Below are 126,136 nucleotides of genomic sequence, written 5' to 3' on the forward strand. Positions count from 1 at the left end.
ATTTTAAATACTTTAGGTTGCCAAAAATTTACAATGTGTGAAATCTTGTTCGATCTGAGGATTAGATACATACCCGCAAGTTGCTTGATTTTGTTGTTAACGTTTATAAATATGCGAAAAACGGTATTTTCAGAATCTAACAAAAAAGCGTTAGCTCTTCCTTGATTAAATGATCCCGAAAAATTGAAAATCCATCGAGAAAGGTTGATATATGTATTTACGTTCAAAGTTTATCATATTTTGGTGACGGTTTTCAAATTCTCGCAATCGCAACGAGTACCTCGGAATAGGAAACACAGACGTAGTCCTACGTCACAAATGGTTGGCCACCCATTAGTATGGGACTCCCCCATAGTGTGGGGCCGCCATATACATATTATTATCGAACTCACTATAATCTACGATCACTGACGATGCCAGAGCTCTGGTAATGGTTGGGCACCAGATGTTTTGACGTAATTGGTTCATTTATAATTTGGCGTCAGTAGTAAGAAGTACAGGGACCCTCCTTAGCCTAGTGGTAAGATGCGTGGCTATAAAGCAAGACCATGCTGAGGGTGGCAGGGTTCGATTCCCGGTGCCGGTCTAGACAATTTTCGGTTTGGAAATTGCCTCGACATCCCTGGGCCTAAAAGTATCGTCGTGTTAGCCTAATAATATAGGGTATCCAATCATGGCTTGAACTAGTGAAAAGCGTGTCATGGTTTGAACCATTTTGAAATCAGTTGAAATTACCATCTCATTGGCAGGAAATGAACCTAAAACAGTATGAATGGCATATTTAGGTATACTGGGAGTGATAGAGTTCATTTAAACTTTCGTACATATTGTTTAAATGATAAAATGGAGCGATTTGAAAACGTCCTGAATTTGCGCTAAATCCCCCACCAGTGGCATAATTTCAAAAAGCTCGTAAAGAACGCATTTTATGACATGGGAGTGAGTTCAATATATCAAAAGAAAGCCATTTTATCTGTAACTGATTGACTTCATCATACAACTGAGAAACAGTTTTCAATAGTTAAAATAGTAACATTTATACATAGTAAAAACTGATCATGATTTGAACTAAAATCTATCTAGTTTGAACTTGAAAATGCAGTCATGTTATGTTGCTGTTCGCTAGGAGCGCTGCACGCGCCTAGCTGGAGCATTTTGTTTACATTTCCAATATGAAAAAAATCGCTATTGATAATTTAGACGATTTTCACTCGTTTCGAGTTACTAATCTAATGCGAGAAGATGAATAGTAAAACAAATTTGCTTTTCTGTATATTTCCTCAGCGTTTCATGCATGTGATTAGTACTATATTTGAAAGCTGATGCAGTAGTTCAAACCATGGTAAAAATCAAAGTTATGTAATTATTAAGTTTTATCAATGTAACTAACCATAAATATGTTCACCCAGAAAGATAAAGAACTAAGCTTCCATATAAACTAGAAATCGCATTTGTAACATGTCTCTTTAATTAAATATATCAACTTTGTTTTGGCGGCTCATCTGAAACCCGCCATTTGGTTCAAACCATACCCTACGAATGGAAAAATGGTAACTTGGCTTAGGAACCTTCCCGGTTAATAACTGTGGAAGTGCTGATTGAACACTAAGCAGCGATGCAGCAATGTCCCAGTGAAGGATGTAATGTCAATAAGAATGAAAGTAAAAAGTACAATTGGAAGCATAATCAGTCAAGCGAAAGATCAATTAAAAAAATGTCCGGCAATTTCAAACATTACAAAATTTGTATTCCATTTTATCGTCTATAGAATTCAATGTAATCATCTAAATTTATTGAAAAGGTCTTTAGAAATTCTTTGGAATGTATTTTCAAAAACATTCAACTCATAATTTTTTTCAGGTATTCCTTCGGATACCATCGGAAATTCCATTCCCTCAGAAAATTTCTCCAGTAATTCTTCTGGAATTTCTAGCAAAAATCCCTTCCGAAAATCTTGGACAAAATTTCAGGAATTTCATTGGGATTTCACGAACGAATTGCTAACGGAAGTGACAACGGAATTCCTGTAGGTAGTTCCGACATTAAATTTGTTCAAGAATATCTTTGAGCATTCCGCCAAGTATTTTTTCGGAATTTAGTCATAGGGAATTTTCCAGAAAATCGTCCGGAAATTACTTCTGAGACAAATCAGGCAATTCCTTTGGAGATTTCCAAAGAAATTCTTATCAATATTCGAAGAAGCAATTCTAAAAACAAATCGAAAATTTCTTCGGAAATTCTTTTAGAAATTTCTTCAGAGATTCTTCTAGAAATTTCTTTGAAAATTCCTTTAGGAATTCCTTTTAAATTCCTTTGAAAATTTCTTCGGAAATACCTTAGAAACTTCCTCCAAGAAATCATTTGGAATTTTTTTTACTAAAACCATATGAAACTTTTTCCGAAATTCATACCGGAACTCATTCCGGAAATTTTGTTCAAAAAATTATTCCGAGAATTTATTAAAGAATAAAATAGTAAATACTAATTTTCGGAAGAGTTTCTGAGGGAAATTTCAAAGGAATTTCCGGATGAAATATACGAAGGGACTCAGCAATGTCCGAATCATCCTAAAAGAATTTCAGAAGTGACTCCCGAAATAAAATCTTTTTTCAAAAAAATCGTACGAAATTCTGGATAAAGCTCTGAAGAACTTTCGTAAGAACTTTAATAATAATAAAAGCAATACTGGAAGAATTTAGTTAAGAAATTCCTGAAATAATTGCTGAAGCAATTTCTAAGAAGGAATGTTCGAAGGAATCCTAAACCATTTTTTGCAGATATTCCTAAAGCTATTTGCAGAAGAAATTCTATAGAAATTTCCTAAGGAATTTTCCCAAGGAAATTTCGAAAGATTTTTCTGAAACAATTTCCGTACATATTTCCAAAAAATTTTTCGTAGGAGTTCCGACCCAATTTTCAAGCAATGTAAAAGAGTTTCCGAAGAAATTCTTGAAATAATTTGTTAAAGAAATTCTCAAGTCGCGAGTTTTTTTTCTGGGTTTTTCTGAAGAAATGTTTGAAGGAATATCTTGAAGTATTAAAAAAAAAACTGGATCTATCTCCGAAGTTATTTCCCGAGAATTTTCCGAAAAAATCCCTGGAGAAATTATTGGCAGATTTCACAGAGAAATTTAAGAATTTCGGAAATTCCTTCAAGAGTTCCTTTGGAAATTTTTGAAATAAATTACAGCGGAATTACGGGAGCCGATGGTGTGGAGTTTCCGAAGTATTGGTAAGAATTGCTGAAAGTATTGCCAAAGGAATTCCTGAAGGTCATTCCGGAAGGGTTTCTAAAAAAATTCTTAGACAAATTTTTAAACGGATTTTCGAAAAAAATCTTTGAGCAATTTTTGAAGGTATTTCTAGAATTATTTGCGAAGGATTTTTGAAGAAATTCTTTCAGAAGAGAGAAGAAAATCGCGTTGGAATCACGAAGGTATACCTGAAAGAATTTCTAGGTTTTTAGGCTTGATTTGTGTTGAAAAAATATATTAATTGCTGGGAGAGGCTTTTCCAAACAAACTTTTGAATAAATTCATGAAATTATAGAAATTTTCGAAGCAACTCCTGAAGTGAATTCCTAAGAAGTATGATGACGGATTGACTGAAATCCCGATATTTTTGGTTCTATGTCTTGATTCCAAATGCAAAACAGGGTTTTGCTTTACTGCTGTCCGAATTTTCGAAGGACTTTCCGGATAAATTCTTGGCAGTATTCCTGAAAGAATTCCTTCAGATGCTCCAGAAATTTTTTTTAAGAAATCTAAGAATGTATATGGAAATTTCATTAGGAACATGTTTAGAAATTCTTCCGAGGATTCGTTCGATAATTCCTTGGGAAATTCTTTCAATAATTCCTTCAGAAATTCGTTTAGAAATTCTTGTTCCAAATCTATTCAGGTTGGTTTTTGGAAATTCTTCCTGAAATACATTAGGAAATGCCTCAAGGAATTTCTTCTCAAATTTCTCCAGTAAATCCTCCAAAATTTCTTTCGGGAACTCCTCCAGCAATAATTAATAAAATACCCCCTGTAGATCATTTTGATATTCCTCCAATGATTCCTTTATAAAACCCCCCGAAACATCTTAGTGAATTTCCTTCCAAAACTCATGTAGGAGATATTCCGGAATTTGTATTAAAAAAATTATCCGGAAAATTGTAGAAGATTGAAATAGGAAATCCTTAAGGAGGAGTTTCCAAAGAAAATTTCAAAGAATTTCCTGAAAAAAGCTCGTAAGGAAATTCTAAAGAATTTTCGAAGAAATTTGCAAAATAATTTCGAAATAAAATTTACGAAGGATTTCCAAAAGAAATTCTTAAGGATTTTCTGCAGAGATTCCTGAAAGAATGCAAAAAGTAAATTACGAAGGAATCTCTAAAGGTCTTAAGGATTTTGGTAAGAATGGCTAAATAAATCCGAAGGAATAACCGAAGAGATACCTAAAATAATTCTTGAAAAGAGTCCTGGAGAAAGTTCTGAAGAAAATTCAAAAATTTACTGGCAGAGTTCCTAGAATTTATTCCGAAGAAATTCCTTAAGGAATTTCCACAGGTAATCCTAAAATAATTTTGGTAGTTTATGTACGCACTGAAAAAAATACTAAAAGAAGGTGCTTTCGAAGTTTTCTTATAACTCCTTCTTTAAATTTTCGATAGAATATTATGAGGAAATACCTTGTGAAATTTCTTCGAAATTCCTTTAGAAATTCCCTCGGAAATGCTTCTAAAGATTCCTTCAAGAATTCTTTTGCAAATTCTTTTTAAAATTTCTTCCGAAATTCTTTTAGAAATTCCTTCGGCAATTATTTTAGAATTTTCAAATTCCACTGGAAGTTTGTTTGCAATTCCTACGAAAACTTCTTCAGAAATTCCTTCAAAAATACCTACGGAAATTGTTTCAGGAAAATCCCTTTAATTTTTTTTTTGTGATTTTCATCAGCAATTATCCAGAATTTTCTCAAACAAATTCTTCCAATAATTCCTTAAGAAACTCTAGGAAGAAATTCTTGGAATTCCTTAGAAATTCCTCTTAGGAATATCTTCATAATTTCACCTCGGAATTCTTGAGAAAATTAATTAAAAATTCTTCCGAAAATTTCATAAGGCTTTCAAATATTCCTTTAGAAATTCTTTTGGAAATCAGAAATTCATATAGACATTCTTTTAGGAATCATTCGGAAATTACTTCAAGAGCTCCGTCGGAGATTTCATCTGGTAATTTCATTGACATTTCTGTTAGAAACTCTTCCGAAAGTTCTTCTAGGATTTTCTATTTCATTCTTTAATACATTTCCGTAAAAAATCTTCCAACGAAATTTCCGAAATAATTCCTACAGGAATTTTAAGAGAAAATTTGTATGGTTTTACTAATAGCAAGATTAAGTTCCGAATTTACAGAGGCTTCTTCAGAGGATTTTCCGAACGAATCCCTGGAGAAATAACAAAAGAAGTCAAAGGCGTAATTTTTGCCTTTCTCGTATACAAAGTATACGTAAAGGCTATAGGATCACTTCAAAACCGAAGTTCCGATAGAAGGCTCGAAGGCCCATAGTGTTATATACCAATCGACTCAGCTCGAAGAATTGAGGTGATGTCTGTGTGTGTGTGTGTGTGTGTGTGTGTGTGTGTGTGTGTGTGTGTGTGTGTGTGTGTGTGTGTGTGTGTGTGTGTGTGTGTGTGTGTGTGTGTGTGTGTGTGTGTGTGTGTGTACAAAAATGTGAGACACACTTGCAATAGACGCGGATTGCGGTCTAGTTGTTTCCTATTGAAAATTGGCCCGATCGGTCATTGCGTTCCAAAGTTATTGAAAAAACATTGTTTTTCTACCAAAGGTCCCCCCTTGGAAATTTTTTTTTCAAAAACGAAAAAAAAATAAAACTTTCAAAGATTGCAGCAATGCATTCAAATGACCGCAAATGCATATGAATTGATGGAAAAAGTAAAATCTATCCCTCTAAAGTGCTATTGCGACCTCTCTTATGTGTTTTTCTTATTTTTTTAATGCGCGAGAAAGGCGCCACCAACGCTAGGTGGATTGATCTGGATTTTGCCTTTCTCGTATACTAATTATACGTAAACGCTATATGTTCACTCCAAAAACAAACTTTTTATAGAAGGCTCGGAGACCCATAGTGTTATATACCAATCGACTCAGCTCGACGAATTGAGGTGATGTCTGTGTGTGTGTGCGTGTGTGTATGTGTGTGTGTGTATGTGCGCACCAAAGAGCAAAAGTCTCGCTCACTTTTTTTTGTACTTCCCCTTGACCGATTTCTTCGCAACAGGTTGCATTTGACGCAGTATTCTGCCCCATTGTTTCCTATTGAAAATTGGCTGGATCGGACTATGGGCTTGGGAGTTATGGCCAAAATACTTTTTCTCATAGAAAAGCGCGTAAAAAGTCTCGCTCACTTTTTGCCTTTCTCGTATACTAAGTATACGTAAAGGCTATATGTAAGCTCCTAAAATGAACTTTTTTTAGGAGGCCCGGAGACCCATAGTGTTATATACCAATCAACTCAGCTCGACGAATTGAGGTGATGTCTGTGTGTGTGTGTGTGTGTGTGTGTGTGTGTGTGTGTGTGTGTGTGTGTGTGTGTGTGTGTGTGTGTGTGTGTGTGTGTGTGTGTGTGTGTGTGTGTGTGTGTGTGTGTGTGTGTGTGCGCACCAAAAGAGCAAAAAGTTTAGCTCACTTTTTTTGCACTTACCCTCAACCAATTTACTCGCAACAGGTTGCATTCGACGCAGATTATTTCCTATTGAAAATTGGCCCGATCGGACGATGGGCTCAGAAGTAATGCCCAAAATACCATTTTTTTACCGCACGAGAAAGGCATCACTACCGCTAGGTGGATTAATCTGGAGTGCGATCCTCTCGTTTAATAAACAATGTGCACTCGCTTGGCTGTGGATATACAATAATAAAGTACATGTGGAGATTGGACAAATCAAGCATCCGAAAGATATTCAATTTGCAAAAAAGAGAGCTAACCGCGGTGGAGGTTGGTACTCGGATTCTGATGGCTTTTCCGCAAACGTGACCTTTAAGTGGTCTTGTTGTGTAGGGGTTATCACGCCTATCTAGAGAGTAGGAGGTTGAGGGATCGAGTCCCTCCAAGACACGTGGATTCTTTTTCGCAAATTTCATATCAATTTGTCCATTTCGAAACATATGCTGTGCATATGCACAGCCAAGATATTTAACAAAAAAATGGTTTTCGTACGGCCGAGTTGCCGAATAATATGCAATTAATTGGATTAATCTGGGTTTTTTAATTATTCCTGGAGTTTAAAAAATTTCTGAAGGATTTTTAAAAGAAAATATCGAAGAAATTTCAAAATGAATTCTCAAACAAATTTCCATAGCAGAACCCTAAAGATTTCGGAAATATTTTGCAAATCAATTTCTTAAGGAATTGCTAAAGTTATTTCCGAATGAATTCTGACAAGAATTTACAAAGAAATTTTCAATATGATTTTCGAAGAAATACCTTTCAGAATTTCCAAGATTTATGCAAAAAAAAATCGGAAACAATTCTAAGAAATTTATGGAAATTCAGTTTTTTTTTTTCAAGTAAATTTTGGCGTATATAATAAAATTTCAGAGAAAATATTCGATTTGGTGGGTCACGTGTCCCATCGTGCCCCAGCTCAGCTCCACCAGTGTCTACGATGGTTTATCAGCCTTTCACCAGCTGGGACCTGGTGAATTACCAAAATACTTAACGGATAATAATACCAACTTGAAGTATTCATGAATGTTATTAGTTAGTTACTGAATCAAGTTAGTCACTTAAACCCAATTGAATGCCTAGTATAGGTATGACAGTGTTATTTGCGAAGGTCACTTAAATAGCCTTCCTGAGCCATGCGGGAGGCTGCGCGGCCATAATGAAAGACCAAAGTGGCAGGGTTCGATTACCGATCTGTTCTAGGAAATTTCGGGTTGGAAATTTACTCGACTTCCCTGGACATAAAAGTATCATCGTATTAGCCTTTATATACAAAAGCAAAAATGGTAGCTTGGTTTAGAAATCTCGCAGTTAATAACTGTGAAAGTGATTAATGAGCACTAATCTGTGAGGCGGTAATGTCCCAGTGGGAGATGTAATGTCAATAAGAAAAATACTTGAATAGCTGAAAAATACCTAAATGAGGTATCATTCCCACTTGAGACATTACAATATTAAAATAGTATATTACATTTTTATTCGTGGAATGGTGCTCTTTTACAGAAAGTAGAACGAAACAAAAAATATTTAAGAAGCGTATCGTTTTCCAAAGGGCACTTGTCAACCAAATGCTAAATTATGCATTTTTTCATTGACATAGTTTACTACAAAGCTCAAAGTATCATATGTGATGAAGACTGCAGTTAATTTGCACCTTCCTCCGCTTGTGGACACTTCTCGCTGACACTCTCCCCACTGCTGACTGACTGGAGCCATCACACTGACTCGATAGTTACTTGTTATGATCCGCACGGCCATCAGCTCTCATGTTACCGAGCAGTTCGTAAGCGGTATGTAGAGCAAACAAACAAGCCGCCATCATCAACGAGGGAGGAAACGTGTGCGCGTGGGGCAAAAAATGCAAGTGCAACTTATTAGCCATAGAGACAGCATAAAAGACTCAATAATCATATAAATAAACCATATCACGAGTCATCGAGCCCGTGTTGTAGATCACAGGCAGAATAGTAGCATTGTTGAGCAACCCCTTTCATCGCGTTCGGCTTGCATGGAAGGCAGCGATGCTCCTCATCCCGGTAGGAGTTTGCGAGCGTGAGAGGGTGGATTGGCGGATTAGGTCCGGAGGAGATGAACAACTCGTTCAAGGATATTTTCAACCGCACATCGGCAGCCAGTGGGTACCGGAGTGGCATTCTCCTGTCAGCGTGAGCATGGGATGGCAGGAGGGAAAGGAAAAACCTCATCAACATGCTGCACCAGTTCCGCTGAGCTTGCTGGCTGGTGGCGTTGGTTCATGGGCTCTCCGGCATCGCGGCGAGCTCTAACTCGGTTGGAGGTTGAAAAATTCGAAATTCCTTTGATGTTTCGTCAAGTGCGATTATAAGTGGATTTATTCCGTGGCAGGTTCTTCTGTCTGTCGTGTTCGAGTCAAGGGTTAATCATTCAACGATGAAACTTGACTGATGAAACGCGCGAAAAAGAGTAATTTCCCTCATTCGGCGCGTAATACCCGCTGCATAGGGATAGATTCCATTCAAAGCAACGACAACAACCGTAAACGTAGAATACGAAGTCAAATTGTTTGTTTATTTTGTTTTATTGAAAATTCTGGGTTATGACCCATTCACAAATCAATCAGAAAATTTTGTGAGATTCATATTTCTAATGTTACTTATTTTTACACGATCAATTCAGGTGATTGTTCTGAGAAGATAATCAATGTTTTCAACCACTTGGTAGATATTTACTGTCGCACATCCATCCATCCAAGTTCTCACTGCAAATCAAAGCTATAGTAATAAACCGGGATTGATCCAGCGATGGTCTGAAATGTAGTTTGCAATATCCGTTTAAAATTTCCGATTAAATTTATAGGTCTCTCAAGCGAACATTAGCTCAATTAATCACTACCGCACTATCGTTTCGCCGAACGAACAATGTTGAGTAGCAATTACCGGTTCCGTGGTAGAGCCCTGCTCGCTTGGATCAATGGAGGCAAATTGCTTCCCACCCCCTTCTGAGCGATCACACCCAATATGTATGCTAATCGGCACTTTTCCACTTGTGGGGTCTCTCGAAGTTGCAGAATTCCAACCAAGATATCACGAACCCACAAATTACACGTTGCTCTCTTGTCCATTTCTTCAACTTGTTGCAGAGCAGCAACATCGTCTCCGGCGGTGAGCCAATAAAACTGTACAACCTCCGGCCATCTTGGAATTGGGCTTGAATAATAACGCATTCCTGGACGTGAAAAAAAAGATGCACAGATGTAGCGCAAGGAAAAGATAGTGATTATATAGATGAATCTCTAAATATCGACCTTTTTATTATCAGAATATTACGAAACCCCCTTCGGAACAGTCTCCTTGCTGAGGCATTGCCAGGGGCATCTTCCATTTTGAACCGTGGAAGAGGTCCTTCCACAAATTGAAGAATGAAAACTTCACCAATAAGAGGTAGGAATGAAAGAGTGTTCCCCTCTGCCTGCTGAAAATCCAAATTGATTACAGGTTATCTCGTGTCTTCTGCGAACTACAGGACTTAGCGCATCAACGCCGGACTGGCTTCGCGCGTCGGTTCGATTCGGGAGGTCCGTATCCATCCGCTTTTTTGCGCCTTTTCATCTTGACACGATTTTTCCACCGCATTAATATGAGGAATGCTGTTCGGGGCGCGCGAAAGTACCCATATTGACCATCGGACACACAGCGTTAGTGGATCCGCTGGTCTCGCTCACCACATCAATATTTTTCACGCCCACAATCTGCGCGTTTTATTGGCTGGTCATACAGCGGAGATTTCGCACTCGCACCCCTTTGTTTGGGCCGTGGCAATATAATTTATGCGCCCAGTGCCCAGGTGAGGCGCGAACTACCACAGTATCTGCATTTGAGAGACTTACTTGGGCATGGGCCAGTTCGAATAAAGAATAAAGGTCTCGATTGTGTTTGCGCTCTCGATGGCGGAATGGGGATTGAATGGCCGTCGCGAGGTAGAGGAGGGGCAGGTTCAAATTGGTTGCTAATAATTCACAGCTAGCAGGCGATCGTTGACCGGCGAAGAATTTATGTTTGATTGTGATGGCAGATAAAACATTCTCAACCAAAGTGGCTGACTGATTGTTTGAGGTCGATTCAAGTTTTAATCCAATTATGCGGCGATAATGAATTTGACTCAACGACGTGATTTCGGCCAATTAAATTGATTGCATGGAATATATACAAAGGGGTAAGTCATCGAGGTCGAGAAAGGTCTCAAGCTTGAGATTGGGTCATTGCTCCGATCATAAACTGGATTTCTTGGAAATGAAATTCGTATCACTACACGATAGATTGAGCTCAAACGTCGAAATGGCATTTTATATTATTTCTTAAACACTTGAAATCCATTCCATGTAGTCAACTATTTAGCCAATCATCTCTTTGATGTTCTAACCACAGAGAAACAGACGTCTCACTCAATATATGCTCCATCGTACACCTTTTTAACGGTTTATTTGACTTTTTGTAGGTGGTCAATTGGCCACCGATGGCGCTTTCATCGATTTTGCTTGTGTTTGACGTTTGCACACTACCGCCATCTGGTTTCCGCTTGGCCACTCACCGGGATTTCAGCATTGGGCGACAAAGTTTTCGTGTCGATGATTTTGATTGCATTTTGTTCTAAGTGAGACGTCTGTTTCTCTGTGTTCTAACAATTAGTTAGCCGCCGAAGATTTTGGGTCAGCGCGCCGCCGATCATAATTTCATCACGCCAACGACGACGTGTTGCGATATACCTGATTAAAATAGTTTTTAATAAGTGCGCCAAGAAACCAGACTTATTTTCAAGTGTTTTCGAAACGGTTTTAATAAATATATCTAGATAGAGATTTATAATTATTTTTATGGTAAAAAAGAAATAGTCGTTAATGCTGTGTTGGCATGGTGACATAAAAAGTCTTGGTTAGTGAATTAGCCAATTCGTTTACTAGTCGAAATTTCGCCTTCTTGTATACGAAGTATATGAAAGCAGAGGTGGTTCCAAGCCTCAAGTAAGGAAGCTTCCGATCCTCTTGAATGGAGGCTTTCCGAGCCTCTTGAAAGGAAGCTTCCGAGCCTCTAGAAAGGAGACTTCCGAGCATCTTAAGAGGATGCTTTTGAACCTTTTGAAAGGAGGCTTCCGAGCCTCTTGAAAGGAGGCTTCCGAGCCTCTTGAAAGGAGGCTTCCGAGCCTCTTGAAAGGAGGCTTCCGAGCCTCTTGAAAGGAGGCTTCCGAGCCTCTTGAAAGGAGGCTTCCGAGCCTCTTGAAAGGAGGCTTCCGAGCCTCTTGAAAGGAGGCTTCCGAGCCTCTTGAAAGGAGGCTTCCAGGCCTCTTGAAAGGAGGCTTCCAGGCATCTTGAAGGAGGCTTGAGCCTCTTGAAGGAGGCTGAGCCTCTTGAAGGAGGCTTCCGGGCCTCTTGAAGGAGGCTTCAGGCCTCTTGAAAGGAGGCTTCGAGCCTCTTGAAAGGAGGCTTCCAGGCCTCTTGAAAGGAGGCTTCTGAGCCTCTTGAAAGGAGGCTTCTGAGCCTCTGAAAGGAGGCTTCCTGAGCCTCTTGAAAGGAGGCTCTGAGCCTCTTGAAAGGAGGCTTCCGAGCTCTTGAAGGAGGCTTCTGAGGCCTCTTGAAAGGAGGCTTCCGAGCCTCTTGAAAGGAGGCCTGGGCCTCTTGAAAGGAGGCTTCCGAGCCTCTTGAAAGGAGGCTTCTGAGCCTCTTGAAGGAGGCCTGAGCCTCTTGAAAGGAGGCTTCCAGGCCTCTTGAAGGAGGCTTCGGAGCCTCTTGAAGGAGGCTTCTAAGCCTCTTGAAAAAGGCTTCCGAGGTTCTTGAAAGGAGGTTTCCGAGACTCTTGAAAGGAAGGAGGCTTCCGAGCCTCTTGAAGGAGGCTTTCAGGAGCCTCTCTTGAAAGGAGTCCTCCGACTCTCTTGAAAGGAGGCTTCCGAGCCTCTTGAAAGGAGGCTTCCGAGCCTCTTGAAGGAGGCTTCCGAGCCTCTTGAAAGGAGGCTTCCGAGCCTCTTGAAAGGAGGCTTCCGAGCCTCTTGAAAGGAGGCTTCCGAGCCTCTTGAAAGGAGGCTTCCGAGCCTCTTGAAAGGAGGCTTGAGCCTCTTGAAAGGAGGCTTCCAAAGCCTCTTGAAGGAGGCTTCCGGGACTCTTGAAAGGAGGCTTCCAGGCCTCTTGAAAGGAGGCTTCCAGCCTCTTGAAAGGAGGCCTGGGCCTCTTGAAAGGAGGCTGAGCCTCTTGAAAGGTGGCTTCCGGGCCTCTTGAAAGGAGGCTTCCGAGCCTCTTGAAAGGAGGCTTCGAGCCTCTTGAAAGGAGGCTTCTGAGCCTCTTGAAAGGAGGCTTTGAGCCTCTTGAAGGAGGCTTCCAGGCCTCTTGAAGGAGGCTTCTGAGCCTCTTGAAAGGAGGCTTCGAGCCTCTTGAAAGGAGGCTTCCAGGCCTCTTGAAAGGAGGCTTCCGAGCCTCTTGAAAGGAGGCTTCTGAGCCTCTTGAAGGAGGCTTGAGCCTCTTGAAGGAGGCTTCCGGGCCTCTTGAAAGGAGGCTCTGAGCCTCTTGAAAGGAGGCTTCCGGGCCTCTTGAAGGAGGCTTCCGGGCCTCTTGAAAGGGAGGCTCTGAGCCTCTTGAAGGAGGCTTCCTGAGCCTCTTGAAGGAGGCTTCTGAGCCTCTTGAAAGGAGGCTGGGCCTCTTGAAAGGAGGCTTCCGGGCCTCTTGAAAGGCCCGAGGCCTCTTGAAGGAGCCTCTTGAAGGAGGCTTCCTGAGCCTCTTGAAAGGAGGCTTCCGAGCCTCTTGAAAGGAGGCTCTGAGCCTCTTGAAGGAGGCTGAGCCTCTTGAAGGAGGCCTGAGCCTCTTGAAAGGAGGCTTCTGAGCCTCTTGAAGGAGGCTTCCAGGCCTCTTGAAGGAGGCTTGGGCCTCTTGAAGGAGGCTTCCAGGCCTCTTGAAAGGAGGCTTCCTGAGCCTCTTGAAGGAGGCTTTGAGGCCTCTTGAAGGAGGCTTCTGAGCCTCTTGAAAGGAGGCTTCCAGGCCTCTTGAAAGGAGGCTTCCGAGCCCTCTTGAAAGGAGGCTTCTGAGCCTCTTGAAAGGAGGCTTCCAGAGCCTCTTGAAAGGAGGCTCTGAGCCTCTTGAAAGGAGGCTTGAGCCTCTTGAAGGAGGCTTCTGAGCCTCTTGAAAGGAGGCCTGAGCCTCTTGAAAGGAGGCCTGAGCCTCTTGAAGGAGGCTCTGAGCCTCTTGAAAGGAGGCCTGAGCCTCTTGAAGGAGGCTTCTGAGCCTCTTGAAAGGAGGCTTCCGAGCCTCTTGAAAGGAGGCTTCTGAGCCTCTTGAAAGGAGGCTTCCTGAGCCTCTTGAAAGGAGGCTTCCTGAGCCTCTTGAAAGGAGGCTTCTGAGCCTCTTGAAAGGAGGCTTCCGGGCCTCTTGAAAGGAGGCTTGAGCCTCTTGAAAGGAGGCTTCCAGGCCTCTTGAAAGGAGGCTTCCGGGCCTCTTGAAAGGAGGCTTCTGAGGCCTCTTGAAAGGAGGCTTCCGGGCCTCTTGAAAGGAGGCTTCTGAGCCTCTTGAAAGGAGGCTCTGAGCCTCTGAAAGGAGGCCTGAGCCTCTTGAAAGGAGGCTTCCAGGCCTCTTGAAAGGAGGCTTCCGGGCCTCTTGAAAGGAGGCTCTGAGCCTCTTGAAAGGAGGCTTCTGAGCCTCTTGAAAGGAGGCTCTGAGCCTCTTGAAAGGAGGCTTCCAGGCCTCTTGAAAGGAGGCTTGAGCCTCTTGAAAGGAGGCTTGAGGCCTCTTGAAAGGAGGCTCTGAGCCTCTTGAAAGGAGGCCTGAGCCTCTTGAAAGGAGGCTTCGAGCCTCTTGAAAGGAGGCCTGAGCCTCTTGAAAGGAGGCTTCTGAGCCTCTTGAAAGGAGGCTTCCTGAGCCTCTTGAAAGGAGGCTTCCGAGCCTCTTGAAAGGAGGCTTCCGGGCCTCTTGAAAGGAGGCTTGAGCCTCTTGAAAGGAGGCTTCCTGAGCCTCTTGAAGGAGGCTGAGCCTCTTGAAAGGAGGCTTCCGAGCCTCTTGAAAGGAGGCTTCCGGGCCTCTTGAAAGGAGGCTGAGCCTCTTGAAAGGAGGCTTCTGAGCCTCTTGAAGGAGGCTTCCGGGCCTCTTGAAAGGAGGCTTCCGGGCCTCTTGAAGGAGGCTTGAGGCCTCTTGAAAGGAGGCTTCCAGGCCTCTTGAAAGGAGGCTTCTGAGCCTCTTGAAAGGAGGCTTCTGGGCCTCTTGAAAGGAGGCTTCCGGGCCTCTTGAAAGGAGGCTTGAGCCTCTTGAAGGAGGCTTCCGAGCCTCTTGAAAGGAGGCTTCCAGGCCTCTTGAAAGGAGGCTTCCGGGCCTCTTGAAAGGAGGCTTCCAGAGCCTCTTGAAGGAGGCTCTGAGCCTCTTGAAAGGAGGCTTCCGAGCCTCTTGAAAGGAGGCTTCCAGCCTCTTGAAAGGAGGCTCTGAGGCCTGAGCCTCTTGAAGGAGGCTCTGAGCCTCTTGAAAGGAGGCTTCCGAGCCTCTTGAAAGGAGGCTGGGGCCTCTTGAAAGGGAGGCTTCTGGGCCTCTTGAAAGGAGGCTCTGAGCCTCTTGAAAGGAGGCTTCTGAGCCTCTTGAAAGGAGGCTCTGAGGCCTCTTGAAAGGAGGCTTCCGAGCCTCTTGAAAGGAGGCTCTGAGCCTCTTGAAAGGAGGCTGAGCCTCTTGAAAGGAGGCTTCCAGGCCTCTTGAAGGAGGCTCTGAGCCTCTTGAAAGGAGGCTTCCGGGCCTCTTGAAAGGAGGCTTCCGGGCCTCTTGAAGGAGGCTTCCTGAGCCTCTTGAAAGGAGGCTTCCGGGCCTCTTGAAGGAGGCTGAGGCCTCTTGAAGGAGGCTCTGAGCCTCTTGAAAGGAGGCTTCCGGGCCTCTTGAAAGGAGGCTTCCAGAGCCTCTTGAAAGGAGGCTTCCGGGCCTCTTGAAGGAGGCTCTGAGCCTCTTGAAAGGAGGCTTCCTGAGCCTCTTGAAAGGAGGCTTCTGAGCCTCTTGAAGGAGGCTTCTGAGCCTCTTGAAAGGAGGCTTCCGAGCCTCTTGAAAGGAGGCTTCTGAGCCTCTTGAAAGGAGGCTTCCAGGCCTCTTGAAAGGAGGCCTGAGCCTCTTGAAAGGAGGCCTGAGCCTCTTGAAAGGAGGCTTCCGGGCCTCTTGAAAGGAGGCTTGAGCCTCTTGAAGGAGGCTTCCGAGCCTCTTGAAAGGAGGCCTGAGCCTCTTGAAGGAGGCTTCGAGCCTCTTGAAAGGAGGCTTCTGAGCCTCTTGAAAGGAGGCTTCCAGGCCTCTTGAAAGGAGGCTCTGGGCCTCTTGAAAGGAGGCTTGAGCCTCTTGAAAGGAGGCTTCCGAGCCTCTTGAAGGAGGGCTTCCGGGCCTCTTGAAGGGCTTCCGGGCCTCTTGAAGGAGGCTGAGCCTCTTGAAGGAGGCTGGGCCTCTTGAAAGGAGGCTTCGGGCCTCTTGAAAGGAGGCTTCCGAGCCTCTTGAAAGGAGGCTTGAGCCTCTTGAAAGGAGGCTTCCGAGCCTCTTGAAGGAGGCTTCCGGGCCTCTTGAAAGGAGGCTTGAGCCTCTTGAAAGGAGGCTTCCGGGCCTCTTGAAAGGAGGCTTCCAGGCCTCTTGAAGGAGGCTTCCGGGCCTCTTGAAAGGAGGCTTCTGAGCCTCTTGAAAGGAGGCTTCTGAGCCTCTTGAAAGGAGGCTCTGAGGCCTCTTGAAGGAGGCTTCCAGGCCTCTTGAAGGAGGCTTCCGGGCCTCTTGAAAGGAGGCTTCCGAGCCTCTTGAAAGGAGGCTTCCGGGCCTCTTGAAGAAGGCTTCCGCGCCTCTTGAAAGGAGGCTTCCGAGCCTCTTGAAAGGAGGCTTCCGAGCCTCTTGAAAGGAGGCTTCCGAGCCTCTTGAAAGGAGGCTTCCGAGCCTCTTGAAAGGAGGCTTCCGAGCCTCTTGAAGGAGGCTTCCGGGCCTCTTGAAAGGAGGCCTGAGCCTCTTGAAAGGAGGCCTGAGCCTCTTGAAGGAGGCTTCCGAGCCTCTTGAAGGAGGCTTCTGAGCCTCTTGAAAGGAGGCTTCTGAGCCTCTTGAAAGGAGGCTTCTGAGCCTCTTGAAAGGAGGCTTCCAGGCCTCTTGAAGGAGGCTGAGCCTCTTGAAAGGAGGCTGAGCCTCTTGAAGGAGGCTTCTGAGCCTCTTGAAGGAGGCTTCCAGGCCTCTTGAAAGGAGGCCTGAGCCTCTTGAAAGGAGGCTTCCAGGCCTCTTGAAAGGAGGCTTCCTGAGCCTCTTGAAGGAGGCTTCAGGACCTCTTGAAAGGAGGCTTCCGAGCCTCTTGAAAGGAGGCTTCCGAGCCTCTTGAAAGGAGGCTTCCGAGCCTCTTGAAAGGAGGCTTCCGAGCCTCTTGAAAGGGGGCTTCCGGGCCTCTGGAAAGGGGGCTTCGGAGCCTCTGGAAGGGGGGCTTCCGGGCCTCTTGAAAGGAGGCTTCCGAGCCTCTTGAAAGGAGGCTCCTGGGCCTCTTGAAAGGAGGCTTCCGAGCCTCTTGAAAGGAGGCTTCCGAGCCTCTTGAAAGGAGGCTTCCGAGCCTCTTGAAAGGAGGCTTCCGAGCCTCTTGAAAGGAGGCTTCCGAGCCTCTTGAAAGGAGGCTTCCGAGCCTCTTGAAGGAGGCTTCCGAGCCTCTTGAAAGGAGGCTTCCGAGCCTCTTGAAAGGAGGCTTCCGAGCCTCTTGAAAGGAGGCTTCCGAGCCCTCTTGAAAGGAGGCTTCCGAGCCTCTTGAAAGCAGGCTTCCGAGCCAAAAATCCAGAAGCAATCACCTTTAGATATTCCAGAAGTAATTTCCGAAGAAATTTCCAAAGAAATTCGTAAAGCAATTAAAGAAATAGTCTCTAAAATTTCGTAGGAATATCCGAAGTGTTTGTTTTCTGAAGTTTTCCTAAAGAAATTTTCGAATGAATTCCTTCCGAGTAAATGGGATTTCCGAAGATATTTCCAGTAGAAGCATAAGAAGTAGTCCACTAGTGTTAGTTATTTTGCAAAAATATGCTTCAGTAAGCTTAACTTGTCCGTTTGTTCATGTTGTAGAGCATGTTTGATTTCATCACCAACGTCGGTTAGTGTTGGCCACGCGAACCTGAGCGACATTGGCAATCGTATAATTTTGCTTCAACTGTATTTGCGATCGAGTGTCGAAATGAAACTTCGAAATAACTCCTGAAAGAGTTTCCAAAGAAATTCCTTAAAACAGCACGCACTACTCCCAACATTCTGACCGATGTAGTAAATAAGAAGGCAAGCTGGCGGCCATTACCGCACACGGAACAAATAATGTATCAGACCTGACAATTTTGCAAGTTTTTTCTATTTTTCTTCTTCTTTATTTGTATAAGAATAAGAATATTTTTGTATAAGAATCGCATATGCCCAGTTCTTATATAGGATATGGTTGGTTTCAATACAGTTTTTTATCTAACAGTTGCTGGTTGGGTGTTGTGAAGGAATTCTCAAAGAAATTCTAAAAAAAAATCCAGAACATTCCCTTAAGAAGTTTTCTAAAGCTTCTCTAAAGAAATTGGAGGAGCGCGACACGAGTAGTGAGACGACTACTCGCTTTGCGCTTCTCACTTTCTACAGCGAGAAGTGATAAATGAGGAGTGAGAAGTGAAACGTCTCACTTCTCATTCTTCATTTTTCTTTTCTCACTGTGAAAGTTAGAAGCTCGAAGTGAGTAGTGATACGTCTCGCCCTCCTCTTTTTTTACAGTGAGAAGTGCGAAATGAGAATTGAGATGTCTCTCTTCTTACTCCTAATTTCTCACTTGCCAAATGACCTATTCGGCCAAATGTCATATTCGGACAAATGTCCTATTCGGCCAAATGACCCTTTCGGCCTAATGATAATTTCGGACAAACGACCCTTTCGACCAAACGACCCTTTCGGCCAAATGACCCTTTTGGTCAATTCAAACTTTTGGCCAAATGACCCTTTCGGCCTAATGACTTTTTCGGCCAAATGACCTTTTCGCCCTATTGACCATTTCGGCCTAATGACCCTTTCGGCCAAACGACCCTTCCGGCCAAACGACCCTTTCGGTCAAACGGTTCATTCGGCCAAATTACCATTTCGACTTAAATGACCCTTTCGGCCTAACAACCCTTTCGGCAGATGGGTTTCAGCCTAATGGTGTGTTCGGCCTAGTGGCATTCGGTTAAATGGCTTTCGGCCGAATGGGTTTCGGCCAAATGACCCTTTTCCCTATTTAACAACAAAACCAACGATTTCAAACTGCATCTGATTCAGATCCACATGATGTATGAATGTCGAAGTTATTTTTTACTAGACAACGATCTAAAAACATTTTTTTGTTCAATATCTTGGCTGTGCATATCCACATCCATATCCACAATCCACGTGTCTTGGAGGGACTCGAGCCCTCAACCTCCTACTCTTTAGATACCGTGATAACCCGTAAACAACAAGATCACTTAAAGGTCACGTTTGCGGAAAAGCCATCAGAATCCAAGTACCAACCTCCACCGCGGTTAGCTCTTTTTTGCTAATTGAATATCTTTCGAATGCTTTATTTGTCCTTTTATTCTTTTCTTTTCTGCAAACGTGACCTTTAAGTGATCTTGTTGTTTAGGGGTTATCACGCCTATCTAAAGAGTAGGAGGTTGAGGGTTCAAGTCCCTCCAAGACACGTGGACACGATAATATGCAATTAATTGATCCAAAAACAGTTAAATTGGCTCTATGGAAATTGTTGTTCAAATATGTCCCAACTGTATAGTTTTACCCGGTATTTCAAAGTTATGATCAAGCAATAGCATTAGTATGGTGCCTCGAATGGTTTTGTTTTCAAATATGTTTGTGTCGGCTGTATTCGTTTATAGTTCTGCTTTATCTTTCTAAAATATTGTTACCACTAAAAACGTTGATCGATTCATCGGCAGCCATAGTATCGTATGGCAATCCTTTTAATTGCGAATGGAACATACTTCTTCGTACAAAATTTGAGCTACACTTAATGCGAAAAAATTGCCCTCTGAATTTCACCATACAAACGATCAAATATTCAAAATTCAGTAAATGCGAATAATATAAAGATATTTGAACTTTTTTCAACGTCATTTTAATTTGTCAGAATACTGAATGCACAGAGAGCGCAAAGTAAGTGGCGTGCGCATACGCCGGTAAATTTCCATTTGTAAAAAAAACGACATATAAGGCAGTCGTAAAAATTCCAAGTAAATCAATGAATATTAAATAAATACTCTCACTCTAATTCAATTCTATTCCGTTCTTCTGAGAACAACAGTTTCCCATGAACATACCGCAGCGCATACCGGTTCTATTCTAGGATAGGATGTGACAAGTAGTCAGTAAAAATCGTACCGATTTGCTGTCACAATCGTACCGGTTGCTGATTGGTTGAAAATGACAATCGATTACTTCGATTGGTGGCGGCGAGTTTTTCGTAGGGCAGCATGTTGTTAGTTTGGCCGTGTTGCAGGTTTTTAAAGTTGATATTAAGCAAAATACGTAAATGTTTGAGTTCCAGTTTTTTGGTAAGAAATAAATTTATATTGAACTGCAAACGCCATATAAATTATTCTCAAGGGTTGTACAGGTTTGAAACTGTTGATTTTAAGCATTATCATTCACCTTTCTGTCATTTTCGATCTCAAAGTCATTTTTTCAGTAGCGAAAACTTCTCTCTGTTAGTCTTTCACTTCTCTTACATAAATAGTGGATGGAACGGGAAGAAAAACATCAAATTTTGATATTTGATATTTGGAAGATTTTGTACCAAATAACTTTGGCTGCACTGGCGACCACCTCGTCAGAGCAACCGACTAAAAAACAACAAGGCAGTCTCAATTGAGTTGTCACATCCTATCCTAGGTTCTATTTGAGGAACCCATTATTGACGGTACACATTCTTGAGCTATTAACACCGGAACGGCACACGGTGCGAGACGGGACTCCCAAAGATGGACTGGAGCGACGGTTAGTCATTCTTCCTCATCCGAATCGAACCAGGAAAAAACCTAAAAAAAGAACAGAGTTGATGACCAAGAGCTGTAGGTAATTTGTTTACGTTTCTCATTAACCGCTGCGTGCCGGCTGGCTCTTTGACCGACTGAATGTGAGGTTTATGAGCGCCAGCTAACAGGTTATGCAGTCACCAAACATCCATGACCGTCGACGATGACACGACGATAGACGCAGTTCCGGTCGATTGGGACCGATTCCTCAGGACAGGAACGCGCGCGCCCGCGTTTTTGGGCCGGGCCTTTGTTTGATCCGTTGAAAATAAAGATATCCAACTGCAATGATACGGATGAGCGGCAGCCGGTGGGATGGCGATGGTGAAAAGAAACATGGAACTAGCTTTTGGTGTTTCCCGCGGAAAGTGTTAATTGGGATGGGCGTGTAATTGCTTTTGAGCTGTGTTTAAACTTGGCATTCGAATAGGTGAGCAGGCAAACAGTTTTGAAATTACAAGTCGCGCACTATCAATTGTTTGCACCAGAAAGTCATAGTATGATGTATGCATGATGTATGATGAAAGTATGATTTCAAAGTTGATAGCCAAACGATCCAGGTATTCTAACATTTACATGTTTCACAGTAGCAAACTATGTCGTAACTAAGTGATGGTAAAAATGGTAAGATATCTTAAAGCAAATAATTGATTCTAGCGTTCATGCAACCTTCAACAATAACGTCGTCATCATCTAGATTAGATCGTGAAACCCAGGCAAAATTAAGTAGTTTTGGTGAAATCAAATTTTGTTCCGACAAGATGCACAAATAGCAGGTATTTGCGTCGCTTGGTACCACACATGTGTAATGGATTACGCGAGCATAATTGGTGTCCCTGCTTCAGAATTCTGCTTAACATACATGAATGAAACTAAAAAACAGGGTGAAACGAAGCATCCTGCTGCGATTGCTACCCTTTGAATGGAGATTAAATTGTACGTCTGTGTTTATTCACGAGCACCCCGAAACCCATTCGGTATGAATTACAGAGCACACGTTCCCATCCGCTTTGAACCTTGGACTTACTTGCGTACCTTACATGAAAACAAATCCACAAAAAATGACAACAATTATCCTCAATGGAAGAGGAAATGGGACGGGTAAATCGGTTAGTATTATTAGCAGAAACGAAGGATAACCCCTTGTCAGTTGGTTGGTAAGCCACGCAGGGTACAGATTTATTGTTGCTCTTCCCCTGCTTGACGTCGCTCGACGACGCGACATTAAAGATGATGACGACGATATGATAATGTCCGGAAATCAATTCAAGTGCAACCAAACGAAAAGGATACGCTTTTGTTATGCAAATGGATGGTCAAGGCAAGTCCCTGTGTTTGCACTCTGACTGATGACAAGTTACTGGATTTAGAGTTTGAAGTGTGTTCTTAGGGAAGGATGACATAATTTATATACTTCCTGAAAGTATTAATTAAAGATATAATATTATCGCTTTTAGGTCTCTTCAATGGCGAAAAATCTGTTTATTCTAGTAATGTATTTGAGAAGCTAATGTGTTAAGGAATTAAATCATAATAAATTCGAAACAATGATTTATGTATTATTAACCTTTCTTCTTCTTCTTGGTATTTCTAATGACTTATAAATTTATTTTTCCTGGCTTAAGAATCTTTTTGAGTTTTCATTCTAATACTAAAACAGAATTGATGGAGGATGAAAGACATGAGTAATCTGGCGAACAACGGCATAGAATTGCCAATCTAGAGACGGCGAGTTTGATTCTCGGCCCGGCCTAGGATATTTTCGGGAGGGAGGGATGGAAAAGCTTCCAACCAAGAACTGTGGAAATGTAGATAGATAGAAATAGAAAGTTGAAAAGCAAGCTACGTTTCAGTGGAAATTGAAGAAGAAGACAAAAAACAGAGTAAAGAAGCCAGCAAACAGAAATAGAAGATAACAATATTAAATGAAACTGACTGCAAACTATTATCACATCAGCCCTGAATGCCGACTACTGTGAATAGAGGCGTGAACCGGTACGAAAAATGTCGTTAGTTAAATTTGTTATTTGGTTTACAATGTTATGAAAACTCATATGTGAATATGTACGTTATGTGGAAGATATTGATTTGGAAAATGTATTGGAGGTAACCACTTTCCCTTCGATGGGAGATGGGACTCCAATACATTTTCCAAATCAATATCTTCCACATAACGTACATATTCACATATGAGTTTTCATAACATTGTAAATTAACGTAAAAGTCGGGTGGTTAAATCCCCGGAAATAGGCAATTAACTTTGATTGAATTGTTATTTGTATTACTTTGCGCTGGCGGCGTTGTCTGCGTTACGCTTAGGGTGGTCGGTATTGACCTTTTTTGACAAATACCGGTTTTCGGAGTAAATACCAGTAAAGCCGGTAAAATACCGGTATTTGTGAAAATTTAAGAAATGTTAAAAAAAATCTTTTTATTTTGACTTTTGGGTGAAAAACAATATATTTTGACAAACTTTAAATGTCAAAGTCATTGCTTGTAGGGCTGGGAAAAAGAAAATTTAAGTAGACATAACATACTGTGTGATTCATTTCCTAATCCGCATCAACCGAAGTAAGACGAATTGACAAGTACCCTTAAGGACAAGCCTTCCGGAATCCAAAACTAAATGCACTCGCGTTTTCAAAAGAATCCCATTCAAAACGGAAGCCATCTTTTTGTTATCGATCTCAGGTGTGGTCGTTGTCTCAGTTTCAACGATCGCATCAGGAATAATTAGACGTTTCAAGATCTCGTCCGTTTGCTTTATCAAAATAGCTCTAGATGTCTTGAATAAAATGCCTATATTGTGTCTGATCAGTTACTTTACGGCCAAAAAAGAAAAAAGATCGACGTATTCTCATCGTCTCCCTTGGATTCATTCTTTAAGAGCATAGAATAAGTTGACGGCAAGTTCTGTGGCTTGGTTTTAAAATTACTCCAATATAAAGCGCCACGTCGGCTTCATATAGAGTGCAGAACGCACGGCAGAGCAGTTTCACAGCAGCTTGAACAAGTTCGAGGGCTTGAATTATTTCACTTACCGCCAAAAAATTGTCATCACTGAAGTTGAATTTGGATTGAAGCTGCTTGAGCATGGATAACATGCTATTCCAGCATGTCTTGGTTGGTATCAGCGAATTCAGAACGGACATATTTTTGCTGCAAATCATTTTTCATAAGTGTTCTCCGTTAGAGAACTACTACAACACCAACCTTTTTCACGACGATTCTCGATGATGTAGACAATGTTCGTTGAAGTATAAAGTCATTGGCAATTTGACAGATGCCTAAGAGAATGTCTTCAATGATGCTTACTTGCGCTTCATTCATGCGCGCATTCAATTGTTGTTAGTGTTTAAGGCTTTAGCTGACACATGTTGCTGTGAAACTATTCAAGATTTTTTATACTGGCAGAAAAATTTTAAATACCGAAAATACCGGTATTTTCCTTTACTAATACCGGTATTTTCGGTACTCAAAATTGGCCGGTAATACCGGTATTACTGGTTTCGGTACAACCGGTTAGACCACCCTAGTTTACGCCAAAAGGCTTTTTAGTCGTTGGAGTTGTGACCAATTTGATTAGCCCCTAAATAGCTGTGTTGCACATTCGAAATTGCCGGTCCCAGTCAAAACAAAATAGTATATAATGCAACATAAGATGCATTACCCAAGTAACAATTTCAAGCCTTCATAGATTTATTTAAGTTTTTTAACGGCTTTATCGCTGCTCTGATCAATGCCGCAAGATTAGCCTTATTGGAAGAATTGTAGCTATCTTCAAAATCATAATAAAACGTTCAATAAAACCACAAATGTCAAATGCTTTATGAGCTTATTAGGGGCCTAATGATTATCTTGAGGACTCTAATAAAACCAATTTTGAAAACTATCATAAAGCCGAATATATTGGTCTAAGACTTGTCTTATGCAAGCTAGCAACAGAGCTACCAAAGGAATTTGCTGACAACCGAATTGACGACAGGCACCTCAATCGACACGACGACAGGCCATCATCGATCGATGCGGAGTCAGCAATACACCGACCAGCGACAGTCACCGGACGTTAAACATATAGGTGTAATTATTGGTAGATAGATTAATTAAAGTCAGTCTGATTTAAGCAGTGGAATTGTGTAGTGATGTTTTTTAATAAGTCCGAATCGACTTTTATGTTTTAACTCGCATAACCTAAATAAAACTTGGTAGTTTTAATTAGGTTTATAATGGTATTGTACAAGAACATAATGTTTATGTTGAACTTGGTGAACTATGGTCAATCGAATGGCTAAGAACAGATGTTTCTGTTCCATGTTCCCAGTGTTGTCCTACACCCAAGGCAAAAAATTCTGCTCTTTGATTTTACTCCATCTAAACGATTTTATAGGCTCAACTAAGTAAGTTCAACTAATAGAAGAATATTTGAGTTTTCTAAATGTCATGGAAAACTGTCAAAAAAATACTCTCCAAAGCCACAGGAGCGCGCGCGATGAAAATACACTCCAGTGAAAACACTCCAGTGTATTTTCTTTTTTTGACAGTTTTCCATGACATTTAGAAAATTCAAATATCCTTCTATTAGTTGAACTTACTTGAGACTATAAAATCGTTTAGATGAAGTAAAATCAAAGAGCAGAATTTTTTGCCCTGAGTGTAGGACAACACTGCATGTTCCCCAAATATTTTAAACAAAGAACATAAAAAATACATAAATTTTCCTAACTGAGCATTCGCATATTTAGGATTTTGTTGTTTATTGGTCAAATTCCACTTCTGAAAATGAAACAGATATTATGATTCCAGTTGAAAATCGAATTTCGAAGTCGCGAAAACCGATTTTATTCGCGTTCAAATTATAGCGCATCATTGCGCAACTGGTGCACATTATTCGCAACCAGATGCGCTGTGGAGCACACCAGATGCGCTGTGATGAAACTTGCGACTAATAGGAGGAAGATTGATTGTCGTATGTTCAAAAATTCGGTTCTGAGCTGCATATATAGTAATAAAAATCAAGCGAATATAGAACGATCATGGAAAAAACTAATCGTAAGGAATCGATTGCAGCAACTTTCATCAAAATACTTATTGTATTTGAAAGTTATGCAAAATGTTATTTTGGCCGTCAAAATTGCCCATAGTGTAGTAGCAGGGTAGCAGCCATGCTGGTAGGAAAAAATAATTTTATATCGGCGTAAATCTTTTGCAAAATCTCTTGAAATGCAGTGATTATTATTAATGACAATTAGTAATAATCGCTGCATTTCAAGATGATTTTCAAAATTTGAAGCACGAGAAATGTTTCCTTGCAAATCGGAATGCCACCAGAAGAAAAGGCAGCATATCAATTTATTATCTACACTTATTAATTGGTCGTAAATCACACTATTACGACGGCGCACTTGAAAAAACTGATTTTCTTACCTGTTTTCACCAGAAATTCGAACGCGCAGAGAAATTTGCAAGCACGCGAACGAGTTCTGGGCATCCAATTTCCAATAATTGAGTATTATTTTCATCCATGCCCGTGATGTTGTTTGTAATTTCATTCTTCCATTTATATGATTATCCTTTTTCTTCAAAACAATAACAAAAAGCTCCACGGAAAAGAAATTCCCTTTTTTGACAGCGGTTTTATGGAACTCTTATGAATAACCTTAAACTTGTTTTGAAGACGATCTCAAGAGTGGTCCACTTAGTCATAACATAATCTTGTAGCGGTCATCAAGAGGTTGTCATGTAGATTTGAGTTTTATTGCTAGTCTTGAAAATTTACTCTCCAAAACTGCTAATAGAGTATGATAAAACTCAAAATGTTACTTGGGTATGCAACATGGCGGGCATAGAAAAACTTTCAATTGATAACTGACGAAATGCTAATAGAATACAAAGTTGAAAAGCAGGCCAAGTTCCAGTTGGAAGGTATCGCCATCAAAGAAGAAAAAGAAGATGATTCTGTGTTAACTGGGTTGATTTGTTTGTAATGGATCACATTTCACGTCTTTGACTATAAACAAAGTCTTTTCTTCTTGTGAAAACTCTGAAGAATTTCTATGAAAATGCCGAAGGATTTCCAGTTAAAATCTAAAGACTTTCTCGTGAGCATGAGGATGAGTATGAGCAATATGGCCGTACAATTCGTAGTTGCTACTCCGTGATTGACTGAAACTTGTAAAATTGCTCAGAGAATCGTGTAAATGCAGCATGGGATATGCTATCCATTCTCAATGGGAGGGGATAATATGAAATGCAAATATGAACTCGTAATAACTGATTTACTCTCCGGATCGTACAGATCAAAACAAAATATCACGGATCACGCGACCGTTTTACTTGCTAATTGAAATACGATCAATCGCGTAATCAACACAGAACTGCATTCTCGGATTTGCCAATTTACTATCCGACCATACAAAATTAAACTAAACACCCGAATCCGCGTCCGATACGTAACATATTCATTCACGACCTCCGCACTTTAGTTACTTGCTCGATGACCAGTATTGACATCTAAATAGTTTCTCGTTAGAATAAACTTTTTGAACAAGGATGAGCCGTTTGAGCGAAAGTCATTCGATTAAAACCCATCTGGCCGGAAATGTCATTCATCTCATCTAGTTATTTGGTCGAATTGGACATGCGGCTGAAAAAATCGTTCGGACCAACACTGCCGCTAACCGCAAGTCAGACTTATCCGTATATGGCACCCATATAGAGATAAGTCTGATTTGCGGTTAGCGGCAGAACAGTCCATTCGACTGAATCAGTCATTTGACCTATTCATCATTTGGCCAGAATTGTCGTTTGGCAGCAAATGGCAATGGTAATTGGCAATTTCCGCCATCCCCCACCCGGTAGAAAGGACAATTTGAATGAAGATGTCATTTGGCTCAACTGAACATACGGCCGAAAATGTCGTTTGATCGGACTGGATCCTTAGCTGTAGAAGTCGTTTAGCCGATAGGCTGTTTGACCGAAATGGTCGTTTGGCAGAAAGGGTTATTAGGCCGAAAATGTCATTTGACCTAACGGGACTACATTTTTGGCCATACTTTTCGTTCAGCAAATAACCATTTCGGCCAAATAAAATTTCCGGCCAAATGAATATTTTCGCCAAATGACCATTTCTATCGTATGTCGCTTTCGGCCAAAAGACATCTTCGGTCAAATCGTGTTTCTCGGCCAAGTGACATTAGGCAAAGTGGAAAACGGCCAGATGACTTTCCACCTTTTGGACAAACAACCCTTCTTCTTTTTGATTTTTGTTGTCTTGGAGCTCCAGAAGTATTTCTTATGGACAATTCAAAGCATTTCCCCTAGAAACCCTCTGGAACAATTCCTGTTGAGGTCCACACTTTGATCAATTTCCTGCGGAAAGTCAATAGAACGTTTTTTTGTTTTTGCCTTTCTCGTACAACAAAGTTGCACCGAAAGGCTATAATCTCACTACGAAAACCAACTTTTTATAGAAGCCTCGGAGACCCATAGTGTTATATACCAATCGACTCAGCTCGACAAACTGAGCACATGTCTGTCTGTCCGTGTGTATGTATGTGTGTATGTGTGTATGTGTGTGCACAAAAGATAAGAAAAACATTAGACAACTTTTCTTATAGTAATCCTCAACCGATTTCATCGCAACAAGTTTCATTCGAGAGGGGGCAAAGCCTAGTTGATCACTATTGAATTTGATGGCGATCGACCGTTGCCTTTAAAAGTTATAAAGAAAATGGTACATCGAACCATATTAGCACCATATAAGGTTGGTGTCTTGGCTAAATGCGAGAAAGGCAGTATCACTACTCGGTGAATTAAGTTGGTTTTTTACATTTTCTGTTTGGCCTTTATCGGTCAAACGATATGTTTGTCCATACAACCTGTTCGGCCCATATGACCAATATTCTCAACAATATGATCTGTTTGGCAAAATTACATTTCGGTCCGTAAGACCTATTTGGCCGAATTACATTTTCGGTCAAATGGCCCTGTCTGATGAACGACATTGTTCCCCAAATGAACTAATTGACCAAACGACTTTTTCGCCCGCATTACCCGTTTGGCCAAGTGATATTCTCGATTTAAATGGGCGCTTTCGGCCAAGCGACATTTGAATATCTGTTTTGGAACTCCGGTTACTTCTAATGAGGGCTGTATCAAATGTTAGGAGGGTTGCTGCTTAATAAATGCCTGTTCTGTTCAAAATAGAAACATTTGATCATTCTAACACCAATGATGTAAGACGAAATCGAAATATGGGTGAACCACTTCACATGAAAATTCTACAAAGAGTTATTGTTGATGAAATGGAAATTTAATCAATTCTCGGTATCATCTAGTGTTCTCAAAAATTTGGATTTAATTCCTCGTATCCGAAAACTGACGTAGCGGAACTGGGCTAGATCGGTCAAATAAGCTCCAAACAGTTCGCTTGTACTTCCATCTCCCATATAGGTCATTCCATACCAAGTGACCGAACCACTTGTAATCGACTTTCACCGATTTTAATCAAATTTCGTGGATTTGTTTATCTATCGATTATATGTAAAAATCCAAATTTATTTGATGATTGGGCAACCCCTCGGCAAATGGGAGCACCCCCCGTTTTTGACGATTTGTAAAAACCATATTTTTGAACAACTCATATCTCGGACAGTTTTTAAGCTACAAATAACTTCTTTTTATGCATTTTGAAGAGAATTCTTCAAACTTTTTGAGAAAAAATCGATTTTGAGTAGAAGTGTTGCCAACTCTATTGTTTTTGCGTTTTAACTATAAAATCGTATTTTTCTGCCAATGAGTATATTTTTATTTAAAAAATAACACCAGCATCGTGTTCTCCAGAAAATTTTGTTTAAGAAACACTCGAAACCCCAAGGTACTATGAGCCGTTCTCGAGTTATGGAGTTCGGAATATTATATGATTCATATGGAACTTATCAATCACATAAGATTTTGTTATGCATACTAAACCTTTACCTTTTATGGAATTGCCAAGAATTCGAAGATATTGTTTTCTTCAAATAAATTGTAAAACATGGAACTTGAGCCTTTGAGTAGAAATTAATGTACTTGGCAATGTAGTCACTTTGGAAGGAATAGGTTTTCTGTATTGTTGTAGAGCGTACTATTATTACTATTAAACTATTACTCACATAGATACTATATTATTTCACCTGCTATGAGAAGATTTTTTTTTTAATTTATAAAACATTTATTAATTTCGAAAGCTCTCGGCTCATATGCCGTTGAGCATTACGGAGCCGAAATCTTTATACTATTTTATTCTTACAAAATAACGTTAGATTAAGTGAACCGAAAGACTCGTGTTTCAATCTGGATTAGGGAATATAGTATCACAGTAGGGAAGGAGGAAAAGGAATAATACTAAATTTATGACGATGATGAAAACATTGATGAAGTTCTTGTTTCATTACTGTTACGGGACATAGAAATGAAACAAGAATTTCATCACCGTTAAACAAACATTTTCTTAAAAACAACAAAGGAAAAACATACGAGAGGCAATTACGACAAAAGAAACGATATTGTTATCTAAAAAAACCCTGATTAATTTACCTAGCGGTAATGGCGCCTTTCTCGTGCATTATAGAAATAGTATTTTGACCATAACTTTCGAGCCCATAATCCCAACCAGTAAAATTTTAATAGGAAACAATGGGCCAGGATTTCCTGTAAAATGCAACATGGTGCGAACAAATCGGTTAAGAGCAAGCCCCTAAATAGTGGATGAGACTTTTTTACTCACACACACATACATACACATACACACACAGACATCACATCAATTCGTTGAGCTGAGTCGATTGGTATACAACACTATGGGTCTCCCGCCTTCTATAAAAAGATTGTTTTTGGAGCGAACATAAAGCATTTCGGTACACTTAGTGTACGAGAAAGGTAAAAATAAATTAGCTCATAAGCAAGTAGACTTTCACTATGTTATTGTGGAAAAATAATGTATGAAAAGGCAAATCATTATGTAAATGGTATTTGTACGTACAGAAGGAGAGGGTTAGTGATTTGTGACAGGTGGGAGGTAAGAGGGTTGAGAATGGCGAAAAACGTTGGATGCAATTTTTAAACGTATTTTGTAGCTATATAAAAGGGAGAAGAAGACCTTAATGTCAATACTAGTCCACTAGAGCAGAATTATCCACGAAAAGTTTTTATCTTACTACTACTTTATCAAACCCACACTTCACAGCACGCAAATGTGATTTGACGATAGCCATGAGCTCTCTCTAACTCACCATGTAATCAAAAGTTGTCAACTGTGTGTGTATATTATCAAAGTATGAAAATAGTAGACCAATAACAAACATCATAAAAATGGTCTTCTTTGAGATAATGATTTTATTTGCTGTAGGGTGGGTGTACCAATTGTCGCCATACTTAAGAACAACTATTTTTTAGAAAATAAGTAAAAGGCATGTGGGTGGTCTTTATATATCAACCGAAAGGTTTTACTTCCTGCTCCTTAGAACAGCTGTGAAAACCACAATAAAATTTGTTATAATCCTCAAAATTGATTAATCCATAATAGGAACACATGCACCAGTTGTGGCACTATTCTTAATTTCGGTTCCTTATTTGGCAAATCCCATTGTTTTCTTATGGGATTGGCCAAATAGGGACCACTAGTGCGACAACTGGTGCAAAGGACGTCAAAAATTAAGCAAAATCAATTTTTACAATTATTCTTTGCTTGTTTTGGAGGAGATCAAAGGTGTTATCGTATCATATGAATATGCTTTATCGATATGAACTTGGTTTGCGGTGATTTGATTGGCCATTTGATATATAAAGCACTAGTGCGACAACTGGTGCTATAGCCACAACTGGTACATCTAGCCTATTTTGAAAATAAATGGATAATATTTGCTGTTTAACGGCCAATATACTTTCGCTATAGTTTTTGCATTTTTAAATTCCTAGAGAATTCAGATTTTCGTAAACCATGTGACATATTGTTTTAATTTTTAAAAGTTGACCCTAAAGATGCCGAAAATCTTTGCAGAAGAAGAAGCCTTGCTGGAACGACGACTAGAATTGTTTATTCTACCAGTACTGCCAAACTACGTGTACCAATAATTCAACTGAGTGTTATTTCAAAAATGTTAATCTTTTAGTGCTGAGGAACAAATTGTAGTTATTCAGATCAATTTTTAATGGAAAATTCCTGAAAGAGAAATGGTTTTTCCGTCTAACAAGGACAGTGGGATCATAGCCCACCGAAGCGGCGGTTACCCTTCAATACCTTTTCCGAACTAAATCTATTACATGTTGTGCATATGCATAATCGAGTTTCAGATGACAGTTGACCAGATAGTGCTGGCAGAAACATTGATTTCTTGCATATGATTTGAACAATCAATCTCCAAAGCGTTGTAATATTTCCAGCAATGTTTATTCTTCAGCAAATTCTTTCAGCATCTCTCAGTATTGAGTCAGATGATTGAATTAACGATAAAATAAAGCCGCTAGGAGCAAAAATGCAAAAAATAAATTTTTCAATGCTAATCTCCATATAATTTTCAAACGCGATGCTGTAAGTGGGGAAGCAACCAATTGAGCTGTGTATGTGTGTTATGTATGTGTCAATGCGTATATGTGTGTATGTTCGGAAATCAATAAAAAAAATCTATAATGTTCACAGTGAAAAAAGGACTTTTCATTTTTTAAATCCTGTATCTCAAAATCGGAACATAGTACCTCGGGGTTTTAAGCGTTTCCAATGTAAAAATGGTCAAAGAACACGTTGATGAGGTTATTTCCTGAATAAAAATATACTCATTGGGTAAAAAATGCATTTTTCACAAAAAAACTTAGAAATTGTTCATTTGGCAACACTGCACATAAACAAATTATTTTTTTATAAATTCCTTGAAAAATCTTCTTTCGAATGGTTACCTTAGATTCATTATAGTCCTCACAGTTCCAGAGATATGTACAAAACAATATGATGAGTTTCAAACATTTGTCCGAAAAGGGGGATGGTCTAATTAATCGTGGAGAGGTCCAATCACCACGAAATTTTGGTTTTTGGGGTATAACCCATACATAAACAATTGGTCAAAATTTCATTCAATTCTAAGAAAGTCGATTGCACGTTTGCATTTTTTCTCGGTCACTTCATACGGAATGACCCATTGATTGTCATTTGATGCGTCGCATGCTGTGAATTCCCTAAATTTTGATTTCGGATACTGGAGATTGCGGTCCCGTTACATTTGACACGGTAAGTCTATTGACGTCCGCATACCGATCCCTGGCGATCATCCGACAATATTATTATCATTTTGAAATATTATCAGTCCAATATTGTTATGAAACATTACCGGCCACTTCTTTGGACTGGTATCTTAGAACCGAAGATTCAAAACGGCATTCGACGTGCTACTGATATGTACTGCCTTCTGTGATGCATCGGAAAAAATATGGAATTGAAACCAGGTAACGAAACGAATACCCAGCGGAAAATTCAAAAAGGTCAGTTGTTGTTTTGCTCCCGTGGCGCGCGGACGTTTAACCAGTTTGCTTTCGGACAGTGGTATATACTGGTACTGTAGGTACCAAACAGCATTGTTTCTCGTTTTGTTCGATCGTTCTCGTTCGCACGGTTAGGCACCTTTGCTGCGTGCGGTTGGTGCGAAATGATCGTCAACACCGTTCAGTTTCGCTTCCCATCTACCGCTCCCCGACCAACATGGGTTGAGATCGCCGGGTTTGTTCGACAATTGGATACTGATGTATCTCAATTCGAAACTGTTTATAAAACAGCGATGGATCGTTCGCTGTTTGTGAAATTCGTTTCTTTGGATGCAATGCAGGAGTCGCTAAAGAAAAACACGGATCCGAGGAAATTCCAATATTCCAACGGGAATACGGTGGAGGTGCACATGACGGTTGCCGGAGGCAATGTTCAATACGTCCGAGTTTTTGACTTGCCACCGGAGTTTCCGGACGACGAATTAAAGCAATGTCTTTTGGAATACGGGAAAGTGGATCGGGTAGTCCGGGAAAAAAAATACGCCAAACCTTGGTCTGGATCATTTGTACACCGGTGTGAGAGGCGTGTACATAGATGTCAAAAAGAAAATTACTCCATCGATGGAAGTTTAGAATTGAAATGGGAAAGTGTTTTACCAGAGTTTGCGGAACAAATGTTTTGTGTGTCGAGCGGAAGGCCATCGGAAGGACGCGTGTCAACAATGGAAAACAGTAAACCAGCAGAAGAAACATACGGTCGGAAAGGAAGCGACGATTAGGCAAGACGAACAACGGAAATCATACTCCGGTGTTGTTATCGGATTCGAAGCAGCTACCGGCAGGACATCAATAGAAGCAAATAAGAAAGTACTTGAAGTGCCCGAGGAAGAAGTAGTCGAATTGGATACCGGATCAACTGAGCGAATGGAAGTATTCGAAATTCCCAACTCTATGGTAGAACGGGAAAAGCTAGCGGAGACGATGAAGTTCAAAAATAAGACAGATAGGATCTGGTTTATTAAAAAGGGGATAATGGGTTACACCGATAACTACTTAAAATTAAAAGAGGAAGAGGAAAGAAGGCAACAAGCGCAGTCGACGAGTCAGCGGCGGGACCATTTAGTTTCAGTAGGATCGATAGACCGATCCCCACCAAAGAAGAGCTCACGCAGGAATACTTCTGAAACTTCTTCAGAATGATTTGCACATGTTATTTTCAATGTATTCGGCTCCGTAGAGTTTTCATATAAAACAACTGAGCCTTATAAATAAACGAAATGGTAAAAAAAAAAAAAAAAAAAAAAAAATTCAAAAGGTGGCGATGGTGTTCATAGTGCCCTGAAAGGACGATTCCACTCAAACTGATCTCCGGCTTCGGTCTTCAAGGCCCACAAGATCTGAATGAACAGCTTGGCGACAACTTTTGTTGGTCCCATGTATGACATAAACGTTGAAACGGATGCCGCCATCATATCGAACTTTGGTTTCCAGATTATCTCGAGTGTGAAAATAGACTGGGTGTCTTGGAGATTGTTATACGGTGCAATTGCCAAATCTTCGGCAGGAATATTCGTACAGACTTGAGTCTTTAGACGAGTTTGACGCCCATTTCTTCAACAGAAAGCCCGCAGATGCCAACATGGCTAATGTTTATTTGCGCATTAAACATCTTCGGATACAAAGAGGAAATCATTTACGTTGAAATCTCCGGTGTTGCATTTGGATATTCTTCGGGAGGGTCTTGTGCGATTTGTGGGAAGGTTCGTATAACCTAGAATAATGCGAGTGGGAAACCAGATTTCTGCCAGTAAGCTCCGTTTGTATTTCTCAAAGTACTACGTTGAGCTGGAGGTCTTACAGAGTTCGGTCCCTCTTATGTCAGTGGATCGTGTCTACATGGACTTTCAAAGGAACCAGGCGGCAATTGAGAAGTTTGATTTCTTCGATTTAGTCGAAGCAAAATCATTGCACATTAACTATGGTCACTAGTATTTTTCTGTACATGCAATTTAGTGGCTACGAAAACGTATATGGATCGACAGTAGATTTTCCTGAACGACGGATCCAACCAATAGCATACCAAGAGCAATCGTTCACAGATCTCACTCAAGTCGTCTTCAAGGTTCAGGAAATAACTTTCGGTGATCGATCAAAATTCACCGGGAGTGACGAGCGGATCAAGGGCGATTGGTAAGGAAATGACGTTACAATTCGCAAGGGGTGATAGTGGCAAACAATATTTCACAGAAGGTTTTTTCAGCGGTGAACTTGGAACAGGGATTGAGATCCCAGAACTTTTCTGGGGCTTATTGCTAGTTGTAGTCGTCGTGAGATGATGACAGGTTCAGATCAGTTACTTGTTCTTTTTGCACAGCCATTTTTTTTGTAAATCGGTCCACACTGTTGAAAATTATGACCCAAAAGCTAAGCACCCCTATTCTGCGTCTTGTATGAGGTGAGGCGTTTCGAATGAGGCGACACCGCGACAATTGTCGATTCCTCCCATTTGAATTACACGGTCGTCTCACGTGAGACGTGTCGGAATCGACAATTCTCGAATTATTCGAGACGCGGAATAAGCACAAAGATAAAGTTCGTTTCTTCGTGTTTTTTTCAGGATTTTTATCAAAAAATATTTACTAAACATTTTCGAAAGCAAGCTTTTGAATTTACTAAATTCTTCGAATTATCACTAGAAGTACTTCCGAATTTCACGGAAAAGATTCTCTTGATTTTTTACCAGAAATTATTTATAATATCCAATATTTTTCCAAACTTTTTTCGAATCACCACGAGGAGAAATCGCTTCGAGTTCCAAAGCTTAAATTGGCGGCATGAGAGCTAAATTAGTGTCAAAAGACGTTAATGCCATGGTATTTCTTGTAATTTAGATTTGTCGTCCCACACCTTGTATTCAGGTCTGATGTAATAAGCATATTAGCAGTCTCATGTAATTTCGATGACATTTCTCAACATTGGCTGCGGCGCAGACCTCTAACTGTGAAATGAGGTATTGTTCTGAAGACAAAGATGCACGCAGAAGCTTGTTGTTCCGTCCAACCTTTCTACTACATCTACCTGAATCTGCATGGTACTATCAAAGTCTTCCACGCTTCATCCATCGGTAAGCTCTTTCTCTTATCCCTAATTTTCCCACAATAACCCGACCGACTCTCGGCATCATTTTCGCCGCAGGAGGGCACTCTGTCAGGATGTGCGCACGCGGTCGCGAAGGATTTTCCTACACCCGCCACTACTCGTTCCTATCTGCGTCAGGACTTACATTGCATTGCTGGGTATGTGGTGACGACAGCGAGCATTGCCATCATCATTGTCGCCAGGACAAACAGTGGTGAAGGGTGCGCAATCATCCATCCATCCATCGCATCGGGCAGTGCCACCACCGCACCGCAGTGAAATCGAGTCACCGAGTTCGTCACCCGAGTTCTTGCGCCAATACACATTGATTACACACATTGATTGTCGGTTATTAGCGGAAGCAGAATCCCGCCAACCATCACCGGGTTAGGGTCGCGATTGTTGTCATCGTCGTCGGTCGATCGCCATCATCTGCTTGCTAGAGTGAGTGCAGTTGTCGTATTATGGTAACCTAGCTACAGAAGAAAAGGAGCTGTGCGCTTATTGCACATTGATTGTGACACGAAGTGCAACCGCCCTGCCTCCTGCCAATCACGATTATGGGATAACAACCCGGGAGAGCGAGATCTGTTGGGTGGACTTTTTTTTTGTTTTAGTTTATTCCGCGCGTTTGATGGGACGAGGTGTACATTACAGTTCCGGTTCGGGTGTTGTTTTGATTATTCTGGCGGGAGTTTTTGTCATGCCTTCGTATCGGTGTGGTGTTTCCTGAACACAGTGTAGAGTGATAATGGGGTTTCATGCACAAACTTTTAAACACCATCCTACTGCTGCATATTAAAGTCAATTTTGTATTGAAATTCATTTTTTTTTTAAATTGACCGTTTGCGATTGAATTTCCCAATATCTATCAGTGTAATCAGACGACGAATTAGGATAATACTTGTGTAGTATATGAGTGTATTGTGCGACCAATTTCAACCTAATTTGGAATGCATCAATCGGCTCTAAAACGTATTCCAGTTTGCATAGAAAACATACAGAAAAGAGTCATTTTTGAATTTCATCGTTTGGTGGGGCCGCAGAAATCTAAACACAGTCAAGCCTGAGACTATGATGCATCATAAGTTGATGAAATTCCAAGCTAATGTTGCGTATCACTCCAAGCTATTTAAAAGAAGTCAATAACGATTTTTAAGAGTGATGTGTGACTAATGCAGGCACTCTTCCCATACAATCATAACGGTACCATATTACAAATTACAGTTTTATTCATATGAGAAGCTTACATTTCTTTGCAATACGGCAGAGTACAAATCTAATGTTACTGCACCATCGCAATACCCACCATAAGAGAAAAATTAAAATATAACTGAAGCAGGATGGATTTGTATCGTTGGAAGGAAGTGGAGTTGTGAGTAATAAGAAGTGATACAAAAAGGAGGCGATGAAGATTTTTAGCTGGGATTATATTCAGAAAATCCGATTATATTCAAATGGTGTTCGAACGGAGTTACATAGAAATCCCAATGATGAAACAAAAATATTTAAATGAATAAAACAAGATGATGATACAGAAATATTTTTATAAAGACAGCAAGATGAAAAAAAATGAAATAATGACAGCAGGGTTTTAAAACTATTAATTTCTTTGTGTAGGTATTTTTTGAAAGGAATTAAAATTAAGGATCGGGATCGTTAAGTATTTGGGAAAATTTTCGAATAATTTTTTAAGGCAAAATTCTTCGTGTAACTGACATACGTTGAATTTATCATTGAAACTAAATTTCAAGCTAAGGCCTGTGCAATACACAGATGGTATTTCAATTGTGTAGAAGAATAGATGATATTTGGGAACGTTCCATTTGCGTTGTAAGCTGCGTTCAATAATATATGATTGCGCGGTAGTACAATCCAATTATTGCACTTCGTAGTGCAGCTCCACCTCTGGATAACCTCACGCTCATTCGTAAAAAGGTTTCTGTTGAAGTCCCTACAGATGTCAGGCTGCAGCTTGCGTGAATAGTTTAGATTCTCATATAACAGTAGGGCGTTGTTAGTACGGTCCTGTTGCTCACACTGCACGGTCTCAAACTTCCACTTTCAGCTGCAGTACTGTATTATTGGGCTGACCAACTATACTTATTAAGCATATGCGGTATTTCGAAAAATTTCGTTTCAGGTGGTTCGAAACGAAATTCCGCGGAATTTCGCGGAATTTGAGCATGGCGAAATCTGATTTCTTGATTTCGTTTCGTTTCGTTAATTTACATAAATTTCGCCATCAAAAACTAGCTTTTAACGAAATTTAACGGAATTCCGCGGAATTTCTAAACCAATTTAACTAATATCATATTTCAAATTACACAAAAATTTCGGCTGCGCCGCTGAAAAACATCATAGAGGCTGTTGTTAAATTTTGTTGGCTATACAAGTTTTTTTATATTGACACCTACTATTTACGTAACCGAGTCGACAAATACGTACTTATTTTCTTCTAGAAAACGTCTTCAGTGTTTTGTTGGAAATGTTCAACAGAAAACGAAAACCATCTTTTACTTAATGTTTTGGGTTATCCTATTTTAACGAAAATGTGTCGGATTTAACGCAATTTTTAGCACGCCAGGCTTAGTGTGTAAATGTTCGTAATAAAAATAAGTTATACTGATAACTTTGCCTAGCAGGCAAAGTCGTGGATTCTTAACGCCCTTGGCGAAGTCTTTTCTGGGCACCTCTTTCCACATTCCTTGAACCAGGTTAAGCGTATGAGTAAGCACCGTTCAAGAGTTAAGCGAGCATGAAGAAAGCCCTAAGAAAAACAAAATGTGCAACATTTCACATTTAAACTACAATTTGAATCTCATCGAAAGTAAGAATATTTTTTTAGAGGATTGATTGAAGATGCTCCATATAAATTATCTGTGATATAACAGTCAATATTCTGCGAATCAACTAAATATACATACAGTCAACGTTTGAAATTTTGTCAAACACCCAACTCATAGTTTTATCAACGCTAAAGGTCGTAATCAACTAAAACCCACTCGTGTAAAAAAAAAAGAACCGGGTGTATTGTTTGACTATTTGCAAAACATGTATGAAACATTGCAGAGTCGTGGGTATTTTTAGATCTTTGTATAGAATTTGCCAAACTCCAGAATGGATTGAAAGATGAGTAGCTGAAAGTAAAGACTCATGATTGCCTTCAGGTTTAGCTCATACTGTCCATAGCAGCTACCACAATTACAATTTTTCGAGGGACGGAAAGAGACAGACGACACAACGCCGGTGGTAAATCATTCAGAAAGCTCTTTTCATCGTCCAACTTTTCTTTCGTTAATAACGCAAAAGATTCTAAGCTACAACAATGATTGTTGCTTCTGAAGCAAGGTGCAAGAATCCTTTACCACCTCAAACTATAAAATCTATGGCAAACTGTCTAAATTCGCTTTTTAAAAAGAAAGCATCGACGAAGAGCAATCGATCAACGCAATTTCGCTCCTATGGTACTAAGCGCGAGATATACGAATTTCAGATTATTAGCCACCTCTGAAGTGGATCGATTGAAATGCATGCACAATATTGAGGGGACAATAAAAAATCGGGTAATTTTGAAGATTTTCAAAACATTCTTTGACAAATCCGAGGGGTTTTTTTTATTTTTTTTTTCATTACCACCGCTCGTCTCACCCACCATCGACCTTTCGGAGACCAGTAGGACATAATCAAAATTAAATATTTGTAACGGCCTTTGACTTCCAAAAATGTAATTTAATTTGCGTACATAAGCAATTTAACAAAAATTCCGCGGAAAAAATTTAAAATTTCGTTTCGTTTCGAAAAATTTCGAATTAAATAGACCTTGATTTCGTATCGTTTCGTGGTCTCGAAAATAAATCTATATTTCGTTTCGTTTCGTTTCGAATCAACATAGACATTTTAAATTTCGTTTCGTTTCGTTTCGCCAAGAAAAAATGTATTATCGCATACCCTTAATACTTATAGTCACCCATTATTCAGCCGCAGCGCGCACTGCCACGCGTATTATAAATCGTCGAAAGCTTTGAGTATACGCATTCTGCAACGAAGTAGTGATCATATCTTGGATCATGTTCCATATTCGCACTGCGGTAAGGGCTGAGGTTCGTGATTTTATAGAAGAACATGGTCGATTTAGTTTACCATTTCAGGTGATCTCCATGTAGCCTACCGGATATTTTTGAGGAGGAAAAATGCTCTGTTGACTATTGAACTCTAACGCTGACTTACGTCGTGACCCGAATATCCACGCTCCGATTGACAGTATGGTACCACCCGCTATTTGACATCGGAGCGAATGCTGTCACATCTGAACGACAATTCAAGAAGAGAGCTGTACTTTCTACTCGATGGTCGACGAGAATCTGCTTGCTCCAATGACATTTCAATCAGCAGAGGGCGGTGCTACTCGTTTACTCACTGTCTACCAATGTCACCGGGAATTCCGCTGCCACTCGGACCTTCTCCTGCAGGTCTTGGTCCCGATCTTGAGTCCTCGATCTTCAACTTTAGTCTGTCCTAATAGTTTGATGATTACTTAGAAAAGAAATGAAAGATTATCTTTTCTATCCCCATATGGAGGGCGCGAATTGCGGTACACATATCGAGTTCATACTCAGCAGCAAAGTGTTCGCGAACTACGTACTTCTGTTTCTCGAACTGTTTCATCACGACTGACAAATTACTGTCAGCTAATTCCCGGCCAGACATTAGGGTTGGCACAATAAAACGACATGTGTACCATTACCTTTTCTCCATTTGTATAGAAGAAAGGTAATGAACTATCATTGTTTAATAGAGTAAACTTAATCACATTTTATAACTAGGAAAGCTTTGATCACCGCGTGACTTTATCGAAATTAATTTATTGGCTTTTTTCGGTGATAATTATACTACTCAAAGCGAAAGGGAGTAGATGAAAGTAATGAAGATACAGATTCGATTGATACCGCAAGCGAGCGCCAAGTGTGAAATGAATAGAAACTGAAGATTAGCAGAGGGCCATATTAGCGCGCTCTTGTATGAATCTCTGAAAATATGCCACGAATCAATAGAACTGTTTATGCTTGCCGAACAGCACATTAGCAGGTTAAAATCGCTGTTATTTTGCTTGTCTTGATACAGTGATCACCACGTCACTATCCAAGCCGTTCCTGGGTGGACGTTATGCAGAATAACAGCGATTTCAACAATGCTTGTTCTCTAATATGGCCCTCTGCTAATCTTCAGTTTCTATTCATTTCACACTTGCCGCTCGCTTGCGGTATCAATCGAATCTGTATCTTCATTATTTTCATCTACTCCCTTTCGCTTTGAGTAGTATAATTATCACCGAAAAAAGCCAATAAATTAATTTCGATTAATCACATTTTGTGTTATAAAGCGAAAAAGTACACATTTCTCATTGGTAACCTTATATGCTCACGGTGTGTTTGTCCGAAGAGGCTTATTTAAAAAAAATAAGTACACCCACTACACGAAAGTATAGCTTTTCCTCTTTCACGTAGGTGCATTTTCTAAATGTCCTATCGGGGGTCATTCTTCCATACATTTTTGAGGGGGTTAAATCGACTTTCATTTGAGATTTCTATGGAGTTTGCACGAAAAATAGTGAAAAAAATAAAAATTGTTCTAGATCCCCCGATAGAACATTTTAGTTTACCCACTATATGGAAGAGGAGAGCATATACTTTCACGTGGTGGGTGTTTCAGAGATACTGATTTTTGAAAAATAATATTTCCCCATAGACACACCGTGATGCTGTCTTCATCATGAGCTGATTACCTTTCAACGATTTGGTTGATCACAAAGCACAAAGTTGCCTCCACAATCGAAACTTAACCTTGGAAAACTTTCAGGTCCCTCCAGATGGTTTTGGCACCCCACGAAAGACCGGGCTTCCGACAGGATATGAGTCGAATACATACTTTGCAGGACTTGCTGACATTTTCAAGCAGCGTAAGCTTTCCTACCCAGTCTCCCTAGACATCTCCAAGGCGTTCAATCGCACTTGGACGCTCCTGCTACTCTAGAAGCTGATCGCATGGGGATTTGCTGGAAATATTCTCGCCTTGGGCCTTCCTTAGCCGTATGGTAAGATGCCGGGCTACAAAGCAAGACCTTGGTGAGGGTGGTTGGGTTCAATTCTCAGTCCGGTCTAGAAAATTTTCGGGTTGGAAATTGTCTCAACTTTCCTGGGCATAAAAGTATCATCGTGTTAGCCTCATGATATACAAATGCAAAAATGGTAACTTAGTTAAGTTAATAACTGTGGAAGTGCTTAATGAACATTAAGCTGCTAGGCACCAATGTCCCTGTGAGAGATGTAATGCCAATGAAGAAGAAGAAGATCCTCGCCTTTATTCATAGGTCAAGTTTTAATCGGAAAAGATACTTCGAAGCCCTTCCAAAATCTAAGGTCCTAGGCAAAATCTACAACTTCGTCTGTGCCGACAACATTCTGCTAGTGGCTACCGGAAACATAAACGCCGTCTTTATTCCGTTGGGCCACCTCAATTGGGTTTAATCGACAGGGCCCTTACGTTCTTGCCGCAATTTCGATCCGTAAAAACCATTTACCAACCAGAATCAACCTCCATAATCATAGTCCTTCAGGCTATCCTCCGCAACGCGCATCATGGCCTCGGAGCATTATGGGATTTCGGGGAACGTTACAGCGGACCTTCTGGTTGGGGTTGGTCACCAAGGTCGGCGTTTTACCACTTCGGTCCCTCTGGCTGACGCCATAGCCTAATTTAAGAAACTCATCAGCCAGGATTGGGAAAACCAGAGGATTTCTTTCAACTCAAATGAGTAAAATTTACTGCAGCACTCCGTACCGACCACGCCCAGTTTTCTCACAATTTCGACGGTTATCCTATCCGGATCGTTTGTGAAATCTGCGGGATGTTAAACTACGTTGAATACGTGATCAGCCAATATACGAAATACTTTTCGCCGAATATGTAATTTGGCCGAATGAGTCATTTGGCCGAACAGGCCATTTGGACGAAAAGGTAATTTGACCGTATGGGTCATTTGACCGAATAAGTCATTTGACCGAATGGGTAATTTGACTGAATAGGTCGTTTGACTGAATGGGTCATTTGACCGAATAGCTCATTTGACCGAATAGGTCATGGGTCATTTAACCGAATAGGTGAATTAACCGAATAGGTCATTTTACCGAATGGGTCATTTGACCGAATAGGTCATTTGACCGAATAGGTCATTTAACCGAATACGTCATTTGACCGAATAGGTCATTTAACCGAATAGGTCATTTGACCGAATAGGTCATTTGACCGAATAGGTCATTTGACCGAATAGGTCATTTGACCGAATAGGTCATTTGACCGAATAGGTGATTTAACCGAATAGATCATTTGGCCGAATAGGTAATTTGGCTGAATAGGTTATTTGACCGAATAGGTCATTTGGCCGAATAGATCATTTTACCGAATAGGTCATTTGACCGAATATTTCATTTGGCCGAATAGGCCATTTGACCGAGGGGGTCATTTGAAAAAAGATCATTTGGCCGAATGGGTCGAATACAGTCCGAATACAGTCAAACTTCCATGAGTCGATGTTCAATGACTCGATATCGACTAATGGAAGCAAATTATTCAATATTAGAAAATGTTTTCTTGGTAATTGTTTTTCCATGAGTCGATTTATTTATTATCAGACTAAGGCCGGAGTGGCCTGTGCTGCACATAAAAGTCTTCTCCATTCAGCTCGGTCCATGGCTGCACTTCGCCAACCACGCAGTCTGCGGAGGGTCCGCAAATCGTCCTCCACCTGATCGATCCACCTTGCCCGCTGTGAACCTCGCCTTCTTGTTCCCGTCGGATCGTTGTCGAGAACCATTTTCACCGGATTACTGTCCGACATTCTGGCTACGCGCCCGGCCCACCGCAGTCTTCCGATTTTCGCGGTGTGAACGATGGATGGTTCTCCCAACAGCTGATGTAACTCGTGGTTCATTCGCCTCCTCAACGTACCGTCCGCCATCTGCACTCCACCATAGATGGTACGCAACACTTTCCTTTCAAAAACTCCCAGTGCGCGTTGGTCCTCCACGAGCATCGTCCAGGTCTCGTGTCCGTAGAGAACTACCGGTCTTATAAGCGTTTTGTAGATAGTCATTTTGGTACGGCGGCTAACTCTATTCGATCGGAGCGTCTTACGGAGTCCAAAGTACGTACGATTTCCAGCCACTATGCGCCTCCGAATTTCTCTGCTGGTATCGTTATCGGCGGTCATTAGTGAGCCCAAGTACACGAATTCTTTAACCACCTCGATTTCGTCACCACCGCACTATGGGGAATTCTCATACAAATGGGCGGCCAAAAATATTTTTTCAATGAAAACTGTTTCTATGCAACATATTTTATGGGCAGGAATATTTAAGAACCTTTTTTTAACCCTTTAAGGGCCATCGTTAACTCTTCAAAAAATGTCACCCGCTAAAATAAAAAAAAAAAAAAATTTCGTTTTTTTTTTGTTTTTTTTTTCCAATACAGCATGCATAAAATAGCAAACAACTATATTTCTAGTAATAATGTTGTTCATTTTCTAATCATAACGAGATATAGAGAATAAAAACCACAATTTTCAAGAAAACTTTGATCGCAGCGTTCTCGTAAACGCGCAAATATGCGCAAGCAAATCACTCACTAGAAGGTGGTACTAGGGTTATATTTCAATCCCCCATTTACAGATCAGGGGACATTTGGGGACATTAGGTTTGCGGGACTATTTTATAGCAAAGAATTATGATAATTGAAGTTTTTCATTTACAACTTTTTGATACTGAACATTGCGTGCAAAACAAGCCAATCTATCGGAAAGCTAAAGTTTCAAGCTTTGAAATGGTATATAAAACATTCTATTTGGAGAAAAAATGACTTCATAACATACAAATCAAAGTAAGTAATGATTTTTTATTTTTATCAGCTTTTTTCACTTCACCAGCCCATATCTTTTGACTGAATAAACACAGCGCTTCAATATTTTCCGTTTCTCTTATCTAGGGTATATACTTTCTAATGATATATAAATTAGACAAATTGGAGAGGGTAAATTTTCTGATTAATGGCCACCCTATTCCCCATAGTGCACCGATAGAAACTCGTGGTGGGTGGCTTACATTGACCTCCCTTGAGCCTCTTCCTATCATGTACTTCGTCTTCGACGTGTTGATGACTAGTCCAATTCGTTTAGCTTCGCTTTTCAGTCTGATGTAGGCTTCCTCCATCCTCTCAAAGTTACGTGCCATGATATCAATGTCGTCGGCGAAACCAAATAACTGGACGGACTTCGTGAAAATCGTACCACTCGTGTCAATCCCTGCCCTTCGTATTACTTCCTCCAAAGCGATGTTGAATAGCAGACATGAAGGACCATCACCTTGCCGTAACCCTCTACGCGTTTCGAAGGGACTCGAGAATGCCCCTGAAACTCGAACTACGCACATCACCCGATCCATCGTCGCCTTGATCAACCGTATCAGTTTATCGGGAAATCCGTTTTCGTGCATTAGCTGTTATAGCTGGTCCCGATCGGTTGTATCATATGCGGCTTTGAAGTCGATAAATAGATGATGTGTGGGCACGTTGTATACGCGGCATTTCTGCAATACCTGACGTATGGCGAACACCTGGTCTGTGATAGAGCGTTCACCCATAAATCCCGCCTGGTACTGCCCCACGAACTCTCTTGTAATTAGTGTTAGTCGGCGGCATAAAATTTGGGAGAGTACCTTGTAGGCGGCGTTCAGCAATGTGATTGCGCGGTAGTTGCTACAATCCAGCTTATCGCCCTTTTTGTAGATGGAACACACGACACCTTCCATCCACTCCTGCGGCAGAAGCTCATCCTCCCAAACCTTGGTAATCACCCAGTGCAGCGCTTTAGCCAGTGCCTCACCACCGTGTTTAAACAGCTCTCCTGGTAGATGGTCAACTCAAGGGGCTTTGTTGTTTTTCAGCCGGCCGATCTCCTCCTGGATTTCCTGGAGATTCGGAGCCGGGAGTCGCATGTCCTGCGCGCGTGCTCCTAGGTTCATTACCATACTGCCACCGTTGTCTGCCATATCGCCATTCAGGTGCTCTTCGTAGTGCTGCCGCCACCTCACGCTCGTTTGTAAGAAGGTTCCCGTTTATGTCCTTACACATATCGGGCTGTGGCACGTGGCCCTTACGTGAACGGTTCAACTTCTCATAGAACTTTCGTGCGTTATTAGCGTACCTACGTCTCTTTACGGTCTCGATCTTCCTGCTGGCGCTTTTTTCTCCGGAAAATCGAGTTTTGTCTGTTCCGCGCCCGTGTGTATCGTGCTTCGTTCGCCCTCGTGCGGTGTTGCAGCAATCTCGTCCATGCTGCATTCTTCTACTCAACTAACTGCTCACAATCGCCGTCATACCAGTCGTTTCTCTGATCCGGAGCTACCGTGCCTAGTGCAGCGGTTGCGGTGCTTCCAATGGCGGATCGAATATCTCTCCAGCCATCTTCAAGAGATGCTGCGCCTAGCTGCTCTTCCGTTGGGAGTGCCACTTCCAGCTGCTGCGCGTATTCTTGGGCTAGTCTACCGTCTTGTAGCCGCCCAATGTTTAGCCGCGGCGGACGACTCCGACGCGTGTTGATTACCGTCGAGAGTTCTGAGCGTAGGCATACTGCAACGAGGTAGTGGTCGAATTCAATATTCGCACTGCGGTAAGTGCGTACGTTCGTGATGTCGGAGAAGAATTTACCGTCGATTAGAACGTGGTCGATTTGGTTTTCCGTTGCTTGATTAGGTGATTTCCATGTGGCCTTGTGGATATTCTTGCGGGGGAAGAAGGTGCTTCGGACTACCATTCCGCGGGAGGCTGCAAAGTTTATGCATCGTTGGCCGTTGTCGTTCGATACGGTATGCAGACTATCCGGTCCGATGACCGGTCTATACATTTCCTCCCTTCCTACCTGAGCGTTTATGTCACCGATGACGATTTTGACGTCCCGCAGTGGGCATCCATCGTATGTCTGCTCCAGCTGCGCATAGAACGCTTCTTTCTCGTCGTCGGATCTCCCTTCGTGTGGGCAGTGCGCGTTGATGATGCTATAGTTGAAGAAACGGCCTTTTATCCTCAGCTTGCATATCCTTGCGTTGATTGGCTGCCACCCAATCACGCATTGGCGCATCTTTCCCAGCACTATGAAGCCGGTTCCCAGCTCGCTGGTGGTGCCACAGCTTTGGTAGAAGGTAGCCGCCCGAAGCCCGCTTTTCCACACTTTCTGTCCTGTCCAGCAAAACTCTTGCAGCGCCACGACGTCGAAGTTGCGGGGATGTAATTCATCGTAGATCATCCTGTCGCAACCTGCGAAACCTAGCGACTTGCAGTTCCATGTTCCAAGCTTCCAATCGTGATTCTTTATTCGTCGCCTAGGTCTTTACCGATTATATCGAGTCGCATTATCTCTTATATTGTTCGTAATAATTGGTTTTCCAGGCGGCTATTTGGGCCTGCACAAACCTCCTGTCTCGTCGGAGGGCCGTCGTGTCAGGGCTGTTTAGCGTCCCACCTAACACCAGGACTTGGGCTTGTGCGCTTTGGGCGGCACACGGTCGCTTTAGCGGAGCCTACTTGCGGATACATGCAGCTTTTTATACAGGTTTAACAGGGCCCACTGTCAAACCCCACCAACTTCAGATAAATCTCCATGTATTGAGTGTTCGGAATAGGTATGAATCTGTTCGGGATTTGAGTCAAAACACTACATTATACCGTGGACCCCCGATAATTTGAACGGTACCTCATTCAAATTAACGGGGTTCATTTTTAATTTGAACTTCTGATTACTCTATTTGCATCAGAAAAGCTGGTTCCTGGCTGCTTTCTTTGCTGGTTTGTTGTTGATTCTGCATTCCGTTTCACGATGTTCTATTTTTCTTTTCTCGATTCCACGTGTTAAATGACTTTTGAACCATTTTTAGTTTGAACGATGTTCAAATGAACGGGGTTCAAATTAAAAAGTGTTCAGATTAAAGGCAGTCATATTACCGGGGGTCCACGGTATCCAGATAACTAATCTTTCCAAAAGTTATGAAAACACGCGCCTTAAAAAAGGTAGCGGTGGCGGCACTTAAAAATCGTTTGCGACCGCGGCGCGGTTCGGTGGCGCACAGCTCTAGCCACAAGATGAGTAGAGTACCCATGTAACAAATAAGCCGAATATTCCGCCAAATCGGGCATATAGTTCTGCTTTAATGCTTAAAAGTTTTTAAATAGCCGTATATTGGCCCTATATGGCGGTTTGGCGTAATATAGTGCTAATGGTTACTTGGGTACTATTCCATTTAACTCCACAGCGTAATATAATTCAAGCCAAAGACTGCCAAAGCTGAATTACGGCAAAAGTCGATTGAACCCTGTATAATTCTTTTCGTAATAATATACAATGAGTAATGACCAACGCAGAGGCATTGATTCATGAACCAAAATCTGTTTCAAATTGTTCCATAATCCATAGCCACTCGTATTAAAACATATTATAGTCCCATTATAATCATAATGTCAATGGCCTGGAATATCCTATCATACCCTAATCCTCTCTTTGAAATTATTTATCTGCAAATAGATCCCCAATTTCAGGATTTCATAATTTTATTGCAGTGGTATTATTTTATTGTTATTGTGTATAAATGCACCGCGGAAAAATTAGAATTTCGTATTTTTTTGTGACAAAACTGTCGTGTTGAACAATAGCACATTCCTGTATGCAATGAATGCAAATATTCAGATTTCAAATTGATATTACCTTCCTTACATTTCACAGAAATCTGCGAATGTACACCTTTCCTTAGACGTAATTTCAATTCCTTCAAACTGTTTTTTTCGCAAGCTAACGAAAACTAGCAATGCTATCATGTAACGGTAAACTCGACCACCCAAAGCGATAGTCTCAAAACTGCTGTAGGCTTTCTCCTGGCATTAATTACGCTATCAATTTCGATATCATAACTGCCCTCAGCTGTTCGTTCTCCTCCACTTATAGGAAAATCACTCTGAACCAAGCGGGCTCCGTTTATTCAATTTTCTATTGCGTAAAACCGAATGCCCCTGCCCTTTTAGTGCACATCAATTTGAATATAATTGATGGCGCGCAGTTGTGTACTTTATCTCTTTCCCTCGAAAGCTCCTCTCCCATCATCGCCGGACATGACCACACCGCACATTCTGCGGATTATCTTTCACTAAGCTCCCTTGGCTCGAAAAGGCGCCCATCCAGTGACCATCGAGAGTCGCAGCTGCCAACAACACAAAACTTTTCAAGCCGAGATATTACCTAGAAGAGCTACTAACTGTGGGATTCGTCAAAAACAGATTCCAACCAGCAGCAGCCCCGCCGCCGCACCCGCCGTGTCTCAGGATCCTAACATCTGCAGGGTTGCGCATTCCAACGAACAGACAACCCGCGTGCGCGCGCGAATTGAGTGTCCACCAAGAAAAGGTTCATCGCCTGTTGCTGCTTCCCTTGTACAAGTCTCTCTCCCTCTCTCGCAGCCGTTCAGCTGCTGCTTGCCGTTCAACTCGCTCGTTCGGCCGCGTTTTCGTTCGCTCACAATTTGGATGGCCTCTAATGGACTAAAATGATCACACCTTCGAAGTGGCTATGGCGATGATGCTTCCAAGAAGCAAGAAGACCAATTGCTGTCTGCTCACAGGCGGAAGCGAGGAAAAGCCCAAAAACGAAGATAACCGTGTGGAGAAATCGAAGGAAAACAACAAATATTTTCGAACCGAGCATAACTACTGGCAAACCCGCAGGGAGCAACTGTTCACTATGCTCGAGGAGAAGGGAGGTGGTCTCGAACTGCCGAGGAGTGTGTGACGAGAAAAACGAATAGTGAGAAAAACGCTACATTGGCCAAAGGGCTCACAATCGGTAATTTTCAACCGTATTCGATCCAAGAGACTCTTTTCCCAGTTTAAATCTAGTATTGTTTAAATAGCAAACGCATCCGTAAGTTAACGACAATACCCGAAATAACAAAAGTTTTGATCGCCCATGTTAAGTGTTAATAGTTTCGATTTGAAAATGAATCTTTGCCAGTGATTTCTGATGAAGAGAAGCTGATTTCGGTATCCGTTCTTTACATGAGTGATAAGTGAAAACACAGAGGAAATGCTAGAACGACAACGGAACTGTTCACCGAAACATGAACATGTCAATCGGATTATTTGGAACAAATTGTGGCTTGGAATAAAACAACCGGACAGCGTGCACCACACCCGGGAAAGGAACTAAGCAATGACCAGTGTGAAAGGGGTGTCCAATGTTATCATCGTTTGGTTCGTTTTGAAAATTGTTGGAAGGTAAGTGCCACCAAATACAATGTTTTGTTCTATAAAAAAAAGAAAATTTTATGTGTTTTACTGTATATTTGTATATGCAAGTAAATATGTACCACAAAGAAAAAGATGTATAGGGACTTGGGTAATTTGTGTTTATAATTTAAGAAGCTTATTCCTCATACCAATTTGTTCGAGAATAAATTGGTCGGATTTAAAGCCTCTAAAATAAACCAAAAAAGTGGCAATGACAAGTCCATTGGGTTCTCTTGAAAATATCAGGAGGAATTCAACTTGCAACAAGCAAATGTCTCAATTTAAAATTATTTTATATGTCGAGTCAAGTACTAGACACTGAAGACGACCTTACAGTTGAGATCAAAATATGTATATGTAAAAGTTTTCCAAGTGGTGGAATTAAATGGAATTGTACTAAACTCGTCTTATGACAGTGAAAACATTCCACTAAAAAGAGCTACATAATTTTCTATTTTAATATGATCAGAGCTGCGACTAGCTTCAGAAACATGGGCCAAGTAAAAATAATTATCAAATAGGAAGAAAAATTGGGAAGCTGAGAAAATTTGTTAAATGTTAAATTTCCAATTCCAAATTTCCTCCAGATATGAATGTCGTTGATAGTAGAAATAAAGTGAACAAAAAATGTACACCAAATAATTGTGTTCGTTCCAACAAGACGCTCATATAATCAATTAATACACCCAAAAAACAAACCTATCAATTATTGTATAAAATCTGGGCATATACAATTCTGTAAGCTTTTTATAGAGATATTGTATTAAAATAATACAAATCTGTATTATTTCAATACAACAATTGAATTAAAATCTTCCGAAATTGTATACTCCCAATTATTATACAGTTTCTGTAAGGTTCTTATGCAGAACTATATAAAAATCTGCCATCCGCTGGTTGGGTGTAATTATAAAAATATCTGGGCTCCCATGAATGTTTTTCACTCCCCAAGAATCATTACGTTCTTTCAAACTTTTTGAAAATGTCTTCAAAAACCGCTGTTTTGAATAAAAAGTATTTCTTGGTCTCCTAACGTAGTCTCAGGAGACAACTCAGGAAAAATATTACTTTCAGTTTTCAGTTAAACCTCCCTCTGACTTATTGTAAAATCCTCTTGCAATATGCTTGCCGGAATCATGCCAACCATTGACTTCATAAAGAACTACTCACATAAGTTAAACTGATTATTATTGTATTAATACCAGATATTAAATCCTTAAATAATCTGATAGTGCTTGCCAAATCTTGGTAGGGTTTGGGTCTCCGTAAGATTTACACACGATTAAAAAAACGAGCGAAAAAAAATCGTGTATAAACAGAATCCTGTGTAGTCGTATATTGGTCTTAATCTATACCATATTGTCGAAAGACATTTCGTCAAATGACATTTAGTCAATGACATTTGGTCGAAGGGACATTACGTCGAATGGATATTTAGTCGAAGGCAGATTTTAGAATGAAGAATCTTCATACATTTGGTCGCAAGGACATTACGTCGACCTGGTCAAAAGACTTTTAGTCAAATGTTTCGGCGCATTACGCTTGGTTGAAAAGACATAGCGTCAAATATACATTAGGTCGTAAGGCCATTTGGCGGAAGTTAAGTCTTCGGACAAACATTAACGAATTATGACAGTAGGTAAATTTTATGATCAATTAGGTGAACGGTTTGGCACTTCATCTCATAGCTCCCATTTCCATCCCATCAAAAACAAAGCAATAAAAAGGTATCCGATTTTCTTTAAATTTTTTTTTTTACTAGCTTAATGTACCCGGCCTGCCCGGAATTTCCAGTTTGGTTCGCAGATTTTTTTTACAATCGGAAAATGATAAAACCAATTGGTCAACAGGGTAATTGTGTTTACTTATTGATACTTCATCATTTGATTAAAAGAAGGCTTTGACATTAACTGATTTTGAAGAAGGGAACGTGAGTTTGAATAGCCTTATTCCGGGCAAACGTTTATTTCTAAAGAAGGAAAAACATCCACCGATGCCTTATTCCGGGCGAAAGCATATTTTTAAAGAAGAGATCACACCCTCCATTGCCTTATCCCGGGCAAATTCCTACTTTTGAAGAAGCATTCACATCTACTATCCAGAAGAAAACACATTAATCATTAATGGTATGGAAATGCTAATATCATCTTCACACATCTTCATATCACATTAATCATTGCTTTTCACTGGGCAAACCATTATTTCGATGAAGGGTAACAATAATCATTGTTTTATACCCAGCAAATGCTTGCTTTCTATGCATGATTTTTCTGATGCTGTTCATAATTATCCCAAATGCCCTTCATGTCGAATGACCTTTGGCCGAATAGTGTTATATTATTTTTATTATTTTATTCATTCAGGGATATGTCATTTTCAGCGAAATCTCATATTCTGGGATATGTATATCGGGAAGTATTATTTACGGGAAATATCATTTTCGTTAAAGTCATTTTTGGGAAAATGTTATTGTCGAGGATTTTCCAATTTTAAGGAGTTCGGGCAACTTGTTTTCGGAGCCTTGTACAATGTCAAAGAACATCGGATGAAATAAATAAGAGGGATTTTAAATTCATTCGTTTTCTAAACAATACCAAACCGCAATAACCTCCTGGATTCCTCCTAGCCTCTCTTTAATAGCTACCTTTGGGTAGAGATTACGTGCTTACAAATTTGGTTTGAATTGACACATGCGATAAAAAGGTATGCTAAACTGTTAGTTTAATAAATATATCCTCTCTCTCATTCAGCTATTACAGTCCTACCAGGTCTGATATAGTCTTCTTTAGACAGATAATATGGGTTCAGATGTTATGCTGAATTAGACGATAAATAAACAATACCTCTCTCTCACACCGTCCCTCTTTTAAAATGATCTACCCACATCCACTAAAATCGCTTCCTTAGGACAGAAAATATTTGATACAAATTTGGTTCAAATCGGTCATAGGGTTCAAGACTTGATCGATAACTAAGCAATAGAGCTCCACCACACCCTCTCCCTTTTCCAAAGAGCATCCATAGCCCCCATATAGTCGTCTCCTTAAGATAACGAATTTGTGTTCCAAATTTGGTTGAAATCGGCCAAGAGGTTCAGAAGTTACACTAAGTTGATAGATAGTCAAGCAATAAACCTCCCCCCACACCCTCCCCTTTTCCAAAGATTATCCCTAACACCTCTATCGTCGTCTCCTTAAGATAAAGAATGTTTGCTCCAAATTTGGTTGAAATCGGGCAAGGGATTCAAGACTTACACTGAATTGATCGATAACTAAGCAATACCCCTTTCCCCACACCCTCCCCCTTTTCCAAAGGTTATTCCTAACCCCTCTATCGTCGTCTCCTTAAGATAAAGGATGTGTGTTCCAAATTTGGTTGAAATCGGCCAAGGGGTTCAGAAGTAACATTGAGTTGATCGATAACTAAGCAATACCCCTCACCCACACCCTCCCCTTTTTCCATAGAGCATGCCTAACCCCCTACCGTCGTCGCCTTAAGATAAAGAATGTGTGTTCCAAATTTGGTTGAAATCGGCCAAGGGGTTCAAGACTTACACTGTGTTGATAGATAACTAAGCAATACTCCTCCCCCCCACATCCTCCCTCTTTTCCAAAGAGCATCCCTAATCTCCATATAGTCGTTTCCTTAAGATAACGAATTTGTGTTCCAAATTGGGTTGAAATCGGTCAATGGGTTCAGAAGATATGCTGGAACATACATACAAACATTGAGTTTTATATAGGGTGGGTGTACCAATTGTCGCCATACATAAGAACAACTATTTTTCAAAAAATAAGTAAAAGGCATGTGGGTGGACTTTATATATCAAGCGAAAGGTTTTACTTCCTGCTCCTTAGAACAGCTGTGAAAACCACAATGAAATTTGTTATAATCATCAAAATTGATTAATCCATAATAGGAACGCATGCACCAGTTGTGGCACTATTCTTAATTTTGGTTCCTTATTTGGCAAATCCCATTGTTTTCTTATGGGATTGGGACCACTAGTGCGACAACTGGTGCAAAGGACGTCAAAAATTAAACAAAATCAATTTTTACAATTATGCTTTGCTTGTTTTGGAGGAGATCAAAGGTGTTATCGTATCATATGAATACGCTTTATCGATATGAACTTGGTTTGCGGTGATTTGATTGGCCATTTGGCATATAAAGCACTAGTGCGACAACTGGTGCTATAGCCACAACTGGTACACCTAGCCTATATAGAAGATTTATGTTAGCAATAACAAGCGACAAGATTGGTGTTGTTTTTCTCTGTTTTGCGATGAGATGAATATATGTCCAGTGAGATGGAAAACGGAGCAGTTGCCCTTGTTGTTGTATAAATATTAGGTAAAAGAATGTGTATCCGTAGAAAGAATAAGGAAACCTATGCTGCACTTTAATTTCGATTAAATGTCTATTTGATCAGTTGTCCCTTCGACTAAACGTCAAATGTCATTTGACATAACTTACTTCGACTAAATGTCAATCAAAATATCATGACATTAATGACATTAATCATTGGTTTTTGAGCTTGTCTCAGAAAAATGATACCATCGGTACCTAGTATTTTGCTTTTTCTGTAGGTTTTCAATCAACCATTAGGGTCTCCAGAAGTCCTCAGTCCGCTACTGATCGAACTTCCTAACGTGCACTGATTTCCTTCAATCAATTTATCCATGTTGTTGTGGATTATTATTTGTCATTCGACAAACTGTTCCAAAGCCTATTGGCCCTATATGGCGGTTTGGCGTAAAAGTGCTAATGGTTACTTGGGAAAAATCAAAGTCTAATAGGTAATAGGGTAATAGCCTATTTGGGGGAAGTACATAAATTGATTTTAGAACATCAAAAGCATGTTAACTAAATTTGAAAACAGCAACGGCAGTGACTGAGATAGAACCCGGGCACACTGGAATGAGAAGCAGGCATGCTTAATACTCAACCAACAGTGCCGCCATTTTTAAACCATTGGGAATCATTATTTTATAGCTGCAGTGTCATAATACTCCTAGTCACATCGGATTGTGAAAGAAGAACAATCGATATATGTACATACTTGCTTCTCCAGGTATGAAACATGCCTAGCCAAACCGGTTCTCGTCTCGATTCGGTTGACTGGTATCAGCATGTTCTGCTTTGTAGAAAAGGCTAATTTCGCTGAACTATGAGCTATGGAAAGCCTGGATGCACATTAGAGTGATTCAAATTTTGACTTTTTCGCTCCCTTATCCTTAAACGATTGTTTTTGCTATTTTAATAGTCCTCCCAAATTTTTAGCTGATTTGGATGTAATTTAGTTGTGCACGTGCCGTTTAAAGGTTATATGAAAATTACTATGAGAATTGCAACTTATGTAAGGATCGTTTCGTGAAGCAGCCCAGAATCTATTTGAATATATGTAACGCATCGCCATCATAGAATAGATCCGAAGCTGAAAGTCAGGTGTTGTTGCGAAGCATTCTTACTTTTGTGAGCAAAACTATAAAGAAAACATTAGTGCTCATTATTGATATTGATGTTATTCTTTTACATGTTAAAATGAATTTCCCACAATTCAGTATTTCCCTAATAACTTTTGTTGCCAGCATCAAATCGTTTAGCAACAACGACGATATTTTCCCTTGTTAAATTTTCTTTGTTGCTAACGTATTCATACATTTTTAGAGCTTAATGGGCAATGATGGGGAACGGTTTTCACAAAAGTTACTGTTTTCATAGTAATTTTCATACAAGCTTCAAACTGCTTGTGCTCAGTCAAATTACATCCAAATAAGCTAAAAATTTAGGACGATTATTAAAATGGCAAATGCCATCGTTTAAGCATAGGGGAGCAAGAAAGTCAAAATTTGAATCACTGTTTCTCAATTTAAATCCAAAGATTCTCAATTCTCAAAAGTTCTATCAAAAACTTCTGTTATATTTCTGAGAACAAGAGCTCAAATTTCGATTAAAATTGATCCCATCTTGTTAAGACATTTTCTTGAACTAATAAAAAGTTCATAATTTATTCTCTCAGAATTTCAAATGTTTTTTTTTTCATCATCCTATATTATGGACTACGATGTTTCAAATCAAAGTTATATTTTTTGCATTGCAAGGACGATGAAACTCTTATGCCCAGAATAGTTAAGGATTTTTTTTTGGACCAAACCGGGAGTCGAACCCATCTGGGATACCACAGGAGGAAAAGATTGAGAACCGCTGCATTAGGCAATAGTTAAACTAATGAAGTTACTAACAAAAATGATCGTTCGTTTTAAATATCGAGAACTACAAAAATTTACTTGCACCACTGTTCTTTTGGTGGTGGTAAAAATTAACCTTGGTTTCCATAGTGATTCTATCCAGGGTTGAAATACACTGGATTCTGTTTTTACACGATTTACATTTTTTCAATTTTGCATCCATCCTAATTGTTTAACACATATTAATTACCATGTGATTTTTCTTAATGATAATTAAATAAACTTTTATATAATTTTCGGCTGAATTATTAAGAGCTGATTTGTGTATTTTTGGGTTTTTTGATCGAATCGCATCAGCCGAAACCCATATAAAAGTTCATTTAATCATCATACAATGTTCTGTGAAATTATTCTGTAGCATACCAAGTGCCGTTTTTGCAATTCTGAGGTCAATCGAGCAATCAGAACCAATTTCCAGATCGAATGAGTGACGGAGGTGTATTTTCCTATACATTTTGGCTGAAATCCCCATACAAACTTCAAATCAAATGCGCGAGCTTATGCAACAAGCGATTGAGCTGAAATTTTCAGAGATTGATTTTCTCACCCAAAGACACAATCCTGGGGGTGCCCCGTGGAATTAGACAAATTTTATGTTCCCTGGGCCAGTCTACTGTGCAACATTAAGGCTCTATAAACCGTAATCAATCCGGTAATGAAAAAGATATTTTAGTTACTAGATAAAGATTGTCGCTACTGTTCCCTTTGTTCTGCTGTCCGAAACATGTGTGGTACATACCTGTCAAATCGTATGGATTTTCCTTCTTTGACATTTAGCTCCCCTATCCTCGCCAGCAAAAGATGTTCCGGACAGCGACGACAGCGACAATCTTTATCTAGTAACTAAAATATCTTTTGGTAATGACGATGATTTCATTTGAATCCGCACTAATACTAATGAAGTTTTGAACTAAATTCAACATTTTGGGGCTTTTTACGGACTTACCCTCCATCATAATATATTCATGGCATTTCCACATTAATTTTGCACTTTCCAAAACTAGCAATTACTGAGGAACTGCTGGAAAAACGCTGAAAACTGCGTTTTTCCTAAGCCGATATTCTTATGTTCATCGAACGCATACTAACGTTCGAACGTTCGAATCAAACACATACACACTCACTTGATTTTTCACTTGATTGTTTTCCCATTCTTTCCTTGATTTTATTACTTCTAAAACATATTCACTACCTGAGGTTCACATTGTTCTTCAACCTTGACTACCAATTAATTCACTTCACGCCCAAAAACTGTCGAAAACTGCTTTCCAAAAATCGAAGTGAGAGACAAATTTGACGATCGTATTGTTAAAATGCGGAATACTCAAATTCACTAGCGCAATAAGTGGAATGGTGAGTACAAAATCTACGCGATGCAACTTCATTCATTCCGAACACTAAAACGTATACGCCAGCCAACACGCAAACAAAGATGTGCATACACTCAAAATAATTTTCACTTAAGAGTTACATGAAAACATATGCGGATATTTTCCATCTAGTTTCGTTTGTAGAAGTTAAATGATTTGTTAGTGATGGTACTCACTGCTCTCAATTAACTAAAAAATGTAATTAAATTTAAGTGAATTGAAATATCAACAAACACATAGATTTTAAGTGAATTGAAATTATAGTTTGCGCAATACCCGTGTGGGTGATAATAATTCCCGTCCACTAGAGGCGGACGGGACCAAAAATAGAATTATGAAATAATTATTTCATACTCAAGATTTACTTTTGTAAATTGCTCTCATGATGTTTCTGCACAATTTTTCATTAGCGATTGATGCAAAACATAGACTTCGGTCTGAGTACCCCACTCATATATTTTTAATACATTCGTGACAAGTAGTATTCACTAGAAAATAGGCTGACCAGATCATTTCGATGGAAAAACGGGACAAACACACTTGCAAAACGGGACATGTCAAAAAACCTTGTGACAAAATTCAAAAGCTGTGGAAATTTAAAAATGTATGGGCTTAATTTTCATATTCCTTTTAAGAAGTTAGGGAAAAGTTTCAGAGCAAATTTTTCACCACTATAACCTACTATTAAGTACTTCAACGAATTTTCTAAGTATTAAGTCAGTTGTGGAAAAATACTGAGCTACAAATATTTCACTCTTCAAAGAGGCGCGCACAAAAAACAACAAAAAAACGCATTTTTTTTATTTTAATCCACAGTTAAACATGCACTAGGGTGTAAGGATTTTATTACTGACAAATATCATAAGCTATTCCAATTATGAACAATTGAAAATAACAAAAAATAGTCAAAGTATAGTATCCTTCCTGAAGACTGGTTTACAATTCGGAAAACGTGTGACGGGAGTTGGTCCCCCATGCATTTTGCATTTTTCATAGCCCAAATTCACTACATTCCGTCCCTTTAAAAATGCATGGAAAACCAAATCCCGTGAAACGTTTTCCGAACTGTAAACCAACCTTTAAGGTGAGTTACGGCGGCGTCCAAAAATGGCAGCCACAATGGCCGTGCTATCTCTCACCTCGCGTTTTTGCTCGCACAAATGTGAATATTTAGGCGGTTAGCACATCTGGAAACCATTTTTTCATGTATGCTGCAAGTGAGCAAAAGTGAAAAACTACTTTTTGCTTTTGTCTGTCGTTTACTTTTCAAGTTATGTGCCCTCAAAAGTGCTATGTAGATTTGAAATTGGGCTCCAACGCGATTCACCTTAAATAAGAAAATTATTTTGAGCTTTTTAGTGGAATGTTTTCACCTGTCATAAGACGAGTTTATACAATCCCCTTGAATTCCACCACTTAATTGTATCTTGACAGATACGTATTTCGACCTCAACAGTAAGGCCGTCTTCAGTGTCTCGTACTTGACTCGACTTAAGTCGACGTAAGTCGAGTCAAGTACGAGACACTGAAGACGGCCTTACTGTTGAGGTCGAAATACGTATCTGTCAAGATACAATTAAGTGGTGGAATTCAAGGGGATTGTATAAACTCGTCTTATGACAGGGGGCAACCTTTAAAGCCAGTGTGGGCATCAAAGAGGAAAAAATAATGAAGAAAAATGTCAAAAAACAAATTCGAAAAGAGTAATAGGGTGAGTTTATTGATTATCTGCGGATAACAAAATCGAGAATCTTAACCAGGAAAGAACATTAATAAGAAATAATACTTATTATTTCCATGAATATGGTTGGCGCATGTGAATAAAAATCAAATCTAATCAATTCACAGCCTTTTTGATCGAAATTGATTTGAATGACACTAAAAGTTTCCTCACATCTCGGGAATCTTGTCCAATGATTTTGTCCTCATGTGCTTCCAAAAAGACCCACACATGTGGAAGCTCCTGATCTATAAACTAGCCTTAAAGTACGAATGGACCGAAACCCGATGGAATTTTTACTCGGTTTGAAACTGCCTTAAACGCGATTTTGTCCAGCTGATATATTATTTTTATTATAAATTATATGAACTAAATATATATTTTGAATAAATTAAATTTATAAATTATTTTATAAAATTTTTTTCATGTCGTCGTTTTTTTTACAGTGGATGAATTCGAAATATTCTGTCTGGAATGTCTGTCCCTGCGCTTCATTTTATTGAAGTTGAAGCGTTACTTGATTTTCAAGATATTCTTGCCTACCAAGTTACCGGTTCCGTCCAATCCACTAATGAAATTGGCCAAATTTTAATGCCATTTTTTTTGGAGATCTTTGGCAGAATCAATGAAAAACGGGACAAATTGAGGATTTTTTAGATTACGACGGGACAGCACAATATTGTCTAAAAAACGGGACTGTCACGTTAAATACGGTACGTATGGTCAGCCTACTAGAAAAGAATATAGATATTGTTTTCTACGTTTTCATTTACATTTCACTACATTTCTTTTTGGTAGGCATATGACATGTGAGTAAGTTTTATTAGACACAAGTAAGGTCGTCATAAATGTAGATTTTTAAACAGTACCTGATTTTTATAGTGGAAATTAAGTGACAATTATTTTGAGTGCACTCAAAATAATGTTCACTTAGAAGCTACTTGAAAACATATGCAGATATTTTCCATGTAGTTTCGTGTGTAAAAGTTAAATGATTTATTAGTGATGACACTCATTATTCTCAATTCACTAGAAAATAAAATAAAATTTAAGTGAATTTTTGTTTGGCCATGTACTTAAATTTTAAGTGAAACTTTGATAATTTTTTTCTATAGTATCCCTATTAGTGATGTGTATCCCGTCCACTAGAAGCGGACGAGGGCAAAAATAAGAGTAGAAAACTATTTCATACTCAAACATTTTGCTTCGCTAATCGTTCTCATAATGCTTTTGCAAAATGTTTCATTAGCGATAGTTGATAAACATACATTTCGCTCTGAGAACCCCACTCATATATTTTTTATACATTAATTTTGAGTAGAATTCACTAGAAGAGTATATAGATATTATTTTCTATGTTTTCTAATGAATTCTACTACATTTCTTAATAAGATGCACTTGTGCTTTGAGTAAGATTTATTTGATTCCATTAAGGCCGATGAAAGTTTCGAATTTTAAAGTCTACATGACTTTTTATAGTGGAATTAAAGTGACAATTATTTTGAGTGTACACAAGAAAATAATCATCTCTTCATCGTTGCCAGATTTATTTATTGGAAAAAATCATTGATGTTTGTCGGATTGAATAATAAAACCACAAATAAATATTTAAACATGCTATGTAAGCTTCTGTTACATTCCAAGTGGTGAATAAAAAAATTTAAACCGATATCTACCCATATATTTGATACACCGTGAACATGTGTTATGATATAAAATAAACATTTCGTCAAGTCTGGCAACATTACGCATCAGCTGGCATATATTTACCACCCCATTTCCACCCACTCCAGTTGTAAACAACATTTATTTATCGCTGCCGCACTTTTCCGTACCAATTGCATCACTATTACAAACAAGTGATACAGTCATTGATTTTCAAAACATTGTGATGGAGCCTTGAGCCTTAAAACTGAACATTCTCTCAAAAAATATAGTTTTTCGGTTTTCCCTTGAAAAAGGCATCATCCAATGTTCGAAACGTCGAACAGAGTTAAACTTGAAAAAATTATGGGGAAAGTGGTGGCCAAAAATCAAAAAATTTACTTGCTTTGAATGACGTGTCTTGTATATCGTTTGATAGAAGGATTGTTCAAACCTAGATTCCCAAAATTTCAAACCTCTGTGAGGAAAACTCATTGCACCATAGACATCAGACTTAGGGGCTGTCCATATACCACGTGAACAGTTTAGGGGGAGGGGGGTTATGGCGAATGTCCACGGTTCATACAAATTTTTGAAAATTTGTATGAGCAATTGTCCACGCTGGGGGAGGGGGTATCGAAAACTTATCAAAACCTGTCCACGTGGTATATGAACAGCCCCTTAGGAAAATTGTGAAAATTGTAGAAAAAATGCATGTCAAACAAATGCAATTTTCGAATAACGGTCCAATTTTTGAATTTGATACACCGTTGGAAAGATAATTGTCAAAACTATAAAATGAGTATGTTGTTGAGGGTACACGAGTAATAAAAATTTGCAAAGATTGGGTAAGGCCGATACAAATATTTAAAATCTATTTTGTCTACACCCCCCTCGGATTTTTTTGCCAAAAATGATATTTTGAGGGGGCAACAAAATAAAATTCGGATAATTTTGAGGATTTTCAAAACATTCTTTAACAAATCCGAGAAGATTTTTGATTTTTTTCTTTTTAATATTTATTTTTTATTATCCCCCCCCCCCTTGACCTTTCGGAGACCAGTAGGACAAAAAGTCAATTAAATATTTATAACGGCCTAATTATTGAAAAAAATGTGTATTTTTGTCTAAGTTGGACTACATCTAACGAGCAGGGCTAAGCAGTCTCAAGATACCACCACCACAGTTTAGTTTGGGGTCTTTACTATCTGCGAAACGAGAATCCAGCTGCGGATGGGCGTTATTTTGGCACAAAGTCCGAGATACGTAATTTATTTAATAATTTTCTTTGTTATTTACGATTATCGAGCATACCAAAAAGCTATTTTAATCCACCTAGCGGCAATAATGCCTTTTTTGTACATCGTAAAATGTATTGAAAAACCCGAAATTAATTCCCCTAGTAGCGATGATGCCTTTCTCGTGCATCGTAAAATGTATTTAAAAAAATTACATAAGAAAAGTCAAAAAAGAACTTTATTGGAATAGATCGCATTTTTTATATCATGTTGCATGTTTTTGTATCAATTACTATTCATTTTCACCATACTTGGGGAAAACGATGATTTTTCAATAATTCTGAGATGCAATATCGGATCGTGCCAATTTTCAATAGCAAACAATGGGACTGCATTTCCCGTCGAATGCAACTTGTTGCGAGTAAATCGGGTAATGCTAAGTTCTAAAAAGTGTGTCTACAAAATTTGTACACATATACACATACAGACATAATCTAGGTTTGTCGAGCCGAGGTACAACTTTGTACACGAAAAGCCGAAACGTACAAATTAAACAATGTTTGGAAGGTGAAACTGTTAAATGTCAAATTTAGTCTTAAAAATGTTACACACTTAATTATTACTGCTGGGGCACTCCTCCTTGATTTCATTTCATGGCTCCGATGTTCATCCCATCAAAAACTCAAAGGTGCAGCCCAATCGGGTTGTACGCAAAGGTGACGTTGAACTACGTATCTGTATGTAATGTACAGGTTATCGACTTTGTGTTCGATTAGACCAAAGCAAGCGTTTTTCAAGCCTAGGGTGAATCTGTTTTCGTTGTTTATCCTGTGCTCCTGAGATTGAGTGAGCATTATGAACCCTGGTTATATATAATTTCTAGATCAACGTTTGAAAAGGATGATGAAAATAAACTTTTCAAATAATCGAGGATGAACAACACTCTCAAGAGATCGCATATCCAAATTATCAATTAATAAAAACTCGCTAGATAGTAAGAATCGTTCAATAATTGTATCTCGATTCGAAGTAGGGATATGCTACATTTTGAACATATTTCCTACATAACAACAAAACACAATACCAAACATACGATTGAACTTCTTTGTTGACATTAAATTGGTATTAGGGTAACGGTACCAATAGTGGAGGTATTAGTAGATCCACAAAACAATATTTTTTAAATTGATAATTATGGGAAATGTACAGTTTTAATATTTTAGCCAACAGATAAACTAATAAATTTGCTAACAAAAATGAGATAGATGTCATTTAACATCAACAATTTCAAATATTGCTTGCACCACTATGGGTACACTGTTGCTTTAATGGCGGTAAACATTAATTTTGGTTCCCATAGTGGTGCTATCCATTGGTTTCATATGAGACTCGCCACTATTGGTACAGTTGCACTACTATAGGTGCAAGGGAGTCAATTTTGTTGAGGAAAATCATTGTTTTCAATAGTTTTTCAAGCGAAATCTTAAGATAAGTTGCATTCAACATGATATTCAAAGCACGACGTATCAACTGAAACGATCGTAAAGTGTATAAATGTGATAAATCTCATTAAAACCCCACTACCTCCACTATTGGTGGAGGGTAGGTACGGTTACCCACTAAGGGTACGGTTACCCTAGTTAGTTTTACATTTAAATGATTATTTTGTGTTTATTATCAATAGATTCACATTGGTCCAGGTAGCATACAAAGCGGTAATAAGTTGTTCAAGCCGAACATAGCAGAGATAGAAAAAAACTTTGTTCTACAAAGTTGCTCCTAACGGTGAGGGGCTTATTGAGGTTTTCATGAAAATTAGGGTGGGCCACATTTGAAGAAAATGAAAAATAAAACTTTTTCATTTGCAGAGATATGGCTTTACATTGTTCCGCGAAGTTATAGTTCAGCCAGATTCCAAGAATTTTGCTAAAAAAATTACTTCTCTAGCTCTTAAATTGACCGATTTAGAGCAATTTTCCCAAGTTTACTTAGGGTGACCCTAACTATAACTTCGCGGAACATTGTATAGCCGTATCTCTGCAAATGAAAAAGTTTTATTTTTCATTTTTTTCAAATGTGGCCCACCCTAATTTTTATGAAAACCTCAATAAGCCCCTCACCGTTAGGAGCAACTTTGTAGAACAAAGTTTTTTTTCTATCTCTGCTATGTTCGGCTTGAACAACTTATTACCGCTTTGTATGCTACCTGGACCACTGTGGATGGCAAGATTTGAAAAATATTGCCAATGAAAACTCGCCTACTTTTCACACCTGAGAAGTTATCAAATGATAATTCCAATAATTATCGTATGAGAATGATTCAGCACAACCCTGGCTGAAAGTGTAGCGCTGCAACCTTCACCGACGCAAACTGAAACAGCGACTAAGCACCCGCCCGCCACTAAGTCAGTCCAAGCCCGGTGGCTCATTACAGAAAAGCCCATCGTGAAAACTGGGCTGTCAACGGCGTTCGGTGGTCATCCTATGGAGGAAGTCAGAGTAGACGCGATAATGAAGTTGGCATTTTTTGATAATAATTATTAATCCGTCGTGAGATGCGTCGGACTTTGCGACAAGCTGCCGTCAAACGGCCCCAAGCTTTCGAGACAAAACGCGCATGTAAGTAGCATGAATTTATCGTCTATTCTGGCTTGAGGTCTCTCCTTGCGAATTAAGGTGCAGAATCTGAAAATGGCTAGATCGATCCTTGATTCGAACTAGGATGTTTTCGGGTGAGAAACATTCTCGACACCCTGGGCATAGTGTATCCATTGGATTTGCCACACAAGATACAGTGTGTTCAGAATAATAGCAGCGGAAGCCGTTTTTTGATACAAAATGGTCAACTTTAACAAGCTGTAACTTTGTACCCCGATGACCGATTGAGCTGAAATTTTGGCAGTGAACTACAAATATGTTGAAATTTACACATACAGTCGCCTCTCCACATCTCGATATTGAAGGGACCATCGAGATAGGGAGAGATCGAGGAATGGAAGGATAGTTGAAATGGGTACTAGATTGAAAAACGACAACAAAACAAATGTCATCTCTTGTTATTCATGTGTTTGTTATTTCCAAAAATCGTCTAGTAGCCTAGAAATATGAATATATCGACATAGGGAGAGAGAATCCTGAGCAAATTATGACCAGAACACATCGAGATAGAGAGATATCGAGATAGGGAGGTTATCGAGATGTAGAATGCCCAAATGTATGGAAATCGAAGGGACCGAGAAAACCATCGACATAGGGAGAGATATCGAGATACAGAACATCAAGATGTGGAGAGTCTACTGTACTAAGTATCATTTTTTCGAAAGACGCGTTCAAAAATTACGCACTAGGTCAAATTGTTCAAAAAAAATGGCAGTTTTTATTTTTGATATATTGGCCAATTCAAATGTCAAATTCCACAATTTGTATTTTGACGTAGGACTTACGTCTTTCTTTACTATACTGGGTGTCATTTAGATTTTTGGGAATCGAGAGCGTTACGCTGAAAGGGAAGATTTCGAACGTTAGTAGCGCCTTCATCTTTCGATGCATTTGGAAGATTTATATATCAATCGATTCGGACATTCTCCAGCAATTTGTAAATTTCATTGAAACTTAAGATTATCAACGATAAGCTATTGAAATATTCAATTCTTGTCAAAGCCAATAAAAAATTCATATATAACCAATTCCATGCATTCCTAACACGGACATCAAAATTCAGTATGTAAATGTGTAAATTTCAACATATTTGTAGTTCACTGCCAAAATTTCAGCTCAATCGGTCATCAGGGTACCAAGTTACAGCTTGTCAAAGTTGAATGAAAAACGACTTCCGCTGCTATTATTTTGAACACAGGTGTACATACTTATGCAATGGCGGGCATAGAAAGCTTTCAATAATAACTAAAGAAATGCTAATAGAGTACTTGCACATGTACTCGAAAAAATGAGAAAACTTGTACGTCTATGAAGCAGTTTATTTAGAAGAGACGTTTGCTAACAATATAGAATTTTCAATCGAACAGTGTTGGAACAGATGTTGGCTATTGTCAAACATAGTGGGCAGGATTAGGGGTGTCAAATTCCTGATAGGAACCATCTCGATCGAAACGTCTTAAATGTGGAGGCTGTTATTTGTTTCGTCTTGATCGTGATGGTTACTATGCAATAAATAATCAAGTTAGCCGCTTTGTAAATGTAAAAAATGACTATTTTTTCGATTGATTCCTTAATAACTTTGACACGTACTAAGATTGATCAAAGTAGTCTTCTACACCAACATGTTTTATTGGCATTATGAATAACTTAATAGAATAAACCATACTGCTGAAATAATGTTCTAAAAAGTTATGCACAAATATGATATTTAGGGCTTATTCATACGAAACGTGCCCTAACTTGGGACCAAACCGTTTTTCGGATATTACATAATCCGGATAATTATAGAGATTTTCATAAAATGACTTATGTGTCCGGCACTGGGGGATCTCCCTCCTTAACGTGTTAGTTTAAGAATATATTCACTTATAATTTACAAGGTGATAACATTAAGAAAGATAAATTTAAAGAAAGGTATGGATTGTTTACAACTACTCACAAATTGTATTTCAATTAACGAATGGAATCTAAATATTTTTTTGCTCCACTTTTGTATAGACTTCAAAATTATACATTCCACATTAAACGCTTTATTGGGGCTTATCGGAAAAGGGTCACCCCTCGCTGTAGGCGGTCCCAATTTCCTATGAACAACACATTCCTAGACGAGGTTATTACTAAATCTGTCTGCGCCACTGCTTCTGCTTGCTACCATTTGAAAAAAGTTTCCCCTCATATGAGCTCATTTTACGACGCGATATTTGTGGAATTTTGGGTCTCCAGTCCGCATGATTCAACGCAAAAATTTCGCTGCCAAATCTCAACTCCGGGATCTTATCCACTGACTGAGTACTGGCTGGCTGACTGGCGCTACCGTATATGTTTTATGTCCATGATTATGTGATTTATTGACATTTCATGACCTGTTACCCGGGAGAGCAAGGAAAAAGTCCCACCGTTTGCGGGTAGTATTTAGTCTGTCTCGCTGCCAAAAACAAATACTCCATGATGACTCGGCCAGTAGACCAGCGCTGCCGTAAATCAAATTTATTAAATCCATAAAACAAAAATCTTTCTTTCAAAATCGCAACCCCGACAGCAGCTTTTCAGTAAGAATCTTTCATCAGCAGATTCGTCAGGACGTTGAGAATCGACGGAATGAGCGAGAATGCGAGAGCTTATCTCCTGACTGACGACCGACTGGCGGATGTTGGCCGGGCAAACTTCGCGAGCTCAAGCTCATGTAATGAATACAAATTTGTGAATTAAATTTCTGCGAGCTAGGCAACCTCCAGTCAGTGCCGCGCTGAACAACAAAAATCACATTAATCTCCGCTGGATTGGCTCCTACCTCGACGAAAGCTTCCTTCGTCGCCTGGTCAACTACCCGCTAAGAACGTTCGCCAGCTTGTACTATTCATCTTGTGTGCGTTTTCGCTGTCAGTTTCCCAGAAGATCGACGACCGCCGATAAGAAACGCTGCATTTATTTTGTTGTTTTGAGGAGGAAAACGACTCATGCAGGCCATCTCGTATTATAAACTACTCCACTATCCCAGTTTCCGCGCTGCTGTCATTGCATCAGATGAAAAGGTTTTCAGAACAGTTTCAACTTTCAGTCTTGATCAGTTTAGATTTGTTATGGGTGATTTTGTGCAAATTTTCTATCACACAGTGGCTAATTGATGCAATTTCTCAGAAGTTATCATAACCCACGAATTGTTGAATAAATTTCACGATTCATAAATAAGCAGTATACTTGGCACCACTGAACAGCAGCGTGCTGCTCACACAAACGGAAGACACATGAACCAAATCCCATTCAAAAATGTTCCAAAGAGGACCCTCCGGTCTGTCACATATGCGCTTAGATAGATCTAAATACGAGCAGGCTGCATGCAGTCAGCCTTCTCGGCGAGTGTATTGTGACATTCATACTCACGGTCACAATCGACAATCTGCTATCGATGGATGCCGATCTCGATATGGATGAACTCTGCTGATGGGCTGCTCGGTCGTCCCGAGATCAAGATAAGCGCGTTGCATCGTGTTTGGCCACTGAGAGCTCCGGTTCCGAGACAGACAGTGATTCGGAAGGGATTACGTTCGATGGAGATTGGGCGATTGGGAGGGCATGACATGTCCTGTTCAATTTCGACGGTCGGTTGAGCCATCTGGTGGTTTGCTTGGTCGCAAGAATTGGATTTTATTATTGTGACTGATAAACAATTTAAGAATGGCGCAGCTATTTAGGTATTGAAATTAGAAACGACATTTTAAATTCCTACTTGAAAGGCAATTACGGATAAATTTCAATCAAATAGGCAGAGAAGTGATTTATTTGTTGCTCTTGAAGATGCTCATCACGTTGTTGTGCCGTTGAGTTATTCTGTATGAAATCTATAAAAAAAATCCCGAATTTAAGTTCAAAAACGGAATTCTGATTGAATTGAGAAAATTTATAAAAGATTTTAGAATTCCGTTTTGCTCTATAGCAAATTAATTGATACTTTCCAATTACAAACATTCTCATACTAAAAGTGTTACATTTTCGAGTATCGAAATCACAAATGTGGCGCCATATGCTGACTCGAATCGTGTGACAAATTCAACATATCCAGCATTTTAGCCACAAAATTTAACAAATCGCTCACATACAACATGGCACCAAAAGAATTCAGCATCCTTGGTTGGCAGCGTGGCACAGAAATGGTTTTAATTGTCATACAAATTTGTTAACTCCCCGCTTCTTCAACTCAACTCTTCAACAGGCAACTCCCGTTGCTGAATGCTGTACTTTGCATACTGAGCTCAATACCGTGGTATGTCCCAATCCAATCCGTGTGGCAAAAGTGTGAGAATCAATTGCTTCATCTGGAAGCAGAGCAACTTCGGGACTTAACGTTGCGTACCAACATCTAAAAGCAAACATTCTCCCTCCACCGCTGCGTCCGTACATCCATCTCCGGATTGCACCACAGGTCGGAGCTCCGAAGCACTCGAGTTGGAAACATTCAAGGAATTTGTTTCATTAGCCCATTGCACTGGGCTATTTGAGCAAACTTTGTTGTCGCGGATGGCGGATGCGGCAGGGACGACCACGATGACCAGAGCTTCGAAACCATCGTCGAAAGTACGCGGTGTGGTGAGCAAAGGGAATATCATAAAAATAACTTTCGCAAAGTTCTCACGGCCTCCACACGGGTCTTTCGTCGCTGGAAAGGATTTGATTGGAGCAGTGAATTGAACTGGCCCCGGTCAGCATCATTGTGTCAGGTCCGAAGCAGGGATGGCTACAGGAGAATGACCCGAATGCCATCGTGTTGTGGTTGCGTATCTACTGCTCTGCGATGCCGGCCGGGAAGCTGGGCCCCGTTTCCAGTGGAAATAGCATGAAGCCTGAAAGGGCATTCAGAGTGGTTCAAATTTGCTTGGAATCTAGTGCAAGGTTTTGCACATCGAAACAATAATTATGATGAATAGTTTAGTTGGGCTGGTTGAAATGATTCGGGATGGCGTTCGCGGAATTCTTATTCTTGGAACCCGAGAGAAAATCAAACCGTAAATGGGTACAAGCGTGGGAACCTGCCACTGGAGGATTGCTCATGGGGAGAATTAATAAATCATGTAGCTTCCGATGACGATGTGTTTTTCTGGTCCATATATTTCTGATGTTCTGATCTATTTGATTATTAGGATCTAAATGCAGCTGTCTGATGTGCTTTAAAAGAAAGTTCTTGTCAAAAAATCGAATTGTTGAAGAACATAAATGATGGATAACAGTTCTCTTGATTCAAATTCATTCCAAAACACACACGAATATCTATTGGGTAAGATTTTCGCACATCATTTTGTCGCACTTAACTAAGAAAATAAACACAGGAAAAGGTATTTTTGGAAAATAGTTCCATTATACCCCGTTTTACTATTTTTGTTTTAGTGAGGGGTCGTACACTAAATACGGGAAGGAGAATTAATAAAAAGAAATGAAAAATGAAAAAGTGTTGAGTAGAGGTGTGCGCCGCTGCACCACGCTGCCGGCGATATTTTAACATCGACGCGCCGCCGAATACGCAGAATTTTCAGTGGAAGTTCCGAAGATTCATTGGAATTTCCGTAGAATTTCCTGAATAATCCCTACAAAAACACGTTGAAACTCCAGAGAATATTTCGTGAAGCTACCAATGATTTCCATCATCCATACAATTTCTTGTTGAAATTTTGAAAAACTTTCCTTTAAATCTAAAAAAAACTCACGTGGGAATTGTGCAAAATTTCCCGTTGAAATCCAAAAAAATCTGATTTTAATTGAATTTTTGAACGGAAAAGGGTTCGTTCGTTCGGAAGAAAATCATTTGGCCGAAGACATCTTCTTCTTCTTTATCATATTGACATTGCATCCCCCACTGGGACATGGCCACCTCGCAACTTAGTTTTCATTAAGCAGTTCCACAGTTGTTAACTGCGAGGTTTCTAACCGAGTTACCATTTTTGCATTCGTATATCGATGATACACTTATGTCGGGAAGTCGAAAAATTTTCCAAAGGCCGAAGACCACAATGCTGGAAGTTGTTTGGCCATATCTGTCGTTTGCCGGATTGGCCCATTGGGCAGAAGACTATCTAGCCTAAAGTTACTTGGCTGAAAATATCATTTTATCAAAAAGTTCATATAGCTAAAAAAATACGGTAGTCCGAATATGCCCTTTGGCCGAAATGGTCGTTTAGTAGAAAGCGCCATTTGGCCGAAATGGTCGTTCGGTTGAATTGATCATTTTGGATATTTTCACGGGAAGTTGTTCCAAATTTCTGCAGGAAAATATTCAGAATATCCTCGGAAAGTTCCTGTTGAGTTTCTGTTGAATATTCTTCGAAATTTATTTTAAAAAAATCCTTCACAATTATAGAAACATGTGACTGGTACACACTTAAAATTCTAAGTTTACCGATTGACGAAAATCCAACAGCCGAGATATTGGTAATAATTTCGACGAATTTCGGTAAAATTTTTTAACTTTAAACGAGTGATCGGCAATAAACTCGGCGTAAACTTTACCGAGTGATCGGCAATCGTTACCGAGATCTCGTCAAAAAATCAACTTTGCCGAGTTTCGGCAAAATATTGACGAAATTTCGGTAAAAAAATTACCGAATTTCAGTAAAAAATATTACCAAGATCTCGGCTGTTGGAAACTCGGCAAAAATTTTGCCGAGATCAACAAAATAATTAAAGTGTGTAGAAGGGATGCTATTGATAACATTGACTATCTCAATCTAGATTAATTAAGACGACTAGTTTTGTATAGCCTACGTTAAAATAGAAAATTCTTCAGAATATCTGCGGGAGACTCTCTGGAATTTCCACAAGAAATTCTTCGAAATTTCCACGGAAAATTCTTTTAAGTTCCCGTGAAAACTTGCTCGGAATTTATAAGGAATTTCTTTGGATTTCTATAGGAATTTCTCTACATAATCCTTAAGAATTTCTTGGGAAATTTCATTGGCTTAAGGTGATTATAGAATGAAACCAGAAATCGGTCATTTTGTAAACCACTTGCTTTTCCAATATTTTTTTCACGAGCACGAGATGAAAGAACCATAACGCGTATGTGGCTGAAATAATGGTAGATCGTTTGCTTAGTTATGCTGAACAATCATGATTTGAGTTTTGGCACTGAACAAAAACTATTACGCCAGATTTGGGCTTTTGGAAATGTATGCAGATAAACGTGTGGTGAATTAGAAATTCACCACGTGCTTCATTCTATAATCACCTTAAAACGACAGACGGCCGAGCTGTTAATTTGGCTGAAAAAGCTGTTTGCCCTAACAGGTCGTCTGGCCGAAACGGTCGTTTGGCCATTTGGCCGAAAAATTTTAATTTAGTCAAATGTCAATTACTGAACGGATAACATGGTCAAAAATGGCCACTTCTTTGGGAAAATCGAATAACCATTGAACAAAATTCCGTAACCTGTCTACATTTAAGTCGATACTGACATTTAAGCCAAAAGACATCAAGCCAAATTCCATTTAGCCGAGACGAACTGAAAGTTTATCTGAAACTGTAATCAGTTCCAAAAAGGTTTTCGCGAAAAAGTAGTTTGCCTTAACTGTCATTTGATTAAAAATGCCATTCGGCCGAAAAAGTCGTTTGACCGAATAGATCCATTGATCAAAAATGCAATTGGGTAAGAAAAATCCATTTGGCCCAAAAATGTCGTTTCTTCAAAACAACCACTTTGGCCAAATGGAATTTGCTACGAAAAGTGTCATTCGGCTGAATTGATCATTTTCCCAAAAAGTTGTTTAGCCAAAAAGGTCATTTGGCAGAAAATGCCGTTTGGCCGCAAGGGCTGTCCAAATTACCATTCCTACCAAACGGCATTATCGGTTAAATGATCTTTTCGCTCTAACGATTTTTTTTCGATCAAATTACCAGATCGCATCGGTAGAATGTTGCATCAGCTATTGGGAGAACCATCCATCGTTCACACCTCGAAAATCGGACGACTGCGGTGGGCCGGGCACGTAGCCAGAATGTCGAACAGTAATCCGGTGAAAATGGTTCTCGACAACGATCCGACGGGAACAAGAAGGCGAGGTGCACAGCGAGCAAGGTGGATCGATCAGGTGGAGGACGATTTGCGGACCCTCCGCAGACTGCGTGGTTAGCGACGTGCAGCCATGGACCGAGCTGAATGGAGGAGACTTTTATGTGCAGCACAGGCCTTAGTCTGGTAATAGATAAATAAATAAATCGGTAGACTGTTCCTGTTGGCTATGTTGGCTATAATAATAAAATATCTATTTGGTGTTCGGTGGCTCATACTGAGTGTTGGCTCAGAGAGCGGTACAGTGTAGCAAGGGCAGAAGAGAAACGAATCCACCACAGAAAAAAAGGCAACACGAAGAGAGTGTGATAATTGATGCGTAGGAGAAAAAGCATGGATATAAACAATATGCGGAGGTTTTACGCAACTGTCAATGGCGCGAGGCATAAAAGTGCGCCAGTGCGCGCCATGTACAATGACCGAGAGGGGAATTTGCTGACAGACAAGACTATGGGGGCAGGCAGGTGGAAGGAGCACTTCGAGGATTTATTGAACGGTGAAAATTAAGGTGTATTAAGGAGCAGGATGGACATATTCGGCGACGATCAGGCCGTGGAGCCACCAACGTTAAACGAACTAAAGAAGGCTCTAAACGAGCTGAAAAACAGTAAAGCTGCTGGGATGGACGAGATTCCAGTCAAGCTTCTCAAACACGGAATTGAGCTGCATCAATCAATTCACCACATTATCCAGAAAATATGAAAGAATGAAGAACTGCCTGCCGGCTGCACTATTGGGAAAAGGGTGGCCATTAATCGAAAAATTTACTATCTCCAATTTGTCTAATTTATATATCATATGAAAGCATATACCCTAGATAAGAGAATCGGAAAATATTGAAGCGCTGTGTTTATTCAGTCAAAAGATATGGGCTAGCGAAGTGAAAAAAACTGGTGAAACTAAAGCATCATTCCTTACTTTGATTTGTATGACTTCATAACTTTTCTCCAAACATAATGTTTTATACACCATTTCAAAGCTTAAAACTTCAGCTTTTTGATAGTTTGGTTTGCTTTGCACGCATAGATTAATATCAAAGAGTTGTAGAAAAACCGTCTAAGACGAATTCCACTAAACGAGCTTAATATATTTTTCTGGAGTTGTAGAAGAAAAACTTTAATTATCACAATTCTTCGCTATAAAATGGTCCCGCAACCCTAATGTCCCCAAATTTCCCCTCATCAGTAAATGGGGGATTGAAATATAACCCTAGTACCACCTTTTAGTAAGTGATTTGCTTGCGCATATTTGCGCGTTTACGAGAACGCTCCAATCAAAGTTTTTTTGAAAATTGTGGCTTTTATTCTCTATACCTCGTAATGATTGGAAAATGAACAACATTATCACTAGAAATATGATTGTTTGCTATTTTATACATGCTGTATTGGAAGCAAAAAAAAAATTGCCCCAAAAAAAATTAAAAATAAATGTTTTTTTTTTCATTGGTGGCATTTTTTGAAGGGTTAACGATGGCCCTTAAAGGGTTGAAAAAGGTTCTTATATATTCCTTTATATTCCTTCACATAATATATGTTGCATAGAAACAGTTTTCATTGAAAAACTATTTTTGGCCGCCCATTTGTATGAGAATTCCCCATAGTGGGCTGGTTGGATAGCCTCATATGCCCGATCCATAAGAAAGGGCACGAACTAGAGTGTGCCAATTACAGAGAGATCAGTCTTCTGAACTCGGGGTACAAAATCCTGTCGCGTATCCCGTTTAACAGACTGAGACCGCTTAAGGAGTCCCTCGCCGGTGAAGACCAGACAGGTTTCCGTGAGGGCCGATGAACGACGGATCAGATGTTTAGTCTGCGGATGGTCCTTAATAAATTCCGGGAGTACACCTTGCAAACACCATCTGTTCATTGATTTCAAATCAGCGTACGATTCAGTGAAAATAAATGAGCTGTGGCACATAAGGTCCGAACATGGTTTTCCGGCGAAACTGATAAGACTGATACGTGCAACGCTGAATGGCTCAAAATCAAGTATTCTGATTGCAGACGAAATGTAAACCTCGAATTTATTTACCTTGGAACGCTTGTGACATGTGACAATGACGTTTCCCGTGAAGTGAAAAGACGTATTGCTGTTGCGTAACCAGCTTAGGTCCCGCAACATGCAGACGGAGACGAAATTTGCTTTATACAAAACTCTGATTCTACCAGTTGCCCTTTATGGACATGAAGTAGGACGTTAAAAGAGGCGGACCGGAGAGCGTTCGGAGTTTTCGATCGAAAAGTGCGGACAATTCTCGGAGGGAAACTAGGAAATGGTGTGTGGCGCAGACGCATGAATCATGAGCTGTATCAAGTATACAAAGAATAAAATATTGTGAATCGTATAAAACATGGCAGACTTCAGGGGACTGGTCAGTTAGTGCGAAAACAATATTTAACAGAGGCAACGAACACGCTGGCTGCACGCGGTGGAACCGGACCTGGGGATCCTGAACGTTCAGGGAATCTGGAGGAACATCGCCTAAGACCGACGATCATGGAGCTCTACAATACGCCCAGCATAGGTGTATCGACGCTATAGCCAACCAGGTAACAGGTAAGCTCATGCGCATGTATTGCGCTTTGCTCCGGTCGAAATAATCGGTCGGTCGCGATCTCCAAAAGTTTGCAGTAGCCATCGAATAAGTAAGTGCAATATGTGTTTTGGTCATCGCGAAAAAGATAAAAAATATATTAGGTGTTACCAGACGAACCAGCCTTGGGCTGAAAGTCTCGCTATACAGCAAAAAAAAAAAAAGTTTTCGATAAATCAATCAAAAGCCGAATCATGTTAGTTAAAATCATTGAGTAAAAAGAATGTCATGGTCGTATTGCTTATCAGAGTGAATCCAGATCCTACGATGACTTCCGACTAACTGATAATCCTTTCTGTGTTTTTTGTGGAGACGCAGAGATAAAAACGGTCTCAAATAACAAAAGCCAACTACTAATATTTCTTCTCTCTTCCTAACTGACTACAAGGACGTAATCGGCGCCGGTATTGATTGTTAGAACATTTGTGTCACTGCAACTTGCATACTGAGAAGATATGTGTAATCAGTCAAAGCTAAGCAAATTACCAGTTCGGCCGTATTTTTCTTTTAGTCAATGAAATTTGCAAAGAATTTCTTATGGGCAATACATTAGTTGTAGAAAACTACTACATGTTTACGTTTCAGTTAACAGCGAGTCCCGTTGGATAACTGCAACGCATTCTAGACGTCAAACGGTTGTCAATGTCAGATGTGTAATAGAAATGCACTTGATCGTGCAGCGCAATGCAGCTATCATGGAATGTGACGTCGTTTTGACGCAACTATTGAATTGCAGTTAAAAAATATTGCATTTCAATGACTTGTAGTTATCGGACGTCTATTGTACAAAGAATTTCTCGTGGAAATCCAAACAAATTCCTTAAAAATCGCGAGCAAATTTCGGTTGAAAACCAAAGAATTTTTTTTATTGAAATCTACATTTCAAACAAACTTCCGCTGAAATTCTAAAAAAAAAATTGTTGAAATTCCTGAGAATTTCCCCTGAAAACTCCATAGAGTCTTCTGCGGATATTCTGAAAAATTTTCTGTTTTAACGTTGACCATGCCCAGTGATGGGAAATGTCAACAAAAAATGTCATTAGATTGCTAATACCTATTTGCTTATAACCCCTTCAGAAGCAATTTACAATTCAGATTTTTTGACTAACATGTAATACTCAAATGATCCTAGAACATTTTCAAACATACAATTGTAAGCCATGAGGGGCAAATTAAGAAAATGTCACGGAATGTTATGACACTAATTATTAGCCGCCCATTTCAGATATAGAAAAATGACCTATAAGAAAAAGTTATAGGGACTTTCAAGGGCTACATGTTTATGTAAAGAACACAATTGTAAACAACTTGTGAAAAAAATTATTAGAAAATTAGTCCCATGACATCGAAATGACATTACCCGTCACTGGCCATGCCAAGTTAGCCGTCATTATCAGAGCCCGAAACAAGATCAATCACTCACTAATTGATTTTCTTTCCGACCACACAAAACAGAAATAAACACGTGGATCTCGCGAAGCTTTTGCGTCCGATACGAAACAAGATCAATCGTGAAATAATTGTATTTCTTCACGACCGCACAAAACAGAACTAAATTCTGAAGCCCCTTTTGACAAATCTGGGACTACATTGGACATTTTTAAACAAGAATTATAACGTAAATTACTATAAAATTGCCATTATCATCATTCGGGTGTTCTGTTGTTAGATAGATAACTTTCTGTTTCAAATTTGGTAACTTTTTCGGGTATTTTTAAAAACTAACTTTTTCAGACATTAAAAAATTCAAAATAGCTCCCGAAGTCAGAATAGGGCCCGCACTATGGTGTCCGGATCCGCGTGCTATACGACACACTTTTAATCCCAAACTCCGTTTAGCTAAAAATGTCATTTAGCCAAAAAGAATTGTTTGGTCGAACATGTCAATGGACCGAAAATGTCATTTAGCATAAATGGACATACGGCCGAATGTGTCGTTTGGCCGAACTGGTCATATGGCCAGAAGTGTTATTTGCTTAACGGAACACATTGCTCAAAATGTCGACTCGTTCGGCCAAACGACTCTTTCGGCAAAATGACCAGTTCGGCCAAACGAGATTTTCGGCCGTATGTCCATTTCTGCCAAATGATTTAAGGCCAGATGGGCTTCGACCTAATGGTTTGTTCGGCTAAATTACCTATTCAGTAAAACAAATTGCGGTCTTGTGGTCTTCGGTCAAATGATTCTTTAAACTATCAAAAACAAGTTGACATGGACATAGTATTTTTTTTTATTTTCATGAAAATTCACCGGTATTTCCAACGAAAATAAACCTTTACTTATAATTTTTACAGAAATCCACTTGGGATTTTGAGGGCATTATTTTTGGAATTTCAAATTGGATTCAAAGTATTTCAACAGAAGTTCTTCTTAGTTTTTACGGAAAATTTCCGAAGAAATCATACACCCAACCAGCAACCGTTAGATTTTCTATATAAGAACCTACCAATACCTGTATGTATAAGAACTGGGCATATGCGAAATTGTTAGATTCTCGCCGTTTCTGGCGAATCACAAAGATTCTACTCTACTTTGACCTGATCTTGCTCATGCGACCTGATCTATGCGAGAAATGCTTTGAAGTAGCACGACCCAGACAACCAGAATGCATGCATAATAGAATTGTTTTTCTGTTATGCGATGCCTATGCACACAAATTTCATCGCTTACCAGTCGCGAAAACGCTTTTTGCGTACAAAAGTGGAGGCGATATATGTGTATTTGTTATCCGACGTTGAACGGCAGTGTATGCGATACCCAGACAACCACACATTGCATAAGAATGGACGATTAAAATCGTTTACCGATCCAAATTTCATCAAAATCGCATTGTGGTGCGAAGCTCATCAGTTTATTTATAAACTTTCCCGCACAGTAGGCTATTTTGCGAGTTTATTCCAGCTTCATATGTTGACATCGCATATTCCTGCAAACAAACTCAAACGAAATCGGATTATCTGTCAAACAGAGTTTGTTATCACAAACTGCATCGCAATGTATAACGAACAAACTCGCATAAAAATCGTGCATATCGCATACACTGCCGTTCAACGTCGGATAACAAATACACATATATCGCCTCCACTTTTGTACGCAAAAAGCGTTTTCGCGACTGGTAAGCGATGAAATTTGTGTGGATAGGCATCGCATAACAGAAAAACAATTCTATTATGCATGCATTCTGGTTGTCTGGGTATGCACGATTTTTATGCGAGTTTGTTCGTTATACATTGCGATGCAGTTTGTGATAACAAACTCTGTTTGTCAGATAATCCGATTTCGTTTGAGTTTGTTTGCAGGAATATGCGATGTCAACATATGAAGCTGGAATAAACTCGCAAAATAGCCTACTGTGCGGGAAAGTTTATAAATAAACTGATGAGCTTCGCACCACAATGCGATTTTGATGAAATTTGGATCGGTAAACGATTTTAATCGTCCATTCTTATGCGATGTGTGGTTGTCTGGGGAGGCCAATTATGTGCTTCTTTAACCGAAATACACGAATCTGTTTCACAAAACTTAGTGGAAGAATCAATAGAAAAAGCGAGCCTATGGGATGGCAATCGAAGTCAACATATGATGCAAATCATAGATCATGCAACGTTTACAATGAATTTCGGCTTGGTTGGATACAGCAATTTATGTCGCTGTGTCAAATAGCCACACATATGAGCAAGTGCTTTTCTGAAAATTGGTGCAGATCAGAATAACTGCTGTGTTTTTGAGTTCGTACTCATAACATGGTTTGCAGAATAAGAATTAGGTATACCAATTGCAGCTTTGTTTGCTTTTGTTTTTTGCTCCTTCTGTTAATGTTGCAGAAGTGTCTTACAAGCAATGACATATCAATGAATCATGCAATGAACACATTTGAACCGTTTGTTTGAGAAACTGCATATGTGACATTTTTGGCCAAAATGAGATTTTCATATATTCTGAATCCTCGTCCAAAAATACGTATTCTGGCAAAAAATACGAAAAAAAAATTGTTCGGAAATGTATGAAGAATTTTTCGTTTGTTTGAGAAACTACATATGTACACACACTTTGAAGAGCAATTATGAAGTACTGCTTGCAGTTTTTAAACTAGAAGTTTCTCAGGATGTTGAGTTTTGCCAAAAATTATTGATCTGTATCGAAGAAATCAAAAAAATCGCTGCCGATTTGTTCAAAAACAGTTTTTTGTTCACTTGTCATAAGACGAGTTTGTACAATCCCATTCAATTCCACCACTTAATTGTACCTTGACAGATACTGAGGACGACCTTACTATTGAGGTCGAAATACGACATTCCACTATTCCACATTCCACTAAAAAGCTCAAAATAATTTTCTTAAGTTTTTTGTTGTTTTCTCGGGATTGTGAAAAATGGATATATGCAGTTTCTCAATCAAATGATTCATTTGGCAAGTCGAGCAAGCTATTATCTCTTCTCTGAAATCCTGATTTTGATCCAAGCATGGTGCACCATCAGTACAAACTCCTCTAACTTTTTCCCACTGCTTGCCAAAAACTATTCTTTCAAATCTCCGGATTCTGAGTAAACCTAATAAATAGATATTTGTACAAAAGAAATAATAATACATATTTTATTACATGAGAACGTTTTCATGATAGTCGAACCACAAAAAAAAATAATTCATTGTATTCATTGTGCCCCTCTAGGGCGTCGCGGACCACCAGTTGGGAAACTGGTGTAATCTGTTGTAGCCCAGTTTTTTCTGCTCTTAGAATAATTATAATGAATAATTATAATAAATTATTGATCAAATTTCATAAGACTAAACAATAATAAAATATGTCTCTGTATCTCCCGTTCGGTAGAATTCTCTGCATGCCGGATGTCCGTGCCACATGTCGCACGGTACCGGGCTTGACGCGCGAACAACTGGAACTATGCTACCGGGCGAGCGATGTGACGGCCGCGGCCATCGAGGGTCTGGAGCTGGGCGTCCGCGAGTGTCAGCATCAGTTTCAGTGGCACCGGTGGAACTGCTCGTCGCTGAGTACCAAGAGTCGAAATCCGCACACTTCCAGCATGCTGAAACGAGGTAAGAACCGACGCGACGCGCACAGTATTCCAGTTACTGGCCTACCATTTCTGAACAGGAGGGGATTATTATAAATTAGACACATAGAATCGACTTCGTTCTGGGTGGCAACAACGGAGCAAAACCAGGACCACACCCGGCGATGATGACTGGAAAGGTCAGTTCATTAGGTGGCATGTCTGAAATTTATTTCTCACCTTTCGCAGCCCCTGCCGAGGTCCGGACCGACCGACAGACAGATGACGATGATGATGTCTTATTCGTTACTATTCCGGGGCTCAATAATATGCGCCTGCGGCCTAAGTACGCGTGACTAATGTCTGTTTCTTCGGTGTCTATAATTTCCTAGCGTTGCGTTCGGTTGGGATATCCCGCCAGAGTGAGAAAACTGGAAACAAGATGACACTTCCAGTTGAGGCAATTATTTTCGGAAAAGGAAGATATATTTCAATTTTTATGGTTATTTACATTCTTCGTAGTCTTCTAGTTTTGGAATCAACAAAAAAGAACGCAAAGTTATTTTAAGAATGACAATAAAAAGACGAATGACACTAATCGGCTTCGAAGCTCAAAGGTAGATTGCATTTTTACAATTTTGGCATTTAGAATTTAATTGTAATTTATTTTGTTCCAAAAATTTAAATTATTCAAATTATTATTATTTTTGTCACTTGCATCATGAATTGTTATTGGAAAATTTCCTATTAGCTATAGAAAGGTTCTGATGTTTCATAATTTCGTTAATTCTAGGAACTTTTTTCAAATGGGCGTACATGATTCTGAGCTTGATTTTTGGAACGGCAACTGTGCTCATTAATTAAACTGTTTTGGTGAACTTACGTGCCTAACAGGAAGAATAGATTCCGATCTATCTGGTAGTACTGTTAGCTGAACGAAATATGCTGAATTGAGAGAGTATTAGCCATTTCAAATTTCAAGGTCAAACACAGTTACGCCTATTTGAAAAAAGTTCCTAGAATTTATATATCGAAACTGAGACGCAGGCTTGCCTGTTCTGACGACTATTCGCAATTAAAAAAGAAGAGTGTGACCATTTTAAAAGAAATATATTAGCATATTACCCAGCATCGTTTATTTTAGATGGAAGTATGCAATTGTGAAATATTTTATTTTAAATAGGTGTTATTTGTTTTTCATTAAAAAAATATTGTTCCATATACCTAATAACTGAATGTTAGATTATTGATCAATATTCTTAGTTATGGTACGTTCATCTACATTCATGTTTGCGTCTTGCATCCTTCGATCGGTGTGACCACACCATACATTCCCTGGCGAACGAATTGACCCTTTAGCCAAATAAGCTCAGTAGCGCCGCGCCGTCATGGAATTGTTACGTCACACGTTGCACATCAAAGCAAGTGTGCCTATAAGTGTATTCAAATAAATTCATTTGAATGAGTCTCAAACGGAGGATTTCGTCAGCTTACGTCGTCGAAGGCGAACAGCACTACTGAATGGCATTGCTGCTCCAGTCCCATTGACTGACTTGACGAGTCTCGTTCTACGGGTAGAGGGACCCGGTTGACTGCTTGCTTGGCAGGCATCCGATCCCAACCAAACAAACCATTCGATTGTTTCACGCGGCTACCAGTTTTATGGGGTGCATAATTTCTGTAGCATCTGAATTGAGCTCAAGAGTCCCCCCCGGATGGAGTCACCCTGGCATCAATCGTACGCTAGAGTAGGGCTTCGTGTCGTCCGTCTTGTTGTCACCGGGCTTTCCACGGCCAGTGCAGACGTCGTCGACGACGACGACGACGGACTGATGGATGGACGAATGACTTAACCGCGACAACCCAGCGACATTGTGAACCGTTGTCGAATTGATCGATTGCCTACCGAATGCAAAGAAGAGAAATGTTGCAAGCGGGAAATGCATCAATTCGTCTGCAGGCGGTTTTGGTATTCATATAAGGGGAATTAGGGCGATTCAGATTTATTGGGGGAATGTTACAAGGTTACAACACAAATGGATAGAATGTGATCTAACATTTTTTCATAGTGCACTTGAATTTAAAATTTATTAAAATAGATTTAGTTTTCAACTTATTTTCACATTTCATTCAATAAAAATAAATTATTTTAATGAAAATATGTTGGATCGTAATCTGTCTACTTCATAATTAATACTCAGATTTACTGGATCTAATACCGTAATGATTTCTTAAATTAAATAACCTGCCATAAATTGAAATAATAAATAATTTCAATTATGAAGAAATCGCCTCGCGAATAAAAATACTGGGCTTTTTTTACTATCACGATCGTTTCCTGGATAGTTTCGAAGCTGTAGAGACACTCATTCGTATAATGTTTGGTAGTTGGCATGCTACCACACGGCAGTATTCCAGAAGGTGGGATTCATCCAGGTGCGACTGGTCCTAACTATCTACATACTTATTAAACAGATGATTGACTCCTTGTGCTTCAATCTTAAATCTCCCTGGAAATACATTTTAGTACTCCTCTAACCTTCATGAGTCGATATTGAAGGAACCATCGACTCATGGAAATATACACGTAAAAATATTTAATGTTGTTTATTATTAAAATTTCTAATACTTTTTTGCCAAAGCAGGCGCCTAATGATATGTATAAGAAACAACTTATACATCGCATTAGTCACATACATTCCGAAACTTATACTTTTCATTAGCTTGTGAATGTTATTAGCTTTTTGATATGGGATCATTTATTAGGTAGCGTAATGAAGAGTATAAGTATTTTCGAATGGTTTTTTGCCAACACATAGAAGGGTATTTTTTTACGTGTAGAGTTGCGGAACAGAAAATTCCAGGAAATTATTCTGGAGGAACCATCATAGTAACCCAGGAAATATATTTTATTGTGGCATTATCCGCATCCATGGGTCGATATCGAGTCATAGCACGGTATATAGACAACAAGATAGGCTCGTAAGAAATTTTCTGTCTTCAATGTTCTTTTGCCTGAGCTCTTTGACTCCCTAGTTTGTGCATCAGTAAGCACAAAGTTTTTGGGCCCTTTTGCTCTCTTTCTCGTGCCATTCAACACCACTTACTTCTAGAGCTATTCAGCTCTCAACGTGGCGCTACCGATGCAGGCAATCCCCGACGAGAGATCCATTTTACACTTATAGAATATACCAAATATAAAAATTCATAAACAATTCAACTCCCGCCTCGATCCAGGCTTCTCAGATAGTTTCCGGCAATGGATCAAGTCTATTCCGACAGAAAACTCGATCGCGGAAGCTTGTCCAAAACCGACAGTTGAGTGCCAAGGTCGATTCAAAGATCGCAGACCGTGTACCGCAAGGTAGCAATCAAGTACCACGCGCTGTTCGTTCTTTTCTTCAACGATACTACTTTGGGTCTCGATGAATGTTTCAAATTGGTGTACGCTGATGACATGAAGTTTTACATTGTTGTACGAACGTTGAATGGTTGCCACGTTCTACAGACATCGTTATCTCTATTTACCAGGCTATTGACATCCTATTGTTTAGCCCATCACCAGATCGTAGCCAGGATGTCCCGAGCTATATTTTTTTTTTCATACTGCGTTTCAATGATGACAGCGGGCTATGTCTATTGATGATGATGACACCACGCTTGTCACCGGCTCGCTATTTACCGACTGGTGCCATACCCAACAAACAATTTAAGCTGAATAAGCTAGACTTTTTTTAAGCTTGCCCTGAACCGATTTACTTGCAACAAGTTGCATTCAACGTGAAATCCAGTCCCATTATTTCCTATTGAAAATAGGCCGGACTGGATTATGGGATCGGAAGTTATGGCCATAATACTATTTTTATGCCCAAAACACGCGTAACCTTCCTAGTGCATTTCGACCCACATACACCAAAACAACGCTGTAATTTTATAACGCAACGAGATAAAAATCTGGAAAATTTCTGACTGTTCCTATCCTTTGGAAACTAAGATTCCCTAAAAAAAATCAGCTTCAAGCGACATCTAGGAGAGGCGCCACATAAAAAGGTGACACATTGTGCATTGCAATCCATTTGGACCCAAGATTTCATCACCTTCACGAAAACTCAAATTTCAATCAATTTTCGATGTTTAGGCACTAAACGAAAGCTGTATGTTTCTGACCATGTGGTGATTTATTCAAATTGACCCCTCTAGTTCCCAGGGAACCTATACTAAATATGTACTGTTTGAGCTTCTCAATTTGACATCTAATTTTCGAGCTTCGTGTTGTGAAACATAAAAACTGTATTTGCTATTTTGTATAACCCATTTTCCCTCAAGCGGTCATTGGAAAGCTTGGAAGATTCGGAACATCCATGAAAGTGGCCAATTCCAAAAGTTTATACCAGAGCTTCGTGATTTTTTCGTAACCATTTATTCTGACAAATTGTGGGTGCAATGAATAGTGAAAGTCTTCTGTGACATCCAAATGCTTAAGAAACGGTCCTCCGGGAGATCTAGTACATCCGTAAAAGTGGCCATTTCCAAAAGTTTGTCTCAAGGCATCGCGATTTTTTTTCAAAACCACCCTGACGAATCGTGTATGCAATCAATAATTAAATTCTCCTGTGACCCCCGAATTCACCCAAAATGGTACTCCAGAAGATCCGGAATATCCGTAAAAGAAGCCAATTTCAAAAGGAATTTACGGAGGAACTTCTGGATAAATTACCGGAAAAACTTCAGGTGGAGTTCACGGAGAAACTTCCGGATGAATACTTGGAGGAATGCCTTTAGGAACATTACTTAAGGAACTTCTGGAGCAATTTGCGGAGAAACTTCCGGATGAATTCTCGGAAGAACTTCTAGAGGAATGCCTTCATGAGCTCCTGGATGAACTACCGGAGAAAGTTCTGGAAGAGCTTCCAGAGGAGCTTCTGGAGAAGGATGTTCCGGTTATTACGAAGGATTTTTTATTATTGATAAGAAAATTGTTTTGAGCTTTTAGTGGAATGTCTTTACTTGACATAAGACGAGTTTATACAATTCCATTTCATTCAACCACATGATTGCACTTTTGACAGATAAATACGTATTTAGACCGCAGCACACAGCACATCAAGGGGTATCATTCATACATCAAGGGGTATCAACATTTTGATTAATTCTAAAGTGAGATCATTTTTTTCAGAATTGAAAAGTTGTCAGAAATAATGTACAGAAAAACTTTGTCAAAGCGATGTTCTGGAATGATTTTTTGGAATCGGCCACTTTCATGGATGTTCCGAATCTTCCAGAGGACCGTTTCGGAAGCATTTGCGAGTCGCAGATGACTTACACAATTGATTGCACATACATTTCGCCGGTATGATAGGTTATGAAGAAATCGCGAAGCTCTGGGATCTATTTTTGAAATTGGCCACTTTTACGTATACTCCGAATCTTCCGAAGCACCGTTTCGGGAACATTTGGTCTCAAACCACCTTCACTATTGATTACATTCACAATTCACCGGTATGGATGGTTTCGAAAAAAAACAGGGACGGGGACGATTGACATTTCTTTTTATCCAGCTTTTTACGCTAGCCATAAATTCGGTCAGGGGTGATGCGACTATGATTGGCGCTGTGTACATTTTTATACTACCATCTTAGTAGCCTCAAATTTTGTTTCGCAACCTGTCAAATATTTTAACAGACCTGATGCTCTTCACGAATCGATGTAAAATATTATAATAATATAAACAATAATAATTCTCGCGCTTAGTTTCATAGAGCCGTAACTGTATTGATCGATTTCTCTTAATCGATTTTATATTTTGTTAATAACTCAATGGCTTCAAAAGCTACAACTGTGATTACTCATTCTGGTGCAAGATACAATCACCCTTTATCACACCAAACCATTAAATCATCGACTTATTAGCGCAATTCGGTACAATAATAAAAAGGAAACTTCGACGAAGAGAAATCAATCTATACAGTTACGCCCCTATGAATTCATTTCATTTATTTAGTTAACATCTAAACAGATAACACTGAATCAACAATTTGACGCCACAATGTACGATTCGAGGCCGCATCTCTCCATCCTCGGATACGCCCCACGCTCGCCAAGTCGTTTTGCACCTGGTCTGCCCATCTCGCTCGCTGCGCTCCACGCCGTCTCGTACCTGCCGGATCAGAAGCGAACACCATCTTTGCAGGGTTGCTGTCCGGCATTCTTGCAATATGTCCTGCCCATCGTACCCTTCCGGCTTTAGCTACCTTCTGGATACTGGGTTCGCCGTAGAGCTGGGCGAGCTCATGGTTCATTCTTCGCCGCCACACACCGTCTTCTTGCACACCGCCAAAGATGGTCCTAAGCACCCGTCTCTCGAATACTCCGAGTGCTTGCAAGTCCTTCTCGAGCATTGTCCATGTTTCATGTCCGTAGAGGACAACCGGTCTTATAAGCGTCTTGTACATGACACATTTGATGCGGTGGCGAATCTTTTTCGACCGCAGTTTCTTCTGGAGCCCGTAGTAGGCCCGACTTCCACAGATGATGCGCCTTCGTATTTCACGACTAACGTTGTTGTCAGCCGTTAGCAAGGATCCGAGGTAGACGAATTCCTCGACCACCTCGAAGGTATCCCCGTCTATCGTAACACTGCTCCCCAGGCGGGCCCTGTCGCGCTCGGTTCCGCCCACAAGCATGTACTTTGTTTTTGACGCATTCACCACCAGTCCAACTTTTGTTGCTTCCGTTTCAGGCGGGTGTACAGTTCTGCCACCTTTGCAAATGTTCGGCCGACAATGTCCATGTCATCCGCGAAGCAAATAAATTGACTGGATCTGTTGAAAATCGTACCCCGGCTGTTACACCCGGCTCTCCGCATGACACCTTCTAGCGCAATGTTGAACAACAGGCACGAAAGTCCATCACCTTGTCTTAGTCCCCGGCGCGATTCGAACGAACTGGAGTGTTCGCCCGAAATCTTCACACAGTTTTGCACACCATCCACCGTTGCTTTGATCAGTCTGGTAAGCTTCCCAGGGAAGCTGTTCTCGTCCATAATTTTCCATAGCTCTACGCGGTCTATACTGTCGTATGCCGCCTTGAAATCAACGAACAGATGGTGCGTTGGGACCTGGTATTCACGGCATTTTTGAAGGATTTGCCGTACAGTAAAGATCTGGTCCATTGTCGAGCGGCCGTCAACGAAGCCGGCTTGAAAACTTCCCACGAACTATCACTTTGTAGGCGGCATTAAGGATGGTGATCGCTCGAAAGTTCTCACACTCCAGTTTGTCGCCTTTCTTGTAGATGGGGCATATAGCCCCTTCCTTCCACTCCTCCGGTAGCTGTTCGGTTTCCCAGATTCTGACTATCAGTTTCTGCAGGCAAGTGGCCAGCTTTTCCGGGCCCATCTTGATGAGCTCAGCTCCGATACCATCCTTACCAGCTGCTTTATTGGTATTTAGCTGTTGAATGGCATCCTTAACTTCCCTCAAGGTGGGGGCTGGTTGGCTTCCATCGTCCGCTGAACTGACGTAGTCATCTCCTCCGCTGCCTTAACTTTCACTGCCTGTACTCTCAGCGCCATTCAGATGTTCCTCGTAGTGCTGCTTCCACCTTTCGATCACCACACGTTCGTCCGTCAAGATGCTCCCATCCTTATCCCGGCACATTTCGGCTCGCGGCACGAAGCCTTTGCGGGATGCGTTGAGCTTCTGATAGAACTTGCGTGTATCTTGAGAACGGCACAGCTGTTCCATCTCCTCGCACTCCGCTTCTTCCAGGCGGCGTTTCTTCTCCTGGAAAAGGCGGGTCTGCTGTCTCCGCTTCCGTCTATAACGTTCCACATTCTGCCGGGTACCTTGCTGCAGCGCGACCGCCCGCGCTGCGTCCTTCTCCTCCAGAATTTGTCTGCACTCTTCGTCGAACCAATCGTTCCGTCGACTTCGACCCATATACCCGACGTTGTTCTCCGCTGCGTCGTTAATGGCTGCTTTGACTGTATTCCAACAGTCCTCAAGAGGGGCTCCATCGAGCTCACCCTCTTCCGGCAACGCTGTCTCGAGATGCTGCGCGTATGCAGTGGCGACATCAGGTTGCTTCAGTCGCTCTAGGTCGTACCGCGGCGGTCGTCGGTACCGAACATTGTTGATGACGGATAGTTTTGGGCGCAGTTTAACCATCACCAGATAGTGGTCAGAGTCGATGTTAGCGCCACGATATGTCCTGACGTCGATAATGTCGGAGAAGTGCCGTCCATCAATCAGAACGTGGTCGATTTGTGATTCTGTCTGCAGTGGTGATCTCCAGGTGTACCGATACGGGAGGCTGTGTTGGAAGTAGGTGCTGCGAATGGCCATATTCTTGGAGGCGGCGAAATCAATTAGTCGTAGGCCGTTTTCGTTCGTCAGCCGGTGAGCGCTGAACTTTCCAATAGTCGGTCTAAACTCCTGCTCTTGGCCAACCTGAGCGCTCAAATCTCCTATGATGATTTTGACGTCGTGAGTTGGGCAGCTGTCGTACTCACGTTCCAGCTGCGCGTAGAATGCGTCCTTATCATCATCAGTGCTTCCGGAGTGTGGGCTATGGACGTTGATTATGCTGAAGTTGAAGAACCGGCCTTTGATCCTCAACCTGCACATTCTTCCATTGATCGGCCACCACCCGATCACGCGCCTTTGCATATCGCCCATCACTATGAAAGCTGTTTCCAGCTCGTGTGTGTTGCCGCAGCTCTGGTAGATGGTATGATTACCTCTAAACGTTCGCACCATTGATCCCTTCCAACAAACCTCCTGCAGCGCTACGATGCCGAATCCACGGTCCTTGAGCACATCGGCGAGTATGCGTGTGCTCCCGATGAAGTTGAGAGATTTGCAGTTCCACGAACCGAGTTGCCAATCGCTAGTCCTTTTTCGTCGCAGTGGTCTTCGCCGATGGTTCCGGTCCGTACTCTCTTGTTGATTGTTCGTTGCTTATGATTTTTAAAGGCTGGCTTGCAGGGCCTGACACCAAACCCCCTAAATTTCCGGAGGACCATTCCTCCTTATTTCCGGTGGACCATGGTGCACAGTTTCACTTAGAGTCCCTCGCTGGCACTCGGACGATGATCAGCCGCCCCTAACATGGAGAACAGACGCTGTTGTGAGCCGATCCTGACATGGAGAACAGACGCTCAATAAGATTTGCACCTCCGAAGAGGAGCAACCCCCCCCCCCCCCCTTCCCTGTCAGCATACGACCATAGTTCCCACCGGGGTTGATTACCCGATCTTCCCTAAGGTTGCTCGTATCCCGGCCAGCACCGCGGGGAGGTAGGGATAGGAGTTGCTGGGTAAGAGGCTAAGGACCGCGAGATGGGGTCTATTTTATTCCTTCAGGTACGCGAAGTACCAATGGTACGCTTTACCCAGCATTTGCCGTGCCTATGAAACTAAGCGCAAAAAATGTTTATTTTAGTTTTCTTCAAGTCATTCTATTTCAAATATGATAGCCCAAAATATCTGCAAATATATTGCTTTTCGGATCAGTTGTCTCGTTGATAATCCAAGCGATTCTGGAAACTCCGAGTTACATCATACGTCATCGGACATTAGAGTCTGCGAAACATTAAACCGTTGCAGCTTATAAATATATTTCATTACTTCAATTTCTACTACATATTTATTAATTTGTTAACGTTGAAACGAATGATCCATACCGTAGTGTAACGATCGGGGGATCTTCTGACGGGATGAATAAATACTGCGCACACCAAAAGTTAGATTAATTCACTCACTCTTTATTCCGCTCTTTTACTTGCTCCTTAAGCACAGCTACTCACGATGAGCCACACTTCATAACTGACTCCATCAGTCATTGGCCTACTGTGACATCTTCTTCCTTCTTAAACTCCACTATCCCACAACCCTCTCTTACTTTAATAAATTTAATGAGCAATATAATCTTTATATCGTGGAGGTTCTTTTCTAGCTCTCTGTCTACGTGCCTGTGCTTCAACTTGTAATCTACTTGGTTCTTTCGCTTCCACCATTTCCGGCATATTCTCATCCGTTTGCCCAGTATGTTTTTCACTGACATCCGTCTTCTTTCTCCTGCAAGAAGCTTCACTAGACTGAATATCTTCTTCTTTATCTGATGTTGTAACAGATACTTGAATCTTCCTCAAATGTGTCACATTTCGCCTATATTCTTTTCCTGAATTACAAGAACGTACAGTTGAATCTCCTTCTGTTTTACGCATCACCTGGAATTCCTCTGGTGAGTAATCGGATTGCAACTTATGAGCTTTCTTCATTATTTTCATTAACACTCGATCTCAATTTCACTTTCTTGAGCAAATCTTTCCTTGTCCGTGTATAGCTTCTGTTTTTCTTTGTACAGTTTATCTTTATCTCTAACTTCTTCATCCATCAATTCTGACGTTGGAACGCCAGGTAGCTTGTTACGAATTTTTCTTCCGAACATAAGTTCGGCGGGTGATTTTCCGGTTACATTATGGTTCGTTGAGTGGTATGTAAGAAGATATATCCTGCACTATTCGCAATCTTTTGAGTATAGTTCGGTTCTGTCGTTCAACTTCTCCATTCATTGCTGGCCAATATTGAATGGTATTGATAATATTGACACCGTTACTTTCGCAAAAAGTATGGAACTCTTCACACTTTGCGTTGAACTGGGGTCCGTTGTCTACACGCAACGTCAAAGGGAGCACATACCGGCTGAACACGATGGCGAGCTCTCTTACAATATCCGCTACTGTTAGTTCCTTCATTTCACACACCTCTATGTATCGGCTATAGTAGTCAATGATTACCAACAAATATTGACCCTCCGGTAATGGACCCAGAAAATCCGCTGTCACATCTACTCATGGTTGATCAGGAAGATTAGGCCGTACTAATGGCGGATTGGGTGCTGACACTAAAGTACAATCTTTACATAGTTTTACAAACTTTTCAACGTCATAGTCCATTCTCGGCCACCACACATTAATTCTTAAATGACTTTGCATCGTGTTTATCCCTGGATGTCCTTCATGGGCAATCTCCAGAACTCTTTTTCGAAGGGCACGAGGTATGACAATACTCTTAGCAAGACGTCATCAATGATGCAGAGTTCGTTCGCTATTACACGATATAGTAAGGGTAAATCTGATTTCTTGTCATCCTGCAGAAGCATTACAACTTCCGTTATTTCTGAATCTAGTTGGCTTTCTTCTTTGATTTCACCCCATTTGAGAGCAAATGTCCGGGCATCCATCGCGGCTATTTCGCGAATAACGATTTCCTCTTCTGGATTAAAAGCAGCCGATTTAACAGTCGCCAATCGAGATAGACAATCGGCTATATTTTGGTTTCCAGGGATATGCACAACATGGTAATCGAACGCTTGCAGCCGTAGCACCCAACGCTCGATTCTTGCACAAGCTTTTGAACGAGGTGTGAACAAATACTCAAGAGCCTTATAATCGCTCATAATAGTAAATTGTTTTCCATACCAATACATTCGGAAACGCTCAACACTCCATACTAATGCCAAAGCTTCCTTTTCGGTTTGGCAGTATCGTCGTTCAGTATCCGTAGTGACTTAGTGACTTAGAAGCAAACGAAATGACTCTACGGTTTCCTTTTGAGTCTTCTTGAAGCAATACTGCACCCAAACCAGATGGGCTAGCGTCTGCTATAACGATTGTATGGTCTTCTACTTTGAAAATCCTAGCACTGTTGCGAAAGCAAGCTTTGCTTTCACAGATTGAAATGATATCTCGTGGGCTGATGTCCATTTGAATATTGTTTCCTTCCTAGTAAGTTCTCGAAGAGGTTCAGCAATTGTGGCAAGATCCGGGATAAATTTGTTTAAATAATTTGCTAAACCTAAGAAACTTCTCACTTCCGATTCGTTAGACGGAGAACGGAAGGACGATACAGCATTCAGTTTTTCATACGATTGACTAACTCGAGTATCGGAGATGTGATGTCCTAGAAAATCAAGTTTGGAAACCCCAAAAGCGCATTTTTCTCAGTTCAGTTCTACGCTTCTTTCTTTAAGCCTATCAAGAACCTAAAATAAATTTAGCAAAATTCATTCATTTATTATTACTATTTTATAAAAATTAAATTATTCATTTCATAGTTAAATCACTACAATTTCTGTCATGAATTTCTTTTGTTTCTCCTTCCACGATAACATCGTCAAGGTACCAGTAAGTATCTTCACACCCAGAAAGCATCTCTTCCATGATACGTTGAAAAATCTCGGGTGCTGTCACTAGCCCGAAAGTGGGTTCTCCAGAAGCTTTCCCGACAACGACTAGTGGTGATACCCTTTGGTCCTTTCTTGACTTCAATGATATCTCGAACAAGAAGTTGCTCGAGCTTACTGCTCACTGCTGCCTCCAATGGAATTGGAACTCTGCGTAACGGCTGAAAAAAACGGCTTAACATCTGGATCCATTTCAATTGCTGCTTCCACTCTACTTATTTTGGAAAACGGTTTGAGCTCACCATTAACGTTGTTCACGCCTACACCAACCTTCAAAACGCCTAACTGCTTTGCTGAATAATCTCCAAGAATGTTATTTTGACCACCTTTGACAACAAAGAACTCCGCAACAGTAGTTCTGCGACCAATACTGACTTCTGCTTCAAAAGTGCCAGCGACGTCAAGTGGTTTGTTGCTGCCGTAGCCTTTAAGTATCCGAGATGACGAAAACATTAAAATGCGGATAGGATCGGACTATGAGCTCAGAAGTCGAACCCACACCTTCCTGTACGTTAGACGGGTGCTCTACCACTATACGGGGAAGGGTCATTTGGCCGAAACCCATTCGGCCGAAAGCCATTTGGCCGAATGCCACTAGGCCGAACAGACCATAAGGCCGAAACCCATCTGGCAGAAAGTCATTTGGCCGAAAGGGTCGTTTGGCCGAAAGGGTTGGTCGAAAGGGTCATTTGGCCGAAAGTCATTATGGTCATATAATATTATTCCCCCCAAGCACGTAATTTTAATTTTCAGTATCGTTTTTCATTAACCAAAAAGGATAAAGAGCGCTTAGGAAGTTTTTTGATAAGTATGTAGAAAATATTACTATCGAGCGATCTAAGTCAACAGTGCTTCAAATCGGTTGTGTCATTTTTTTAATCTGTTTTTAATGAGTTTTAATGAGTAAAACTAAATACGCGCTGGATTGTAAAATCCAGAGGTTTGCTTATGGATCCATTATCCAATTGATAATGGTAGCATAAATAGAAGGGTTTTATTGTAAGCAAAAGCGATCTCGAACTGGTCATGAAATACCAGACAGTCTGAAATGGTTCACTGGAGCTGCAATAGAGCTAGCACTTTCTAACTCCCGGACTAAATGTGACTATAAAAGATTGTAAAACAGACAGTTTTTATCCATAACATCACTGCCAGCCAGTGTGGGGGTTAGTTTCTACTAAGGGTATGCGATAACACATTTTTTCCTAACGAAACGAAACGAAACGAAATTTAAAATGTCTATGTTGATTCGGATCGAAACGAAACGAAATAAAGATTTTCTTTCGAGACTTCGAAACGATACGAAATCAAGGTTCACTTATTTCGAAATTTTTCGAAACGAAACGAAATTTTAATTTTTTTTTCCGCGGAATTTTTATTAAACTGGTTTTACATTATGTTCGCAATTCTGATTTCACTTTTTCGAAGTCAAATAACTGTTTTGCGACCAATAAAGTTATAATAACAGAAGAGGCAGTCTGCCATAAGTCGCCGCATTCTCGCCGTATGTGGTAAATCGGCGATAAGGCAATACCCCAGCATTTCTGTCGCTTCTGACCAATTTTATACCAGTTTTATATCAGCAAGCATATAAAAATAAAGAAATTGTGGGATATTTTAAACACGGATTCAAATTTCGTTTAAAACCTTAGTTCACTTAAGAATTATATAATTATGCTGAAGAATACTACATATTGTCTTGTCAGCGTGGTTTTATAGTATTGAGCTAAGTCAAAATTAGAAAATGAATGCATGGATTTATTTTTTTATTTAGTGGGATACTCACGAGGATACTCAATTATGTATCCACATCTGTCAGGCGTATACGCAGATAGAGAATTGATACTACTAGACCAACATTTGAAAAGGGCGTAACAGCCAAAACGTATTCCTTCTTATTCGTCCACATATATATGTATAACATACTTTTGCTCATTAGAAGAATCATGTGCACTTCTCTAAAATGCATAAACATATGTATGTCAGATTGAATTTCACAGACCCATAGTCTTATATACAATCAGCTCGACGAATTGAGCTATTGTCTGTGTGTACTTGGCATATGAGAACAGGTGTTATGATAAGTATGAGCTGAAAGCTTTCAGCTTTCAGCAATTTTAATGATCTTTCAACCCGTTCTGGTTTTTTTGCAAACTCTATGCGAAGATTTAGAAATGCCCACAGATCTGCAATGTTCCTTACATATTGTGCAAATAGTCAAGTAGCTTGATTAACTGTACACAGCAAATATGCACAGCTCACCAATTAAATGATATTCTTGGTAAATGAAATTAAATTATTAATTTATTAATTATCAATTATAAAAGTTATTCTTATTGTATACTTTCTTCAGAGTTTTCAATTCATGACCAATACCTAACGATGCTCCCTACTGTCAATTTAGGATTAGGAGCGAAAAATTAGTTTAACACTCATTGTTTAAGAGACCGAGGAATGCTCTGCATCTCCGTGAGCGCTACGGGAAAGGAATCATTGGTTGGTTGAGATGGTAATTCAGGTGAAGCCCCTTGGTAAGCGACTAAACTAAACTAAAAAATGGAGGAACTCTCATCGCAGTAAAATGCTCTCTGACAAGTTTGTCGGTTCATCTACCGCAGAGCGAAACACTTGAGCAAGTTTTTGTGTAGGTTATGCTCACCCATAAATCCGTTTACATCTGTGGCATTTGCTTGAGGCCGACTGTGTAAATCAAATCGTCAACATAGCTACCCCATGTGACATCGTAATCATAGTTGGGGATGACAACCTTTCTAGGTTCAAATGGTTATATGATGACGAAGTGGAAGGATACTTGCCAACCAACGCTTCTTCCGAGCAGGAGTTAACTCTAACTGAAACTTTGATTGCTAGTGGCTTGAAGCAAATCTGCAATGCATCAAATTCGAACGGAATACTTCCCGAGCAGCACAAGTTGGACAAAACTGGTTGCAGCAACTTGATTGTGACTAAATCTGCGCTAGGAGTCTTCCCAGATGAGTGGAAAATATCAGCAGTTACTCCAATTCATAAGGCGGGTAGCTCCCATAATGTTGAGAACTATCGTCCAATCTTGATTCTTAATTGTCTGGCCAAAACACTCGAACTGCTGATTCATGAACGTATGTATGTGGCTGCTAAACCTGTTATCTCTTAGTACAATAGAGGTAATAAACTATAGAGGAAGCTTGTCGCTGTCGTCACTGGCGAAACATCTTTTGCTGGGGCAGGATAGGGCACTAAATGTCAACAAAGGAAAAATCCCAAACGTTCTAATTTATTTAAAGTTAATCCGTGAGGAACTTTATGTAAATGATGTCAACTTGACATCTCTTCTCCAGGTTAGAATTCAGCATGCTAGTGTAGGTCATCAGGTTTGTTACAGAGAGATTTCGTACAAAGCCTTGTTGGTACTCATATTAGAGGTAATAAACTATAGAGGACGATTGTCGCTGCGGTTCCCTTTGTTATCGTCCCCAAACTTGTTGGGTACCTATCTGTCAAAACGTACTGATTTTCTCTTAGTTGACATTTAGTGTCCTATCCTCGCCAACAAAAGATGTTTCCCCAGTGACGACAGCGACAAGCTTCCTCTATAGTTTATTACCTCTATTGACACTTCACAATGTATGGGCAAAATCATCTGCCTGAACGTTGCTTCAACCTCCTCAACGACATTGATTGGTTCGATTTTAATTGTAGCAGAACGATATTCAAAACTAGATTAAGGCAAATTTTTAGTTAGCATATATGTTTTAAACAGGTCTGTACAGTTAATACTGAAGATAAAGATAAATAAATAAATAACTATTTATTGTAAACGAAGTTATTTTGAAAACAAGAAGACGAAAACTGTGTTGCAAATCAATCTAACGCAAGATCAATGTGCTTCGTTTAATAAGCTTTTACAACACTATCGATTCCGCATTAGATAATGTTGTGCTCTTCGATGCAGACTTTAGTTTTATCACTTCGCGTTCTCCAACACTAGCTGGCGTGATCAGCATCAACACGATCGATTGCACACTAGTTAAACAAATTTCTGCTACGCGAGGTAGATTTTTTTCACTTCGCGTTCTCCCGGACTAGCTGCCGTCCCACGATCGATTCCCCATTCATATTGTGCAAATACTAAAAAAATATCACCAAATTTAAATTTGAATCAGTGTTTCACTGGAGACGTTTTATAGAAGAAAACTACATACGTATTTGTCAACTGAGAATGGGGTTATGTAGTAAGCGCTAATAGAAAAATTTGTATAATCTAAAGTTTTGAAAACAACTTTAAGATTTTGTTTAGCGGCGCAGCCAAAATTTTTGATAATATGAAGTCTAGTTTAAGTTTAAATTTGTTTCGAAATTCCGCGGAATTCCGTTAAATTTCGTTAGAAGCTAGTTTTTTCTAGCGAAATTTTTGCAATTTTTCGAAACGAAACGAAATCAAGAAATCAGATTTCGCCATGCTCAAATTCCGCGAAATTCCGCGGAATTTCGTTTCGAACCACCTGAAACGAAATTTTTCGAAATACCGCATATGCTTAGTTTCTACGCACGCACGCACGTATGTAAATCGTTGTAATAATGCGAAATCAAAAAAGCATTTTTTGTGAGTACAGGTTAAACCAAGCAGACTAAGAGAATGTGTGGTATCATCTATGACGAAATTAGGAATTCGAAATGCCGACAACGCATTAATTGATTCTGATTTCACAAAACCAACTTAAGAAGACGATAAAGGATTTCATGCATCGCAGCTCGGTTTACTCCTGCCTCCCCCTCCAACAAAGAAGGACTAGGCGCGTGTGGCCGTTGTGGCTGGTATGCCGAAGAAAGCCCCACTTGACGGGGATATGAAGTCGGCACCCCCATTCATATGGTGGTAGGATACAGCAAAATGTCACCGTGCGTCGTCGTCGAGCGTGAGTAAATAAGACTCCGGAGCCATTGAAGCCGATTGATGGCTGGTGGACTGCTGAATGACGAACTGGTTGACTGCCGACATGGACTGTACGAACATCTCGGACTTCTGGTAGGTAGTTAGTGTGATGCAATTCGTAATCGGCTGACTGACATATGTATATGCCATGACAAATTATGTTTTCTGTGCATATAAATTTTTCCTCTGGCCGCTGCTGGCGCACACAACCAGTGACATTCGATTGACGTGATCGACATTTACATATGCGAATCGAATTGAATTAGCATCAAATTATGCCCGTTGTTTCTTCGACGATTGGCGCAGGTTATAGTAATATGGGAAAAATTCCATTGCAGTGTTGAATTGTGACGAATTGAGTTATTTGGGTTAATTGACTCGTTTTCAATTTACCTTCAGTGCTTAAATATGTTAACAGGTTTCACAGGAAAACAGTACATTAATGTACCAATGATTCTCCATCAAACGCTGCGAATCGACTAATTGATCAAGTACGGTAGATGATTGATAATAAAAGACCAACCCGGCAATGCCTAGCCAACAGCATTAAACCATTAAATTCAATTATAATTTTCTTGATCAATTCCGATCGTATCGATTGACGGGTTAGCCAATCATGATTGGTTATGTACCCACAGTCTGAAACCATGTTCCATTATAGCGTGTATAATTTTACTCCTTTAGCAATACAAGCCGTGAAATTCATAGCAACATAAGATTGTGATTGTCGGGAGGGTTGATTGAAAACCACGTAGATGCATTCCGGTACACTTCGACCACAACACTATAAATACTTTGATAAGTTGAAAAATATATAAATTTATTGAATTATTAAAATTTTACGTAGTTCATCATCGACCCCCGATTGAATAAAGCTTTGATTATGCTCCCACTCACTGTCCACCAATAGCACTAGCTGATGTGTTGAAGCTTTGTACTTCCTCAAAGTGCTGAAACTGCGGCCGGCGCTCGGCAAGGCAGCCTCAATCGATTATCCACATTTCTTCGTGCTCACATTCACATACCGACCGCAGCACCAAACGGGGAAAAACCACCGACCCTGACGCGCGGGGGCCCCATTTTGCGGTAAGCCAACCCAGAAGAACTCGCGCACGCCGAAGAAACCGGAGGCCGAGGTGCAATTTGAGTAATGTATCAAATTAAATTCAATTTTATTTAATATTGCGCTTTATCCTTCCGAGCTGCGCTCGCTAGGCTATTCCTCTTCGGGCTGGAATGTGCGCTTTACGCGATTTGATTAACTCGATTAACGATAATGATCTCGTTCACTTTAGTAAGTTATTAAATTAAAACAAATAATGGCAGTGGAGAATGGACAGTGGAAGCAAGTGAGCCAAAAGGAGACCCGCAGGAATTCGGGATGCTGTGGTCTGGTTCCATTCGAGAGAAGGCAAGAAGTGAGAAACTGGAATTGGCTCTCGGCACGAAATGGTGTAATGGTGGTGTAACTAATTCACCATCTTGAGTAAGATTTTTAAAGTACCGTAATATCGTTTTCACATAATGAGCACAATTTGATAAATATGTTTGAATTAAGATGCATTAAAATGGATTCCGAATGATTTTTGTCTTACCCAGCTATGTTTATACATTTTCCAAATACAGTAGATATAAGAAAAAAATATTGAGTGTTCATACCCAATTATTCTTCTGAAACTTACCAAATGATTCTTGTTGATGTTTGAACCACTAATCTAAATGAAGAAGCTGTGCATTCCGAACAACGAGCTGCATAACGACCGTTTATGTATTTTTTTTTACCGAAAACAAATCGAAATCAAAAGACAAAATTATGACTCGATATGTCATCATATTCTCACATTATTGCAGTAAAATAACTATGCATATATTACGATTCTCACAGCATGATAAACATCTCATTGTTAGTAAGTTTTCATAAAACAGAATACATCAATGGGAGCCGGAGAGAGAAAAAAAACATCACCCCAACCGTAATCCGCGTCCCAGAATAGTGTGGAACGCCAGTCCACATTTCAGCGAACAAAGTGGCTGATCCGGTGACAGTCAGTACCCGCGCAGCAGCAACAATCTTATCAACCACGGCTCAGCAAACTGCTGCTGAATGTAATAAATAATTCAAAAATCACCAGGCACCATCCATCCGGGGCTGCAACACGGCAACAGCAGCATCAGCCAAATCGAAGCAGTTTTCAATTTAATTTCCATACAAATGCAGCAAAATTTATTGGTTGATTGTTTTCGGTTCGGTTGGATGCATTTCTTCTCCACATCCCGCAGCGGATGGATCAGCGAGCCCCGATACGTACGTGGAGATGTCGTGTCGTCGTAGCTCCGTCCGCTGCAGCCCTCGACACGAGAGACGCGATCATTGACAACGATGTCGAGTACCAGATTCTTCCCCCGATGGGTACAGGATGAACTAGTAGAAATTTTTCAGAATGAACGTTGAACAAAAGGTAAATGTTTTGGTGGAGCCATCAATGTCCTTCAGTGTTGAATAACTGCAGTAGTTCAGGTTTTCAGCACCGAATAAGCAGTAAATGTATTCAGCAAATTGGAAAATCTCTGCAATCTCTGAAGCATGGTGATTAGTGAAGGAACTTGACTAAATGTACTCTTGATACGGAACGTAGTAACACCCTTGGTAACAAGTTTGTTACAGTTAGTAGTTATCAAAAACTCCTACAAACTAGACGCCATTTTAAATAAAGCTGTTATCAATCCAGATTGAACCGATCGTTCATTTCGTCCCAAATTACCCGAATCTACCATCTTCAGCAGAATCTGAAAGTTCTGGACTCTGGAGTAAGCAAAAGACATCCTGGTCCATGCAGCAGATTGAGAGAGACGGTGGAATAAGTCGAAGGCGTTAAATAGTTTCCTCGGAGCACGAAAATACTCAATTGGAGAGAAGAACGTTAGTCATAAATAAAAAAATATTTTGCGCAATGGAAGTTTGGTATAATATGCGCCAACGAACTGAATGCGATATATAGAATTGAGAATTGTCTAACATCCACTTTGCTTAGGGCACTAGACCTGTGCACCGATATACTTTGAGCCGACGGCGGCGTGAACGTAAATTACTAACGGCGGCGGCAACTCAGCCGCCGTCTCGCCGCGGTTGCTCTCGGTGGCGGCCCGGATCGGCGCGGTTCAAAATTATCGTTCAAACATTTCGTTGGAAGAATACCTTCGTTAAATATTTGCTTTTCTCGTGCCCTAATCGCAAGAAGTATAATTTATATTCTACATACGCTGTAAGGAATATTATGAGAAGAATCACCTAAGGTTCCTTCAAAATTCTTTCAAACTTTTTTCAGGAATTTCTTTACCGTCTCCTCCAGTGATTTCTTCAGAAATTCTTCTTGAATTTTCTTCCTGAATTCTTTAATCGTTCGTCCAGGTTCATAGTGAGAACACTAGCAAAAATTCTGAACGATGGCTTCATTGGCCCGGCGGATACAAAGCAAGGCCATGCATGATAAGGAGTCGTTTTTTGGTATTTGACTATGCCTATGAGTATAATCGTGTTAGTTTTATGACACAGGAATGCATGAATGGTGACGGTGAGTCTACTTAGAGACCTCACACATAATAACTGTGGAAGTGCTTAATGAACACCAAACTGCGACCCCGCAATTTCCAATTGGGAGATGAAATGCCAACCAAAAAGTTCAAATGAGAAAATTCCATCAGGACATACGTGGGAATCCTACAAAAAAATTTTGAACCTTTTCCAGGTGTTTCTTATCCAGAAAATCTAAGACACGTATTATTCATTCTTCAGAACTTCTGGATAAGGGAATTCCTAAAACTCCTAGATAAGTAATTCTTGGAGTGAATTAAAAATCTGACAGAATAAAACCCTTTAACATCCTTGGATTGGAGTTTCAAAATAATTCTTGTGTACGGAACTTTTAGAAGTCATGTCAGAGAAATTTCCTTCAATTCAGAGAAAAATATTTCTTCATAATTCGTGAGGGAGAAATTCCCCAGAGTTATCGGAGAGAAGAATTATCATGCCTATGGTGAGTAATTCGAGGATATATTTTTCCATATTCCTGAAGAAGATTTTATATTAATTTCTAGGGAAGGGATTTGAGCAAAGTTATATAAAAAACTACAGAGGTAAAAATATGCCAGGTTTCGCGTGGCGTAAACAGAGGAATATTCCTTAATCAAAGTCCATCAATTACGTAACGTAAAATCATCTCATCATCATCTCATCTCTCCCCACCATCCTACACTTTTTGTATGAAACCTCTAAAAGTTGTATGGATCATCACACATCTCACAACCCCTCCCAGATAAGCGTTGGAAAATTTATGGATGTTTCTTTTGATTAAATTAAATTATCAGGATCTTTTGTGTTTTCAGACTATGTTTAGGTGTAAAACAATATCTAATAAAAAATCACTATTTCACTTCAGTGCTTTGTTCGCTAGGTCCTTTCTTACGGGTCCGGCACGGTCCGGCACGGTCCGGCACGGTCTTACGGCACGACGTTAGACATAAGTACGTTAGGCGTAATGGACGTTAGGCATAACGGACGATAGGCATAATGTATACGTTGGGCATAATGGGCGATAGGCAATCCCCATAAAGCACTACCTCAGCATCAACACCACTAAGTCTTCCTCTATCTCTACCTGGCACCATGTACTTTGTCTTGGTAGAGTTAATGGTTTTTTAAGCCTATCCTCGCCGTCTCCCTCTTCAGTGGGACAAAAGCCATCACTACTGCCTTGCAATCGGTTCTATTGAGGTCGATGTCGTCCGCAAAGCACAAGAGCATATGCGACCGTGTGATAATAGTGCCGTTCCTCTGCACGCCAGATCTCCTAATAGCGCCCTCGAATGCAATGTTGAACAATAAATTCGAAAGTGCATCACCCTGCTTCAATCCGTCTAAGGTCACAAATGAGGTTGACAGCTCGTCTGCAACACGAATACTTGATTTCGAGCCATGCAGCGTTACACGTATCAGTCTAATCAGTTTCGCAGGAAAACCATGTTCGGACATTATTTGCCACAGCTCATTTCTTTTCACTGAATCGTACGCTGCTTTGAAATCTATGAACAGATGGTGATCATTCCGTGCCGATAGTTCGAACGAGCCAGACGTGTGTGCTGTGTCGCATCGCGGGTGTTGTTCGGTAGTGAGAGTCTATTGTGTGGTGCCTACCTACGGATCCAAGGCGATCACTGTCGGCGAGCGAAGTAGCTGCTTCTGGCGACGCCAGTAAAGCAGGCTATTGTTTCTGCTGCTACCTACAGCAGCAGCACAGATAAGTGGCAGATTTTGTTTTATTGTTCTCCCTTTTGGAGCGGGACTGATTGAAATCAATTGAATTAGTTTTTTTTCTCATTATTTTTATTCTGATTTGCTAATAGTTTTAAGTTAGTATAAGACAGAATTGTCCTTCCACCTCTCGGGGTGAGAATGGAAGCAGAGACTATGGGAGGTGGTGAGCCACCAAAAGAGGTTCGCACACGGTTTTACCAGGCATCTTCGCCTGGCCCTTGGGTTGTTTACTTTCGGCAGAAAGCGAAAAGCCTAGATTTTCTCGGCATCAAACGAGACTTGACGCGCACTATAGGATTTCGGGCGGTCATTAATCGAAAATGTCATGTCTTCCGAATTATTTTAAAATATTTTCTCTCCATTGTCAATACTCTAATTAAGAGAAATTCTGAATTTGAAGTCTCTAGGTGCACTAGTTCCAAAGATATAAGGTGGCAAAGTCAGAAATGGGTAAAAAAGTTAGCAAATTTTCTGAAAAAATATTTTATTTTCAACTATTTATTGAAATATTTTTTAAATGTTTTTTCTTCAATGTTAATACATCATTACAAAGGTTATTGTATAAGCTTTTAAATGGTGTGCAAAAACTAATGGTTACACTGTGAAAAAAAATTGAAAAAAATGCGGAAGCAATATTTTTTTCCAAAAACGACGCTATTTTCAACTTTGATAGTGAAGAACTTTTTTTCCTCAGGAATCCCCGGGTTCTTTTATGATACACATCAAGGACAAAGCTTCGACTAAAATGTCCCGAAAGAATTTCTTGCCAGTATTTGCAATTAACAGAGTTAAGTCACTCTGATTTTTTTCATTTGTTTTTTACCGTGTTTTGCCTCTCTCGTACTCCAAGGTTAATGCTCATTCCAAAACGAATGTTTGATAGAAGGCCCGGAGACCCCTAGTGGTATATATCAACTAACTCAGCGCGAAGAATTGAGGTGATGTCTGTATGTGTGTGCATGCGCGTCTGTATGTATGTGCGCAAAAGAACGCAATCGCCATTTAGACACTTATTTGTGTCCGATTTTCTCGCAACAAGTTTCATTCGACGGGAAATCTAGTCCCATCGTTTCCTATTGAAAATGGGTCAGACTGAACTATGCGCTCAAAGGGTATGGTCAAAATACATTTATTGGTAATAACTTCGACTTTATTTATAACCATTTGAGCTCATTTAATTAACTTTTCAAAGGAGTAAATGAATAAAACCCCCAATGCAATGCAGCACAACGGTAACGGAAGGATTTAACAGTTCGCTCATATATTTCCTGTCAAATTTTACCGTTTCCGTCGCCATTCCGCTGAAATGCGTTTGGGGCTTGAGTGGTTTGAGTCATTCTCTAAACCTAATTTTCTGAGCTATTCATTAGCTACTGATGGAGAACTAAATATGAGATTTCATAATATGTAAATATTTATAAATCTCCTGGAATCAATAATTCCCGACATGTTTATTGCAAAAGTAAAGACGAACAATATCTTAGTTAGAACGGAGCGTATGAAATTCCTGCTAGTGTTCATGAATGTCTGGCTAATGGTAGGGAAATATTTATTCACTCATCTACACTTTGAGGTTCACTGGCTGAACAACCAGCGGAAAGTCAATATAAACAGTTGAAGAAATTTAGAACTCATAATGCAAGAAAATGATCAAGAGAGGCAAATGTTGACATTTTCCTTCGTGCCTTACATGAATCAGATCCATTTTAAGCTCGATTTGGATAACGAGGAGACGTTGGAAAAAATTTTCACTTAGTTATTCTTATGCCATGCGTAATTTTGTAATATTTGAAGATTTTCAAAAGTTCTTTATCTTCTAATACTTTAGATGAATTTATCTCATCTTCCATCGTTGATGGAATTGAAGAAAATATCATTGAAGACTTAAACCTTGACACAGAAAAAGAATGATGCTGTATATAACTTGTAGAAATCATGAAAACAAATCAAAAGTAATTCAAATAGTGTTGTTATTTAAATTAAAAGAATTTTGCTTTTCGGAAGAATGGAGCATTCTTACATTCCACAATGAATGTCCACATTTTTGAGAATATATTAATCTCATTTTTGAATAACTTGTACACGTAAAAATGTCATGGGATTGCGATTTCTAATTTGCTAATACCCTTTTTCAAAAGTTATTTTCAATTCTGATTATTTGATTAACATTTAATGCTTTATGATCCTTCAGATCCTAGTACTTTGTCAAACAAATTGTTCTAAATACAAATTGTGAGGCATGAGAGTGAGAACAAAAATATCACGGAATGTCATGAAATTAATGTCATTTAACATGATCGCCGCCATAATGTCCATAAATTGCTGAACTTAGTTTTTGTACAGCCCCTTCCTTCTCCTTAAGAAAACGCACGAAATTTCAACTTCCCAAATAGGTTTGCTTTGTCACGTTAATCGAACCTATGAAAAAAATAATTACGTAATTCATAGACGATCCCCAAAGGGGGGGGGGGTTGGAAATTGTATATTCATGCTATTTCGACCATACACAGCTAAAACTAAGTGGAAAATCACTTTAAAAGTCCAATTTTATTTTTGACCGCTCGCTTGTATGGGGATCCCCCATAGTGCGCGTCGTTTTACGAAGCTTGAATTCAATCAAATCAACAGAAACAAGCTACGCATCACCGCACCTACATACCAGGTGGCGAATGAAATTGCTGGCGACAGGGCGTACAATATTGAATATTTAGTTTATGTCCCCTCGCGGGAGGTCGAAATTGAGGGTGTGATCAACGCAGCGAGCTTAACTTGCAAGGATGTACTTGCAGGAAAAGGTCGCTTAAAGAATGCCCTGCAATCTACCGTGGATATCCTGGACTGCAAGGAATTGCATTCAGCAACCACAGTAGATGGTAAAAAGGTATATGCTAAGTCAGGCTCGCTTCGGGTGACGTTCGCCGGTTTGATGCTCCCAAAATATGTAGATATCGAGAATATGTTGTTTCCGGTGCGTTTGTTTGTACCAGGGGTATTTAATTGTACCAACTGCAAACAATTAGGTCACACCGCCGAGTTTTGTGACAACAAACCACTTTGTGGTAAATGTTTCCAAAGACATCGGGAGGATACCTGCCAGCAACAAGCCACAAAATGTGCTTATTGTGGTTTGGATCCTGCCCATGGTTTGCAAGATTGCCCGGTGTACAGAAAACGCACCCAAAAAGTGAAGCGCTCGTTGGTACAGCGCTCCAAGCAGTCTTATGCGGAAATGGTTAAAGCGCAAGACACATCCGCCACTGCCACCGCAAAGACTGCTTTTTCAGCTACCGTTCAAGTAAGTGACTATTATGATTCCATCTCCATTGATGAATCGGACTCTGACGCAGCCGATATGGATGATTCTTCGGAGGTACACGCGCCCGAAAAGAGGAAGTAACCGTTGTCTCGGGTTTCGCTCGGAAATAAAACAAAAGTCATCCATAAAGGCTTGGCAAAATCTGAAGGTAATGGGGGATTATTTAAAATCCCGAAGCAACCAGTCTTCACTGCAGATCCCTGCTGCTCTAAGACATTCCCGCCATTGCCTAAAACCGATGTTCCTAAGAAACATCCGGTTAGGAGAATCAATGAAAGAAAAAATGCAATTCGCACTTCCAGAAAAAATATTCCGTCCAAGCGAGGATTGATCTCCTTTAAGGACCTCGTGGACCGTTTTCTGAATTTGTTCAATATTCCGAATTCATTGAGGCCACTCATTGACCTCTTTATACCAACAGTAGAAAGTTATCTGAAGCAATTGACTGTTTCATGGCCCCTTCTTGCAGAAATTGTATCTGTCGATGGATAATACGGCCATACAAGATACAATCACTGTGCTGCAGTGGAACTGTCATAGTCTAAAAAATAAATTGGACGTGTTCAAGTTTTTGATTCGCAATTCCGATTGTGATGTATTTGCTCTCTGTGAAACATGGCTTTCTTCTGAAGATGAAATCAACTTCCACGATTTTAACATTATTCGCCAAGATCGGGATGACCACTATGGTGGCGTTCTTTTGGGGATCAAAAAATGCTACTCCTTCTACAGAATTCCCATTCCGACTGTTCCCGGCTTAGAAATCGTCGCATGCCAAGTAAATGTGAAGAATAAAGATCTTTGCATAGCTTCAGTGTACATTCCTCCAAATGCCTCTATTAATCGTCGACATTTTTGGAGCGCAGTCTCCCTCCTATCATCCCCAGTATTGATATTGGGTGATATGAACGCACATGGTATTGGATGGGGCGAAACGTATGACGATTATAGAGCGCCTATTTTCTATGATTTGTGTGACGATTTCAATTTGAATATTTTGAACACTGGTGAAGTAACTCGAATAGGACCAAATGGTCAACAAAGCCGTATTGATCTGTCTTTATGTTCTAATTCACTATCGTTAGATTGCACGTGGAAGGTTATCCAAGATCCCCACGGTAGTGACCATATGCCGATAGCCACCACCATTAAAAGTGGCTATCAAGAATCTGAGCCAGTTAATGTTCCTTTCGATCTCACGAAGAACATTGACTGGCAAAAATTTGCATCGGCTTGGTATTGAATCAACGGATATTCTTCCGCCACTGGATGAGTATCGATTCCTTACCGAATTGATTCATAAAAGCGCACTGGAAGCTCAGAAACGACGCGTTCCAAGTACATCTGTCATAAGAAGACCAGCCACTCCTGGATGGGATGATGAATGTACTAAGTTGTATTCTGAGAAATCTGATGCCTTCAAGGCCTTTCGTAAACACGGAAGGTCTGAGCTTTTTGAAGAGTATTTGAGGCTTGAAAGAAAGCTCAAAAATCTTCTCAAGGCTAAAAAACGTAGCTACTGGCGACGTTTTGTCGAGGGACTATCGCGAGAAACCTCAATGACAACACTTTGGAAAACGGCCCGCAACATGTGGAACCGCATTTCCACCAACGAGAGTGAAGAATACTCCAATCGATGGATATTCAACTTCGCAAAAAAGGTCTGTCCAGATTCCGTACCAGCAGAACCGCTATTTCGAGAATCAGTCACTGATCCCGTTTCTTTGGATGGGCCATTCTCAATGCTGGAACTTTCTATGTCTCTTCTTTCATCGAATAACTCTGCTCCGGGGTGCGATAACATCAAATTCAATCTTCTTAAAAATCTCCCAGATATCGCAAAAAGACGGTTACTTGACCTGTACAACTGTTTCATGGAGTACAACATCGTACCACCAGAATGGCGACAGGTCAAAGTAATAGCTATTCAAAAGCCTGGCCCAATTCCTACCGACCGATTGCCATGCTTTCATGCATGAGAAAATTATTGGAAAAAATGATCCTTTCAAGAATCGACCATTGGGTTGAACAAAATGCATTACTCTCAAATACTCAGTTTGGATTTCGTAAAGGTAAAGGAACAAATGATTGTCTATCGTTGCTCTCTTCAGATATACAGCTGGCCTTTGCGCACAAGAAGCAATTGGCTTCAGTATTCTTGGATATTAAGGGCGCTTTTGATTCAGTTTCCATAAAAGTGCTGTCAGACAGTCTGCACAGTAATGGATTGCCCGTTATTTTGAATAATTTCTTGTACAATTTGTTGTCAGAAAAACAAATGAATTTTACACTCGGCACTCTGACAACTTCCAGAAATAGTTACATGGGCCTTCCCCAAGGTTCATGTTTAAGTCCCTTGCTTTATAATTTCTATGTTAAAGATATTGACAATTGTTTGGAAGGACAATGCACGCTCAGACAACTTGCAGATGATGCCGTGGTCTCTCTAAGAGGTCCAAGTGCAGCTGTCTTGCAAGGACCATTGCAAAGTACCCTAGATAATCTGACTGTTTGGGCCAGACATTTGGGGATCGAGTTTTCACCGCAAAAACTCAGTTGGTTGTGTTTACTAAGAAGCGGTACCCTGCTCAACTGAAACTAAAGCTGTTGAATGATGACATCAACCAATCTTTATCTTCTAAATACCTTGGGGTCGTGTTTGATTCTAAATGTACCTGGAGACTTCATATTGAGTATTTGATAGAGAAATGCCGGAAAAGGATCCATTTTCTACGTTCTATCTCCGGAACATGGTGGGGTGCTCACCCGGAAGACCTCATCAAACTCTATAGAACGACTATTCTCTCTGTTTTAGAGTACGGCTCCTTCTGCTTCCTCTCAGCAGCTGATTGCCACCTTATTAAATTAGAACGAATTCAATATCGTTGTTTGCGTATTGCCCTTGGCTGTATGCATTCAACGCATAACATGAGCCTGGAGGTGCTTGCTGGAGTCACTCCTTTAAAGCATCGTTACTGGGAGCTCTCATTAAGAATACTAATCAAATGTGGAACAAGTAACACACTTGTCTTACACAACTTCGATAATATGCTTGAACTGGTTCATCGGTCAAGATTCTTAAGAGTTTATCTCAACTACATATCGTCAGATCTTTGTCTTCCATGTTATACTCCCCCTCGAGTTGACTTCACCAATGACAGTTTCTCAATTGAATACGATCTGTCCATGAAACATGCTATTCAAGGAATACCAGATCATCTTCGAAATCTTTCAATTCCCTCCATTTTTTCTGAAAAATATGAACATGTCAATTGTAACAACAGATACTTCACTGATGGTTCTCGCATTAACGGATCCACTGGCTTCGGTGTTTTCAATGTAACTTCAACCACCTTCCGAAAACTTCAGGAACCGTGTTCGGTTTATGTTGCTGAGCTGGCAGCAATTAACTTCGCTTTGGGGATAATTTCAAATCAGCCCGTAGACCATTATTTCATCTTCTCGGATAGTCTTAGTTCTATCGAGGCACTCCGGTCGATGAAACCTGTTAAGCACGCATCTTACTTTCTCACAAACATAAGAGAGCAGATGCGTGTTTTGGTCGAAAGATCATTCAAGATTACCTTTGTTTGGGTCCCTTCTCACTGCTCAATCTACGGCAATGAGAAGGCAGACTCGCTGGCAAAGGTGGGCGCACAGGAAGGTGAGGTTTATGATAGACAATTCTCGAGCAACGAGTTTTTCCCATTAGTCCGTCAGAGTACTCTTCAAAGTTGGCAAAGAAATTGGACACACAACGAACTTGGACGGTGGCTATTTTCTATAGTTCCAAAAGTTTCTGGGCGAGCTTGGTTCAGAGGTGAGGACTTAAGTCGAGGCTTCATTAGCGTGATGTCGAGACTTATGTCTAATCACTATTCACTAAACGCACATCTGTACAGAATAAACCTTGTCGATAGCAACTTATGTAGGTGCGGAGCCGGTTATGATGACATCGATCACGTAGTTTGGTTCTGCTCGGAAAACGACGTCTCCAGAGAGCAATTATTGGATACCCTAGTGGCCCGAGGTAAACAACCCTTCCAGGAGATAAGAGGTGTTTTGGGGGATCGTGATGTGGTCTATATGCAAGCCATTTATAGTTTTCTTTGTTCCTCTGACATAAAAGTCTAATACTTTTTTTTTTTCTTTTCTTCAAAGTTTTTTTGTTTTGTCTCTGTCTGTCTGTCCCGTAGAGCGCCGTAGCTCTGGCCATCCGGAAGATGCTCCCATTCGAACCATTCTTCGAGCACGACGACACACCACATCGTCCCCGACGCCAAATGACCGGATGAGCTGCTGAAATTCCTTGATTATGATGATTCCCTGATTCCCGAATCCTAATCCCCGTCCATCCTTAAACATTGTAAACCTAACCTCGAGTCACCACGAGTACGTTGGCTTATTTCCCTCTCTTACTAATTTAATAATAAGATTATGTCGATTGTACATATCTCAAAGAAACGTGGCTCCGTAAAGTGTTATACACGCATGAGCCTACCAAATAAACGAAATTGGAAAAAAAAACAGATGGTGAGTCTGCTTTGTCTCTCACGAAAACCTGCCTGGTATTCGCTGACGAAGGACTCCTCAAGCGACCTCAGTCTGTTAAAGAGGATACGCGACAGGGTTTTGTACGCCGAGTTAAGAAGGGTGATCCCTCTATAATTGGCATACTCTAGTCTGTGCTCTTTCTGATAGATTGGGCATATAAGGCCATCCAACCAGCCGCAGGCATTTCTTCATAATCCCATATTTGTTGGATAATGCGTGGATTGATTGATGCAGCTGCTCACTTCCGTGTTTGAGATGCTCGATCGGGATCTCGTCCTTCCCAGCAGCTTTACTGTTTTTGAGCTCGTTTAGAGTCTTCTTCACCTCGTCCAGCGTTGGTTATTCCACAGCTTGACCGTCGCCGACTATGTCCATCCTGCTCCTTAATACACTTTCATTTTCACTGTTCAACAAATCTTCGAAGTGCTTCTTCCAACCTGGCTTGTCTGTGGTCATGTCTGTCAGTAAATTTCCCTCTCGGTCATTGCACATGGCGAGTATTGGCGCAGTTTTATGCCGCGCGTCATTGACAGTTGTGCAAAACCTCCGCATATCGTTTCTATCCATGTTCTCCTGCGCTTCAGCTATCACACTCTCTTTGTGTTGCCTTTTTTTCCTGCGGTGAATTCGTTTCTCTTCTGCCCTTGCTACACTGTACCGCTCTCTGTTGGAACGGGTACGAGCATCTAGCATTCGACCCCTAGCCAAATTTTTCTCGTCCGTCACTCGCTGGCACTCCTCATCAAACCAACCATTTCGTTGGCGTCGCTCTGCAGTGCCCAACACTTCCTGCGCTGTTGTAGTAACAGCTTCATGGATATTTTCCCACAATCTGTTGACGTCGCCAGATCTGGTGGCATCTCCTATCCGCTCGTCCAGCTTCTGGTGGTACTGTTCAGCAACTCCTTCAACAGGCAAGCGTTGGGTATTAAAACGCATCGTTCTGTTGTTTCGTGAAATTGTGACGCTGGAAAGTCGCGCCCGAATTTTTGCAACTACAAGGTAGTGATCCGAATCAATGTTCGGATTCAATGAAGGACCTTACATCTATAACATCCGAGAAATGTCGTCCATCGGTCAGCACGTGGTCTATCTGTGAGCAACTGTCTCCACTCGCATGTTCCCAGGTGTGTTTGCGGATATTCTTACATGCCAAGTAGGTACTGCTAATTGCCATCACTCCAGCAGCAGCAAAGGTCACAAGTCGCTGACCATTATCGTTGATAGCGGAATGAAGGCTTTCCGTACCAATTAGAAATTTTATCTTCCGATCTGCGCATTTGCATCCCCGATGACAACGGTGTTGAACTTAGTCTGTAGATTAAAAACACCTTAACAAAGACTAAAAAAAAAATCCCTGATGACAATCTTCACATCGTGTGTTGGGCACTCTCCGTAGGCTTTATCAAGGCTTTCATAGAACTCATCCTTCACATCATCAGGCTTATCATTTGTTGGGGCATAGATGCTGACCAGGCTATAGTTGAAGAATTTGCCCTTTATTCTCACCACGCAAATGCGGACGCTTATCGGCTTCCACCGGATAACACGCTTCATCTGCATCCCGATCACGATGAAGCCAACTCCTCGTTTTGCTCTGTCACAGCCGCTATAGTAGATGTGGTACTTGAATGAAGTGTTCGCTATGGGATCTACAGTAGGGGTAAGTACGTTAGGCATAAGTACGTTAGGCATAATGGACGTTAGGCATAACGGACGTTAGGCATAATGTACGTTAGGCATAATGGACGTTAGACATAAAATGACCCAAAGAACAGCCCATGACATAAAGAAGGTAGAATTATGCCAAACGTCCATTATGCCTAACGTGCTTATGCCTGTCGACCTTATGCCTAACGACGCGGACCCTACAGTAGGGTGGCTCAAAAAACACTTCTTCAATTTTTTTTGATGGGCCGCTCTTTTATTCGGTTCTATTTGTTGCTCTGATGCTCTGGACAAAATTTCAGCCAAATCGGTCAATGTTTGGGCGGTGCTAAATTCGTTGGAAATTTATATGGAAAAATGTATGCAGAAACATCCAAAAACAGTGATTTGCAATTTGCTCAAACTCTACTTCAGAGAAATGCTAATAACTTAGCCGGACAAACTTTAATCTTCTCGTGGTTTTCTGCATAACATTCTGTATTAAATTCTTCAAGATCTGAATGAGTATCATAGTTCTTCATCGTAAGTTGTGCCGTCCAACTGAAATTCATTGTTTTTGGATGTTTCTGCACATAAACTTCCAACGAGTTTAGCACCACCCAAACGTTGACCGATTTGGCTGAAATTTTGTCCAGAGCATCAGGGCATCAAATAGAACCGAATAAGAGGGCGGCCCATCAAAAAAGTTGAAAAAGTTTGTCCCATACTAATTTGAGCCACCCTAATCTACAGCCTGGAATTCTCCAGTTCTGGGCCACAGTATTGCAGCTCACGAGCCAGGAGCCCAACATGTGCCTGGGGAAGCTTTAGTTCCTTAATCTATTTTATCTATTTTGAGCTTCTTTTCAGAAATTCTCGAACATTTTACCATCTCATTAAGCCTTCTTAGTGGTAATGTGATAAATACGGTTCAACCACCTAAGACCATAGCGGATCAATCACCCTCATCCATATTTTTCTTTTCTCAGGCACGTGCTTTCTGTTGTAGCCCAGAGTATCGAAGTGTGTTTGTTTACCAGCCGATGATTGCTACAACGATTCAAATTGATAGCGTATGGCTACCACACGGGAATCTTCCAAGGATTTAGATAAGAATCCTTTAGTGGTTCCGACGAGAATGTTCCAGAGATTCCGACGGAAATTTCCGGAAATTTAGAGGGAAGCCCCCCAAGCATACCGAAGGGAACCTCCAAACCTCAGGGGAACCTCGATCGAAATTGTTTCAGGGATTCCGATGAGAATCTTCTAGAGATTCCGAATGGAATCCTCCAGGAACTCCGACGAGAATATTCCAGGAATTCCGATGGAAATGTTCCAGGAATTTCAACGCGTGTGTTCCATGGATTTCGTAGGAAATGTTTTAAGGGATGTATAATGTGTATAGCAAATCTTCAAGAGATTCCGAAGTAAATTATCGAAGGATTCGAAGCAAATCGTCGAATGATTCCGAAGCTAATCATTGAGGGATTCCGAGGCAAACGTCAAGAGATTCCGAAATAAATATTCAACGGATTCTGAGACAAATCTTCAAGGACCTCTGATGTAAATCTCCGAACAATTCCGAAACAAATGTTCGAACTACTCCGGAGGAATTCCGAAGCAAATTAACGAGGGATTCTGAAGCAAATCCTCCATGGAGTTTGAAGGGTATCTTTCACAGATTTTAAGTAACTATGAGAATAAACTGGTTGGGTAAATTAGGATTCATTTTATGGTGTAATCATTTAACGAAACAAGCCTCCTTCTATAGAAGGGATCACATCTATCATGTTTGTGTAAGATCTACTGTGTGTTTAGTATACACCCGATTCTTTTTTACACGGGGGATGCGTTCCGTGTAAAAAAAGTTTTCAGTTCAAATTTCGAAAATCCGTGTAAAAAAGTTTTATGATTTCTCGACGAACCATGCAAAATGTAGCAACTTTGCAAAAATTTTGTATGGGATTTTTTTTACACGGCCGTGTAAAAAAATCCGTGTAAAAACAGAATCGGGTGTATAACAAACTTACCAAAGAAGACATGGATACTATTAGAAAAAATTGTCGACCTTATCAAACTTTCGTACTTGCTTCTTTGTAGTTTTACCAGTTCAACTTCGTATGAGTTCTCCTGTCCAGTCTCAAAGTGCACCAATAAGCGTTCCAAGTGGCGCACGTACATCACGGCATCACGTACATTTAGAAGAACCAACCTCGGAATCCGCTTTGAGGTATCCATATGCAGAACGTGTCTCAAACTGTACGACGATGTCAATTTTTTGGTGGAACCTGCTACAGGATCTAGTAACTTAAGTGAATACAATTGAGCAGTAGGTTTCAGGAAGTGAAGTTTTATTCTTGCCGGCTTGAGAAGATGACGCGTTACATCAACTTTTATAGTGTTTTTTTCAATCACTGGCACTTTTCGTACTTCTTTTCATTTTTTCCCAAAATTGACAGAACATCGACCAGCTTCTCATTTTTCACACCTGCTCGCGACCACAGTACTCTTCGACCGCTCATATCATTCCGTTTTGGTGATAGTAAGAAACTATGTTTGATAATAAAATCTTGTAAAAATCAATATTTAGTATAAAATGAAATGTTATTGAAATCAAACGCAAAATAACACTTAAGATGGATTGAACCTCCTTATGCGGTAAGTTTCGCAGCTACAAATCAAGACCATGCTGAAGGTGGCTGGGTTTGATTCTCGGTTTGGTCTAGGAAATTTTCGGATAAGAAATTGTCTCGACTTCCCTTGACATAAAAATATCATCGTGTTATATTGTTGTTTACATCAATACATGCCACAATATACAGTTCGAGGACGCATATTTCCATCATCGAATGCGCCCCTCGCTCGTCAAGTCGTTCTGTACCTGGGCATCCCACCTCAATCGCTGCGCTCCACTAAAGGGGCAAGTAACTCTAAACTTTGCGATAATATTACTCATTTTCTCGCAATAGTATTTCGTGATATTTCTAGTATCCATGATTTTCGTCAAACAAAGAAACGGTTGCTAGGTCGGTTGTTATGGCGTTTGTCAGTTAGTTGATGAAACACAGTGCAACCCCTTATTGGAAACACCTGATTTCTACCTTCTACAGATTCTAGAAAACTTTCAAACCGCATTTTATAATTCTAATGCCATCAAACCAAAACGTGGGTCCTAAAGATTGCTCAAAAAGTAATAGTAATAGAAATAGTTGTTCACTATTTTTTTAAGAATTCGAAGGAGACTGAAATCATGTGTTGCCTAAAACTGGGTGGACTGTATCGACTGGGTGGCGTTGTGCTTCAACTAACCAACCAGGGCTCTTCGATCGATTTACCGTAGATACGACGTAGTTTTTCGCTAGTATTTGTTAGTATTTCTAGATACTGTCGAAAGTTTAGAGTTAGTTGCCCCTTGGCTCCACGCCTTCTTGTACCTGCCTGGCCGGAAGCAAACACCATCTTTGCTGTTCGGCATTCTTCCTACATGGCCTGCCCATCGTACCCTTTCAGCTTTAGCTACATTCTGGATACTGGGTTCGCCGTAGAGCTGGGCGGGTACAATGGTCCTAAGCATCCGTCTCTCGAATACTCAGAGAGCTTGCAAGTCCTCCTCGACCATGGTCCAAATTTCACGTCCGTAGAGGCAACCGGTCGTATGAGCGTTTTGTACATGACACATTTAGTTTGGTGGTGAATCTTTTTTGACAGAAGTTTTTTTTCCAGTCCGTAGTAGGCCCGACTTTTGCAAATCATGCGCCTACGTATTTCACGACTAACGAAAATGCCTGCCATAACCCTACTATTTTATTTAATTCCACCACGTTATTTCGACCATGATGCCGTCTTCAGTGTCTCCAAATATTATATAATAATGACTCGTATGGGATTTCCAAAAGTAGGCTATCGTGTACTTTACTATCTTTGGTGTCTCGTATTTGACTCGACTCGTACACTGCCTATGATCGCATATCAGTCCCATCTTTGCTGGATTTCCTATTCATATGGAACAAATATGCGATTGTAGGCAGTACAATACACTGAAGACGGCCTCACAGCTGAAGTCGAAATACGCATCTGGATAGATTACAAAACGTGATGGAATTAAATCGAATAGTACTAAACTCGTCTTATGAAAGGTGAATACATTGCACCAAAAGAGCTTGAATAATTTTCTCTATTTTTTATTTAAAGCCTGTCCACGTTAAATTTCGGACACTGAGATAGATTCAGCTATGCAAAAATTGCGGTTTGTGTGCAATTCTCTGCGATTTGTGAAAATTTAAAAAAATCGCATTAGAAGATGGGTGTCCGAAATTTAACGTGGACAGGCTTTATATGGTGCATAAAAATTGGTATACGGTAGGGCTGACAATATTCATCGTTGCAGCACGAAATGCCACACACAGTAGCAGTAGTAGTCCCTTCATTGCTATTCGACGCATCGTCGATGACGCACACGACGTTGGCTTTTGAGAAAGAGAGAACTCTGAAAAAGCTTTAATAGTTGTGGATGTTTGGTATACTTCGTAAGTTGCCAGAAGATTCAAACTTCTCAGAAATCAAATAAGTTTATCTGTTATAGAGAATTTATATCGAAGACGTAGGATTATTACTCCTGAACATCATCTCGCAGCTCTCGTGTGATTTTTTAAAGCTTTGAGCACGCATGTTAACAAAAAGAAGCGAAGAGATTGGTGCCGTATTTCTTTCTTTCTCGATGAATGGAATATTTCTCGCTTAACTTTTGAAAAGTAACATTTTTCATGAATTAATTTGAATAGCGCAATCAACAGAACAACATGAAAGCTATTGATTGCTGTATTCAAATTAATTCATGGAAAAAATGTTACTTAGGTCTTTTTGAAAAGTTAAGCGAGATTTATTCAATGAGATGGAGATAAAACAGTTCTATGAGAAACAATGAGCTTCAATGAAATTTCAGCGTTATTCAAATTTTAAATCGTGCTCATGTTCAGACTTCCGGAGATAGATACATCTATCGGGAATCATTATAAATATTCCGGAATTGCATATATAAAAAATAATGTAAAAAGTCAATTTTCTTCAGGCACATCCTATTTAGCCCTGTACATGTACACAAACATCTCGTCAGACTTCCTTTCAAAATCGCACACAACCAATTCCTGGCTGCGCCTGACAGCCCGTTTGACGACACTCTCTCGACTCGATCGTATGTAGCTATGGAGGACTCCGAGCAGCAGCAACGGCAGTAAACAGTTCAGAAATTGTGGGATCTGATCGGTCGTAGATCACCCTCCCCCAATATATGTACCGACAGCAGCGTCGACAGCACGGCGATCGATGCGAGACGGCCGGCAGGAGCTGTCGTGGAAAAGCAAATAATATTCATCGATTTTCCTTTGCCATCATCATCTTCCACCCGATCTGCACGTCCGCCGATCATTGTCTTGCCGATCTCCGGAGGTGGATCGTGACCGCAAACCAACTTCCAATAAATAATGCTGTAAATAAATTATTTAATTAACTATCACTTGGGCCGGCTCAAAACTAGACACCCGGGACCCCCGTGAGTTGTAAATAATTGGAAGACACGTTTGCTCGCCGAACCGTTACCGATTGATCTCTTCGAGCTTTGAACGATTTACTCGACTATATGTTTTCGAATCACAAATTTATGAGTTGGGCATAGAATATAATCCCAGTAGAAGATGAACAAGCGTTAAAAAATAACGAAGATGGTTTTTTAATTCAATTGCAATCGTTCTGTTCTATCCATCTTACAGGTTACCGAGAGAGTGCGTTCGCGTACGCAGTAGCTGCCGCCGGAGTGACGCACAGTGTGGCACGCGCCTGCGCCCAAGGCCGGCTGATATCATGCGGGTGTGATCCCTCGGTGAATCGGAAAGGAATGACCAAATCGTTGCGGGAAAGCTTGGAGAAGGAGAAGCTGCGCTTCCTGGATGCCATAAACGAGAACAGCATCCTGGTGGACGACAGTTTGAAAAAGCTGAAAACCAAACAAGCCAGCCGGTGGAAATGGGGCGGATGTTCGCATAACATGGCATTCGGGGTGGAGTTTTCCGAGCTGTTCTTGGACACCCGGGAAAAGGGCGGCGATATCCAGTCGCAGATCAATCTCCACAACAATCACGCTGGCAGGAAGGTCAGTTTTAAAATTTAGCTTGTCTTACAAAAAAAAAAACACAAAAATTGAATTGCACTTTCTTCCACTTTTTTGCAGGCCGTCTCCAACAACATGCAAGTTCGCTGCAAGTGCCACGGCATGTCCGGCAGTTGTCAGTTGAAAACTTGCTGGAAATCGGCACCGGACTTCCGAGTCGTCGGCAAGGTACTCAAGCAGCAGTATCGCCGGGCGGTACTCGTCGATCAGTCCAATCTCGGCAACGGGCCACCGATGATTGTGTATCATAAACCAAAGAAACGGAAGCATGTCAAGAATGTTCGTCCTCCTCGCCGAACGAAGGACAAGGGACACCAACTACAGCAGCAACAGCGCCAGCCGCAGCGGCAGATGATTCCGCTGGGTGGCAGCAGTCGCAAGATGGAGAACGCTCTGTTCTACTACCAAAGATCGCCCAATTTTTGCGAACGGGATCAGATGTCCGATATACCAGGTATGGTGAGACCAAGTCTTCTAATGCTTATCTTTTCTGATGATAAGCAAATCGTTTTTTGACAAACACGATAAGTAATCGGCCTGCCGTATTGTAGGGGAACGGCTCGGCACTTCATCTCATAGCTCCTATTTTCCTCCCATCAAAAACAAAGCAATGAAAAGAAATTTGACTTGTTTTTTATTTTGGTATTTTTTTTTCAGCAGTGAGCCACGCATGTTAGCAATAAGAAGCGGCAAGACTGGTGTTGTGTTTCTTTGTTTTGCGATGAGATGAATATAATATGTTCAGTGGGATGGACAATGGAACAGTTCTCCTATATACTGTTCGTTATGTTCTCAATATCAGTCAACTTTTCTAATACGTTGCTACTAGTAGTTTTTTGTGCTGATTTATCAGATTTCGAATGTTAAAGGAGATTTTTTACCGTTGAATTCTTCAATGATTATTTTACTGTGGGTTCCCTGTCCCTCAATTGGATTTTTGTGTCTTTCAAAGACTATCAAGTAGTGTGATTTTTGATCGTTGTTTATAACAGTATTGTCGAAACTCATGAGAATCTCAATTATAACGTCAGGAGCAGTGTTTTTCTATCAGAGATACAATCTAATTTCTAAAATCAAATTTAAGGACAAAAAAGCGGCAAGGTCAACAACTATACAACAAATTTTCACCTCCGAATAAATTTTCAACTTACTCACCTCATGAATTCTATTCGTAGGAACCGTGGGCCGCCGATGCAACCGAACCAGTGTCGGCAGCGATGGATGCGCGTCGATGTGCTGCGGCCGGGGCTACAATCTGATCCGCGAAAAGCGGGTGGACCGATGCAACTGCAAATTCCACTGGTGCTGCTACGTCGAGTGCGACGATTGCGAAATCGAAGAATGGATTAGTGTTTGCAACTGAGCTTAGGGGCAGAAGTGATCCGAACGCGATATCACCAGGCTCACATTCCGCTCCGGTGCCGAATGCAACAAGCTGCATACATCGGCTTTTCCAAGTTGCGAGATAATTGTTGGAATTGCCATGGGAGACATAGATATGAGCTGATAGCGAAGTGCGCGAGAAAAAAATATATATTGACTCTAATTGCAACCGCGTGCGTCGAATGTCGAAGATTGAGGACTTGAAAGTGATCGGTTCGAAGAAGGATAAAAGTGATTGTATACGATGGGGGCGCTAAAGGCTAAGTTACGACTGAAACCCCAAGTGGAACGTGTGGCTCAAGTCTAATAATCTAATCGCAGTAGAAAGCAATCAATGTGACACTAATTAATGCTTGAATAAAATATTTCAAACAAGCACAAACAAGAAATTAAGCCAACCATGCGTGTTCTATCGAACAGTATTATAGACCTTAGAATGCGGGGACAGAATAATGAGGATCCCAAGCCAACTACTAATCGCGTAGCTAATCGTAATTATTGTACATTTATTAGTGAAACCGTGTATCGCATTCAACTGACCTCTTATTTAAGTTAATTAGTTTTATTTATTTGTTCCGCCTGTACCTGTACATAATTTGAATTGGCGATTTGCTATCTTGGACTCGAAAGACGATGTTTTTTTTGCGAGTAGCTGCTCTCGATTTTCTCGAATAATGTCAATAAATAGTGTTACATAAATGGGAATAATGAATTTCAAGGAAATTATCAATCTTGCAAACATCTGTGAGCAAGCCGAGAGGGAATTACGAAATGTTTCTTCGAATAAATTTCAGTTATAGTGCTGAGTTAACGAGCTATATTGACTTCTTGGTTGAGAAAGAAATCCTATGTTTAATTACATTACGAAAGAGACTGTTATATATTCTTCTTCTTCTTCTTCTTATTGGCATTACATCCCCACACTGGGTCAGAGCCGCCTCGCAGCTTAGTGTTCATTAAGCACTTACACAGTTATTAACTGCGAGGTTTCTAAGCCAAGTTACAATGTTTGCATTCGTATATCATGAGGCTAACACGATGGTACTTTTATGCCCAGGAAAGTCGAGACAATTTCCAATCCGGAAATTTTCCAGACCAGCACCGGGAATCGAACAAAGCCACCCTCACCATGGTCTTGCTTTGTAGCCGCGCGTCTTACCGAACGGCTAAGGAGCGCCCCCTGTTTTATATATTACTAGGCTTAAATCGCACTACACAGCCAGTACATACAAATCCTTTCCAATCAGCACAATCCATAGCTTCATGAGGCTTTATCGGTTCATATATCAGTAATATTTATAATCTTGTTTCAGAAAGAGTTAAGTGTCAGTATATTTTTTTTTTCTTGAGCAAGGGTAAACGGAAATCTGCAACCAGACACCTGAGGAGGTACTCAGGTAGTGTGGGGATGGGTATGTCATGTAACTCTTACCCGACCCACTAAAACCAAAACCCTTTCGCCAGTCCGTACCCCCGGCCCGCAATTAAGCAATACATCAGGGGGGGACTATCAATACACACAACATCGACTTCAAGGGTGGCTACCTCACCACCCGTCGATCGCAAGCTATGATAGTAACCTAACGGTCCGTATCATAATCTCACGTTGGAGACGAGCACCCCGACAACAACCACCGCGCGTGAACCGCAATGACCTCTATATCTACATACTGAGGTCCCCGCAGCCCACCCGCGACATGTTGGTTGTCGGGGTGAGCAAAGTGTTCACTGCATCACAGGTGCCCTTACTGCACACGTTGGTTTTGTTCAAGACGCCACCACCGCTGCAGTTTCGACATAATCTGTTGAGATGCTGTGTTCACCGCATTCCATATAGCTTCCTCCCGGCACATCCTCTCGACGAGGTTGTCCGGGGTTGTATCCATACCACTAATAAGCAGCATGGCATTGCGTTCTATCTCGAATCGCGGGCATGCGAACATCACATGCTCTGCCGATTCTACCTCACCTACACATTCAGGACACTCCGCAGAATCTGCGAAGCCAAACCTGTGTAGAAATTTCTTAAAGCAGCCATGTTCAGACAACACCTGTGTTAGGTGGAAGTTGACTTGACCATGCTTCCTATCAACCCAGTTGGACACATCTGGAATCAGTCTGTGGGTCCAACGACCTTTGACTGCGGTGTCCCATGCTCTTTGCCATTTAACCAACGAAGCTGCTCTCTTGACACGTCGCACTTGCACCGAGTCCCTTTCGTTGTAACACTCCACATCCTCCTCTAAGAGTATGTCGATCGGCATCATTCCAGCTATAACGCACACCGCCTCATATGATATGGTGCGATATGCGCTCGCGACACGTAAACACATCAGCCGGTGTACTCTGATCAGTTTCTTTACATTGTACTCGGCCTATAGTGCTACAGCCCATGCCGGTACGCCATAGCTGATGATAGACAATGCTACACCCGCTATCAGCCTACGCACTTGACTATGCACCGCCGATCTGTTGGACATCATTCGTGATAAAGATTTTATCGCCAATGAAGCCCGCTGACATGCATAATCGACGTGGCTCGTAAAATTGAGCTTATCATCGATCATCACGCCCAGATGCTTGAGAGACCTCACGGAGTTAACTGTGCAGGTCCCTACTCTTATCCTCGCCTGTTGCAGCCCATGACGGTTATGCACTACCACGACTTCCGTCTTGTGATGTGCAAGGGACAACCGCCTCGAGTTGAGCCATTCCTCCACTCTGCCAATCGCGTATGAAGCCTTCAGTTCGACTTCGTCGAGAGTGTCACCTGCTACTTCTAGCATTACGTCATCCGCGAAGCCTTCTATCTTAACTCCGGCCGGGAGACTTAAGCGCAATACTCCGTCGTACATAATATTCCACAGAACCGGTCCGAGGATCGATCCCTGTGGAACACCCGCGGACACTACGATCGACTTTTGACCAGCATCAGTGTCGTATAACAGCACCCTATTCTGAAAATAGCTTTTCAGTATCCTGCACAGGTAATCCGGAACTTTCAATCGGTGCAGGGAGTCAGCAATTGCTGCCCAGCTAGCATTGTTAAACGCGTTTTTTACATCAAGTGTAATCAACGCGCAGTACCTAATACCTCTTCTGTTTAAACCTCTCGCTATCTTGGCCGTATCCGTTACCGCTCGAATTGCTTCGATGGTAGAACGGCCCTTACGGAAGCCATACTGGTTGCTAGATAAGCCACCAGCACACTCTGTATAAGCCGAATGACCCTCTTTCAGAATGACCCTCTCTAGCAGCTTTCCAGCTGTGTCGAGTAGGCAAATTGGTCTGTATGCCGAAGGATCCCCCGGCTGTTTGCCAGGCTTCGGTAACAGCACCAATTTCTGCCGATTCCATCGATCTGGGAAGTTTCCTTCGTCCATGCATCTCTGGAGGCAGCTCCTGAACATATCTGGATTGGCAAGAATGGCGTGTTTAAGGGCCAGGTTTGGAATACCATCCGGGCCTGGCGCCTTATTGAGCTTAAGTTTTCTTGCGGCTACGATAAGCTCTTTGTTAGTCACTAGCGGTACCACGTCAACTGACTCGTACGGAGTAGCAGGCCAGTTCGATGATTCATGCCTCGAAACAACCCGTCGACTATTTTGGCCAACATCCCGGAGATTTCTCAGGTGGCGTGGTATTGGTCCTAGCCATCACCATCCTGTATGCATCTCCCCATGGATTGTCGTTTGCCATCCTGCACAGCCGCTCGAAGCAGGCTCTCTTACTACATTTGATCTCGTAGTTCAGAGCTCTGCTCGCTGTCTGGAACACCCTGCGTCTCTCGACCTTATCAGCGTCTGTTCTGGCACGTCGCAGCCTTCTCTTTGCTCGAAGACAGGTTCTACGAAGGTCTGCAATTGTGTCAGTCCACCAGTACACAGGTTGCCGGTTTCCGGGAGGTTTGGTCCTCCTAGGCATCGTCACATCGCATGCACGGGTTAGTACATCGATTAACTCGTCGCCACTTAATCCCGTTGTTCGCGTCTCCCATCGTAGTGATTCCTCCAAGAGTTCTGGGTTGAACTGCGAGGTGCGCCATCCTAGATCCTTATGGTTGTGACGGGGGTATACCGGAGCATAAAACGAATTTCCTGATGGTCATTGGAGGTATGCCCTCATGAACCTTCCTTTCTGGCTCCATCGTCCATCCCGCGCTGCAGAAGGTCACATCGATGCATGAATCACCGTTCGGTCCCCTGAACGTTGGCACTTGGCCTTCATTCAGCAGGACTACGTTCAATACCGCTAGCGACTCTAGCAGGGTATGACCTCTGGCGTTTGTGGACCGGGATCCCCAGTCCACTGCCCACGCATTGAAGTCGCCTGCTACAACTAACGGTTTTAAGCCAGTTAGTTTTGCTGCAAGAATATCCACTACCCTAGTAAACTGCACTATACTCCACCTGGGAGGACAGTAGCAGCTACAAAAGTAAACACCGTTTACCTTTGCTATAACGAAACCCTCATCATCAGGTGATGATACTATCTCGCCCGCAAGTCCAGATGGCCACCATCTGAGACTTATCCGCAATCCAACTACCGTTACCGGCAGGGATGCGGTATGGATCGGACAGCAAAGCTACATCAGCTTTACACTCAGTAACCGACTGTTGTAGCAGCAATTGAGCCGCCTTGCAGTGGTTCAGGCGTCAGTATATGTCTGAGTTGAAGCTATACTTATCTTGTTTTAGGGATGTCCGTAACTATTTCACGTTAGAATCCAATTTGTAAACTACTAAACTATCTGTTCAACTTCCGCTAACGAGTTGACAGCTTTTATACTTTTTTTCTGTGTGTGTTCCCGATTGCTGTGATTGCGTTTCTGTGTTTCCTGTCATGGCAACGTTGCGAGTGATACTACCACCTTTATAAAAACGAATCGGCGTGCGGCATATCCGCATGCGAAGCGGTAGAAGAATTGATTCATTGGACTGCGTGAAGTCGCGAAGTGAAGACAACTTATATTTTTGTTGTAGTTTTAATAAAAAATGAGTAAAAGTAATTTGAAATGTGTTTTCTTTTCAACGGAATAAGTGAAGAAATCTCCAGTGCTTACCGGAAAATTACAGTCCGCCAGTATAAGTGTCCGCCCCGAAAAATGAGTGTTGGATAAGTAACATTTTGGTCCCATCGAGCCGGATCGTCGGCCATTTTGAAAATGTGCTTTGAAAAAATGAACAATTGCCGTGCCCATGGAAAAGAAAACACAGATTCCTGTAGAGAATAGTAATAATGAGAAGAATATAAAAAATAGATCTTTTACTTGAGTGCATTATTACTTGAAACTTGC

At 40.6% G+C, this 126,136-nt stretch overlaps 1 protein-coding gene across 2 annotated transcripts; it reads left to right on the forward strand.

The window, feature by feature from the left end:
- Window positions 1–36,579: 36,579 nt before the first annotated feature.
- LOC134213328 (protein Wnt-10a) lies at window positions 36,580–121,658 on the forward strand. 2 transcript variants are annotated; one of them, XM_062692307.1, is made up of 6 exons: window positions 36,580–36,810; window positions 49,738–50,730; window positions 81,102–81,328; window positions 119,060–119,439; window positions 119,518–119,911; window positions 120,633–121,658. In XM_062692307.1, the coding sequence occupies exons 2-6, from the start codon at window positions 50,666–50,668 to the stop codon at window positions 120,818–120,820; spliced, it is 1,254 nt and encodes a 417-aa protein (XP_062548291.1). In that variant the 5' UTR covers window positions 36,580–36,810; window positions 49,738–50,665; the 3' UTR covers window positions 120,821–121,658. The 2 variants fall into 2 exon arrangements, with proteins under 2 accessions (XP_062548291.1, XP_062548293.1); XM_062692309.1 differs by having other exon boundaries at window positions 50,468–50,730.
- Window positions 121,659–126,136: the final 4,478 nt, after the last annotated feature.

This window comes from Armigeres subalbatus, chromosome 2 (assembly GCF_024139115.2).
Source record: "Armigeres subalbatus isolate Guangzhou_Male chromosome 2, GZ_Asu_2, whole genome shotgun sequence".
Taxonomy (NCBI): Eukaryota; Metazoa; Arthropoda; class Insecta; order Diptera; family Culicidae; genus Armigeres; species Armigeres subalbatus.

Coding starts and splice junctions, on each gene's coding strand:
- LOC134213328 (XM_062692307.1), top strand. CDS start 50,666: ATGACCAGTGTGAAAGGGGTGTCCAATGTTATCATCGTTTGGTTCGTT. Junction 50,731..81,101: donor GTTTTGAAAATTGTTGGAAG/GTAAGTGCCACC, acceptor CCCGTTCGGTAG/AATTCTCTGCATGCCGGATG. Junction 119,440..119,517: donor ACAATCACGCTGGCAGGAAG/GTCAGTTTTAAA, acceptor ACTTTTTTGCAG/GCCGTCTCCAACAACATGCA.